Raw genomic sequence first — 144,179 nt, 5'->3', positions numbered from 1 at the left:
GATTGGTCGAGGCCCGGCGGCCTCGACCAATCAGAGATGTGGGATTTCCAGGACAGACAGACAGACAGACAGAAAGACAGACAGACAGACGGAAAAACCCTTAGACAATTATATATATAGATAGGAGCTTATGTGGGGCCCATCATACAGTATAGGAGCTAATGTGGGGCCCATTATACAGTATAGGAGCTAATGTGGGCCCATTTTACAGTATAGGAGCTAATGTGGGGCCCATTATACAGTATAGGAGCTAATGTGGGGCCATTATACAGTGTAGGGAGCTTATGTGGGGCCCATTATACAGTATAGGAGCTTATGTGGGGCCCATCATACAGTATAGGAGCTAATGTGAGGCCATTATACAGTATAGGAGCTAATGTGGGGCCCATCATACAGTATAGGAGCTAATGTGGGGCCTATTATACAGTATAGGAGCTAATGTGGGGCCCATTATACCGTATAGGAGCTAATGTGGGGCCCATCATACAGTATAGGAGCTAATGTGGGGCCTATTATACAGTATAGGAGCTAATGTGGGGCCCATTATACAGTATAGGAGCTAATGTGGGCCCATTATACAGTATAGGAGCTAATGTGAGGCCATTATACCGTATAGAAGCTAATGTGGGGCCTATTATACAGTATAGGAGCTAATGTGGGGCCTATTATACAGTATAGGAGCTAATGTGAGGCCATTATACCGTATAGGAGCTAATGTGGGGCCCATCATACAGTATAGGAGCTAATGTGGGGCCTATTATACAGTATAGGAGCTAATGTGGGGCCTATTATACAGTATAGGAGCTAATGTGGGGCCCATTATACAGTATAGGAGCTAATGTGGGCCCATCATACAGTATAGGAGCTAATGTGAGGCCATTATACCGTATAGGAGCTAATGTGGGGCCCATCATACAGTATAGGAGCTAATGTGGGGCCTATTATACAGTATAGGAGCTAATGTGGGGCCTATTATACAGTATAGGAGCTAATGTGGGGCCCATTATACAGTATAGGAGCTAATGTGGGCCCATTATACAGTATAGGAGCTAATGTGAGGCCCTTATACCGTATAGAAGCTAATGTGGGGCCTATTATACAGTATAAGAGCTAATGTGGGGCCTATTATACAGTATAGGAGCTAATGTGGGGCCATTATACAGTGTAGGGAGCTTATGTGGGGGCCCATTATACAGTATAGGAGCTTATGTGGGGCCCATCATACAGTATAGGAGCTAATGTGAGGCCATTATACCGTATAGAAGCTAATGTGGGGCCTATTATACAGTATAGGAGCTAATGTGGGGCCCATTATACAGTATAGGAGCTAATGTGGGGCCCATTATACAGTATAGGAGCTAATGTGGGGCCCATTATACAGTATAGGAGCTAATGTGGGGCCTATTATACAGTATAGGAGCTAATGTGGGGCCCATTATACAGTATAGGAGCTAATGTGGGGCCATTATACAGTGTAGGGAGCTTATGTGGGGCCCATTATACAGTGTAGGGAGCTTATGTGGGGCCCATTATACAGTATAGGAGCTTATGTGGGGCCCATCATACAGTATAGGAGCTAATGTGAGGCCATTATACCGTATAGAAGCTAATGTGGGGCCTATTATACAGTATAGGAGCTAATGTGGGGCCCATTATACCGTATAGGAGCTAATGTGGGGCCCATTATACAGTATAGGAGCTAATGTGGGGCCCATTATACAGTATAGGAGCTAATGTGGGGCCATTATACAGTGTAGGGAGCTTATGTGGGGCCCATTATACAGTATAGGAGCTTATGTGGGGCCCATCATACAGTATAGGAGCTAATGTGAGGCCATTATACCGTATAGAAGCTAATGTGGGGCCTATTATACAGTATAGGAGCTAATGTGGGGCCCATTATACCGTATAGGAGCTAATGTGGGCCCATTATACAGTATAGGAGCTAATGTGGACCCATTATACAGTATAGGAGCTAATGTGAGGCCATTATACAGTATAGGAGCTAATGTGGGGCCATTATACAGTGTAGGGAGCTTATGTGGGGCCCATTATGCAGTGTAGGGAGCTTATGTGGGGCCATTATACAGTGTAGGGAGCTTATGTGGGGCCCATTATACAGTATAGGAGCTTATGTGGGGCCCATCATACAGTATAGGAGCTAATGTGAGGCCATTATACCGTATAGAAGCTAATGTGGGGCCTATTATACAGTATAGGAGCTAATGTGGGGCCCATTATACAGTATAGGAGCTAATGTGGGGCCCATTATACAGTATAGGAGCTAATGTGGGGCCCATTATACAGTATAGGAGCTAATGTGGGGCCTATTATACAGTATAGGAGCTAATGTGGGGCCCATTATACAGTATAGGAGCTAATGTGGGGCCATTATACAGTGTAGGGAGCTTATGTGGGGCCCATTATACAGTGTAGGGAGCTTATGTGGGGCCCATTATACAGTATAGGAGCTAATGTGGGGCCCATTATACAGTATAGGAGCTAATGTGGGGCCATTATACAGTGTAGGGAGCTTATGTGGGGCCCATTATACAGTATAGGAGCTTATGTGGGGCCCATCATACAGTATAGGAGCTAATGTGAGGCCATTATACCGTATAGAAGCTAATGTGGGGCCTATTATACAGTATAGGAGCTAATGTGGGGCCCATTATACCGTATAGGAGCTAATGTGGGCCCATTATACAGTATAGGAGCTAATGTGGACCCATTATACAGTATAGGAGCTAATGTGAGGCCATTATACAGTATAGGAGCTAATGTGGGGCCATTATACAGTGTGGGGAGCTTATGTGGGGCCCATTATACAGTGTAGGGAGCTTATGTGGGGCCATTATACAGTGTAGGGAGCTTATGTGGGGCCCATTATACAGTATAGGAGCTTATGTGGGGCCCATCATACAGTATAGGAGCTAATGTGGGGCCTATTATACAGTATAGGAGCTAATGTGGGGCCCATTATACAGTATAGGAGCTAATGTGGGGCCATTATACAGTGTAGGGAGCTTATGTGGGGCCCATTATACAGTGTAGGGAGCTTATGTGGGGCCCATTATACAGTATAGGAGCTAATGTGGGGCCCATTATACAGTATAGGAGCTAATGTGGGGCCATTATACAGTGTAGGGAGCTTATGTGGGGCCCATTATACAGTATAGGAGCTTATGTGGGGCCCATCATACAGTATAGGAGCTAATGTGAGGCCATTATACCGTATAGAAGCTAATGTGGGGCCTATTATACAGTATAGGAGCTAATGTGGGGCCCATTATACCGTATAGGAGCTAATGTGGGCCCATTATACAGTATAGGAGCTAATGTGGACCCATTATACAGTATAGGAGCTAATGTGAGGCCATTATACAGTATAGGAGCTAATGTGGGGCCATTATACAGTGTAGGGAGCTTATGTGGGGCCCATTATACAGTGTAGGGAGCTTATGTGGGGCCATTATACAGTGTAGGGAGCTTATGTGGGGCCCATTATACAGTATAGGAGCTTATGTGGGGCCCATCATACAGTATAGGAGCTAATGTGAGGCCATTATACCGTATAGAAGCTAATGTGGGGCCTATTATACAGTATAGGAGCTAATGTGGGGCCCATTATACAGTATAGGAGCTAATGTGGGGCCCATTATACAGTATAGGAGCTAATGTGGGGCCCATTATACAGTATAGGAGCTAATGTGGGGCCTATTATACAGTATAGGAGCTAATGTGGGGCCCATTATACAGTATAGGAGCTAATGTGGGGCCATTATACAGTGTAGGGAGCTTATGTGGGGCCCATTATACAGTGTAGGGAGCTTATGTGGGGCCCATTATACAGTATAGGAGCTAATGTGGGGCCCATTATACAGTATAGGAGCTAATGTGGGGCCATTATACAGTGTAGGGAGCTTATGTGGGGCCCATTATACAGTATAGGAGCTTATGTGGGGCCCATCATACAGTATAGGAGCTAATGTGAGGCCATTATACCGTATAGAAGCTAATGTGGGGCCTATTATACAGTATAGGAGCTAATGTGGGGCCCATTATACCGTATAGGAGCTAATGTGGGCCCATTATACAGTATAGGAGCTAATGTGGACCCATTATACAGTATAGGAGCTAATGTGAGGCCATTATACAGTATAGGAGCTAATGTGGGGCCATTATACAGTGTAGGGAGCTTATGTGGGGCCCATTATACAGTGTAGGGAGCTTATGTGGGGCCATTATACAGTGTAGGGAGCTTATGTGGGGCCCATTATACAGTATAGGAGCTTATGTGGGGCCCATCATACAGTATAGGAGCTAATGTGAGGCCATTATACCGTATAGAAGCTAATGTGGGGCCTATTATACAGTATAGGAGCTAATGTGGGGCCCATTATACAGTATAGGAGCTAATGTGGGGCCCATTATACAGTATAGGAGCTAATGTGGGGCCCATTATACAGTATAGGAGCTAATGTGGGGCCTATTATACAGTATAGGAGCTAATGTGGGGCCCATTATACAGTATAGGAGCTAATGTGGGGCCATTATACAGTGTAGGGAGCTTATGTGGGGCCCATTATACAGTGTAGGGAGCTTATGTGGGGCCCATTATACAGTATAGGAGCTTATGTGGGGCCCATCATACAGTATAGGAGCTAATGTGAGGCCATTATACCGTATAGAAGCTAATGTGGGGCCTATTATACAGTATAGGAGCTAATGTGGGGCCCATTATACCGTATAGGAGCTAATGTGGGGCCCATTATACAGTATAGGAGCTAATGTGGGGCCCATTATACAGTATAGGAGCTAATGTGGGACCATTATACAGTGTAGGGAGCTTATGTGGGGCCCATTATACAGTATAGGAGCTTATGTGGGGCCCATCATACAGTATAGGAGCTAATGTGAGGCCATTATACCGTATAGAAGCTAATGTGGGGCCTATTATACAGTATAGGAGCTAATGTGGGGCCCATTATACCGTATAGGAGCTAATGTGGGGCCCATCATACAGTATAGGAGCTAATGTGGGGCCTATTATACAGTATAGGAGCTAATGTGGGGCCCATTATACAGTATAGGAGCTAATGTGGGCCCATTATACAGTATAGGAGCTAATAAGAGGCCATTATACAGTATAGGAGCTAACGTGGGCCATTATACAGTATAGGAGCTAATGTGGACCCATTATACAGTATAGAGGCTGATGTGGGCTCATTATACAGTATAGGAGCTAATTTGGTGCCCAATATACAATATAGGAGTCCAAAATTGAATACTTTGAGCTCATTGTGCATAATGGTTCTCACTGGGGTTCTGTTTGAATCCAGTTTTTCGGGGATACAATGTAAGCCCTATTAAAATGGGCTGAATTGTAGCTAGTATTTTATAAGGGGTGGCTGTCACTCATTTAGGGGCACAGCAGCCCTCACAGTTTAAGGAGCCATGAATGTGCTACTGCTATAGTGGACCTGTAGTTGGGATTATTGGGTGGGTACTGTGACTCACTGTACTGAGGCTGAGGGCATTGTGGCTGCCACTGGTTTGGGGTTTCTGTGGTTTCCATAATTGTGGGGCACTGTAGCTGTGATTATTATGTGGATAAGGTTGATGTCAGCGTCACCCTGATATCTCGAAGGAAACAGATACAAACATTGGTAATAACGCATTTCATATAGGCGTGAATGGTAAATTAATCATCTGCTCCCAGATCAAAGGTAATGAGTGGAGTTCCGACCATCTTTTCCCGTGACCCGGCTTCCTGCCACCGCTGTGAATCATTGTCTTATCAGTTAGTGCCAGTTAGCAATAACCCAATCACAAGACACACTGATAGCTGCCACTTCATAGTCAATCATTGACCGATCCATCTATTTCTGTAAGGATTAGTCCGGATGTGATGTTATCAAGGAGGGGAAAGTTCACAGAAAGAGTCATTCCAGCTTCTAACTTTTCAGCCTTTTGTTCTTGAAATTCTTACTTTTTAGCCTCATCAGCTGCAACTTGAAGACATTGTGGTAGAGAAGTCAAGATCAAGAGTTCATAATAGTTGTTTCCCCCAGAATGAAAAAGGGTATCCCCCATCTTGAGGGCATATCGGTAGGATGGGCCATCACTTTATGGCCAGATGGAGTCTGACCACTGGGACCACCATAGATCCTGAGTGTCAAGGGGCTGCCAGACTCATCTCTAAGCTGGCCATACACCTTAGACTTATGTCGGCTGAACCTGCCGATATCAATGAGTTTGGCTGATGGTCTTATGTGTATGATGGTTGGGAGTGAGGTCAATCTGATTTTGGACTGCCGATCACAATGTCTTCCCTGAGTTAGGCGGCCAACCGACGTATTAGTTGACAACTTTCTCATAGAGAACACGAGCGTTCGGCCATTATGAGCGCGCTTGCGTTTAGGAGAGTTGGCTGGTTGGCTGTCAGATGAATGATCGGTCTGCCAAAAGCCATCTAGTAGCCATCTAATGTGTATGGCCGGCTTTAGAGTGGTCACAAAGAGCATCTCGTTCTCTGGAGGACCCGGCATGTCCACACATTACTCAGCCAGCTCATTCTTATCTGAGGCTTTGTGTAATACTTTATTTCTCCTGTGGAGGTACCGCAGAGGAATCACTGATGGATAACCCAACAGATTACAATTGATTGCTGGGACTCCCAACACCAGGAAGAAAAGGAATAGAAGAAAAGCTCAAGCCCCAATATAACAAGAAAGTACCGATCACCTGAGGTATTCCGCCAGAGTGCATCAATGTGCACCATTTCCTCATCACCATTAATGGAGATGGTATCTGGTGACAAAGTGAAAATTCCAAGATCAAGAAAAAAAAATCAAAATAGAGATGACACATTCTTCCAGTATTTATAGGGGTTGTCTGCTCCTTTACTTTTACTTTACCAATGGTCTGATTGCACTCTAGAAATATTAGAAAGAACATACTCACCTACCCACCCGCCTCCACTCTTCCGTACCTTGGTTTTCTCTCCTGGTCTGCATGTGACTTCTGCGGCCAATTGCCCCAGATGTGACTTGTTGATTGACATAGATGGAGGACGATGAGAGGCAGAGGCGGCCATATGATTGGTGCAACCTGTGCAGCCGCAAAGGGGCCCAAGAGCTTAGGGGGCCACTTCCACCTTGAAAACATGGAATTGTGCACTTTGATAAGCTGTTGGACTGCAAAGGGCCCATATATTGTCCTTGCGCAGGGGTCTCTTCTGTCTGTGTCCGCCAGTGGATTTAGAGGTTAACCCTAACCCTAACCCACCTACATGAGATCGGAAGGCGGGCATTTGCTTTTTACTACTATTATTAGAGCACACTTGTGCCCTTGGTACAGTAAAAAAAGGGTGTGTGCCCCGTTAATTCACAGAGGATTGTATAGACTAAGAACAGCCAGGGATGTAATTACCAGGGGTTTAAAAGTAAAATAAATGACCCTGGATCCTGGTATCTGAGGAGGTCAAAAGATGTCTCTGCTTCATAAAATACCAGTCGAAAAAATGGCTCATGGCAGAAGGAGGCTTTGGTACAGATTTTATAATGGGATCAAGATATGGTTCTGGATACATTTGTAACAAACCCTCAGAGGTGAAAAGTATCAGGCTGTATAGGGGATCCCATTCTATGAAAACCTAAGTTGATCTAGTGGAAGCTGATGTTTTGTTATAATGTATCAGTGTAGGCTCCATGAGTGAAGCAGCTCAGATCTACCCCTACGCTCCACCGATAGTGATGCAATCTCTGAGCCCCCCAAAGAAAAAAGTGTAGCATTTGGAAACCCAAATATAAATCCTAAAGTTCGTTCTGGGAAACAATCAGAAAAATGTCTATAATTTTATAAGTCGTAGTCACTGAATAAACAGATACAGTACAGACCAAAAGTTTGGACACACCTTCTCATTTAAAGATTTTTCTGTATTTTCATGACTATGAAAATTGTACATTCACACTGAAGGCATCAAAACTATGAATTAACACGTGGAATTATATACTTAACAAAAAAGTGTGAAACAAATGAAATTATGTCTTACATTCTAGGTTCTTCAAAGTAGCCACCCTTTGCTTTGATGACTGCTTTGCACACTCTTGGCATTCTCTTGATGAGCTTCAAGAGGTAGTCACCGGGCATGGTCTTCCAACAATCTTGAAGGAGTTCCCAGAGATGCTTAGCACTTGTTGGCCCTTTTGCCTTCACTCTGCAGTCCAGCTCACCCCAAACCATCTCGATTGGGTTCAGGTCTGGTGACTGTGGAGGCCAGGTCATCTGGCGTAGCACCCCATCACTCTCCTTCTTGGTCAAATAGCCCTTACACAGTCTGGAGGTGTGTTTGGGGTCATTGTCCTGTTGAAAAATAAATGATGGTCCAACTAAACGCAAACCGGATGGAATAGCATGCCGCTGCAAGATACTGTGGTAGCCATGCTGGTTCAGTATGCCTTCAATTTTGAATAAATCCCCAACAGTGTCACGAGCAAAGCACCCCCACACCATCACACCTCCTCCTCCATGCTTCACGGTGGGAACCAGGCATGTAGAGTCCATCCGTTCACCTTTTCTGCGTCGCACAAAGACACGGTGGTTGTAACCAAAGATCTCAAATTTGGGCTCATCAGACCAAAGCACAGATTTCCACTAGTCTAATGTCCATTCCTTGTGTTCTTTAGCCCAAACAAGTCTCTTCTGCTTGTTGCCTATCCTTAGCAGTGGTTTCCTAGCAGCTATTTTACCATGAAGGCCTGCTTCACAAAGTCTCCTCTAACAGTTGTTGTAGATATGTGTCTGCTGCTAGAAATCTGTGTGGCATTGACCTGGTCTCTAATCTGAGCTGCTGTTAACCTGCGATTTCTGAGGATGGTGACTCGGATAAACTTATCCTCCGAAGCAGAAGTGTCTCTTGGTCTTCCTTTCCTGGGGCGGTCCTCATGTGAGCCAGTTTCTTTGCAGCGCTTGATGGTTTTTGCCACTGCACTTGGGGACACTTACAAAGTTTTCCCAATTTTTCAGACTGACTGACCTTCATTTCTTAAAGTAATGATGGCCACTCGATTTTCTTTACTTAGCTGCTTTTTTCTTGCCATAATACAAATTCTATCAGTCTATTCAGTAGGACTATCAGCTGTGTATCCACCAGACTTCTGCACAAGACAGCTGATGGTCCCAACCCCACTTATAAGGCAAGAAATCCCATTTATTAAACCTGACAGGGCACACCTGTGAAGTGAAAACCATTCCCGGTGTCTACCTCTTGAAGCTCATCAAGAGAATGCCAAGAGTGTGCAAAGCAGTCATCAAAGCAAAAGGTGGCTACTTTGAAGAACTTAGAGGTATAAGACATAATTTCAGTTGTTTCACACTTTTTTGTTAAGTATACAATTCCACATGTGTTATTTCATAGTTTTGATGCCTTCAGTGTGAATTTACAATTTTCATAGTCATGAAAATACAGAAAAATCTTTAAATAAGAAGATGTGTCCAAACATTTGGTCTGTACTGTATACTTAACAGAAAAGTGTGAAACAACTGAAATTATCTCTTATATTCTAGGTTCTTCAAAGTAGCCACCTTTTGTCTTGATTACTGCTTTGCACACTCTTTGCATTATCTTGATGAGCTTCAAGAAGAAGTCACCGGGAATGGTCTTCCAACAATCTTGAAGGAGTTCCCAGAGATGCCTACCACTTGTTGGCCCTTTTGCCTTCACTCTGCGGTCCAGCTCACCCCAAACCATCTCGATTGGGTTCAGGTCTGGTGACTGTGGAGGCCAGGTCATCTGGCGTAGCACCCCATCACTCTCCTTCTTGGTCAAATAGCCCTTACATAGCCTGGAGGTGTGTTTGGGGTCATTATCCTGTTGAAAAATAAATGATGGTCCAACTAAACGCAAACGGGATGGAATAGCATGCCACTGCAAGATGCTGTGGTAGCCATGCTGGTTCAGTATGCCTTCAATTTTGAATAAATCCCCAACAGTGTCACGAGCAAAGCACCCCCACACCATCACACCTCCTCCTCCATGCTTCACGGTGGGAACCAGGCATATAGAGTCCATCCGTTCACCTTTTCTGCGTCGCACAAAGACACGGTGGTTGGAACCAAAGATCTCAAATTTGGACTCATCAGACCAAAGCACAGATTTCCACTGGTCTAATGTCCATTCCTTGGGTTCTTTAGCCCAAACAAGTCTCTTCTGCTTGTTGCCTATCCTTAGCAGTGGTTTCTTAGCAGCTATTTTACCATGAAGGCCTGCTGCACAAAGTCTCCTCTTAACAGTTGTTGTAGAGATGTGTCTGCTGCTAGAACTCTGTGTGGCATTGACCTGGTCTCTAATCTGAGCTGCTGTTAACCTGCGATTTCTGAGGCTGGTGACTCGGATAAACTTATCCTCAGAAGCAGAGGTGACTCTTGGTCTTCCTTTCCTGAGGCGGTCCTCATGTGAGCCAGTTTCTTCGTAGCGCTTGATGGTTTTTGCAATTGCACTTGGGGACACTTTCAAAGTTTGCCCAATTTTTCAGACTGACTGACCTTCATTTCTTAAAGTAAAGATGGCCACTCGTTTTTCTTTACTTAGCTGCTTTTTTCTTGCCATAATACAAATTCTAACAGTCTATTCAGTAGGACTATCAGCTGTGTATCCACCAGACTTCTGCACAACACAACTGATGTTCCCAACACCATTTATAAGGCAAGAAATCCCACTTATTAAACCTGACAGGGCACACCTGTGAAGTGAAAACCATTCCCGGTGACTACCTCTTGAAGCTCATCAAGAGAATGCCAAGACTGTACAAAGAAGTCACCAAAGCAAACGGTGGCTACTTTGAAGAACCTAGAGGTATAAGACATAATTTCAGTTGTTTCACACTTTTTTGTTAAGTATATAATTCCACATGTGTTATTTCATAGTTTTGATGCCTTCAGTGTGAATTTACAAATTTCATAGTCATGAAAATACAGAAAAATCTTTAAATGAGAAGGTGTGTCCAAACGTTTGGTCTGTACTGTATGTACGGTAACCTTGTCTTACATACAGTGACCTATGAGCTATTCTATTCACTGGTGGCAAATAGAGATCTTACGACAGGCTTAAAAAAGACTTGAAAGATCGCCATGTTAATGGTTACCCACTTTACCCAGGAAAAAGGAAGCAAATAAATCAGCAATACTTGCTAATCCTGTCCTGGCATTCAGTTTGAAGTGATTTTATTGCTGCACATATGACAAGTAATAGTTTACTGTCATATCACATCACTGCACAAATATTTACTAACCTCATGGCTAAAATTATATAGTTTAACCTGCAGTCAAATCAGTAACTTTGTCTCAAAAAAATCCTATTCTATTATAATAACCTATGTAATCAAAGTGGTTATATTTTTCTACATAGGGAGCAGTATTATAGTAATTATATTCTTGTACATAGGAGCAGTATTATAGTAGTTATATTCTTGTACATAGGAGCAGTATTATAGTAGTTATATTCTTGTACATAGGAGCAGTATTCTTGTACATAGGAGCAGTATTATAGTAGTTATATTCTTGTACATAGGGGGCAGTATTATAGTAGTTATATTCTTGTATATAGGGGCAGTATTATAGTAGTTATATTCTTGTACATAGGGAGCAGTATTATAGCAGTTATATTCTTGTACATAGGAGCAGTATTATAGTAGTTATATTCTTGTACACAGGGGCAGTATTATAGTAGTTATGTTCTTGTACATAGGGGGCAGTAATATAGTAATTATATTCTTGTACATAGGGGGCAGTATTATAGTAGTTATATTCTCATACATAGGGGCAGTATTATAGTAGTTATATTCTTGTACATAGTGGCAGTATTATAGTAATTACATTCTGGTACATAGGGGCAGTATTATAGTAGTTATATTCTTGTACATAGGGGCAGTATTATAGTAGTTATATTCTTGTACATAGGAGCAGTATTATAGTAGTTATATTCTTGTACATAGGAGCAGTATTATAGTAGTTATATTCTTGTATATAGGAGCAGTATTATAGTAGTTATATTCTTGTACATTGGGGCAGTGATATAGTAGTTATGGTATGTTCTTGTGTACAGTGAGTAGTGTTGTAGTACTCGGTTTCTCATTGTTCGAAGCCTCAGCATACAGCTATAAGTTGTTTAGAATTCCCAAATAAAAATTGCATTTTCTCAACCACATAATTTTTTTAAATAGATGAAAACGATCCCTTTATAAGGAGAACACACAGACGACACCACTGCATACAAAGGTATAATGCACTCTTGCTTTCATCCTCTGGATCCTCTGGATGTAATGTCATCATTATGACAACCTGTCTCCTTTAAACTATCTCAGTCAGCCCAGGAATGGCGAGTTCTCTATCGGAAATATCACAGTCTTCGCACTTAAACACCTTCCTGTGTCGCTCACAACACCTACTTTAAATGCCACCATTCCTCCCAGATTATACAGAATAATATGTGATTACAAAGAAATGGATTTTGATACAAAATACCCCCAAAAAAATAATTAATTGCCCCACTGGACAAAGATATTAATATTTCTAACTAATTTACTTTTATGACACAGTTTTTGCGCTGGTGGAGATCATTACCAGGTTTTGGCCACATCACCCACTTGTCCATACCGATACCAAGATTTCGGTCACTGATGGCCGTAGCGGCCAGTTACATGTTCAGAGATGCCAATAATAAAGTAATTGAACCATGTGACTATGGCCTCCAATGATGGCGGCAACCATCACTTTAATATGGACAATATGTTACAAATGTGGCCGTTGATTGGTGTCAAATGATTACAGTATAGACGTATCATTGATATGAACGGCACATGGATGCTGTGGCCAATATTTGGTGCTGCGTCCCTGTGGCACTGATCACCGGTCATGGCATCGGCATGTCATTAATTTGTTAATTGATCGGCTGCTGGTGTCATTACGGGTAACGTGCCACTGATATGTGAGGGATTGGCTAGTGGACTTTCAAGGCACTGGACAACATGGAGCTCCAACGACAAAGGGAAAGCTCAAACATACTCGAAAATCAGTGGTGTGTAAAAGAAAAAGAAAAAGAAAAAAAAATCACTGTAAATATTAACTTTCCGTTGTCAAATTCTGGGAAATTGAAGTGGACTTTAACTTACTTAAATTGTAAACTGCTGAAATGTTTTTTTCCCCACAATAGTTTGCAATGTTTATTGAGAATTTCGGAATGTCTTTGCCAAACGTGAGACTTATTCTATCAGTTAACATTTTTATTGCAATAATATAATTTTTTATCTCTTCTCTTTAATTAAAAAACTAATTTTCAAATGTGCACAAAATGTCTTTTACATGTTTTTCCTGACGTGCCTACTTTGTCGTCCCATTAGTCCTTTTTACGGTAATTGTGCTACTGGTGTAATTTTTTTTTACATGTAAAGTAGTGGCGACTTTGCATCGAAAGCTGCCTTGAAGACTGCTCAGCTCACTTCCTTTAGAAACGTCAATTCTTTTAAAGCCTGAAGCAGTTGAATTAATTTAAAAAAATGGAACAACTTGCGCAGCAAGTTGTTTTGACATTGATGTGTATATGTTAATTTTTTTTACATTTTTGTATTGCTTTTTTGGGGTTGTTTCCAGGCAGAATCCACATGAAATAGAAGTAGTGTGAACCTACCCTAAGAGAGGAATCTCTTCTTTCTGAGCTACACCAAAGAGCCTGGAGCAAAGAGCAGCTACTAGGAAGGTTTTTCACCCTGGAGGACCAGACAGTCTGTCAATACTAATGTTAGCTGTGTAATACTTAATTTCTCCTGTGGTGGAGCTGTAGAAGAATTGAACACATATGATTGAATTCCCATGGATTAAAACTGATCACTGGGGTCTCAGGATCAAGATACTTTTGATCAGCTTATAATGTTAAAATTCTATGAAGCTTCTGACAGTCTTACAATTAAGCAGAACAATCACAAGATTTCCATTATTTCCACCAACATTGGGCTCTAGTTCAAATACCAGGTGATATTTTTTATGAAACCGAAATACAAAGAGAAGGGAATTTGTAAACCTTAATTTAGCTTTTGTAATTTTACCCTGATCTTATTTCCCATAATATATAAGATGCAGTTGTTTTCCCTGAAATTCGTGTTTGTACTGTGACAACATTTTATTACAGAGATCTTGACCCTTCATGGTTTTCATGGTTCTTTTCAAACTGAAAAAAATGTCCTTCTGTTTAACTTGTGGTTATATCTCTAGCCGCACCTTCCCCAGGGATCAGTAAAAGTCAGTCTCATGCCGGTCATTATCTGGCATATGTATTACTCATAATTATGATGCATGATAGCATTCTCTTTGTTAGCAGATGTTGCCCCAAACAACAACCAGTTGGTCTCTGGGACTATAATTCATTACATTTTTAAAGGTAAAGTGCAGGTTTTAGCTAGTTTTTTTAGAGTCTAGTTATTGGGGTACCATTGCTCTAAGATCCAAAATTGAGCTTTTGTCAGCAGGGAACCGCAATGGGCACGACTCTTGGTCCTAACTAAAAACATTTATTGTAACAATGCTTATTGAACAGAAAGTTATGATAAAATATTAGGACAATCTACAAGAAAAAAAACTCTAAAAATTCAGCCTGTTTAATTTTTGGAGTAATGGTTTAAATAGTATTTTTTGAGGCTGGTACAAGTGCAAAGCTAAATATTTAGATATATGAGTGCATACTCCATATATGTGGCAGTCTCTTTCTTTGCCCTTGTAAAAAGTCAGCCATAATGCCAAGTTAGGTTACCAGCCACAGTGCCTCCTCTTACCCCATAACACTACCATTTAGAAGTCCCTTTGACAGCGCCATTCACTGAGCCTACATTGGTCTGGTGGTGACTGTTCTCCTACTTCTGACATGAAAGTAGAGGGTTCAAGGTTGTAGTGACAGTAAAGGTACCTTCACACTGAGCGACTTTACAACGAGAACGACAGCGATCCGTGAAGTTGCAGCGTCCTGGATAGCGATCTCGTTGTGTTTGACACGCAGCAGCGATCTGGATCCCGCTGTGATATCGCTGGTCAGAGCTAGAAGTCCAGAACTTTATTTGGTCGTCAGATCGGTGTGTATCGTTGTGTTTGACAGCAAAAGCAACGATGCCTGCAATGTTTTACAATGGTAACCAGGGTAAATATCGGGTTACTAAGTGCAGGGCCGCGCTTAGTAACCCGATATTTACCCTGGTTACCATTGTGAAAGTTAAAAAAAAAACACTACATACTCACCTTCTGATGTCTGTCACGTCCCCCGGCGTCCACAGGGTTAAACTGCTTTCGGCAGGAGCGCTTGCTAAATGCACGCGCTGCTGCCGAGAGCTTCCCTGCACTGACTGTCAGTGCCGGCCGTAAAGCAGAGCACAGCGGTGACGTCACCGCTGTTACTGCCGGGTGCCGGCGCTGACACATTCAGTGCAGGAAGAGCTCTCGGCAGCAGCGCAGCATTACCAAGCGCTCCTGCCGAAAGCAGTTTAAGCCTGTGGACGCCAGGGGACGTGACAGACATCAGAATGTGAGTATGTACTGTTTTTTTTTTACTTTTACAATGGTAACCAGCGTAAATATCGGGTTACTAAGCGCGGCCCTGCGCTTAGTAACCCGATGTTTACCCTGGTTACCCGGGTGCTGCAGGGGGACTTCGGCATCGTTGAAGACAGTTTCAACGATACCGAAGTCGTTCCCCTGATCGTTGGTCGCTGGAGAGAGCTGTCTGTGTGACAGCTCCCCAGCGACCACACAACGACTTACCAACGATCACATCGCTGGTCGTGATCGTTGGTAAGTCGTTTAGTTTAACAGTACCTTTAGTGGACCGTGGATCAGTTCTAAACATTGATATGGTTTGTGGATGTATGGCCTGAAGTGGTGGGCACAGTCGACAGACCCCAGGACCCCTGTGCCAAAAAGAGTCGCTGTGTTAACCTTGCAATTCTGGTTAGGCTTTACTTATTTAGGATAATGAGCAGAGATTAATTTTAAGATCAAAAACAAAGGAAGGTCACGCTGCACATTTCTTCAAGACTCCTTATCATTATTATTTATATCATGCCAATATATTGTTGAGTACTGCATCCAAAAGTGCACATAGTTCAATGAACATATAAAAACATACAAAAGTGCCCTGACTTTTAAAAAAAAGGCATCTATAGGTGGAGTGTAAGGGTTAAATTATTGGGCGCTAAGAGCTTCAGTTAGAGAGCTCTAAAAACCAAGGATTTGTTCACACTGCGTTTTTTGCCAAGTCTTTTCCATGCATTTTTCAAGAGTAAAAAACACTGCTGTTTACAGTACCAGAAATGTGAATTAGATTTCTGGAACCTCGTACACACGCTGCTTATTTTTTCCTTGCAGATTTGAACCAGGAAAGAGTTTTTTGGGTTTTTTTTAAATTGTGCAGCATGTCATTACTTTTAGTGATTTTCCTCAATTCAAATGAATGGGAAAAAACGCAAATAAAAACGCACCAAAAACACAATTAAAACGAGACAAAGGCATCTTTTTCTGCACCAAAAACCAGAGTGGTAGCAGGAAAATTGAGGTGTATAATTTTTTTTTGGTCACATTTTTACTTGTGTTTTTTTAAGCATTTTTACGCAGCTGTAAAATACCATGTGTGAAGATACTCTAATGGTTCTTTGCTGCTTTACTTGTCCATGGGATGTGTCTCATGTTGCAGCTCTGCCCTGTTAATATGAATGGGGACGAGTTGCAATACCAGCAGCAACCTTTGGACAGGTGTGGCACTATTTTTGGACGAAAGCAGCCGTGTTATTTTTAATTTCCCGTCAATCTCTACAAATGCTCTGTGCTGCCGTTGGAATGGGGTTGTGGCTTTCCTTGTACTATTAAACTTTTATTTTGCGAACATTGATTTATTTCCATTTTGTACTCTCGCATTCAGCCCTGACTTTACTTGTCATCACCATATAAGTGGATAGGTCACTGCCCGCTCACAAGATCAACATACTCCACCACTGCTGCAATGATCATGTTATGCGGATCCTCAAAGTCTTCGGTCCGGATGAGAGGTTGTTATGCAGCACAGACAGATGACGTTAGTGCCGCAGGGAGATCCAGATGGAACAACGGAAGCTGCTGTGATAGAACGTCAACTCGAAAAGCAAACAGGAACCATGGGATCCAATGAAGCAGAGTGAAGTTTATGGCGACAGAGTTGTAATTCACAAATGAGCAAAGGAAACTCATCAATGAGGAGCTGTGCAGAGGTGAAGTAGCAGAGCCGGTCTGGTGATGCTGTAGAATTAACTCTGCATCGAAGGACAGGTGAAGAAAAGCTGAGTTGCACATCAATATAGCAGAATGACCCAACAAAATCTCTGAGGCAGCAGACCTGGGTTTGTCATAGTAAACTGCAAAGTTGACTCCATGATATAGCAGAAATGAGTTTGTCAAAGAGTCTAATGCAGACCTAGAAGAGCGCTATACCAACGTTGACTCTAAGAAGTATAGCTGAGTTACTCAGTGAAGTAGCAGAGCTGTGTTTGATTCAGAGTCCAAGGCAGAGCTAGCAAGTGGTGAAAAAAAGTTAACCCCTTGATGAGGCAGAGCTGGATTTGCCACAAAGTCAAAGTCAGAGATGATCAGCGGTGTAGCAGAGCTGGGTCTGTTAAACAGTCATGAGCCCCCACATATAAGATATCTGTTGGCCGATCGATCCTAAAAATAAACACACTAGGCCTGTGTGTTTCAAGCACTAATGCTCTTGATCATAAAATATGCACACTATTCCAATACATTTTGAGCATTAGGCAGTAGTCGTAACAATAACCACACCAGGCCTACACATTTCGAGCAATAAGGCTCTTAACTTTTATGATTAAACACACTATCCCTACCTCACATAGGCTACGTGTTTCGAGCACTAAGGGTCTTAATCATAAAAATGAACAAACTAGTCCAATGTGTTTCACATACCAATACTCTTTATTTTTATGATCAACACCCTAGTCCTACGCGTTTTAGGCACTAAGGCTCTTAACCCCTTCCCGACCTGTGACGCCACGTAGGCGTCATGAAAGTCGGTGCCAATCCGACCTGTGACGCCTATGTGGCGTCATGGAGGGATTGCGTCCCTGCAGATCAGGTGAAAGGGTTAACTCCAATTTCACCCGATCTGCAGGGACAGGGGGAGTGGTACTTTAGCCCGGGGGGGGGGGTGGCTTTGCCCCCACGTGGCTACGATCGCTCTGATGGGCTGTTGAAAGTGCAACAGCCAATCAGAGCAATTTGTAATATTTCACCTATGAAAAGTGGTGAAATATTACAATCCAGCCATGGCCGATGCTGCAATATCATCGGCCATGGCTGGAAAACCTAATCTGCCCCCCGCCACCGCCACCGATCTCCTCCCCTGTCCTCCTTTCTGTGGTCCGCTCCCCTCCGTCCTCCTGTCCGCTCCCTTGTCCTCCTGTCCGCTCCCCCATGCTCCAATCCCACCCCCCATGCTCCGATACCCCCCCTCTGCTCCGATCCCCCCCTCATACTTACCGATCCTCCCGGTGTCCGTCCGTCTGTTCTATGGGCGCCGCCATCTTCCAAAATGGCTGGCGCATGCGCAGTGCGCCCGCCGAATGTGCCGGCCGGCAGATTCGTTCCATGTACATTTTGATCACTGTGATAAAACCTATCACAGGGATTAAAATGAAAAAAATAGTAAATTAACCCCCCCTTTATCACCCCCATAGGTAGGGACAATAATAAAATAAAGAAAATATATTTACTTTTATTTTTCCACTAGGGTTAGGGTTAGAACTAGGGTTAGAACTAGGGTTAGGGCTAGGGTTAGGGTTAGGGCTAGGGTTAGGGTTAGGGTAAGGCTATGTGCACACGTATTCTGGTCCTCTGCGGATTTTTCTGCAGCGCAAAACCGCTGCAGATTTATTGCGGATTTACCACGGTTTTTCTGCGGATTTCACTGCGGTTTTACAACTGCGGATTTCTATAGGAGCAGCTGTAAAACCGCTGCAGAATCCGCAGAAAGAAGTGACATGCTGTGGAATGTAAACCGCTGCGTTTCCGCGCAGTTTTTTCCACAGCATGTGCACAGCGTTATTTGTTTCCCATAGGTTTACATTGAACTGTAAACTCATGGGAAACTGCTGCGGACCCACAGCTGCGGAAACCTGCGGATCCGCAGCGTTTTCCGCAGCGTGTGCACATACCCTTAGAATTAGGCTATGTGCACACGGTGCGGATTTGGCTGCGGATCCGCAGCGGATTGGCCGCTGTGGATTCGTAGCAGTTTTCCATCAGGTTTACAGTACCATGTAAACCTATGGAAAACCAAATCCACTGTGCCCATGGTGTGGAAAATACCGCGCGGAAACGCTGTGTTGTATTTTCCGCAACATGTCAATTCTTTGTGCGGATTCCGCATGTGAAATCCACACAAAAAACACTGGAAATCCGCTGTAAATCCGCAGGTAAAACGCAGTGCCTTTTCCCTGTGGATTTTTCAAAAATGGTGTGGAAAAATCTCACACGAATCCGCAACGTGGGCACATAGCTTTATGGTTAGGGTTGGAATTAGTTAGGGTTGGAATTTGGGCTAGGGTTGGAAATAAGGTTAAGATTAGGCTTGTGGTTAGGGTTTTGGTTAGGGTTAGGGGTGTGTTGGGGTTAAGGTTGTGGTTAGGGTTGGGTTAGGGTTAGGGTTGGGATTAGGGTTAGGGGTGTGTTAGGGTTAGGGTTGTGGTTAGGGGTGTGTTGGGGTTAGGGTTGTGATTAGGGTTATGGCTAGAGTTGGGTTAGGGTTAGGCACATCAGGGGTCTCCAAACGCAACATGGTGCCACCATTGATTCCAGCCAATCTTGCGTTCAAAAAGTCAAATGGTGCTCCCTTGCTTCCGAGCCCCGACGTGCACCCAAACAGTAATTTACCACCACATATGGGGTACCAGCATACTCAGGACAAACTGGGCAACAGCTATTGGGGTCCAATTTCTCCTCTTACCCTTGCAAAAATAAAAAATTGCTTGCTAAAGCATCATTTTTGAGGAGAGAAAAATGATTTTTTATTTTCACGGCTCTGCGTTGTAAACTTCTGTGAAGCACTTGGGGGTTCAAAATGCTCATCACATATCTAGATAATTTCCTTGGGGGTCTAGTTTCCAAAATTGGGTCACTTGTGGGGGGTTTCTACTGTGTAGGCACATCAGGGGCTCTGCAAATGCAATGTGACGCCCGCAGACCATTCCATCAAAGTCTGCATTTCAAAACGTAACTACTTCCCTTCCGAGCCACGACGTGTGCCCAAACAGTGGTTTACCCCCACATATGGTGTACCAGCATACTCAGGACAAAATGGGCAACAACTATTGGGGTCCAATTTCTCCTGTTACCCTTGCAAAAATAAAAAATTGCTTGCTAAAACATCATTTTTGAGGAAAGAAAAATGATTTTTTATTTTCACGGCTCTGCGCTGTAAACTTCTGTGAAGCGCTTGGGGGTTCAAAGTGCTCACCACATATCTAGATAAGTTCCTTGGGGGTCTAGTTTCCAAAATTGGGTCACTTGTGGGGGGTTTCTACTGTGTAGGCACATCAGGGGCTCTGCAAATGTAACATGATGCCCGCAGACCATTAGATCAATGTCTGCATTCCAAAATGTCACTACTTCCCTTCTGAGCCCCAACGTGTGCCCAAACGGTGGTCCCCCCCACATATGGGGTATCAGCGTACTCAGGACAAACTGGTCAACAACTTTTGGGGTCCAATTTCTCCTGTTACTCTTGTGAAAAAAAAAATTGCGGGCTAAAAAATAATTTTTGAGGAAAGAAAAATGATTTTTTATTTTCACGGCTCTGCGTTATAAACTTCTGTGAAGCACTTGGGGGTTTAAAGTGGTCACTGCACATCTAGATTAGTTCCACGGACGGTCTAGTTTCCAAAATGGGGTCACATGTGGGGGAGCTCCAATGTTTAGGTGCACAGGGGCTCTCCAAACACGACATGGTGTCCGCTATCGATTGGAGCTAATTTTTCATTGAAAAAGTCAAATGGCGCTCCTTCCCTTCCGAGCCCTGCCGTGTGCCCAAACAGTGGTTTACCCCCACATGTGAGGTATCAGTATACTCAGGAGAAATTGCCCAATAAATTTTAGGATCCATTTTATCCTGTTGCTCATGTGAAAATGAACAAATTGAGGCTAAAAGAATTTTTTTGTAAAAAAAAGTACTTTTTCATTTTTACGGATCAATTTGTGAAGCACCTGGGGGTTCAAAGTGCTCACTATGCATCTAGATAAGTTCCTTAGGGGGTCTAGTTTCCAAAATGCGGTCACATGTGGGGGAGCTCCAATGTTTAGGCACACAGGGGCTCTCCAAACGCGACATGGTGTCCGCTAAAGATTGGAACCAATTTTTCATTGAAAAAGTCAAATGGAGCTCCTTCCCTTCCGAACCCTGTCGTGCGCCCAAACAGTAGTTCCCCCCACATATGGGGTATCGGCGTATTTAGGACAAATTGTACAATAACTTTTGGGGTCCAGTTTCTCTTTTTACTCTTGGGAAAATAAAAAAATTGTTGCTAAAAGATAATTTTTGTGACTAAAAAGTTAAATGTTCATTTTTTCCTTCCATGTTGCTTCTGCTCTGTGAAGCACCTGAAGGGTTAATAAACTTCATGAATGTAGTTTTGAGCACCTTGAGGGGTGCAGTTTTTAGAATGGTGTCACTTTTGGATATTTTCAGCTATATAGAACCCTCAAATTGACTTCAAATGTGAGGTAGTCCCTAAAAAAAATGGTTTTGTAAATTTCGTTGCAAAAATGAGAAATTGCTGGTCAAATTTTAACCCGTATAACTTCCTAGCAAAAAAAAAAATGTAGTTACAAAATTGTGCTGATGTAAAGTAGACATGTGGGTAATGTTATTTATTAACTATTTTGTGTCACATAACTCTCTTATTTAACAGAATAAAAATTCAACCTTTGAAAATTGCGAAATTTTCTACCTTTTAGCCAAATTTCCATTTTTTTCACAAATAAACTCAAAAATTATCGACCTAAATTTACCACTAACGTGAAGCACAATATGTCACGAAAAAACAATCTCAGAACCGCTAGGATCCGTTAAAGCATTCCTGAGTTATTACCTCATAAAGGGACACTGGTCAGAATTGCAAAAAATGGCCAGGTCATTAAAGTCAAAATAGGCTGGGTCATGAAGGGGTTAATTATGAAAATATACCCACAAGGCCTACGATTAAGAGCTTTAGTGCTTGATACGTGTAGGCCTAGTGTGTTTATGATTAAGAACAGTAGTGCTCGAAACATGTAAGCCTTGTGTGCTTATATAATTAAGAGCCTTTAGAGCTTGAAACGCGTAGGCCTAATGTGCTTATTTTTATCATTGAAAGCCTTAGAGCTTGAAATGCGTAGGCCTAATGTGCTTATTTTTATCATTAAAAGCCTTAGAGCTTGAAATGTGTAGGCCTAATGTGTTTATTTTTATGATTAAGAGCCTTAGTGCTTGAAACGCATAGGCCTAATGTTTTTATATAATTAAGAGCCTTAGTGCTTGAAACGCGTAGGCCTAATGTGTTTATTGTTATGATTAAGAGCCATAGTGTTTGAAACGCGTAGGCTTAATGTGTTTATTTTTACAATTAAAGCCTTAGTGCCTGAAACGCGTAGGCCTAATGTGTTTATTTTTATAATTAAAAGACTAAGGGTACCGTCACACAGTGCAATTTTGATCGCTACGACGGTACGATTCGTGACGTTCTAGCGATATCGTTACGATATCGCAGTGTCTGACACGCAGCAGCGATCAGGGATCCTGCTGAGAATCGTACGTCGTAGCAGATCGTTTGGAACTTTCTTTCGTCGCTTGATCACCCGCTGACATCGCTGGATCGTTGTGTGTGACAGCGATCCAGCGATGCGTTCGCTGGTAACCAGGGTAAACATCGGGTAACTAAGCGCAGGGCCACGCTTAGTAACCCGATGTTTACCGTGGTTACCAGCGTAAAAGTAAAAAAAAAAAAAAACGTACATGCTCACCATCTGATGTCCGTCCGGTCCCTTGCCGTCCGCTTCCCGCTCTGACTGTCTGCCGGCCGGAAAGTGAGAGCAGATCACAGCGGTGACGTCACCGCTGCACTCTGCTCTCACTGTACGGCCGGATCTGTCAGAACAGGAAGCGGACGGCAAGGGACCGAACGGACATCAGATGGTGAGCATGTACGGTTTTTTTTTTTTTACTTTTACGCTGGTAACCACGGTAAACATCGGGTTACTAAGCGCGGCCCTGCGCTTAGTTACCCGATGTTTACCCTGGTTACCCGGGGACTTCGGCATCGCTCCAGCGCCGTGATTGCAACATGTGACCGCAGTCTACGACGCTGGAGCGATAATCATACGATCGCTGCGACGTCACGGATCGTGCCGTCGTAGCGATCAAAATTGCACTGTGTGACGGTACCCTTAGAGCTTGAAAAGCTTAGGCCTAATGTGTTTATTTTTATAATTAAAAGACTTAGAGCTTGAAACGCGTAGGCCTAATGTGTTTATTTTTATAATTAAAAGACTTAAGGTACCGTTACACTAAACGACTTACCAACGATCACGACCAGCCATACGACCTGGCCGTGATCGTTGGTAAGTCGTTGTGTGGTCACTGGGGAGCTGTCACACAGACAGCTCTCTCCAGCGACCAACGATCAGGGGAACGACTTTGGCATTGTTGAAACTGTCTTCAACGATGCCAAAGTCCCCCTGCAGCACCCGGGTAACCAGGGTAAACATCAGGTTACTAAGTGCAGGGCTGCGCTTAGTAACCCGATATTTACCCTGGTTACAATTGTAAAAGTTAAAAAAAAAACAGTACATACTCACATTCTGATGTCTGTCACGTCCCCCGGCGTCCACAGGGTTAAAACTGCTTTCGGCAGGAGCGCTGGTAATGGACGCGCTGCTGCCGAGAGCTTCCCTGCACTGAATGTGTCAGCGCCAGCCGTAAAGCAGAGCACAGCGGTGACGTCACCGCTGTGCTCTGCTTTACGGCCGGCGCTGACACAGTCAACCCTGTGGATGCCGGGGGACGTGACAGACATCAGAATGTGAGTATGTACTGTTTTTTTTTTTTTAACTTTTACAATGGTAACCAGGGTAAATATCGGGTTACTAAGCGCGGCCCTGCACTTAGTAACCCGATATTTACCCTGGTTACAAGTGAACACATCGCTGGATTGGCGTCACACACGCCGATCCAGCGATGACAGCGGGTGATCAGCGACCAAAAAATGGTCCTGATCATTCCCATCGACCAACGATCTCCCAGCAGGGGCCTGATCGTTGTTCGCTGTCACACATAACGAGATCGTTAGCGGGATCATTGCTACGTCACCAAAAGCGTGTGTCACTCAGCCTTTAGAGCTTGAAACGCGTAGGCCTAATGTGTTTATAGAATTAAGAGCCTTAGTGCTTGAAACGCGTAGGCCTAATTTCTTTATGTTTATGATTAATTGCTGAATGTCTTCCTGCCGTTTATTGGATTATGCTATCCTAATATCTATGGGCCACTTCAGAGGAGGAAGGCCATCCATGGTAGCGGCCAGCACTGGATCCAGGAGAGACATGTTCAATGTTGGTTTATTGGCTCAAGTAGAGCAATCGCCGTAACGCGAGAATGTGGTAAAATCAATTTATAGAAAATCATGAAGCAGAGAACAAAGCTCGGTGATTGCCGCTTATCTGTCAGCTCGGAACACTTTGTGATAAGCTGATACAGTTTTATTACTGGTGTACAGTCAATGCGCCATTTATGCCCCGGCCGGGAAATCATCAGTTCAGGATTTACGCTAAGTGTCTAAATTGCAAAGCAAATACTGGTCCATGAATGGAGGCCTGATAAGCGGCTCACACACCGGGACATTAGACAATTGAACATTTCTGTATAAACAACTTGAGGCAAGAATCTGGAGATAAGCGGAAATTTAATTTGATTTACACGGAGAAAATAATGTTATCTTAACCTTTCATGGAGTCTACCGTAGGGAACAATGTTTCCGCTCCAGATCATCCAATCTAATCTTCCGGTATGGTCGACCACGACTGCGGTACAGATTACATTCATCACCGTGTGTGCGCTTCATTCACATTGTTCATTTAAAGGTCAAACTATTTCTGTATTCGCTCCTTGTAATTGTCAAGATCTCTGCTTGCTGTGATTAGCAGGGGAGCCTCCGTCTAGGATATTTAAGACGTATCTGCAACATCTCGAAAACGTGGCCCCTTTGCGTGCCGCTAACCAGCATGGCTCCGTATGGTCATGGAATGCCGGGAAATATATATATATTTTTTTTTACAGAGACAGAACAACTTGCGTGGAGAATTTGAGTCATTAAGGTCTCTTCGGGAAAAAAACTAAACAAATGGAGAACTACCAGAGTATTGATAGCGCTTTACGTAATTCAACTGGAGATATTGTTTAAAATCCCCTAATTCCTATAAGAGGTATCATAAATTATGATATTAGTAACCAGCAAGCAAGTGGAGCAGATGTGTCAATTTCCAATTTTGGTATAAGAATCATGTTTGTGGATTCGTCTACCTTTGCTTTTAGAAAAAAAAAACAAAACAAAAAAAAAAACACCAACCGTTTTGTGTATACCGCTGCCCTGCAGATCTATGTGCCTCCATAGTTACAGGTCACAAACAAATCTAATCCTGCAGTCTTGTATCGCTCTATTCCATTTTCCTCTTTATTCTTTGTAGGCAGACAGCACTACAGGATCACACATGTCTGCCAAAAAAAATAGAAAAAGAACAATCTTACTTAATTTTTATTGTAAATACATTAAGACAGTAAATGTTTGCAAAGTTGGATTTATCCTTTAAGTCAGGATCACAAAGGTGATTTTTAAAGAGAAAATAGATCTGAAGTTTTTCATTTCTGCCCATATAAGATCTGAATCTAAGACAATTATACAGTAAATGACACAGAGATTCTTAAAGGGACCAATATTCCCTGCACCACTATATGGTTACTATATTATTTCTGCACTGTATCATACTACTATTCATGCACTATTTATGATAGTATGACCCCAACTATTTTGCCGTATTATTTATTCACTGTATGATTGTATTATTTATTCACTCTTTGGTAGTATTATTTATTATCTATATTGTAGTATTACTCTATGCCACTGTATGGTAGTATTATTTATTCACTCGATGGTAGTATTAGTTAGGAACTCTGTTATAGGATTATTTATGCAATGTATGATCGTGCTATCTAAACACTGTATTATAGTATTATTTCTGTACTCTGTCAGTCTAAGCTCTCTTTTGTAGTAATATTTAATCTCTGAACAGTAATATTATTTATAAACTGCATGCTAGTATTATTGATGTACTCTGTGATAGTATTATGTATGTAATGTATGGTAGTATTTTCTAAGCACTGCATGGTAATATTATTTTTGCACTCTATTATAGTATTATATAAGTACTATTTGGTAGTATTATTTTTGCACTCTATTATAGTATTATATAAGTACTATTTGGTAGTATTATTATTGCACTATTATAGTATTATATAAGTACTATTTGGTAGTATTATTTTTGCACTCTATTATAGTATTAGATAAGTACTAGTTTGTAGTATTATTTTTGCTCTGTATGGTAGTGTTATTTAGGCACTCTATGGTAGTAGTATTTATGTACTTCATGGTAGTATTATTTAGGCACTCTAAAATAGCATTATTTATACAAATAGTTGTAGTATTAACTAAGCACTGTATGATAGTATTATTTATCCACTTTATGATAGTATAATCTAAGCACACTTTGGTAGTATTATTTATGCTCTGTATGGTAGTATTATTTAGGCACTCTATTACATTATTTACGAAGTCTATGGTAGTATTATTAATGCACTGCATTGTAGTATTATTTAGGCACTTCATTATAGCATTATTTATGCAATGTATTGTAGTATTATGTAAGCCATGTATGGTAGTATTATTTCTGCATTATATTATATACCTAGATATCACTGAATGAAATATTTCAGTTGCAAATCTTTATTCATTACATAGTGGAATGTGTTGAGAACAATAAAACCTAAAAATGATCAATGTAAATCACAACTAATATCCCATGGAGGTCTGGAGTTGGAATGATGCTCAAAATCAAAGTGGAAAATCAAATTACAGGCTGATCCAACTTCAGTGGAAATGCCTCAAGACAAGGAAATGACGATCAGTATTGTGTGTGGCCTCCATGTGCCTGTATGACCTCCTTACAATGCTTAGGCATGCTCCTGATGAGGAGACGTATAGTCTCCTGAAGGATCTCCTCCCAGACCTGGACTAAAGCATCCGCCAACTCCTGGGCAGTCTGTGGTGCAACGTGACGTTGGTGGATGGAGCGAGACATGATGTCCCAGATGTGCTCAATTGGATTCAGGTCTGGGAACAGGTGGGCCAGTCCATAGCTTCAAAGCCTTCATCTTGCAGGAACTGCTGACACACTACAGCTACATGACATCTGGCATTGTCCTGCATTAGGAGGAACCCAGGGCCAACCACACCAACATATTGTCTCACAAGGGGTCTGAGGATCTCATCTCGGTACCTAATGGCAGTCAGGCTACCTCTGGCGAGCACATGGAGGGCTGTGCGGACCTCCAAAGAAATGCCACCTCACACCATTATTGACCCACTACGAAACCAGTCATTCTGAAGGATGTTGAGGCAGCAGATCGCTCTCCACGGTGTCTCCAGACTCTGTCACGTCTGTCACATGTGCTCAGTGTGAACCTGCTTTCATCTGTGAAGAGCACAGGTCACCAGTGGTGAATTTGCCAATCCTGGTGTTCTGTGGCAAATGCCAAGCATCCTGCATGGTGTTGGGCTGTGAGCACAACCCCCATCTGTGGACGTCGGGCACTCAGACCATCCTCATGGAGTCAGTTTCTAACCATTTGTGCAGACACATGCACATTTATGGCCTGCTGGAGGTCATTTTTCAGGGCTCTGGCAGTGCTCCTCCTGTTCCTCCTTGCACAAAGGCAGAGGTAGCGGTCCTGCGGCTGGGTTGTTGCCCTCCTACGGCCCCCTCCATGTCTCCTGGTGTACTTGCCTGTCTCCTGGTAGCGCCTCAAGCCTTTGGACACTACGCTAACACACAGCAAACCTTCTTGCCACAGCTCACATTGATGTGCCATCCTGGATGAGCTGCACTACCTGAGCCACTTGTGTGGGTTGTAGAGTCCGTCTCATGCTACCACAAGTGTGAAAGCACAACCAACATTCAAAAGTGACCAAAACATCAGCCAGAAAGCATTGGTACTGAAGCATTGGTACTGAGATGTGGTCTGTGGTCCCCACCTGCAGAACCACTCCTTTATTGAGTGTGTCTTGATAATTGCCAATAATTTCCATCTGTTGTCTATTCCATTTGCACAAGAGCATGTGAAATTGATTGTCAATCAGTGTGGCTTCCTAAGTGGACAGTTTTATTTCACAGAAGTTTGATTTACTTGGAGTTTGAGCAGTGTATTATTTCTGCACTCTGTTATAGTATTATTTATGCTCTGCGTGGTGCTATTATTTTTGCTTTGTATGGTAGCATTAATAGGCACTGTATGACAGTATTATTTTGGTACTCTCTGGTAGTATTACTTACCCACTTTATGATAGTATTATTTAAAGCAAACTTTTTTATTAAAGGCCGGACCTAAGGCCAAAATTTGGTTATCTGGAATTCATTGGGTCACATTATTTTTTTCTGTTAAATAAACTATTTTTTGTAACATATTTTTTGAGTGCCAAAGTTTACGTTTTATCTTAAAGCAAACCTGTCAGCACATTTTTTACATATGGCATTAGTGGTATGACTGTATAGGTGCATATGTAAAAATGTGCTAAAAGGTTCCCTTTAAGCATTCTGTGGTAGTAATATTTATGGACTGTATGGTTGTATTATTCATGCACTATATTGTGATTTTAGTTTCACACTATATGGTGGTATTTACATTTTGTGACTTAGCGCTGTACTATTAATGTGGCGGCTATATGGAAGTATTATTTGGCCCATGCATTGCACTGTGTTTACACAACATAATTGGCATTCATAATTCGCATTATATGGGTTGGTCACTTGTGCACTCTATGGCAGTACAGTATATGCTGAGGGCAGGAGAAGGTACAGTCGGACAAGGAACCATGCTATGTAAAGCCGATGCTGGATTATAGATTTATGGTAAAAGGATTGTACAAACACTAGGATTATGCCGCAATCATTATGTAATATTGTGGAATTTCAGCCCTGCAGTTCTGCCGCGGACTCTGATTACTGCAGCCATTTACAGTTTAATTAAAGCTGATTATACAGAACAACTCGAGTCGTTAACCTCTTTCTTCTTTTTTAATGACATGATTAAAGGAGGGAGGATCCTCTGGATATCCACCCTTTATCCTTGTGTGGGAAAGGCTAGGAGCCCGAGCTCTGGGGACGACTTTACAGGTTAAGGCCGCTCCTGGGAATTTGTCACATAAAACAAATGACATTTCAGAAATTTTCCCAGGAGAATATTTATGGCCGATATATATATGCTAAACAAATGGTTTTAATTATTATCTATGGACTATGGACTCCAATATGCAAAATGCCATTAGGAAGAATATGAGAAGTGAAGTCTCATCACGTTTCCGAATGACAAGTAGTACACGCAACCCAAAATTAATACAGACCCCCATAAAGTAAGAATGGCCAGAAATAAAGAATCTAGGCCAGACCTCAAAATAAAAACAGACCCCCTGAACAAATACAGACTCCAAAACATGCCAGGTACTAAAACGGACACCAGACTGAACCCCAAAATAAAAATAGACCCCTGAGTCTCCTAAAAAAAAATTACCCCTTAACCCAAGACAATTGCCAAATCAGACGCTATAAAGGAATACAGCCCCCAAGTCAGTCCCCCAAACCAATCTACACCTCAATCATCTAAACAAATACTAACCCTAGACCGAATCATCTAAATAAATAGATACTCCTGACCCCCTAAATACAGACGGACATTGAATTTCCTAAATATAGGTCAATCCCCAAAAATAAATACTAAATTGAGACCCCCTAAACTGATACAGATTCCAGACCCCAAAATAAAACAAAATAAAAAATCAGGTACACTAAACAAATGCAGATCACGGACTAGACCCCCTAAACAATACATACCCCAAACCACCTCCTTAAACTAATACACCCCAGACCAGCCCCACCTAAACAAATTCAGATTACGCGGACGATCCCTTAGACAAATACCCTAAGAGCAAAGACCCCCAAACTCCTAAATACAGACCAAACCCATAAAATTAATTCAGATCCCAGACCGGACTTTGCAGATTTTCAGAATAAAAGAGACACAGGATAAACCTAGGGTGGGGTATACAGGTCCTTCTCAAAAAATTAGCATATAGTGTTAAATTTCATTATTTACCATAATGTAATGATTACAATTAAACTTTCATATATTATAGATTCATTATCCACCAACTGAAATTTGTCAGGTCTTTTATTGTTTTAATACTGATGATTTTGGCATACAACTCCTGATAACCCAAAAAACCTGTCTCAATAAATTAGCATATCAAGAAAAGGTTCTCTAAACGACCTATTACCCTAATCTTCTGAATCAACTAATTAACTCTAAACACATGCAAAAGATACCTGAGGCTTTTAAAAACTCCCTGCCTGGTTCATTACTCAAAACCCCCATCATGGGTAAGACTAGCGACCTGACAGATGTCAAGAAGGCCATCATTGACACCCTCAAGCAAGAGGGTAAGACCCAGAAAGAAATTTCTCAACAAATAGGCTGTTCCCAGAGTGCTGTATCAAGGCACCTCAATGGTAAGTCTGTTGGAAGGAAACAATGTGGCAGAAAACGCTGTACAACGAGAAGAGGTGACCGGACCCTGAGGAAGATTGTGGAGAAGGACCGATTCCAGACCTTGGGGAACCTGAGGAAGCAGTGGACTGAGTCTGGTGTGGAAACATCCAGAGCCACCGTGCACAGGCGTGTGCAGGAAATGGGCTACAGGTGCCGCATTCCCCAGGTAAAGCCACTTTTGAACCATAAACAGCGGCAGAAGCGCCTGACCTGGGCTACAGAGAAGCAGCACTGGACTGTTGCTAAGTGGTCCCAAGTACTTTTTTCTGATGAAAGCAAATTTTGCATGTCATTCGGAAATCAAGGTGCCAGAGTCTGGAGGAAGACTGGGGAGAAGGAAATGCCAAACAGCCTGAAGTCCAGTGTCAAGTACCCACAGTCAGTGATGGTGTGGGGTGCCATGTCAGCTGCTGGTGTTGGTCCACTGTGTTTCATCAAGGGCAGGGTCAATGCAGCTAGCTATCAGGAGATTTTGGAGCACTTCATGCTTCCATCGGCTGAAATGCTTTATGGAGATGAAGATTTCATTTTTCAGCACGACCTGGCACCTGCTCACAGTGCCAAAACCACTGGTAAATGGTTTACTGACCATGGTATTACTGTGCTCAATTGGCCTGCCAACTCTCCTGACCTGAACCCCATAGAGAATCTGTGGGATATTGTGAAGAGAAAGTTGAGAGACGCAAGACCCAACACTCTGGATGAGCTTAAGGCCGCTATTGAAGCATCCTGGGCCTCCATAACATCTCAGCAGTGTCACAGGCTGATTGCCTCCATGCCACGCCGCATTGAAGCAGTCATTTCTGCCAAAGGATTCCCGACCAAGTATTGAGTGCATAACTGAACATTATTATTTGATGGTTTTTTTGTTTGGTATTAAAAAACACTTTTATTTGATTGGACGGGTGAAATATGCTAATTTATTGAGACAGGTTTTTTGGGTTATCAGGAGTTGTATGCCAAAATCATCAGTATTAAAACAATAAAAGACCTGACAAATTTCAGTTGGTGGATAATGAATCTATAACATATGAAAGTTTAATTGTAATCATTACATTATGGTAAATAATGAAATTTAACACTATATGCTAATTTTTTGAGAAGGACCTGTATTTGTGCAGGAGACATGCAGAAGTGGATTTCAGAAGTCGGACCCCCTCCCCCTCTAGATCATGTTTTGGCATAAGATTTTCCATATTACAAAATATTAATATCCCTTTAAATATTGGATCACATTCAGGACACTTCTATGTTGTAGATGCAACATTGCTCCTGTTCCTCATCAGTTCCCAGCTCTGAACCATTCCTATAGCTTTGTTCATCCTGAACCTCCTGGTTCATGAATATTTTAATAACTACATGTAAAGGACAAGGGACACGGAGGAGCAATGTGTCTATGTCCCATTCACTGCACCTTGGATCACTGTAATGGCTGCCATTGGTGCATGCCATGTAGGATCTACTGTAGTACTTGTAGTACTTTCCTGATGCTATGTTTCCATGGATGGTCCTTATCCATTGCAGCTTTCTTTCAGTCTTCCAGCTTTATGGATGTGATAACCGTCCCCGGCCAGATGCGCACGTCATTCATGCACAGAGATCTGATAGAGGCAGTGACTCATCTGTATAATGGCCTCCAGATAAGGACAACCATAGACCTTGACCGAACAAAGATAATGGAGGACAATGCACTTCGAAACCATAATTTACGAGGGAGTGGACAGGTAACATGATGTCCACGATGGAAGGCTCAGAGCCAATGTCATGTCTCCATCTGTGTCGGGAACAGTTTGGGTCAGAAGGACATGGGTGCTCAGGTGAGAACCCACCACCTGTTTGGTGTTTGCAACCACTGTAGGTCCTCACCCATACCATGCACTAGACAGGTTCACTGCCGCTCCCCTAACAAGCACCACAATACATGTCATCCAGCTGGCTAAAAGAAGTCTCCATCTTTCTGCTTCTACCAACAAAGACTCAAAAACTGCATCCTGATGAACATTATGGTTTCTGGAACTTGGTGAAGGACCCTCAAGCAATGTCTAAGTATCAACCACAGCCATTATGTGTGAGAATGAACCTTATTTACCCATAAACCCCTTCTAATACTTCCCTTTTTATATGGTCGTCCATTCATGGGTCTGGTCTTCTTCTTAGCACCAGTCTTATGGCCGCCCACAGGTTTGTACGCTCCAAGTAGACATTACTCACATCTTCCAACCCGATCTAAATCCAAGAAGAAAACAACAAGGTTGGAAAGTAACATGTCAGGAATTTTAGACTGAAGATGGAATTCTTCTTTAGGTCTGGGCTCCAGATGTTATAATCAAGGACTTATTTACCATAGAGGCAAACCTTTGCCAACTGAGGCTTGCGGGGAAAAAAACAGGAAGACCTCATTTACTTTTGGAGAAGTGGGCATAGAAACCTTCTGGAAATGATTGCTTCCTAAAGTATTTTTTTTTGTGCACAACATGGAGATATTCCATAATTAAATGGAGCCCCGATATTTAACTGCATATTTAGGGGGCTTGAAAGGGGAGTAAGGGAGGTGTGGAGGACATGTGGTCCAGCACAGAGGGGACAAGGCTGGGAAAGGTCTCCAGAAAAGTTTGCACCAGGTGGACAAACTGTGCAGATGCCATGGAGCTCCAAGATAAAGATGGTCTGGAACATTTTGAAGTCATCACTAATGGGTGGTGGGATGGAGACTCCATGGGTTGTCATTCTACTCGGCCCTTGTGCTCAAGAAGTGTCCAGAGACCCCTCTGCTACAAAAAGCCAAAATGTTTGGCTTCATAAGCCTTAGTTTGTGTGTCTTTGATGTGGTTGTCTTTTTTTTAACCATCCAGGGGGGTCACCATAGATGGAAAGGGCACATACCTCTAAGTGTGGGGGCACCATAGATGAAGAGGGCACATATCCACCACTTGATGTGGGGACACAATAGATGGAGAGGGCACATGTCCCCTTGAAGTGAAGGCACCAAATATGGAGAGGGAACATGCTCCCTTGTTGTGAAGGCACCATAGATGGAGAGGGCACATACCCCCTTGGTGTGTGGGTTCCAAAGATGGAGAGGGCACATAACCCTTTGGTGTAGGGGCACCATAGATGGAGAAGGTACATACTCCCTTGGTGTGGTGGCACCATAAATGGAGAGGGCACATACCCCCTTGGTGTGGGGCACCTTAGATGGAGAGGGCACATAACTCCTTGACGTGGGGGCACCATAGATGGAGAGGGCACTTAACCCTTTGGTGTGGGGGCACCATAGATGGAGAAGGTACATACTCCCTTGGTGTAGTGGCACCATAGATGGAGAGGGCAAATACCTCATTGGTGTGGGGCACCATAGATGGATAGGGCACATAACCCCTTGATGTGGGGGCACCACAGATGGAGAGGGCACATAACCCCTTGGTGTGGGGGCACAATAGATGGAGAGGGTTCATACCCCCTTGGTGTGGGGGCACCACAGATGGAGAGGGCACATAACCCCTTGGTGTGGGGGCACCATATATGGAGAGGGCACATACCCCCTTGGTGTGGGGCACCATTGATGGAGAGGGCACATAACTCCTTGACGTGGGGGCACCATAGATGGAGAGGGCACATAACTCCTTGACGTGGGGGCACCATAGATGGAGAGGGCACTTAACCCTTTGGTGTGGGGGCACCATAGATGGAGAAGGTACATACTCCCTTGGTGTGGTGGCACCATAGATGGAGAGGGCAAATACCTCATTGGTGTGGGGCACCATAGATGGAGAGGGCACATAACCCCTTGATGTGGGGGCACCACAGATGGAGAGGGCACATAACCCCTTGGTGTGGGGGCACAATAGATGGAGAGGGTTCATACCCCCTTGGTGTGGGGGCACCACAGATGGAGAGGGCACATAACCCCTTGGTGTGGGGGCACCATATATGGAGAGGGCACATACCCCCTTGGTGTGGGGCACCATTGATGGAGAGGGCACATAACCCCTTGGTGTGGGGCACCATAGATGGAGAAGGTACATAGTCCCTTTGTGTGGGGGCACCATAGATGGAGAGGGCACATACCACCTTGGTGTTTGGATATCATAGATGAAGAGGGCACATAACCCCTTGGTGTGGGGGCACCATACATAGAGAGGGCACTTAACCGCTTGGTGTTTGGGTACTATAGATGGAGAGGGCACATACCCCTTTGGTGTTTGGGTACTATAGATGGAGAGGGCACATACCCGATTGATGTGGCAGGGCCATACATGGAGCTTCTGCCTACATACACCCTCCATCTATGTAACTTTTCTGCCCATTCCCAGCTTCTTCCGCTATTACGATCTCTCAGAAAGGGAATTAAAGGGTGTGTGGGAACAATTGGCCCTGAGTCAATAATTTTTTCTGTAAACGCCCAGAATATTGAGAATGAGCTCTCCTGGGCGTCCTTGCAGCTTCGCCAGATATCACATTTCATCTCGGAGCGAGTGAGGCGTAGGAGGAACATTTATTTACAGAAGAGAAGGCAAATTCCAGCATTGAGACATGTCCTTACATGTGCACAGCCCCGTGTCCCCTATAGAATCGGCGTCACAAGCCCCCATTGTTTAGCTCTGAGGACGAGTTTATAAGAAATTGACGAAACACCATAGACATGACATCGGAAGTGTGACACCAGCCGCGGTCATTGCGCGCACATTAATGGATTGTATGTAAACACCAAAGAGCTGTGCGGAGTATTTCTCCTAAACGTGGGCCCCATGTTTATAGTGTATTTATGGGATCCTCATCAGGACGGCCACACTTACTGTAAGCTCGCATACTATTCACTGCCACGTAACCGCCAGAAGTGGCCAACACAAGGCGAAACGTCACGTCAAGAATTCTCCAGTAAATATAAACTTCATCCTCAGAGTTTATGGGGCTTCTGGATGTCATAGATGGGGGTCCCTTACCCAAATCCTCCCTCTACACCCTAATATGCACACTGTCTGCATGAAGGGGAAGCCATGCTTCCATAGTGGCCCCTTATTCTGCCCAATTTTTGTCCACCAGGCCGCCCTGTGACCATTCTGGACATATCAGCCTCTGATCACTCATTCCTTCATCTCTTCTGTTTCGGATACAGACAGAATAAGTGATCTGTTGTATCCAATATCAGAGGGTCCCCATTGATTATTATGGGGTCTGTCTGGCTTTTTAGGGAATTTAGATTGTGAACCCCATTGGGGACAGCGATCATGTATGCAAACTTTAAAGCGCTATGGAATATGTTAGAGCTATATAAAAATTAAGATTATTATTATTATTATTTTTCTAGATCTGACATTGTGCATGCATGACTTTTTTTTCCCATGCTAAAAACCGGACCCCATAATAATCAATGGGGGTCCCTGTGCTTCTGTTCGCATCGGATTACTTATTCTGTCTGTTGCTGAAACCTACTGTCCGCACGGAACCTGACTTATCAATCGGCTTCAGAGAAAAGGGTCCCTCGCCCCAATCTATCCTGATAATAAGCATTCAAATCCCCCAAAAGTGGTCTAAGCCCCCCGCAGTATTAATCCTAATTGTCATTCAGGGCTCTCGGAAAGCTGGCTGACAACAGCTACAATAGGGGTGACATTGTATCACTTTGTGGAGGTCACGGCATGAAATGTCAGGGACTTATCAGCAATGTATCACAATCTTTTGTATCCACCTCAGTCTGGTTTAGTTCTGCTTGTGTTGGGAGGTGCTACAAGGAGTGTCCTGAGAACAATGGGAGGCGCGTGGGAAACTTCAGTGTCAGTAACGGCTATAGGTGCATGTCACCCAAAAACAAGGCACGCACCGCCGAGCTTCAGAATTCTCTCCAAGCACCAAAAAGTCTATACTGTGACAACTACAGAACCATCATACATGTCTGCACAGAGATTGTGTACCCCTTTAAAGGGGTTTCCTCATGAAATAGCGCCACTTTAGTCTGCAGGTTGTAGGTGGTATTGCAGCTGAGCGCTAAATCGTTGCATACCAGTCACAACCCAAGGCACTATTAATGGGTTGTATAGTGCCATCCCGGTCCATGAGTTCTATCTGGGACTGGGTTAATGGGGCTGAGCTGCAATACCATGCACAACCTGAGGACATGGGTGGCGCCGGTGATAGACCTCGTCATAGGTTAGAGATTCATGGCAACTTTTTCTCACTCCAAAGTCATGGCTAAATTGCACAGTAATGGAGGATGGAGTGGGGTCCCAGGATTATATCAAGAAGCTTCTGTCCCGGACCCCAATTCAAATCCCATTTATAATTGCAGAGTGGCCATTGGGTCTTGTGTCAGCGGTGTACAGGCCATTAGTGCAGAGGGTGACGTGGACGCGCACATGTAACCAAGACTGTGGTGGAGGGGAGACACAAAGCCTCAGGCCCCTCTGATGTTATCAGCCCAGAAGATGAAAGGACACAACCTGCACTCAGTAGATCACTGGTGCCGACAATGGGAAATGGTAGGAAATTACTAACGGCCGGTACAGTAACTCTAGGTGATGTGACAGGTCCGCCACCCGCAGAGAAAGAAACAAGACGCAGAGTAGGTTCTGCAGCCAACCCAACCGCAAATGTGGAACCACAGCGAGGGACCACTGTAAACCTCTTAAGAGTAGATATGTGGCTTCATCAGGGGTAATTGTAAATGGTGGCAAATTGGGCAATTTCCAGTGCTCCCATTTCCTAGAGGGGCCAAAGATATTGGAGAATAGTGCAAAAACTGCAAAAACCGCATTCTGCTAGTTCCAATAACGTCATGCGGACACAGTATGGCAGCATTATGTGGCTATTGTTGCATTGTGTAGATATTGCATAATTTGGCACCTTATGGCGGTATTAATGGATGACACTTTCAAGCCAAAAAAAAGATTCAATGTGTTGCTGGAATTCCCCTTTAAGCATCTGCAGATATCAATCCATCATCTCTGCAACTTAACAAAACAGGGAAAACCTGCTCAGACTGAAAAAACGGCATTATCCCAGCAGGGGGTCAAGAAATGACATACTGCCATAGCGAGGACGCGTGTATCCGCCTAAGGCCTGAAGAACCATAAGCCAGCGCATGCAAAAATGCACAGAACGTTGTATCTACTGCAGAGCGCTTGTAGAACCACAAGTATCAGCCTGCTTTGCAAAATTAAGGCCTCCACGTCTCCGGGACGCCAGATCCATTAAAACCCCTGTATCCATTATAGTTACACCCCTGCTGCCAATGGTGCCACCAAAAAGCTACTGTGCCTTGGATATGGGTCAAGGTCGAGAACACCGATTCTGTTAACAATGTAGCATACAAGGCAGCCTATGACCAGATGGGCCCTTCTGGCATTTGCCAGAATTGCCAAATGGCCAGTCCGGCCCTGGTCAAAGAAGTGAACTGAATCTTTACCCCCTGCAAATATTGTGTTGCCATCTATTGAGCACTACAAGTCTCAGCATGCCTTGCTGATCCTGCTCTTATAGGACAAAAGCGTCTTCTGTCTCTTTAGCCATGACTGGAGGATCAGACTATGCAGGGTTTATTTGTACACCAAAACCTTGGGAGATACATCGTTCTGCATGGGAACCGTATACACAAAATGCCATCAGATTTTGCAATGAAGACTATTTGTAAAAATGTTGTTTTGTTTTTATTTTTAATACATTGGATCAACAGAATAAAGTTGCAGCAAAAGTGCCATTCCATTTCAGACAAAAATAAGCGATGGCGATTTATTTGGTAGAAATAGTTTGGACGTTGGATCGGTGGTTATGTGCGCAGCCATGTGATAGGAGCTGCAGTTATGAATGAAGCCAGGGTTAGCAGCGGTGGGTGTGCCAGTGGCTCGAGTTCAGTCCCAGACACTTGAGCAGACCAGTGACTAAGCTCTGGGCGGAACTGCATTCCAAAGCCCGTCACTGGGAAGGATGGGAGGGAGTGGTGAGCAGTGACATAAATTCTTACATAGCTCACTAGTCTTCTCATTCACAGTCCCAGCCACAGCCAAAGGCACAACCTCGAGATCCTGAGCCTAGGACTATCTCCAGTGGCCAAAAAGACCACTTTGGCCAACGTCAAGTTGAACCCAGTAGGACTTCTGCCCACATTGTCTTCCACTAGCCTTCCTACCCACCAAAGAATGAAAATGCAGGTCAACCCAGAGGTGATCATGGAAGGAGAACTGGAAAAAAGAAGCGACAATCTCCTACAGTTCTGGAGAAAGAAGCAATGTGTCTTGACCAAAGATAGCCTCAACATATTTGCTGATGGCCAGAAGAAGACCAAGTGCAAAGAACTCAAGTTCCAGTCCATCAAGAAGTTGGATTGTGTTGAACGGACAGGAAAATACATCTACTTCACCATTGTCACCACCGACAATAAGGAGATCGATTTCCGTTGCCCGGAGGAAAGCTGTTGGAACGCGGCTATCACCATGGCTTTGATTGACTTCCAGAACAAGAAGGCCATCCAACATTTTAGGTCTCGCCAGAACAGCGAGAGAAGGGTGGCCCCGTGTGTGTGATCCAGAGACTGGATTCATGCAACAGAACCCCACCTTACAGGTGAGAACAGAAACTTGATAAGATCTTAGTCAAGAGAAGGCGGCCCAACATGCCGGCACTTGTCCTTTCACAAAAATGCCACACGCATGGGCTTTCCGGCTACCAGCTGGCATTGAGACGCAAACAGTTTGGTGCTTATATATCCAATTATTTATGGATTTTTTAAATAATTTGGTGAATCTTTTTGTAAACCTGCCAGCACGGAAGATGTCCACGTCTTTCCAAAATGGCTAAATAGTATCTTAGTTACAAGATAAATATAAAAATGTGATTAATTAAAAATTGAAAAATGCTAAATAACTATAGATTGAAATCGTATATATTGTGGCGGGGAACATTTTATAAAACGAATAGTAAATCTTCGACCTAAGAACATACATTCATAACGTGGGGCAATTCTTAAGAACGAGGTCGGTGAAATATGAGGAGTAACAGGAAGGAGCTCCGGCTGCTGCCATGTGGCTGCGACAGGAAGCGACTCTTGTAGACCTTTGTAACATTTATATTTTTTGCCATGATCTATACCACTTTGGGTGTTTTTTTATTTTTAAGTGTTTTTTTTTTTTTTTTAAATATTATAGAATATATACAAATGTGATTTTTTTTTAATTATTTTAAGTTTATTTTTTTATTTCAAATTCAGGTTCTAAGCATGGCAAATGATTATTTCTATATTTAAATAATATTTAGTCTCCAAATTCTCATTTCCGAAAGTTACAATGGCTTTAATAAAATCCCCAAAAATCCAACGCCTTTCTCATTTTCTATTAAAATATATTTTAAAACTGATGATCCAAAATTTTCTTATTACTCATTAACCAGTGATGCGCCCAAAATTAACATGAAATAATAAAAAAAAATAATGGCAGCATTTTGAGTTCTTATATTTCGGACCTCTAGATAACGATTTTATAATATTCTCCTGTTTATAATTTTATTATAATAATAATAATAATAGCGATTTTATAATATTCTCCTATTTACAATCACCAATTAAAGGGACAAACCGTAGCTATGCTGTGTAATGATAGGAGCGATCTGTATGTAGGTGTAAACCAGTATATGTCCTGTCTATATGGGATTGCACTAGTAGGACCCCCATAAGAATTATATTAATTTTTTTTTCCCCTGGGATTGCACTAGTAGGACCCCCATAAGAATTATATTAATTTTTTTTTCCCCTTTTGTTCCTTGCAGCGCCCATGAATTATGGACCAAATAAGAAAGCAGAGGCTAAAGCGCCGACTCTGAAGACAAGGAAGTCACTTCCTTTGCAAGGACAAAGCAAGTTAAACAAGATTTGTTTGAGCATTGATCGTTGGAGCCTAACCCGAGGAGCTGACGATTGAGCAACCATGATGATGATGATGGAAGATCATTAGTGTTATTTATTTATCCATGGGAAAAGCCTCATGTAATGTCAAACCGGGCTGAGACGGATAATTTATTTGATATTCTCATCTTGTATATGTATCTATTTATTTCCGCAGCTTTCCTTCTTAATATAAATATATATATATATTGTTTCATTTCAAGGAATGAATGGAATTTGAGATGTTAACTTATTATATTAAAAAAAAAAGAATGTTTTTGTACTTAATGAGTTTGTTTAATATTTTACATTAAAAAGAGAATGGGTTCGATAACAAGAATAAAACGTACCCCTTATTATGGGCTGGGTATGGAACTACAACTCCCAGCTTACAGCTGTAGTTCCATTGGAGAGGCACAGGTTAGAGTCCACTATGTTTGGAACATGGGATTAGAAAAATATGTGCCCCCCATAACCACTACTTTATGTCACAAACCTCCAGATACTTTTCTCTCCATAGATGTGACTAAGACCTTATAACGCTCCAGTGCTATTATAACATGACGACTTTCCTGTATCCGCCCAAAGTTTGACCTTTTGATTTTTTTTTTTCTCTCTTTGAAGTAGAATTTCCTCCTGAACTTTGAGCCAGAATTAATTATCTGTACAAGGTTCCTTTTGAGATTTCGACCATCTCATCCCCTGCCAATTATAGTTATACAGAGCAGGGGGGCCAATGGGCCCTATCAGGAAAACATATGGTTAATCCCATATATATCCTGCTCCTAAGGGTTAAAACTAAATGGGTGGTCCAGGTTTAGAAAATCCCAAAATAAGCACCACCCTGACCTTCAGGTTATGTCTTATATTGAAGTTAATAGAGCAGAGCTGCAATACCGCACACAACCTTCGGGCAGGGGTGGCGCTGTTTCTGAAAGAAGGAAGCTATGTTTTTCGAACATATTTTTTTAGGACAAAGTTGTTATGCCCAGTGTATGTGGGGGTAATTATTATATTGGTGGAGCTGAGATAGCGAGCAGTGATGGGGATCATGCTTGTACGTGAGGAGGAGGAGCGACGTGACGTCACCGTGCAAAGTTCATCAAGAAGGGAAATTCCTTGATTGCATTCCACAAAGGCCCGAGGCGATAACGAATCACTTAATCATGCGCCATAAAATAGACGGCAAACATTATATTATACCGCTGTCATAAATCCATATATTTCTGCATTTAAAGTGGAACACACACAGGTGCTGCGCCTCCCAATGTCACCTGCTTAAAGGTCCCCTGATAGGTTGATCACAGGTCGCTCTAATACTGGAGCCCCAAGTGATCAGCTGTAACCTGCAACTATACCTGCTCAAATTTCCTGCAGCACTCCCGCAGGAGAAAAAAGGTATTACATAGTCCTCACTGAATTTCCATGTACTGATTTACTGGGTGCTCTTTGTAGAAACTTTCCATGGGGAGGGTCTTAAAAGAGAGACCCCCATCTAGTAACCCAGATTCTCCCCTAAGAGTATTGAATATAAGCCACCTTCTGAAAGACATGCTGGCACTTGTAGTTCTACAAAAGCTATGTTTCTCCCTTTTTGCCTTACATATCCAGTGCAGATGGAGCAGAATACGGCCGATCATCAGTAAACAACCGGCCGATGTAACCTATGACTGGTGTAATCACAAACCGATCAAGATGCTGCGTCACGCACTGCAATAAGCTCTGCTTCATCTGCGGCCTCACAGATCCGTGTGCAATATGACGAGGAAACAGAATAAAACCCTAGATAATTATCTGTAATACTTCAGTAACGTCTTAGAAAGTAATTACATGAATATAAGTCTTATGTAATCAGTGATTTCCAAGCAGCCATGGTCGTGGCCTAATGTCAGTGTATATTCACACTCCAAACAGGGCACTTATTACATTGTTCATCCTGGGCCTCCTGTTTCACGATGAGAATCCCATCATAAAAAAAAAATAAAAATGCCACATAAGGGAGAGAGCTGACCATGCAAGACAGGGAAATTACATGCAGTATGTGCACGCATTTATTTCAAGAACTGGTGCAGTCTCTTAAAGGGAATGTCGACTTTTTTTACTAAGACTTTGTTATGAAGTCTAATATTTTGCTCCGATTATTTCTCAATCCATATTTACAGCGATTGACGTCCTATTTTTGGAATATAAAGAAGAAGGATTTAAAATATAGGATAATATCACCTTAAGCGTCTATTGCATAAGTCAATATTAGAGCTGTAAGCAGCTCCCCCTAGTGGTGGCTCCAGGCGGGCTGAATTCTATCAAGTGTCTCTGTTTTTATGCAGAGGTTTAGGGGCTCTGTAATAAAAATGGAGGTTAAAATGGTATAAAAAAATATAGTAGGAAATTCATTTGCACAAGTTTTTTCGAATATTTGACATTGAGCAGCTCATGGAAATCGCTGATCACTGAGGATCCTATTGCGAAAGTGTAAAAGCTGTTTTTTTCCAGCAGCACCCCTACAGGATAAATGATGCATTACAAGTGCTGACAGCCAGGGTAACTAAATGAAGGTTCCTCTCTTTTAGTGCATTTGTTTTTTTCAATACTACAAGTGATTATCTATAACAGAGGACTTCTATATTATACTACGTGGGGGGGGGGGGATTAAATTTGCTTTCTTCTTACATGAATGTGCACCCCACCCTGTACACGGACAGGACAGCCCATACAGGGATCAGGGAGTTACGGGTTGTAGTTTCGGTGATTCACTTGTATTACATTGGTAACAAGTTCCATAAATCGAGCTCTCAGCCCTTTATGCAGCGTTTACAGCAGATGCGCGTACGGTTTTATGGAGGATGAGCAACGGCAGAATTTGCAAACAATAAAACCTGTACCACCTTGTAAATATTCTTCACTCTGCAGAAAGTTGTCAGATATAGGTGAAAGTCTCTTCATTTTTCTCCAAGGTATAAAAATCCCGGACCTCCATGCAAAATCGGTAAAAAATAGCCCCAACTAGCAGGTGCAAGTGTTGGTACTGGCGTCTTCAGTTGTTCCACTGTACCCCCTAGTGCGATGTCCCTATGTAATAGTTCTATTGTGTCCATAATAAAACTAGGGACTTGTTCACATTTTTTATGTTTTTTTATTTTTGTTCATTTTAACATTACAGCATTTTACAGTAACAGCAAAATTCATGAGATTTCTAACATCTGTCATTTTTTTCACGATTTTTGACATAAAAAAACAAAAAGACTTGCAGTGTATCAATTCTTTCAACACTTTCACTACAGTTTTTCCACATTGTGTTAAGAGCAAAAAACACGCACAAAAACACAATATAAAAAAAGCACCAAAAATGCATAAAAAAATTTGAGCAAACCCTAAGGGTATGTGCACACGTTGGAAAAGAGGTGCAGAATTTTCTGCACAAAATCCGCATCTCCCGGCAGAATCCGCAGCCGCGGATTTTATGCGGTTTTTATGCAGAATTGATGCGGATTTTGTGCGGATTTTGCCACTGCAGATTTTTAACGCTGCAGATCGCCACAAAAGAAGTGACATGCACTTCTTTGAAATCCGCAGCAATTCCGCACAGATTTTTCCGCACAGCTTTTTTTTTTTCCCATTGCTTAACATTGTACTGTACATCACAGTGCGGATCTGCAGCGTTTCTGCACGAAAAATCCGCTGCGGATGCGCATCGTGTGAACATAGCCTATGGGTACCTGAATACCTAGCGGTCTGTGTCACATGGCCAAGAAAAAAAAAACATGCAGAAACTGCTGTAGTTTTGTGCTTCACCATTGTAAGCCGCCCTGGTAATAATTGCAAAACTGTCCCCATTCAATAAACTTTTAGGGCCAACTCCAAAGGAAGTCAGTAAATGATTGGTGTAAGCTGTAAAATAAAGTTCTTCCACTTTCCAATATAGTTTGCGCACGCTCCATTTCGATCTCTGCTTGCTGTCACTGAATGCGGAGGGACTTGTTTCTATCCAGATTCCTAAAACCTGCACAAACCTGATACAATTGTAACAGTTGTGAGAAGTATCAAGCTGAGACAATCCGATGTCGCAAATCTCAATCTTCCCACAATCCACAGACACTTTCTGTTATGTAAATATTTATTATTTACACATAAACACAGAAATATAAAATATTACATCTAACGATTCTAACAATTGCATAAAAACGACCCCGATGGGCACTAACCGACTTGGTCACAGGTAAAGTTTAAATAAAGAGGTAGATAATTGCCCCCTTGCTGACTGTTTCCAATAGGGTCTTCTTCTGCTGGGAGCTGAGATTTTATAGGAACGTGTGTGCCGTAGCTTATGAGACTACTAACCTGTGGATGTCAGAGCATGTTGGGAGTTGTAGTTCTCCTAAAACTGGATAGTTACAGGGTCTTACCCTGATTTGTTTAGTTAGATGCAATAGGCTCATGAAGTATTCTGGATTTTCCGAAAAAAATTAGGTTAATACCCTTTTTCACATCTGGGGGCTTCAAAGAATTTTCCTTCTAAAACTGTCTAGATTTGCAAAAATAAAATAAAAAAACGTGTCTGCTTGCGCTACTTGTCCTTCCCTACATTTCTCCTTGGTTGACCATTTACAAGGTACATTAATAAACACAGACTAATAATAATGTTGAAAAGGCCAAAGGAGGGCACCCCATAGTGTTTATACAGATATCCCCCGATGGTGGGTCCTATGGTCCGTATGAGGGGCTGGATAGAGGCGCAGATCCCCAGCATCGCTCCTGCAACAAGAGAAAAGATATCGTCAGCGTGTTGTATCACCACCGCTATCAGAATGAACACCAGACCCATAGAAGTCACCCAGCAGGTGAAGAGAAAAAAAGAAAGATAACAGCGGGAGACGAGTGTGCTGACCCTGTGGGGAAAGTGACCTGTCCACTTACAGTCATGGGAACAATGAAATACACCTTCTATGGTTTTATGTATCAGGACGTGATAAAAACCATTTGGCCCCCCCAGCAGCACAGAGTATTTTAAAAGAGGATTATCCATCTCTATAGCAGGAGCAGGAGACCAATGACTATCTCACATGTACAGACACCGTTAAGGATAAGAGTGTCATGGCAGGAGGATGGGGAAGGAGATAAGGTGGAAGGACCAGAGTGGTCCGGCAGGACAGAGTATTTCAGCAGAGGAGTGTCTTGAGACAGGGCAGTGATATGACGTGAGGAGGAGAATAGAGAGGTTTTCTGAACTTATCTATATATATAATTGTCTAAAGGGGTACTTCCGTCTGTTTGCCTGTAACTTTCGTAACGGAAATCCCGGGTCGCTGATTGGTCATGGATATTGGGGCGGGAGTTAAACACCGTTTCACTTTTTACTGTTGATGCTGCCTATGCAGCATGAATAGTAAAAACATATAATGTTAATAATAATAATAATAAAAAACCATTATATTCTCACCTTCTGGCGTCCGCGGCACCCTTCTCCCGCTCCTCGCGATGCTCCGGTCCCAATAATGCATTGCGGCAAGGACTCGAGATCACGTAGCGGTCTTGCGAGATGATGACGTAGCGGTCTCGCGAGACCGGTACATCATCACAGGTTACTGCCGAAAGGCATTACTGGGAACGGAGTGTCGCGAGGAGCATCGCTAAAGGCCTGGGCTGGATCCGGGGGCCGCCGGAAGGCGAGTATATAACTATTTTTTAATTTAATTGCTTTTTGTAACAGGAATATGGTGCCCACATTGCTATATACTACGTGGGCTGTTATATACTACGTGGGCTGTGTTATATACTGCGTGGGCTATGTTATATACTGCGTGGGCTGTACTATATACTACGTGGCTGTGCAATATACTACATGCCTGTGTTATATACTGCGTGGGCTGTGTTATAAACTACGCGGCTGTGCAATATACTACGTGGGCTGTGTTATATACTGCGTGGGCTGTGTTATATACTGCATGGGCTGTGTTATATACTACGTGGCCTGTTATATACTGCGTCGGCTGTGCTATATACTACGTGGCTGTGCAATATACTACGTGGGCTGTGTTATATACTACATGGCCTGTGTTATATACTGCATGGGCTGTGCTATATACTACGTGGGCTGTGTTATATACTGCGTGGCTGTGCAATATACTATGTGGGCTGTGTTATATACTGTGTGGGCTGTGTTATATACTGCGTGGGCTGTGTTATATACTACGTGGCCTGTGTTATATACTACGTGGCCTGTGTTATATACCACGTGGCTGTGCAATATACTACGAGGGCTGTGTTATATACTGCGTGGCCTTTGCTATATACTACCTGGGCTGTGTTATATACTGCGTGACTGTGCAATATACTACGTGGGCTGTGTTATATGCTACGTGGGCTGTGTTATATACTACGTGGCCTGTGTTATATACTGCGTGGGCTGTGTTATATACTGCGTGGGCTGTGTTATATACTGCGTGGCCTGTGTTATATACTACGTCACTGTGCTATATACTACATGGCCTGTGTTATATACTACGTGGCTGTGCAATATACTACGTGGGCTGTGTTATATACTACGTGGCCTGTGTTATATGCTATGTGGGCTGTGTTATATACTATGTGGGCTGTGTTATACACTGCGTGGGCAGTGTTATATACTGCATGGGCTGTGTTATATACTACGTGGGCTGTGCTATATACTACGTGAGCGGTGCTATATACTACATACATGTTCTAGAATATGCGTTGGAATCGGGCCACCATCTAGTCCATATGATAAACTTATAAAAATGTCCATTGTCATCTAACTTATTTGTATATTGTGCTGCTCTCACTAATTAAAGTGGTGGGGGAAATAAAAAATAAAATAAAAAGTGATTTAAAAAAAAAAAATAAATATTCAAATCTGAAATGTTCTATATTGTGGAAGGAATAAAGGCGGATTTTTTAAATCTATTATAAACTGTAAGTCTCCATAAATCTCATTCCAGGTGCCGCGGCTTAGTCTCTGCTTCTTATATTCTGGGCATGGGAAGGTTTGGAATGTAAAACTCCTACAAAAAAAGTAATAGAAAACCTGAACATAAAAGGCGAAGAATGTGCAGATTCACATCGGACACCCGAGACCCCTGTAATGAGATCTCCCATAGAAAAGAGGTATGTAGCCTGGAAAGATCCGGGTCTGTTCAGGCCTTATTCAGACCCGCAACTCAGAAGAACTGTTCCATCCGGAATAAGGAGAGTTAAACATTACGGCTTTCTAGATAAAGAGTTCAGTATCAAAAGTTCACATTCATTGTCAGTAAGCAGAGATACTGAGAAGTCTGGGCAATGTTGCCAAACGTTTCATTATGTAACAATTAAGTCTTTGTTTACAAAATAAAATATTTATTGTCAGAGATACATGTGAAATAATGTGGCAGGGCGATGAAGATGAATATGGGGTGTCAGGCTGATAGTCGCAAAGTGGGGTGGATAATGTCCCAAGCTGCACAGAGTATTTCAGGAAATGAGTGATGAGCAGTGAGTGGCACCAGCACAAGCAATGTTGACGCCATCCCCAGTCCTGAGTGGTATCGTGGCCTATCCCCAGTACATACCAGTTTCTGATGGAGGCACGGCTTTCGTTAAGATACTGTCGGTGATGACTCCGGAGACGCACAGACTGAAAACCATCGGGAGGGCGATGATGCAGAAATGGAAGACATTACTCATTACTGTCTAATGGAGAAAAGACAGAAAGTTGCGTCACATGAAGCCAAATGACTGCGCCTGAATTGAGAAAGTTTTATGTAACTTCTTTCTTCACATCACATCGTAGTGGCACTGATTGTAATAGCAGCGTCTGGAGGGAACATTTAAAGGGAAATTGTCAGCAGGATGTCACCCCCCAAACTATCTACAGTACAGACCAAAAGTTTGGACACACCTTCTCATTTAAAGATTTTTCTGTATTTTCATGACTATGAAAATTGTACATTCACACTGAAGGCATCAAAACTATGAATTAACACATGTGGAATTATATACTTAACAAAAATGTGTGAAACAACTGAAATTGTCTTATATTCTAGGTTCTTCAAAGTAGCCACCTTTTGCTTTGATGACTGCTTTGCACACTCTTGGCATTCTCTTGATGAGCTTCAAGAGGTAGTCACCGGGAATGGTCTTCCAACAATCCTGAAGGACTTCCTAGAGATGCTTAGCACTTGTTGGCCCTTTTGCCTTCACTCTGCGGTCCAGCTCACCCCAAACCATCTCGATTGGGTTCAGGTCTGGTGACTGTAGAGGCCAGGTCATCTGGCATAGCACCCCATCACTCTCCTTCTTGGTCAAATAGCCCTTACACAGCCTGGAGGTGTGTTTGGGGTCATTGTCCTGTGGAAAAATAAATGACGGTCCAACTAAACGCAAACCGGATGGAATAGCATGCCGCTGCAAGATGCTGTGGTAGCGATGCTGGTTCAGTATGCCTTCAGTTTTAAATAAATCCCCAACATTGTCACCAGCAAAGCACCCCCACACCATCACACCTCCTCCTCCATGCTTCACGGTGGGAACCAGGCATGTAGAGTCCATCCGTTCACCTTTTCTGCGTCGCACGAAGACACGGTGGTTGGAACCAAAGATCTCAAACTTGGACTCATCAGATCAAAGCACAGATTTCCACTGGTCTAATGTCCATTCCTTGTGTTCTTTAGCCCAAACAAGTCTCTTCTGCTTGTTGCCTGTCCTTAGCAGTGGTTTCCTAGCAGCTATTTTACCATGAAGGCCTGCTGCACAAAGTCTCCTCTTAACAGTTGTTGTAGAGATGTGTCTGCTGCTAGAACTCTGTGTGACATTTACATGGTCTCTAATCTGAGCTGCTGGTAACCTGCAATTTCTGAGGCTGGTGACTCGGAGAAACCTATCCTCAGAAGCAGAGGTGACTCTTGGTCTTCCTTTCCTGGGGCGGTCCTCATGTGAGCCAGTTTCTTTGCAGCACTTGATGGTTTTTGCAATTGCACTTGGGGACACTTTCAAAGTTTGCCCAATTTTTCGGACTGACTGACCTTCATTTCTTAAAGTAATGATGGCCACTCGTTTTTCTTTACTTAGCTGCTTTTTTCTTGCCATAATACAAATTCTAACAGTCTATTCAGTAGGACTATCAGCTGTGTATCCACCAGACTTCTGCACAACACAACTGATGGTCCCAACACCATTTATAAGGCAAGAAATCCCACTTATTAAACCTGACAGGGCACACCTGTGAAGTGAAAATCATTTCCGGTGACTACCTCTTGAAGCTCATCAAGAGAATGCCAAGAGTGTGCAAAGCAGTCATCAAAGCAAAAGGTGGCTACTTTGAAGAACCTAGAATATAAGACATAATTTCAGTTGTTTCACACTTTTTTGTTAAAGGGAACCTGTCACCCCCCCAGGCGTTTGAAACTAAAAGAGCCACCTTGTGCAGCAGTAATGCTGCATTCTGACAAGGTGGCTCTTTTAGTTATTGGTGCTGTAACTGCAGAAATAATCAGTTTTGTAAATTGTCAGAAAATACCTTTCTTCAGTCCTGGAGGCAGGCCTTTCCCCCCCTGCTCCAGACGCCACACAGCCGTCACTCATGTCTTCTTGGCGCCGGGCGCCGCCTCCTCCTCACCGCTGTTTTGAAATCAGCTGGCGCCTGCGCTCTTTTCTCCTCCCTGGTGCAGGCGCAGTGAGCGCTGCCCGTCCTCTGTCCTCATATGCAGTCCAGCTGACTGCGCCTGTGCGGCCGCCCTGCCTGTGATTCCCAGCCCCGCAGTGTCCTATGATTTATTCACATTGCGGGGCTGGGAATCACAGGCAGGGCGGCCGCACAGGCGCAGTCAGCTAGACTGCATATGAGGACAGAGGACGGGCAGCGCTCACTACACCTGCCCAACGCAGGGGATAAGAGCGCAGGCGCCGGCTATTTTCAAAACAGCGATGAGGAGGGGAACAGCAGGGGGGAGGGGGGGAAACGCCTGCCTCCAGGACTGAAGAAAGGTATTTTCTGACAAATTACAAAACGGATTATTTCTGCAGTTACAGCACCAATAACTAAAAGAGACACCTTGTCAGAATGCAGCATTACTGCTGCACAAGGTGGCTCTTTTAGTTTAAAATGCCTGGGGGGGTGACAGGTTCCCTTTAAGTAGATAATTCCACATGTGTTAATTCATAGTTTTGATGCCTTCAGTGTGAATGTACAATTTTCATAGTCATGAAAATACAGAAAAATCTTAAATGAGAAGGTGTGTCCAAACTTTTGGTCTGTACTGTATATGGGCATGTAGCTCTTTCAAAGACAAATCCGGCAATATCTGTACATGGCTGGTCTGTACCTCCATTACTGAGAAATCAGGGATTGAATGAATATGCAAATGAGGGTGCAGAGCTATGGTAGATCTGAAGCCTGTGCCACTCCAGCTCTATTTCCTGCCTAGCTCTGCCGCCTCAAGCTTCACTGACAGCTCCTTTTCCTGTAGTCCCACAACATGGAGGCTGTCAATCACTCAGGAAGAGGGGGGTATAGAGCTGGAGAGAGAGAGAGTGACAGAAAGCAGTTATTAGGGCAGGTTGGCTCTGCTATAGAGGCACTACACTGTGTTCCAAATTATTATGCAAATAATATTTCCTCATATTTTCTCTAAATTACTTTTCTGAATTGCAGTCATTGTTATTTTCCAGTCATCTACTATTCTAGTATAATTGCAATGTTTTGGAACAAAATGCCTATGAAAACAGTATCTTTTAAAAAAAAAATAAACACTCAAAATGCATGTTCCAAATTATTCTGCACAGCAGAGTTTTCAACCTCTTTTTTTTAATTTTGAACAAAAAAATGGTCAATTGTGAAGTTAGAAGCATTATCAGCTTATTACAAAATGAAATCAAACCGTTTTAAAGTGAAAACTTTATTCCAGGTGATGTTACATTTGCACATAGGACCCCTTGTTCGAAAGAAGCTTCTGAACTCTCTCGTCCATTGAATTTGTCAGTTTTTGGATGGTTTCTGCTTCAATTGTTTTGCATGTGGACAGAATCCCCTCCCAGAGCTGTTGCTTAGATGTGAACTGCCTCCCGCCATCATAGACACTCCTTTTGATGATGCTCCAGAGGTTCTCAATGGGGTTGAGGTCAGGGGAAGATGGTGGCCACACCATAAGTTTGTCCTCTTTTATGCCCATAGCAGCCAGAGATGCAGATGTGTTTTTTGCAGCATGAGACGGTGCATTATCATGCATGAAAATGATCTTGCTGTGGAAAGCACGGTTCTTCCTCTTGAACCATGGCAGGAAGTGTTGTTTTAGAAACTCCACATAGATTATGGAGTTCATCTTAGTGCAGCGCCCCAGAGTCCTGGTCGTTGCAGTAGCATGGTTCAGCCACTAAGGGGGGCCATGCTGCGTTCGATGGCACGGAAGGAGTTCTCTGAGCAGGTATCACAGTCACCAATACATTTCACAGCTGGGCCTCCGGGGGGAGCTAAGGGTGCTATTCATTAGGCCACTCCCCACCATAGTGGGTAAACTGGGGGTCAGGCAGGAAGTTAGAGAGAACGCTGACGGGATTGAACGGAGCAACACCTGGTGGCAGAGGGTGTTGTGAAGGGAGAGACTGTAGGGTCTCTGCCAGGGGTGGGATCCTGGCAGAGGCCTGGCATGGAAAGAACGTAAAGGGACCGTGCCTGCTCAGCATAGCGGCGGTGCCCAAGGAAGGACTAAGAAGCGAGATAGATTGTGCTGAGTGAGAAACGAAATCAAGCGAAAGGAGATACCAGTGAGGGTTGTGCTGAAAGAGGCAGCACCTTACTGAGGCGCACTACCGGTGGCCGGAACGCCGAGGAGGTAAAGAGTTTCAAGCCATACCTCAGACCTACGGCAGGGCAGTTAGCTTGAGGCGGACTGTCTCACGCATCACCCAGGAAGGCAAAGGGGGGTACCAACAGGAGAGGGGCGCAGATAGAGTCCCGGAAGATCTCCGAGCCTCCCCGTCATACGGGTGCGTTCCTACCATAGTATCTGGAGGGACGAGGAAGATCATTGCGAATTAAGTTGTTGTGAGGGAACACGAGAAACAGACACAACAGTTGTGGGGTACTTTCCGTAAGCACAGCAGGGAAGGACTGCAACACATAGCGCTAGAAGGAAGGCACCGATTTCCACCTGCAAGGAGAGCTCTGGAAGTGCCATTGGACCGGCCGGACTTGGGCAGCCTGGTGAGCCGTATTCCGGACTGAGGACCCAGAGAGCTTCAGTAAAGAGGTAAAGAGACTGCAACCTGGTGTCCTCGTTATTTACCGCGACCTGCACCCCACAACTGCACCGCTACAACATCACTTATTGCACCGGACGTCCCCCACTGACAGACAGGGCCACGGACCGGGTCTAGCCACCGTGACAACCCCAGGACTGAGACCTAGAGGCCCGGCTCCGGGTACCCCTCGGCCCTGCGGCAGGTGTGGGGGCGCTCCAACTTGGCGTCACGAACAGGATCTACTTAAGCCTGAAGAATCAGGTCATGTGTGCCTTGGAACTGTGATTTACTGTACTTTATTGCAAAGACTGTGGATTGTCACTTGCCGCCAAAAGTTCGCGCCAAAACCGCCGCCATTACAGCGCTAAGGAGAGCGCAGGAGAAGAAGAAGGGCGTGGAAGTGGGCGTGAACAAGCTGAAGAGCGCGAAAGACAATGGCCGCCCAGTCTAAATATCTCGGCCCCTTGAGGACGTGTCCGTCAGCAGCCGAGATCCGCCTCCTGATCCTCAATGGTGGGCAGAGACAGAGAAAACGAAACCGCCCACGAAGGAGAGAGCGGGAAAAGGACCAGGAAGAAGAATTCAGCGACATGGAGGACGCCATGGCCAGCCGCCCGGAGCCGGAGCGTGGGGTCGGAGCCGAGGACTCCCCCAGCTACCCGGAGAGGCACCGCAGCCAGACCTCCACAGTTGACGCTGACCTCCTGCAGACCGGAGCGGACGGGCTGATCCATCAACCCCGGCGGATGCAGCTGAGCACTGAGGCCGGGTGGAAGAAGACCATCATCGGGAGCCTCGCCAGACGTCTGTCGGCAGCCTCGTCTGGTCCGGAGCAAGAAGGAAGTTCCAGCGCTCCGAAGCCAGAAAGCAAGGCCCTGCCGGAAAGTGAGGTACTGCAAGCAGAGATGACAGCGTCGCAGCACAAGGCCCTGCAACCAGCGCTACAGGCCGCAGTGGAGACGGAGCAGACCGGCACCGGAGGGACCGCATCTGAAGCAGGTATGAAGGACGACCCTGCCCTGACGACCGACACCACTCCAGCGACTGCTAGTGCCACAGCTGCTGACTCCGTTCCAGTGACTGATCTTGCAGCAGCCGCTACCTCTGCTGCAGCAAATGCTCCTACTCAAGCTGCGCAGACCTCCATCGCTGCGCATGATTTAACTGTACATGAGAGACGGATTAACGGCGTGTGTCCAGCACTAGGTGCAACCCTGGACTTCACCCTTCCCGGGCCAAGAGGGGTTAAATGCCAGGTGCAGCCCTGGAAGCCGTTCAACTAAGCCTCGGAAACCTGAACTGTAAATAGTTAACTGTTTATTTCCTTGTTATTTTGCTGCTAAAACCCGTCCTGGGTTAACTCTTAAAGGGATCCCTTTGTTTACCCGGGATCCCTATTGCTTTTTATTTTTGCTTTCACTTTCGTTTTTGCTTTTTGTTCCACAATGTTATAAGAACTGCCGTAATCATGAACAGTGCATGATACAAACTTCCTGTATATAGTTTGCACCTTCTTAAAGGTGCTCCCTACTGGTTTTAGCCAAAGACACTTTGCGAAGATATTTGCCCTATTTGTTTGAGCCAAGGACACTTTGCGAAGATACCTTTCCTACCGGTTCTAGTTAAAGACACTTTGCGAAGATACCATGCCGGAACCTTTGCATGGGCCGGTAGGCTGAGGAGACGAGCTACCTTAGAAAGACTTGGTCTCCTCTTAAAGGGGATGTGAGAAACTGAACTTGAGAGAGATACTGTTGCAGAACAGTAATGCCATAATGATGCCTTGAAAAGAAATGTAACTGTTTTACATGCTAAGTTATATGTGTTGAATTTGTTAAAATGTGAAATTTGAATAATGTTTTGAAGACAGGAAAGATGCAGAGAGCCCGTAGGGGTAGAAGTAGAGGTCTGCACAGTTGAAAGTAAGAGAAGTAATAATGAGGGTGAGGATAGAAGGTAAACCCTGCGTCCCCATTGAAAAGTTACTTTGTTACTAAGGACAGAGAGTGAACCCGTAGGGGTTAGAGAGTGAGTCCTTAAAGGGGCCGAGTAGAGCTGGCTCAGAGTTCTTCAACCGAAAGGAATGTTATGTCTATACTGTGTATAGTAGCGAAAGGCAGTAGGCCCTGGCTGAACAGGGCGGTCCTGTAGAAGAAAGGAGAGGCAGTAGGCCTGGTGCCGTAGGGACAGGCGGTCCTGCAGGTTCACAAGAAGGAGAATGTAAAGTTGAAATGCCTTATAATGTGATTATAGGAAGGCCTTTGATAGACTAAGAGTGTGAGTTTCTTAAAGGCAATGTTTAGTTATTGTTCCAAAAATTGCATTAAGTAGAATACCCGGTTGGGTAACAGAAGTTATTTATGCTCTGTAATTTATAATGTTGATTATGTTTGTAACGTTAAAAGTGTCCTCACCTCCCATAAAGGGAAGCCTACTTAAGTATACTTACTGTTAATTGCACTCAACAAAATTGTATGTCTTTTTGCTAACCTGTATTGTTGTTTTTCTTCCCAGTCCCGGAGTACTGTGTTTAACCAGGGGGGAGTGCAGCGCCCCAGAGTCCTGGTCGTTGCAGTAGCATGGTTCAGCCACTAAGGGGGGCCATGCTGCGTTCGATGGCACGGAAGGAGTTCTCTGAGCAGGTATCACAGTCACCAATACATTTCACAGCTGGGCCTCCGGGGGGAGCTAAGGGTGCTATTCATTAGGCCACTCCCCACCATAGTGGGTAAACTGGGGGTCAGGCAGGAAGTTAGAGAGAACGCTGACGGGATTGAACGGAGCAACACCTGGTGGCAGAGGGTGTTGTGAAGGGAGAGACTGTAGGGTCTCTGCCAGGGGTGGGATCCTGGCAGAGGCCTGGCATGGAAAGAACGTAAAGGGACCGTGCCTGCTCAGCATAGCGGCGGTGCCCAAGGAAGGACTAAGAAGCGAGATAGATTGTGCTGAGTGAGAAACGAAATCAAGCGAAAGGAGATACCAGTGAGGGTTGTGCTGAAAGAGGCAGCACCTTACTGAGGCGCACTACCGGTGGCCGGAACGCCGAGGAGGTAAAGAGTTTCAAGCCATACCTCAGACCTACGGCAGGGCAGTTAGCTTGAGGCGGACTGTCTCACGCATCACCCAGGAAGGCAAAGGGGGGTACCAACAGGAGAGGGGCGCAGATAGAGTCCCGGAAGATCTCCGAGCCTCCCCGTCATACGGGTGCGTTCCTACCATAGTATCTGGAGGGACGAGGAAGATCATTGCGAATTAAGTTGTTGTGAGGGAACACGAGAAACAGACACAACAGTTGTGGGGTACTTTCCGTAAGCACAGCAGGGAAGGACTGCAACACATAGCGCTAGAAGGAAGGCACCGATTTCCACCTGCAAGGAGAGCTCTGGAAGTGCCATTGGACCGGCCGGACTTGCGCAGCCTGGTGAGCCGTATTCCGGACTGAGGACCCAGAGAGCTTCAGTAAAGAGGTAAAGAGACTGCAACCTGGTGTCCTCGTTATTTACCGCGACCTGCACCCCACAACTGCACCGCTACAACATCACTTATTGCACCGGACGTCCCCCACTGACAGACAGGGCCACGGACCGGGTCTAGCCACCGTGACAACCCCAGGACTGAGACCTAGAGGCCCGGCTCCGGGTACCCCTCGGCCCTGCGGCAGGTGTGGGGGCGCTCCAACTACCCCTTCAGGGATCATAAAGGGGCCGACAATCTCTCTCCCCATGATTCCAGCCCAAAACATTACTCCACCTCCTTGTTGGCGCCTTAGCCGTGTTTTCATGGGGTGTCCATCAACCAGCCATCCTCCACTCCATCCATCTGGACCATCGAGCGTTGCACGGCACTCATCGGTGAACAAAACAGTTTGGAAGTCAGTCTTCATGTATCGTTTGGCCCACTGGAGCCGCTTCTGCTTGTGTGCAGTGGATAGAGGTGGTCGACAGGATGGCTTACGCACAGCTGCAAACCTCTGAAGGACCCTGCATCTTGTTGTTCTGGGGACGTTGGAGGCACCAGCAGCTTCAAAAACTCGTCTGCTGCTATGACAAGGCATTTTTGCAGCTGCTCTTTTAACCTTACACAATTGCCTGTTGGAAAGAGTCCTCAATTTTTCCTTATCAGCACGCACACGTGTGTGCTGGGATCAGCTACATACTTCTTGATTGTGTGTTGATCACGATGAAGTGTCTTGGCAATGTTGATTGTAGTCATGCCTTGACCTAAATACTCCACAATTTGTTGCTTCTCAGCAGCCGACACATCCTTTTTCTTTCCCATTTTGGCAAAAAATGTAGGCTGCTTAATAATGTGGAACAGCCTTCTTAAGTAGTCTTGCCTTTATTTGGACACACCTGCCAAACTAATGTGCACAGGTATCTGCAATTGCTTTCAGTGATATAAAGAGCCCTGACACACATCACCATCAATGAGCTTAAATGACAAACAAAAAAATTCTAAACCTTATCACTCCTAAACTCTTTGTGCATAATAATTTGGAACACAGTGTATATCTGGGGCAGTTATTAGGGCAGGTTGGCTCTGCTATAGAGGCACTATATCTGGGGCAGTTATTAGGGCAGGTTGGCTCTGCTATAGAGGCACTATATCTGGGGCAGTTATTAGGGCAGGTTGGCTCTGCTATAGAGGCTCTATATCTGGGGCAGTTATTAGGGCAGGTTGGCTCTGCTATAGAGGCACTATATCTGGGGCAGTTATTAGGGCAGGTTGGCTCTGCTATAGAGGTATTTTATCTGGGGCAGTTATTAGGGCAGGTTGGCTCTGCTATAGAGGCACTATATCTGGGGCAGTTATTAGGGCAGGTTGGCTCTGCTATAGAGGCACTATATCTGGGGCAGTTATTAGGGCAGGTTGGCTCTGCTATAGAGGCACTATATCTGGGGCAGTTATTAGGGCAGGTTGGCTCTGCTATAGAGGCACTATATCTGGGGCAGTTATTAGGGCAGGTTGGCTCTGCTATAGAGGTATTTTATCTGGGGCAGTTATTGGGGCAGGTTGGCTCTGCTATAGAGGCACTACATCTGGGGCAGTTATTAGGGCAGGTTGGCTCTGCTATAGAGGCACTATATCTGGGGCAGTTATTAGGGCAGGTTGGCTCTGCTATAGAGGCACTATATCTGGGGCAGTTATTAGGGCAGGTTGGCTCTGCTATAGAGGCACTATATCTGGGGCAGTTATTAGGGCAGGTTGGCTCTGCTATAGAGGCACTATATCTGGGGCAGTTATTAGGGCAGGTTGGCTCTGCTATAGAGGCACTATATCTGGGGCAGTTATTAGGGCAGGTTGGCTCTGCTATAGAGGCACTATATCTGGGGCAGTTATTAGGGCAGGTTGGCTCTGCTATAGAGGCACTATATCTGGGGCAGTTATTAGGGCAGGTTGGCTCTGCTATAGAGGCACTATATCTGGGGCAGTTATTAGGGCAGGTTGGCTCTGCTATAGAGGCACTATATCTGGGGCAGTTATTAGGGCAGGTTGGCTCTGCTATAGAGGCACTATATCTGGGGCAGTTATTAGGGCAGGTTGGCTCTGCTATAGAGGCTCTATATCTGGGGCAGTTATTAGGGCAGGTTGGCTCTGCTATAGAGGCACTATATCTGGGGCAGTTATTAGGGCAGGTTGGCTCTGCTATAGAGGCACTATATCTGGGGCAGTTATTAGGGCAGGTTGGCTCTGCTATAGAGGCACTATATCTGGGGCAGTTATTAGGGCAGGTTGGCTCTGCTATAGAGGTATTTTATCTGGGGCAGTTATTGGGGCAGGTTGGCTCTGCTATAGAGGCACTACATCTGGGGCAGTTATTAGGGCAGGTTGGCTCTGCTATAGAGGTATTTTATCTGGGGCAGTTATTAGGGCAGGTTGGCTCTGCTATAGAGGCACTATATCTGGGGCAGTTATTAGGGCAGGTTGGCTCTGCTATAGAGGCACTATATCTGGGGCAGTTATTAGGGCAGGTTGGCTCTGCTATAGAGGCACTATATCTGGGGCAGTTATTAGGGCAGGTTGGCTCTGCTATAGAGGCACTATATCTGGGGCAGTTATTAGGGCAGGTTGGCTCTGCTATAGAGGCACTATATCTGGGGCAGTTATTAGGGCAGGTTGGCTCTGCTATAGAGGCACTATATCTGGGGCAGTTATTAGGGCAGGTTGGCTCTGCTATAGAGGCACTATATCTGGGGCAGTTATTAGGGCAGGTTGGCTCTGCTATAGAGGTATTTTATCTGGGGCAGTTATTGGGGCAGGTTGGCTCTGCTATAGAGGCACTACATCTGGGGCAGTTATTAGGGCAGGTTGGCTCAGCCATAGAGGCACTACATCTGGGGCAGTTATTAGGGCAGGTTGGCTCTGCTATAGAGGTATTTTATCTGGGGCAGTTATTAGGGCAGGTTGGCTCTGCTATAGAGGCACTATATCTGGGGCAGTTATTAGGGCAGGTTGGCTCTGCTATAGAGGCTCTATATCTGGGGCAGTTATTAGGGCAGGTTGGCTCTGCTATAGAGGCACTATATCTGGGGCAGTTATTAGGGCAGGTTGGCTCTGCTATAGAGGCACTATATCTGGGGCAGTTATTAGGGCAGGTTGGCTCTGCTATAGAGGTATTTTATCTGGGGCAGTTATTAGGGCAGGTTGGCTCTGCTATAGAGGCACTATATCTGGGGCAGTTATTAGGGCAGGTTGGCTCTGCTATAGAGGCAGTATATCTGGGGCAGTTATTAGGGCAGGTTGGCTCTGCTATAGAGGAGCTATATCTGGGGCAGTTATTAGGGCAGGTTGGCTCTGCTATAGAGGCACTATATCTGGGGCAGTTATTAGGGCAGGTTGGCACTGCTATAGAGGCACTATATCTGGGGCAGTTATTAGGGCAGGTTGGCTCTGCTATAGAGGCACTATATCTGGGGCAGTTATTAGGGCAGGTTGGCTCTGCTATAGAGGCAATATCTGGGGCAGTTATTAGGGCAGGTTGGCTCTGCTATAGAGGCACTATATCTGGGGAAGTTATTAGGGCAGGTTGGCTCTGCTATAGAGGTATTTTATCTGGGGCAGTTATTAGGGCAGGTTGGCTCTGCTATAGAGGCACTACATCTGGGGCAGTTATTAGGGCAGGTTGGCTCTGCTATAGAGGTATTTTATCTGGGGCAGTTATTAGGGCAGGTTGGCTCTGCTATAGAGGCACTATATCTGGGGCAGTTATTAGGGCAGGTTGGCTCTGCTATAGAGGCACTATATCTGGGGCAGTTATTAGGGCAGGTTGGCTCTGCTATAGAGGCACTATATCTGGGGCAGTTATTAGGGCAGGTTGGCTCTGCTATAGAGGCTCTATATCTGGGGCAGTTATTAGGGCAGGTTGGCTCTGCTATAGAGGCACTATATCTGGGGCAGTTATTAGGGCAGGTTGGCTCTGCTATAGAGGCACTATATCTGGGGCAGTTATTAGGGCAGGTTGGCTCTGCTATAGAGGTATTTTATCTGGGGCAGTTATTAGGGCAGGTTGGCTCTGCTATAGAGGCACTATATCTGGGGCAGTTATTAGGGCAGGTTGGCTCTGCTATAGAGGCACTATATCTGGGGCAGTTATTAGGGCAGGTTGGCTCTGCTATAGAGGCAATATCTGGGGCAGTTATTAGGGCAGGTTGGCTCTGCTATAGAGGCACTATATCTGGGGCAGTTATTAGGGCAGGTTGGCTCTGCTATAGAGGTATTTTATCTGGGGCAGTTATTAGGGCAGGTTGGCTCTGCTATAGAGGCAGTATATCTGGGGCAGTTATTAGGGCAGGTTGGCTCTGCTATAGAGGCACTACATCTGGGGCAGTTATTAGGGCAGGTTGGCTCGGCTATAGAGGCACTATATCTGGGGCAGTTATTAGGGCAGGTTGGCTCTGCTATAGAGGCACTATATCTGGGGCATTTATTAAGGCAGGTTGGCTCTGCTATAGAGGCAGTATATCTGGGGCATTTATTAAGGCAGGTTGGCTCTGCTATAGAGGTATTTTATCTGGGGCAGTTATTAGGGCAGGTTGGCTCTGCTATAGAGGTATTTTCTCTGGGGCAGTTATTAGGGCAGGTTGGCTCTGCTATAGAGGCACTATATCTGGGGCATTTATTAGGGCAGGTTGGCACTGCTATAGAGGCACTATATCTGGGGCAGTTATTAGGGCAGGTTGGCTCTGCTATAGAGGCACTATATTTGGGGCAGTTATTAGGGCAGGTTGGCTCTGCTATAGAGGCACTATATCTGGGGCATTTATTAGGGCAGGTTGGCACTGCTATAGAGGCACTATATCTGGGGCAGTTATTAGGGCAGGTTGGCTCTGCTATAGAGGCACTATATCTGGGGCAGTTATTAGGGCAGGTTGGCTCTGCTATAGAGGCACTATATCTGGGGCAGTTATTAGGGCAGGTTGGCTCTGCTATAGAGGCACTATATCTGGGGCAGTTATTAGGGCAGGTTGGCTCTGCTATAGAGGTATTTTATCTGGGGCAGTTATTGGGGCAGGTTGGCTCTGCTATAGAGGCACTACATCTGGGGCAGTTATTAGGGCAGGTTGGCTCGGCTATAGAGGCACTACATCTGGGGCAGTTATTAGGGCAGGTTGGCTCTGCTATAGAGGCACTACATCTGGGGCAGTTATTAGGGCAGGTTGGCTCGGCTATAGAGGCACTATATCTGGGGCAGTTATTAGGGCAGGTTGGGTCTGCTATAGAGGCACTACATCTGGGGCAGTTATTAGGGCAGGTTGGCTCTGCTATAGAGGCACTATATCTGGGGCAGTTATTAGGGCAGGTTGGCTCTGCTATAGAGGTATTTTATCTGGGGCAGTTATTAGAGCAGGTTGGCTTTGCTATAGAGGCACTATATCTGGGGCAGTTATTAGGGCAGGTTGGCTCTGCTATAGAGGCACTATATCTGGGGCATTTATTAAGGCAGGTTGCCTCTGCTATAGAGGCAGTATATCTGGGGCAGTTATTAGGGCAGGTTGGCTCTGCTATAGAGGCACTATATCTGGGGCAGTTATTAGGGCAGGTTGGCTCTGCTATAGAGGCACTATATCTGGGGCATTTATTAAGGCAGGTTGCCTCTGCTATAGAGGCAGTATATCTGGGGCAGTTATTAGGGCAGGTTGGCTCTGCTATAGAGGCACTATATCTGGGGCATTTATTAGGGCAGGTTGGCTCTGCTATAGAGGCAGTATATCTGGGGCAGTTATTAGGGCAGGTTGGCTCTGCTATAGAGGCACTATATCTGGGGCATTTATTAGGGCAGGTTGGCTCTGCTATAGAGTCACTATATCTGGGGCAGTTATTAGGGCAGGTTGGCTCTGCTATAGAGGCACTATATCTGGGGCAGTTATTAGGGCAGGTTGGCTCTGCTATAGAGGCACTATATCTGGGGCATTTATTAGGGCAGGTTGGCTCTGCTATAGAGCCACTATATCTGGGGCAGTTATTAGGGCAGGTTGGCTCTGCTATAGAGGCACTATATCTGGGGCAGTTATTAGGGCAGGTTGGCTCTGCTATAGAGGCACTATATCTGGGGCAGTTATTAGGGCAGGTTGGCTCTGCTATAGAGTCACTATATCTGGGGCAGTTATTAGGGCAGGTTGGCTCTGCTATAGAGGCACTATATCTGGGGCAGTTATTAGGGCAGGTTGGCTCTGCTATAGAGGTATTACATCTGGGGCAGTTATTAGGACAGGTTGGCTCTGCTATAGAGGTATTATATCTGGGGCAGTTATTAGGACAGGTTGGCTCTGCTATAGAGGAGCTATATCTGGGGCAGTTATTAGGGCAGGTTGGCTCTGCTATAGAGTCACTATATCTGGGGCAGTTATTAGGGCAGGTTGGCTCTGCTATAGAGTCACTATATCTGGGGCAGTTATTAGGGCAGGTTGGCTCTGCTATAGAGGTATTTTATCTGGGGCAGTTATTAGGGCAGGTTGGCTCTGCTATAGAGGCACTACATCTGGGGCAGTTATTAGGGCAGGTTGGCTCTGCTATAGAGTCACTATATCTGGGGCAGTTATTAGGGCAGGTTGGCTCTGCTATAGAGGAGCTATATCTGGGGCAGTTATTAGGGCAGGTTGGCTCTGCTACAGAGGAGCTATATCTGGGGCAGTTATTAGGGCAGGTTGGCTCTGCTATAGAGGCAGTATATCTGGGGCAGTTATTAGGGAAGGTTGGCTTTGCCATAGAGGAGCTATATCTGGGGCAGTTATTAGGGCAGGTTGGCTCTGCTATAGAGGAGCTATATCTGGGGCAGTTATTAGGGCAGGTTGGCACTGCTATAGAGGCACTATATCTGGGGCAGTTATTAGGGCAGGTTGGCTCTGCTATAGAGGAGCTATATCTGGAGCAGTTATTAGGGCAGGTTGGCTCTGCTATAGAGTCACTATATCTGGGGCAGTTATTAGGGCAGGTTGGCTCTGCTATAGAGGAGCTATATCTGGGGCAGTTATTATGGAAGGTTGGCTCTGCCATAGAGGAGCTATATCTGGGGCAGTTATTAGGGCAGGTTGGCACTGCTATAGAGGCACTATATCTGGGGCAGTTATTAGGGCAGGTTGGCACTGCTATAGAGGCACTATATCTGGGGCACTTATTAGGGCAGGTTGGCTCTGCTATAGAGGCACTATATCTGGGGCAGTTATTAGGGCAGGTTGGCTCTGCTATAGAGGCACTATATCTGGGGCAGTTATTAGGGCAGGTTGGCTCTGCTATAGAGGCACTATATCTGGGGCAGTTATTAGGGCAGGTTGGCTCTGCTATAGAGGTAGTATATCTGGGGCAGTTATTAGGGCAGGTTGGCTCTGCTATAGAGGCACTACAGGTCCTTCTCAAAAAATTAGCATATAGTGTTAAATTTCATTATTTACCATAATGTAATGATTACAATTAAACTTTCATATATTATAGATTCATTATCCACCAACTGAAATTTGTCAGGTCTTTTATTGTTTTAATACTGATGATTTTGGCCTACAACTCCTGATAACCCAAAAAACCTGTCTCAATAAATTAGCATATCAAGAAAAGGTTCTCTAAACGACCTATTACCCTAATCTTCTGAATCAACTAATTAACTCTAAACACATGCAAAAGATACCTGAGGCTTTTAAAAACTCCCTGCCTGGTTCATTACTCAAAACCCCCATCATGGGTAAGACTAGCGACCTGACAGATGTCAAGAAGGCCATCATTGACACCCTCAAGCAAGAGGGTAAGACCCAGAAAGAAATTTCTCAACAAATAGGCTGTTCCCAGAGTGCTGTATCAAGGCACCTCAATGGTAAGTCTGTTGGAAGGAAACAATGTGGCAGAAAACGCTGTACAACGAGAAGAGGTGACAGGACCCTGAGGAAGATTGTGGAGAAGGACCGATTCCAGACCTTGGGGAACCTGAGGAAGCAGTGGACTGAGTCTGGTGTGGAAACATCCAGAGCCACCGTGCACAGGCGTGTGCAGGAAATGGGCTACAGGTGCCGCATTCCCCAGGTAAAGCCACTTTTGAACCATAAACAGCGGCAGAAGCGCCTGACCTGGGCTACAGAGAAGCAGCACTGGACTGTTGCTAAGTGGTCCCAAGTACTTTTTTCTGATGAAAGCAAATTTTGCATGTCATTCGGAAATCAAGGTGCCAGAGTCTGGAGGAAGACTGGGGAGAAGGAAATGCCAAACAGCCTGAAGTCCAGTGTCAAGTACCCACAGTCAGTGATGGTGTGGGGTGCCATGTCAGCTGCTGGTGTTGGTCCACTGTGTTTCATCAAGGGCAGGGTCAATGCAGCTAGCTATCAGGAGATTTTGGAGCACTTCATGCTTCCATCGGCTGAAATGCTTTATGGAGATGAAGATTTCATTTTTCAGCACGACCTGGCACCTGCTCACAGTGCCAAAACCACTGGTAAATGGTTTACTGACCATGGTATTACTGTGCTCAATTGGCCTGCCAACTCTCCTGACCTGAACCCCATAGAGAATCTGTGGGATATTGTGAAGAGAAAGTTGAGAGACGCAAGACCCAACACTCTGGATGAGCTTAAGGCCGCTATTGAAGCATCCTGGGCCTCCATAACATCTCAGCAGTGTCACAGGCTGATTGCCTCCATGCCACGCCGCATTGAAGCATTCATTTCTGCCAAAGGATTCCCGACCAAGTATTGAGTGCATAACTGAACATTATTATTTGATTTTTTTTGTTTGTTATTAAAAAACACTTTTATTTGATTGGACGGGTGAAATATGCTAATTTATTGAGACAGGTTTTTTGGGTTATCAGGAGTTGTATGCCAAAATCATCAGTATTAAAACAATAAAAGACCTGACAAATTTCAGTTGGTGGATAATGAATCTATAATATATGAAAGTTTAATTGTAATCATTACATTATGGTAAATAATGAAATTTAACACTATATGCTAATTTTTTGAGAAGGACCTGTATATCTGGGGCACTTATTAGGGCAGGTTGGCTCTATTTTAATGTTATGTTGGCACTCTCTCTAGTGTTATTATGGGGGACGGTGAAAAGTTTTGTGACAGGGGCACTTGGACTTGGTTGTTTTCTTGGCAGTATATCGGACACTATTATATTGTCCCCTGGAAGGAGTTGTTATGGGGCATTATTAAGTATATACCGTAGGTAGAAATGCTATGGGGGGCGCTGTTGCTGCCATTGATGTGAAATGATGCAAATTAGTAAGTTTTCCTATTAATGCTGAACTAACGTTCCCATTTTTGCTGATTTAATGGCTTCTGACCGGCTAATGTGGGGCAAGATTTGACGAGACCGATAATATAAATAGTATATAATAAAGCGAAATAAATAAACTTTTCTTTTGCTATTTTTTGTTTTGTAATGCTTCATTAGTCCGGACTTGTTGAGTCTAATTTTGAAGAAAATGGTTTCCTAGACATTCCAGGAGAATAACGAGTGGGCGCATTGCTGATGGGGCTGTGCCGTGTACACAGACATAGGAGGACACGGATAAAACACAACACTTACTGATACAAAGCAGGAGACAATATGCCATAAAGACCTTATGTATTCAGCCGCCGGCACAAGAGACAGATCTGTTTGGTCCTGCATCTTGTTATTACAGTGCAGGTATTCGGGCCCCGCACGGCGCGGCCGTCATAAAGGATGTTATTTCTAGGACTCTTTTCATAAGTGGCAGCGAAGAGCGAGATTCTTGTATTTGTTAAATTGTTATTGTGGTATAATTAGTAACGTTTAGAGGAAGTGCAAATAAACAAGACAGAAGAACATACCAGGGGGGAAACGAAAGGGGCTTTCAGATATCAAAAAAGGAGTCTCCATTACTGGGTTTCTCCATCAGTATGGACAACATGTCACCAGTATGACCAGTGATATGGCCAAAGGCTATAGTCACCTTTCGTTTCACCCTACTATCAACATTGAGGAGCAGAAGAAGAAAGTCTCTCCTGTGACGTGTGAACTGTAATGGTGACACTAGATCTGGAGCTACTATGGGGGCACTGGTGAGAACTCGTCTAAAGGGTACCTGGATATTATAAAGAACACCTGGATAAAAGGGTCATGACGACATTATACCTGGCGCTACTATGGGGGCACTGGTGAGAACTCGTCTAAAGGGTACCTGGATATTATAAAGAACACCTGGATAGAACGGCATGACGACATTATACCTGGCGCTACTATGGGGGCACTGGTTAGATCTCTTCTAAAGGGTACCTGGATATTATAAAGAACACCTGGATAGAACGGTCATGACGACATTATACCTGGCGCTACTATGGGGGCACTGGTGAGAACTCTTCTAAAGGGTACCTGGATATTATAAAGAACACCTGGATAGAACAGTCATGATGACATTATACCTGGAGCCATTACGGGGGGCACTGTGACTTCCTCTTTTATAAAGGGCACTTGGATAAAATGGTCATGATTACATTATACTTGGCGCTACTATGGGGGCACTGTAAGTGACTCATTTAGAACTGCTACAGTGCCACTATATCTGGAGCTAATATGGCGGCATCATGGCTGATTCTTTTGTGACGGCCACCTGGAGAGAACTGGGGACACAATATCTGGAGTGTTTATGGCAGTAACAGAACCAGTCCTGGTTCCACCATAAGGCTGCCGTCACACTAGCAGGATTTGGTCAGTATTTTACATCAGTATTTGTAAGCCAAAACCAGGAGTGGGTGATAAATGCAGAACTGGTGCATGTGTTTCTATTATACTTTTCCTCTAATTGTTCCACTCCTGGTTTTGGCTTACAAATACTGATGGAAAATCCTGACCAAATACTGCTAGTGTGAGGCAGCCTAACAGTGTTAGTTTCAGTGAAATTTTAGTTACCTCCTCTCCAGGTAAAAATGAGTCAGGTATAGTGACCCCATAATAGTTACAAATGTAATGTCACCATAACAGTTCTCTCCGGATGTCCCCATAATAGTCAGCCACAGACACCCGTAATATGGCCGTTCTATCAATGTGCCCTTATAGCACCGAAATGGAACTGTAATGGCGACAATGCATTTGTTGCTATTATGGGGGCACAGTGGTTGACTTTTTTTTATAGCCCACCTGGATGGAATTTTAATGATGCACTTATATCTGATACTATTATTCTGGAGCTCTAGATGCCACTGTTTTCTGGGCAACTGTATGTAACTGCTAGGGGGGCACTGTGTCTACTATTGTTATGGGGGCACTGTGTCTACTATTGTTATGGGGCACTGTGTCTACTATTGTTATGGGGCACTGTGTCTACTATTGTTATGGGGCACTGTCTCTACTATTGTGATGGGGCACTGTGTCTACTATTGTTATGGGGCACTGTGTCTACTATTGTTATGGGGCACTGTGTCTACTATTTTTATGGGGCACTGTGTCTACTATTGTGATGGGGCACTGTGTCTATTATTGTTATGGGGCACTGTGTCTATTATTGTTATGGGGCACTGTGTCTACTATTGTTATGGGGGCACTGTGTCTACTATAGTTATGGGGGCACTGTGTCTATTATTGTTATGGGGCACTGTGTCTACTATTGTTATGGGGGCACTGTGTCTACTATTGTTATGGGGCACTGTGTCTACTATTGTTATTATTGTTATGGGGCACTGTGTCTACTATTGTTATAGGTGCACTATGTCTACTAATCTTATGGGGGCACTGTGTCTACTATTGTTATGGGGGCACTGTGTCTATTATTGTTATGGGGGCACTGTTTCTACTATTGTTATGGGGGCACTGTGTCTACTATTTTTATGGGGGCACTGTGTCTAATATTGTTATGGGGCACTGTGTCTACTATTGTTATGGGGGCACTGTGTCTACTATTGTTATGGGGGCACTGTGTCTATTATTGTTATGGGGCACTGTGTCTACTATTGTTATGGGGGCACTGTGTCTACCATTGTTATGGGGCACTGTGTCTACTATTGTTATGGGGCACTGTGTCTATTATTGTTATAGGTGCACTGTGTCTACTATTCTTATGGGGGCACTGTGTCTACTATTGTTATGGGGCACTGTGTCTATTATTGTTATGGGGCACTGTGTCTACTATTGCTATGGGGGCACTGTGTCTACTATTGCTATGGGGGCACTGTGTCTATTATTGTTATAGGTGCACTGTGTCTACTATTCTTATGGGGGCACTGTGTCTACTATTGTTATGGGGCACTGTGTCTATTATTGTTATGGGGCACTGTGTCTATTATTGTTATGGGTCACTGTGTCTAATATTGCTATGGGGGCACTGTGTCTACTATTGTTATGGGGCACTGTGTCTACTATTGTTATGGGTCACTGTGTCTAATATTGCTATGGGGGCACTGTGTCTACTATTGTTATGGGGCACTGTGTCTACTATTCTTATGGGGGCACTGTGTCTACTATTCTTATGGGGGCACTGTGTCTACTATTGTTATGGGGCACTGTGTCTACTATTGTTATGGGGGCACTGTGTCTACTATTGTTATGGGGCACTGTGTCTACTATTGTTATGGGGGCACTGTGTCTACTATTGTTATGGGGCACTGTGTCTACTATTGTTATGGGGGCACTGTGTCTACTATTGTTATGGGGCACTGTGTCTATTATTGTTATAGGTGCACTGTGTCTACTATTCCTATGGGGGCACTGTGTCTACTATTGTTATGGGGCACTGTGTCTATTATTGTTATGGAGCACTGTGTCTACTATTGCTATGGGGGCACTGTGTCTACTATTGTTATGGGGCACTGTGTCTACTATTGTTATGGGGGCACTGTGTCTATTATTGTTATGGGGGCACTGTTTCTACTATTGTTATGGGGCACTGTGTCTGCTATTGTTATGGGGGCACTGTGTCTGCTATTGCTATGGGGGCACTGTCTACTATTGTTATGGGGGCACTGTGTCTACTATTTTTATGGGGGCACTGTGTCTACTATTGTTATGGGGGCACTGTGTCTACTATTGTTATGGGGGCACTGTGTCTATTATTGTTATGGGGCACTGTGTCTACTATTGTTATGGGGGCACTGTGTCTACCATTGTTATGGGGCACTGTGTCTACTATTGTTATGGGGCACTGTGTCTATTATTGTTATAGGTGCACTGTGTCTACTATTCTTATGGGGGCACTGTGTCTACTATTGTTATGGGGCACTGTGTCTATTATTGTTATGGGGCACTGTGTCTACTATTGCTATGGGGGCACTGTGTCTACTATTGTTATGGGGCACTGTGTCTATTATTGTTATAGGTGCACTGTGTCTACTATTCTTATGGGGGCACTGTGTCTACTATTGTTATGGGGCACTGTGTCTATTATTGTTATGGGGCACTGTGTCTATTATTGTTATGGGTCACTGTGTCTAATATTGCTATGGGGGCACTGTGTCTACTATTGTTATGGGGCACTGTGTCTACTATTGTTATGGGTCACTGTGTCTAATATTGCTATGGGGGCACTGTGTCTACTATTGTTATGGGGCACTGTGTCTACTATTGTTATGGGGCACTGTGTCTACTATTGTTATGGGGGCACTGTGTCTACTATTGTTATGGGGCACTGTGTCTACTATTGTTATGGGGGCACTGTGTCTACTATTGTTATGGGGCACTGTGTCTACTATTGTTATGGGGGCACTGTGTCTACTATTGTTATGGGGCACTGTGTCTATTATTGTTATAGGTGCACTGTGTCTACTATTCCTATGGGGGCACTGTGTCTACTATTGTTATGGGGCACTGTGTCTATTATTGTTATGGGGCACTGTGTCTACTATTGCTATGGGGGCACTGTGTCTACTATTGTTATGGGGCACTGTGTCTATTATTGTTATAGGTGCACTGTGTCTACTATTCTTATGGGGGCACTGTGTCTACTATTGTTATGGGGCACTGTGTCTATTATTGTTATGGGTCACTGTGTCTAATATTGCTATGGGGGCACTGTGTCTACTATTGTTATGGGGCACTGTGTCTACTATTGTTATGGGGCACTGTGTCTATTATTGTTATGGGTCACTGTGTCTAATATTGCTATGGGGGCACTGTGTCTACTATTGTTATGGGGCACTGTGTCTATTATTGTTATGGGTCACTGTGTCTAATATTGCTATGGGGGCACTGTGTCTACTATTGTTATGGGGCACTGTGTCTACTCTTGTTATGGGGGCACTGTGTCTACTATTGTTATGGGGCACTGTGTCTACTATTATTATGGGGGCACTGTGTCTAATATTGTTATGGGGCACTGTGTCTACTATTGTTATGGGGGCACTGTGTCTATTATTGTTATGGGGGCACTGTGTCTACTATTGTTATGGGGCACTGTGTCTACTATTATTATGGGGGCACTGTGTCTAATATTGTTATGGGGCACTGTGTCTACTATTGTTATGGGGGCACTGTGTCTATTATTGTTATGGGGGCACTGTGTCTACTATTGTTATGGGGCACTGTGTCTACTATTATTATGGGGGCACTGTGTCTAATATTGTTATGGGGCACTGTGTCTACTATTGTTATGGGGGCACTGTGTCTATTATTGTTATGGGGGCACTGTGTCTAATATTGTTATGGGGCACTGTGTCTACTATTGTTATGGGGGCACTGTGTCTATTATTGTTATGGGGGCACTGTGTCTACTATTGTTATGGGGCACTGTGTCTACTATTATTATGGGGGCACTGTGTCTAATATTGTTATGGGGCACTGTGTCTACTATTGTTATGGGGGCACTGTGTCTATTATTGTTATGAGGCACTGTGGTTAACTCTCAGAGGCAACTGGATAGAAAATTCCCACTTGATGGTTATTTCTAAGTCCTCTTCCCAGTGGTCAGGATTAGATCTACCTGCCAGGTGGCCCCTGATGTCACCCAGCTTTCCAAAAGACCTGAATGGCAAATCTGCTGGCTACATAGGTTTTTAACAAAAATTGATCAATTCTTACCTGGCCCAGTCCAACGACCATAGAAACCACTATACTTAACAGAAGCATAGTGTCATCCGAGAAGCGGCTGGTCAGGCGCCCAACCATGAGTCCCTGGACAACCTTGAAAATGGAAAGGAACGAAAAGAGACAAAGTAGAATTAAAAATAGGAAGAATAAAAATAGTAAGTAACTAAATATCATCCAAGAAACTAAATAAATAATACAATTTATAATATTTAGAAACCTGTAAAATGGTGAGCAGACACAATGACAAAGTAATAAACATATGTAAAAAGAAGAAAGAACAGTCACCAAATTCTATCCGGAGGTATACAGTATATAAAATGTATATAGAATTCCAATATTTATACAGAAGTCAATACTGTATACAATGGAGGATACTGGGGTAATTAGCTTTGAACCAATATCATCTCTGACCTTCTACTATAACCCATCAAGATAGCTATCCAGACTGGCTCATTTCATCGCCCAACATATTAGATGTCATTTTAGTGTCTTTTTGGATTTTTGGAGTTAATTGTGACTTTATAAAACTTTCCTCATTCTTTCACATACAAAAGGATAAGTAGCAGTAATTATAAAGCTGAGGATTTACTACTAGATGGGAGCGTAAGTCGATCTCATCTCTCTCCTCTACCAAGAAAATCAGGTCACACAATAGCTCCTCCATCATTACAGCAGACGCAATCCTAAAGATCAAGTTCCGAATATGAAATGTTAACCTTTTCTAAGAGTCTTCAATGTAAAAGCGTGAGAAAAAAAAGGGAAACAATGAGCGGCCGGGGAACCCCACCTCAGTGACAAGTCACAGCACATAAAACTTGCACTATGTGCAGGAGACAGCCGACACGCCGAGGAAACAAGACCTGTGCAATGCCACCCATAGCAGAGGACAATAGGCCACTCCTGTCACACAAAAGTCTGTAGGAAAGCCTGCGGCTGTAGAAATGCAAGGTGGTAACATAAGAGCACGCAACACAGGACAGCATTCCAGTCCAGATTTCTCCGGTCAAAAATACCATGTCCTGATCATCAGTGAGGCTGAAATAGTCCTGAGAGCTCAGATTCTCATTAGCAAGCAAGACGCATCGTCCCTTTATAAGATGCAGTATTATAGGAGTTATATTCTTGTACATAGGAGCAGTATTATAGGAGTTATATTCTTGTACATAGGAGCAGTATTATAGTAATTATATTCTTGTACATAGGAGCAGTATTATAGTAGTTATATTCTTGTATATAGGGGGCAGTATTATAGTAGTTATATTCTTGTATATAGGAGCAGTATTATAGTAGTTATATTCTTGTATATAGGGGCAGTATTATAGTAGTTATATTCTTGTACATAGGTGGCAGTATTATAGTAGTTATATTCTTGTACATAGGGGCAGTATTATAGTAGTTATATTCTTGTACATAGGGGGCAGTATTATAGTAGTTATATTCTTGTACATGGGAGCAGTATTATAGTAGTTATATCCTTGTACATAGGGCAGTATTATAGGAGTTATATTCTTGTACATAGGGGCAGTATTATAGTAGTTATATTCTTGTACATAGGGAGTAGTATTATAGGAGTTATATTCTTGTACATAGGGGCAGTATTATAGTAGTTATATTCTTGTACATAGGAGCAGTATTATAGTAGTTATATTCTTGTACATAGGAGCAGTATTATAGTAGTTATATTCTTATACATAGGAGCAGTATTATAGTAGTTATATTCTTGTACATAGGAGCAGTATTATAGTAGTTATATTCTTATACATAGGAGCAGTATTATAGTAGTTATATTCTTGTACATAGGAGCAGTATTATAATAGTTATATTCTTGTACATAGGAGCAGTATTATAGTAGTTATATTCTTGTACATAGGAGCAGTATTATAGTAGTTATATTCTTGTACATAGGAGCAGTATTATAGTAGTTATATTCTTATACATAGGAGAAGTAGTATAGTAGTTATATTCTTGTACATAGGGGGCAGATTATAGTAGTTATATTCTTGTACACAGGGGCAGTATTATAGTAGTTATATTCTTGTACATGGGGGCAGTATTATAGTAGCTATATTCTTGTACATAGGGGCAGTATTATAGTAGTTATATTCTTGTACATAGGGGGCAGTATTATAGTAGTTATATTCTTGTACATAGGTGGCAGTATTATAGTAGCTATATTCTTGTACATAGGGGCAGTATTATAGTAGTTATATTCTTGTACATAGGGGGCAGGGCAGTATTATAGTAGTTATATTCTTGTACATAGGGCAGTATTATAGGAGTTATATTCTTGTACATAGGGGCAGTATTATAGGAGTTATACTCTTGTACATAGGGGCAGTATTATAGTAGTTATATTCTTGTACATAGAGGCAGTATTATAGTAGTTATATTCTTGTACATAGGGAGTAGTATTATAGTAGTTATATTCTTGTACATAGGGGCAGTATTATAGTAGTCATATTCTTGTACATAGGGAGTAGTATTATGGTAGTTATATTCTTGTACATAGGGGCAGTATTATAGTAGTTATATTCTTGTACATAGGGAGTGGTATTATAGTAGTTATATTCTTGTACATAGGGGCAGTATTATAGTAGTTATATTATTGTACATATGGGCAGTATTATAGTAGTTATATTCTTGTACATAGAGGCAGTATTATAGTAGTTATATTCTTGTACATATGGGCAGTATTATAGTAGTCATATTCTTGTACATAGGGAGTAGTATTATGGTAGGTATATTCTTGTACATAGGGGCAGTATTATAGTAGTTATATTCTTGTACATAGAAGCAGTATTATAGAAGTTATATTCTTGTACATAGGAGCAGTATTATAGTAGTTATATTCTTATACATAGGAGCAGTATTATAGTAGTTATATTCTTGTACATAGGAGCAGTATTATAGTAGTTATATTCTTATACATATGAGCAGTATTATAGTAGTTATATTCTTGTACATATGGGCAGTATTATAGTAGTCATATTCTTGTACATAGGGAGTAGCATTATGGTAGTTATATTCTTGTACATAGGGGCAGTATTATAGTAGTTATATTCTTGTACATAGGAGCAGTATTATAGTAGTTATATTCTTGTACATAGGAGCAGTATTATAGTAGTTATATTCTTATACATAGGAGCAGTATTATAGTAGTTATATTCTTGTACATAGGAGCAGTATTATAGTAATTATATTCTTGTACATAGGAGCAGTATTATAGTAGTTATATTCTTGTACATAGGGGGCAGTATTATAGTAGTTATATTCTTGTACATAGGGGGCAGTATTATAGTAGTTATATTCTTGTACATAGGAGGCAGTATTATAGTAGCTATATTCTTGTACATAGGGGCAGTATTATAGTAGTTATATTCTTGTACATAGGGGGCAGGGCAGTATTATAGTAGTTATATTCTTGTACATGGGAGCAGTATTATAGTAGTTATATCCTTGTACATAGGGCAGTATTATAGGAGTTATATTCTTGTACATAGGGGCAGTATTATAGTAGTTATATTCTTGTACATAGGAGCAGTATTATAGTAGTTATATTCTTGTACATAGGAGCAGTATTATAGTAGTTATATTCTTATACATAGGAGCAGTATTATAGTAGTTATATTCTTGTACATAGAAGCAGTATTATAGTAGTTATATTCTTATACATAGGATCAGTATTATAGTAGTTATATTCTTGTACATAGGAGCAGTATTATAATAGTTATATTCTTGTACATAGGAGCAGTATTATAGTAGTTATATTCTTGTACATAGGAGCAGTATTATAGTAGTTATATTCTTGTACATAGGAGCAGTATTATAGTAGTTATATTCATATACATAGGAGAAGTATTATAGTAGTTATATTCTTGTACATAGGGGGCAGATTATAGTAGTTATATTCTTGTACACAGGGGCAGTATTATAGTAGTCATATTCTTGTACATAGGGAGTAGTATTATGGTAGTTATATTCTTGTACATAGGGGCAGTATTATAGTAGTTATATTCTTGTACATAGGGAGTGGTATTATAGTAGTTATATTCTTGTACATAGGGGCAGTATTATAGTAGTTATATTATTGTACATATGGGCAGTATTATAGTAGTTATACTCTTGTACATAGAGGCAGTATTATAGTAGTTATATTCTTGTACATAGGGAGTAGTATTATAGTAGTTATATTCTTGTACATAGGGGCAGTATTATAGTAGTCATATTCTTGTACATAGGGAGTAGTATTATGGTAGTTATATTCTTGTACATAGGGGCAGTATTATAGTAGTTATATTCTTGTACATAGGAGCAGTATTATAGTAGTTATATTCTTGTACATAGGAGCAGTATTATAGTAGTTATATTCTTATACATAGGAGCAGTATTATAGTAGTTATATTCTTGTACATAGGAGCAGTATTATAGTAGTTATATTCTTATACATATGAGCAGTATTATAGTAGTTATATTCTTATACATAGGAGCAGTATTATAGTAGTTATATTCTTGTACATAGGAGCAGTATTATAGTAGTTATATTCTTATACATAGGAGAAGTATTATAGTAGTTATATTCTTGTACATAGGGGGCAGTATTATAGTAGTTATATTCTTGTACACAGGGGCAGTATTATAGTAGTTATATTCTTATACATAGGAGCACTATTATAGTAGTTATATTCTTGTACATAGGGGCCAGTATTATAGTAGTTATATTCTTGTACATAGGGGCAGTATTATAGTAGTTATATTCTTGTACATAGGGGCAGTATTATAGTAGTTATATTCTTGTACATAGAGGCAGTATTATAGTAGTTATATTCTTGTACATAGGGAGTAGTATTATAGTAGTTATATTCTTCTACATAGGGGCAGTATTATAGTAGTCATATTCTTGTACATAGGGAGTAGTATTATGGTAGTTATATTCTTCTACATAGGGGCAGTATTATAGTAGTTATATTCTTGTACATAGGAGCAGTATTATACTAGTTATATTCTTGTACATAGGGAGTAGTATTATAGTAGTTATATTCTTGTACATGGGGGCAGTATTATAGTAGTTATATTATTGTACATATGGGCAGTATAGTAGTTATATTCTTGTACATAGAGGCAGTATTATAGTAGTTATATTCTTGTACATAAGAGCAGTATTATAGTAGTTATATTCTTGTACATAGGAGCAGTATAATAGTAGTTATATTCTTGTACATAGGGGCAGTATTATAGCAGTGATATTCTTGTACATACGGGGCAGAATTATAGTAGTTATATTCTTGTACATAGGAGCAGTATTATAGTATTTATATTCTTATACATAGGAGAAGTATTATAGTAGTTATATTCTTGTACATAGGGGCAGTATTATAGTAGTTATATTCTTGTACACAGAGGCAGTATTATAGTAGTTATATTCTTATACATAGGAGCACTATTATAGTAGTTATATTCTTGTACATAGGGCGCAGTATTATATTAGTTATATTCTTGTACATAGGGGCAGTTGTCATGATTCTCAATGGCGAGAGAACCTAGCCCAGCATATATGAGAACTAGCTCTTGGAAGATGGAAACTATACTGACCATGAACTAAACCTGCCGCACAACTAGAAGTGGCCGGGTAGCATGCCTACGTTTTTTAACCCTAGATGCCCAGCGCCAGCCGGAGAACTACCTAATCCTAGCAGAGGAAAAGACAGTCCTGGCTCACCTCTAGAGAAATTTTCCCAAAAGGCAGACAGAGGCCCCCACATATATTGGCGGTGATTTTAGACGAAATGACAAACGTAGCATGAAAATAGGTTTAGCAAAATCGAGGTCCGCTTTCTAGATAGCAGGAAGACAGAAAGGACACTTTCATGGTCAGCAGAAAACCCTATCAAAACACCATCCAGAAATTCCTTTAAGACTCTAGCATTAACTCATAACACCAGAGTGGCAATTTCCGATCACAAGAGCTTTCCAGACACAGTAACGAAACAGCAGCTGTGAACAGGAACAAAATGCAAAAACACACAAGGACAAAAGTCCAACTTAGCTGGGAGTTGACTAGTAGCAGGAACAAGCACAGAAGGCTTCTGATTACATTGTTGACCGGCAAGAAACTGACAGAGGAGCAAGGTTATATAGCGACTCCCACATCCTGATAGGAGCAGGTGAACAGAGGGGATGATGAACACAAGTTCAATTCCACAAGTGGCCACCGGGGGAGCCCAGAATCCAATTTCACAACAGTACCCCCCCCTCAAGGAGGGGGCACCGAACCCTCACCAGAACCACCAGGGCGATCAGGATGAGCCCTATGAAAGGCACGGACAAGATCGGAGGCATGAACATCAGAGGCAGTGACCCAAGAATTATCCTCCTGACCGTATCCCTTCCATTTGACCAGATACTGGAGTCTCCGTCTGGAAACACGAGAGTCTAAGATCTTTTCCACAACGTACTCCAACTCACCCTCAACCAACACCGGAGCAGGAGGCTCAACGGAAGGCACAACCGGTACCTCATACCTGCGCAACAATGACCGATGAAAAACATTATGAATCGAAAAGGATGCAGGGAGGTCCAAACGGAAGGACACAGGGTTAAGAATCTCCAATATCTTGTACGGGCCGATGAACCGAGGCTTAAACTTAGGAGAAGAAACCCTCATAGGGACAAAACGAGAAGACAACCACACCAAGTCCCCAACACAAAGCCGAGGACCAACACGACGACGGCGGTTGGCAAAAAGCTGAGTCTTCTCCTGGGACAACTTCAAATTGTCCACCACCTGCCCCCAAATCTGATGCAACCTCTCCACCACAGCATCCACTCCAGGACAATCCGAAGATTCCACTTGACCGGAGGAAAATCGAGGATGAAACCCCAAATTACAGAAAAACGGGGACACCAAGGTAGCAGAGCTGGCCCGATTATTGAGGGCGAACTCCGCCAAAGGCAAAAAAGCAACCCAATCATCCTGATCCGCAGACACAAAACACCTCAAATATGTCTCCAAGGTCTGATTAGTCCGCTCGGTCTGGCCATTAGTCTGAGGATGGAAAGCAGACGAAAAAGACAAATCTATGCCCATCCTAGCACAGAATGCCCGCCAAAATCTAGACACGAATTGGGTCCCTCTGTCAGAAACGATATTCTCAGGAATACCATGCAAACGAACAACATTTTGAAAAAACAGAGGAACCAACTCGGAAGAAGAAGGCAACTTAGGCAAGGGAACCAGATGGACCATCTTAGAGAAACGGTCACACACCACCCAGATGACAGACATCTTCTGAGAAACAGGCAGATCCGAAATAAAATCCATCGAGATGTGCGTCCAAGGCCTCTTCGGGATAGGCAAGGGCAACAACAATCCACTAGCCCGAGAACAACAAGGCTTGGCCCGAGCACAAACGTCACAAGACTGCACAAAGCCTCGCACATCTCGTGACAGGGAAGGCCACCAGAAGGACCTTGCCACCAAATCCCTGGTACCAAAGATTCCAGGATGACCTGCCAACGCAGAAGAATGAACCTCAGATATGACTCTACTGGTCCAATCATCAGGAACAAACAGTCTACCAGGTGGGCAACGATCAGGTCTATCCGCCTGAAACTCCTGCAAGGCCCGCCGCAGGTCTGGAGAAACGGCAGACAATATCACTCCATCTTTAAGGATACCTGTGGGCTCAGAATTACCAGGGGAGTCAGGCTCAAAACTCCTAGAAAGGGCATCCGCCTTAACATTCTTAGAACCCGGTAGGTACGACACCACAAAATTAAACCGAGAGAAAAACAACGACCAGCGCGCCTGTCTAGGATTCAGGCGCCTGGCAGACTCAAGGTAAATTAAATTTTTGTGGTCAGTCAATACCACCACCTGATGTCTGGCCCCCTCAAGCCAGTGACGCCACTCCTCAAAAGCCCACTTCATGGCCAAAAGCTCCCGATTCCCAATATCATAATTCCGCTCGGCGGGCGAAAATTTACGGGAAAAAAAAGCACAAGGTCTCATCACGGAGCAGTCGGAACTTCTCTGCGACAACACCGCCCCAGCTCCGATTTCAGAAGCGTCGACCTCAACCTGAAAAGGAAGAGCAACATCAGGCTGACGCAACACTGGGGCGGAAGAAAAGCGGCGCTTGAGCTCCCGAAAGGCCTCCACAGCATCAGGGGACCAATCAGCAACATCAGCACCCTTCTTAGTCAAATCAGTCAATGGTTTTACAACATCAGAAAAACCAGCAATAAATCGACGATAAAAGTTAGCAAAGCCCAAAAATTTCTGAAGACTCTTAAGAGAAGAGGGTTGCGTCCAATCACCAATAGCCTGAACCTTGACAGGATCCATCTCGATGGAAGAGGGGGAAAAAATGTATCCCAAGAAAGAAATCTTTTGAACCCCAAAAACACACTTAGAACCCTTCACACACAAGGAATTAGACCGCAAAACCTGAAAAACCCTCCTGACCTGCTGGACATGAGAGTCCCAGTCATCCGAAAAAATCAGAATATCATCCAGATACACAATCATAAATTTATCCAAATAATCGCGGAAAATGTCATGCATAAAGGACTGGAAGACTGAAGGGGCATTTGAAAGACCAAAAGGCATCACCAAATACTCAAAATGGCCCTCGGGCGTATTAAATGCGGTTTTCCACTCATCCCCCTGCTTGATTCGCACCAAATTATACGCCCCACGGAGATCAATCTTAGAGAACCACTTGGCCCCCTTTATACGAGCAAACAAATCAGTAAGCAGTGGTAACGGATATTGATATTTAACCGTGATTTTGAATAAAATCGATAATCAATACACGGCCTCAAAGAGCCGTCTTTCTTAGACACAAAGAAAAAACCGGCTCCTAAGGGAGATGACGAAGGACGAATATGTCCCTTTTCCAAGGACTCCTTTATATATTCTCGCATAGCAGCGTGTTCAGGCACAGACAGATTAAATAAACGACCCTTAGGGTATTTACTACCCGGAATCAAGTCTATGGCACAATTGCACTCCCGGTGCGGAGGTAGTGAACCAACCTTGGGTTCTTCAAAAACGTCACGAAAGTCAGACAAGAATTCAGGAATCTCAGAGGGAATAGATGATGAAATGGAAACCAAAGGTACGTCCCCATGAGTTCCTTTACATCCCCAGCTTAACACAGACATAGCTCTCCAGTCAAGGACTGGGTTATGAGATTGCAGCCATGGCAATCCCAGCACCAAAACATCATGTAGATTATACAGCACCAGAAAGCGAATAACCTCCTGGTGATCCGGATTAACACGCATAGTCACTTGTGTCCAGTATTGTGGTTTATTACTAGCCAATGGGGTGGAGTCAATCCCTTTCAGAGGTATAGGAGCCTCCAGTGGCTCCAAATCATACCCACAGCGTTTGGCAAAGGACCAATCCATAAGACTCAAAGCAGCGCCAGAGTCGACATAGGCGTCCGCGGTAATAGATGACAAAGAACAAATCAGGGTCACAGATAGAATAAACTTAGACTGTAAAGTGCTAATTGAAACAGACTTGTCAGGCTTCTTAGTACGCTTAAAGCATGCTGATATAACATGAGTTGAATCACCACAATAGAAGCACAACCCATTTTTTCGTCTAAAATTCTGCCGCTCGCTTCTGGACAGAATTCTATCACATTGCATATTTTCTGGCGTTTTCTCAGTAGACACCGCCAAATGGTGCACAGGTTTGCGCTCCCGCAGACGCCTATCGATCTGAATAGCCATCGTCATGGACTCATTCAGACTCGCAGGCACAGGGAACCCCACCATAACATCCTTAATGGCATCAGAGAGACCTTCTCTGAAAATCGCCGCCAGGGCGCACTCATTCCACTGAGTAAGCACAGACCATTTGCGGAATTTTTGGCAGTATATTTCAGCTTCATCTTGCCCCTGAGACAAGGACATCAAGGCCTTTTCCGCCTGAAGCTCTAAATGAGGTTCCTCATAAAGCAACCCCAAGGCCAGAAAAAACGCATCCACATTGAGCAACGCAGGATCCCCTGGTGCCAATGCAAAAGCCCAGTCTTGAGGGTCGCCCCGGAGCAAGGAAATTACAATCCTGACCTGCTGTGCAGGGTCTCCGGCAGAGCGAGACTTCAGGGACAAAAACAATTTGCAATTATTTTTAAAATTTTGAAAGTGAGATCTATTCCCCGAGAAGAATTCAGGCAAAGGAATTCTAGGCTCAGACATAGGTGCATGAACAACAAAATCTTGCAAATTTTGTACCTTTGTGGCGAGATTATTCAACCTGTAGCTACACTCTGAAGATCCATTTGAAACAGGTGAACACAGAGCCATTCAAGGATTAGAAGGAGAGAAAGAGAGGAAGGCTGCAGTATAGGCAGACTAGCAAGTGATTCAATTAAGAGCACACTCAGAACTAGAGGAAAAAAAAATAAAAATTGTAGCATACTTCTTTTTTCTCTCCTTTCTCAGCCAGTAATTTAACCCTTTTTTGGGCCGGTCAAACTGTCATGATTCTCAATGGCGAGAGAACCTAGCCCAGCATATATGAGAACTAGCTCTTGGAAGATGGAAACTATACTGACCATGAACTAAACCTGCCGCACAACTAGAAGTGGCCGGGTAGCATGCCTACGTTTTTTAACCCTAGATGCCCAGCGCCAGCCGGAGAACTACCTAATCCTAGCAGAGGAAAAGACAGTCCTGGCTCACCTCTAGAGAAATTTTCCCAAAAGGCAGACAGAGGCCCCCACATATATTGGCGGTGATTTTAGACGAAATGACAAACGTAGCATGAAAATAGGTTTAGCAAAATCGAGGTCCGCTTTCTAGATAGCAGGAAGACAGAAAGGACACTTTCATGGTCAGCAGAAAACCCTATCAAAACACCATCCAGAAATTCCTTTAAGACTCTAGCATTAACTCATAACACCAGAGTGGCAATTTCCGATCACAAGAGCTTTCCAGACACAGTAACGAAACAGCAGCTGTGAACAGGAACAAAATGCAAAAACACACAAGGACAAAAGTCCAACTTAGCTGGGAGTTGACTAGTAGCAGGAACAAGCACAGAAGGCTTCTGATTACATTGTTGACCGGCAAGAAACTGACAGAGGAGCAAGGTTATATAGCGACTCCCACATCCTGATAGGAGCAGGTGAACAGAGGGGATGATGAACACAAGTTCAATTCCACAAGTGGCCACCGGGGGAGCCCAGAATCCAATTTCACAACAGTACCCCCCCCTCAAGGAGGGGGCACCGAACCCTCACCAGAACCACCAGGGCGATCAGGATGAGCCCTATGAAAGGCACGGACAAGATCGGAGGCATGAACATCAGAGGCAGTGACCCAAGAATTATCCTCCTGACCGTATCCCTTCCATTTGACCAGATACTGGAGTCTCCGTCTGGAAACACGAGAGTCTAAGATCTTTTCCACAACGTACTCCAACTCACCCTCAACCAACACCGGAGCAGGAGGCTCAACGGAAGGCACAACCGGTACCTCATACCTGCGCAACAATGACCGATGAAAAACATTATGAATCGAAAAGGATGCAGGGAGGTCCAAACGGAAGGACACAGGGTTAAGAATCTCCAATATCTTGTACGGGCCGATGAACCGAGGCTTAAACTTAGGAGAAGAAACCCTCATAGGGACAAAACGAGAAGACAACCACACCAAGTCCCCAACACAAAGCCGAGGACCAACACGACGACGGCGGTTGGCAAAAAGCTGAGTCTTCTCCTGGGACAACTTCAAATTGTCCACCACCTGCCCCCAAATCTGATGCAACCTCTCCACCACAGCATCCACTCCAGGACAATCCGAAGATTCCACTTGACCGGAGGAAAATCGAGGATGAAACCCCAAATTACAGAAAAACGGGGACACCAAGGTAGCAGAGCTGGCCCGATTATTGAGGGCGAACTCCGCCAAAGGCAAAAAAGCAACCCAATCATCCTGATCCGCAGACACAAAACACCTCAAATATGTCTCCAAGGTCTGATTAGTCCGCTCGGTCTGGCCATTAGTCTGAGGATGGAAAGCAGACGAAAAAGACAAATCTATGCCCATCCTAGCACAGAATGCCCGCCAAAATCTAGACACGAATTGGGTCCCTCTGTCAGAAACGATATTCTCAGGAATACCATGCAAACGAACAACATTTTGAAAAAACAGAGGAACCAACTCGGAAGAAGAAGGCAACTTAGGCAAGGGAACCAGATGGACCATCTTAGAGAAACGGTCACACACCACCCAGATGACAGACATCTTCTGAGAAACAGGCAGATCCGAAATAAAATCCATCGAGATGTGCGTCCAAGGCCTCTTCGGGATAGGCAAGGGCAACAACAATCCACTAGCCCGAGAACAACAAGGCTTGGCCCGAGCACAAACGTCACAAGACTGCACAAAGCCTCGCACATCTCGTGACAGGGAAGGCCACCAGAAGGACCTTGCCACCAAATCCCTGGTACCAAAGATTCCAGGATGACCTGCCAACGCAGAAGAATGAACCTCAGATATGACTCTACTGGTCCAATCATCAGGAACAAACAGTCTACCAGGTGGGCAACGATCAGGTCTATCCGCCTGAAACTCCTGCAAGGCCCGCCGCAGGTCTGGAGAAACGGCAGACAATATCACTCCATCTTTAAGGATACCTGTGGGCTCAGAATTACCAGGGGAGTCAGGCTCAAAACTCCTAGAAAGGGCATCCGCCTTAACATTCTTAGAACCCGGTAGGTACGACACCACAAAATTAAACCGAGAGAAAAACAACGACCAGCGCGCCTGTCTAGGATTCAGGCGCCTGGCAGACTCAAGGTAAATTAAATTTTTGTGGTCAGTCAATACCACCACCTGATGTCTGGCCCCCTCAAGCCAGTGACGCCACTCCTCAAAAGCCCACTTCATGGCCAAAAGCTCCCGATTCCCAATATCATAATTCCGCTCGGCGGGCGAAAATTTACGGGAAAAAAAAGCACAAGGTCTCATCACGGAGCAGTCGGAACTTCTCTGCGACAACACCGCCCCAGCTCCGATTTCAGAAGCGTCGACCTCAACCTGAAAAGGAAGAGCAACATCAGGCTGACGCAACACTGGGGCGGAAGAAAAGCGGCGCTTGAGCTCCCGAAAGGCCTCCACAGCATCAGGGGACCAATCAGCAACATCAGCACCCTTCTTAGTCAAATCAGTCAATGGTTTTACAACATCAGAAAAACCAGCAATAAATCGACGATAAAAGTTAGCAAAGCCCAAAAATTTCTGAAGACTCTTAAGAGAAGAGGGTTGCGTCCAATCACCAATAGCCTGAACCTTGACAGGATCCATCTCGATGGAAGAGGGGGAAAAAATGTATCCCAAGAAAGAAATCTTTTGAACCCCAAAAACACACTTAGAACCCTTCACACACAAGGAATTAGACCGCAAAACCTGAAAAACCCTCCTGACCTGCTGGACATGAGAGTCCCAGTCATCCGAAAAAATCAGAATATCATCCAGATACACAATCATAAATTTATCCAAATAATCGCGGAAAATGTCATGCATAAAGGACTGGAAGACTGAAGGGGCATTTGAAAGACCAAAAGGCATCACCAAATACTCAAAATGGCCCTCGGGCGTATTAAATGCGGTTTTCCACTCATCCCCCTGCTTGATTCGCACCAAATTATACGCCCCACGGAGATCAATCTTAGAGAACCACTTGGCCCCCTTTATACGAGCAAACAAATCAGTAAGCAGTGGTAACGGATATTGATATTTAACCGTGATTTTATTCAAAAGTCGATAATCAATACACGGCCTCAAAGAGCCGTCTTTCTTAGACACAAAGAAAAAACCGGCTCCTAAGGGAGATGACGAAGGACGAATATGTCCCTTTTCCAAGGACTCCTTTATATATTCTCGCATAGCAGCGTGTTCAGGCACAGACAGATTAAATAAACGACCCTTAGGGTATTTACTACCCGGAATCAAGTCTATGGCACAATTGCACTCCCGGTGCGGAGGTAGTGAACCAACCTTGGGTTCTTCAAAAACGTCACGAAAGTCAGACAAGAATTCAGGAATCTCAGAGGGAATAGATGATGAAATGGAAACCAAAGGTACGTCCCCATGAGTTCCTTTACATCCCCAGCTTAACACAGACATAGCTCTCCAGTCAAGGACTGGGTTATGAGATTGCAGCCATGGCAATCCCAGCACCAAAACGTCATGTAGATTATACAGCACCAGAAAGCGAATAACCTCCTGGTGATCCGGATTAACACGCATAGTCACTTGTGTCCAGTATTGTGGTTTATTACTAGCCAATGGGGTGGAGTCAATCCCTTTCAGAGGTATAGGAGCCTCCAGTGGCTCCAAATCATACCCACAGCGTTTGGCAAAGGACCAATCCATAAGACTCAAAGCAGCGCCAGAGTCGACATAGGCGTCCGCGGTAATAGATGACAAAGAACAAATCAGGGTCACAGATAGAATAAACTTAGACTGTAAAGTGCTAATTGAAACAGACTTGTCAGGCTTCTTAGTACGCTTAAAGCATGCTGATATAACATGAGTTGAATCACCACAATAGAAGCACAACCCATTTTTTCGTCTAAAATTCTGCCGCTCGCTTCTGGACAGAATTCTATCACATTGCATATTTTCTGGCGTTTTCTCAGTAGACACCGCCAAATGGTGCACAGGTTTGCGCTCCCGCAGACGCCTATCGATCTGAATAGCCATCGTCATGGACTCATTCAGACTCGCAGGCACAGGGAACCCCACCATAACATCCTTAATGGCATCAGAGAGACCTTCTCTGAAAATCGCCGCCAGGGCGCACTCATTCCACTGAGTAAGCACAGACCATTTGCGGAATTTTTGGCAGTATATTTCAGCTTCATCTTGCCCCTGAGACAAGGACATCAAGGCCTTTTCCGCCTGAAGCTCTAAATGAGGTTCCTCATAAAGCAACCCCAAGGCCAGAAAAAACGCATCCACATTGAGCAACGCAGGATCCCCTGGTGCCAATGCAAAAGCCCAGTCTTGAGGGTCGCCCCGGAGCAAGGAAATTACAATCCTGACCTGCTGTGCAGGGTCTCCGGCAGAGCGAGACTTCAGGGACAAAAACAATTTGCAATTATTTTTAAAATTTTGAAAGTGAGATCTATTCCCCGAGAAGAATTCAGGCAAAGGAATTCTAGGCTCAGACATAGGTGCATGAACAACAAAATCTTGCAAATTTTGTACCTTTGTGGCGAGATTATTCAACCTGTAGCTACACTCTGAAGATCCATTTGAAACAGGTGAACACAGAGCCATTCAAGGATTAGAAGGAGAGAAAGAGAGGAAGGCTGCAGTATAGGCAGACTAGCAAGTGATTCAATTAAGAGCACACTCAGAACTAGAGGAAAAAAAAATAAAAATTGTAGCAGACTTCTTTTTTCTCTCCTTTCTCAGCCAGTAATTTAACCCTTTTTTGGGCCGGTCAAACTGTCATGATTCTCAATGGCGAGAGAACCTAGCCCAGCATATATGAGAACTAGCTCTTGGAAGATGGAAACTATACTGACCATGAACTAAACCTGCCGCACAACTAGAAGTGGCCGGGTAGCATGCCTACGTTTTTTAACCCTAGATGCCCAGCGCCAGCCGGAGAACTACCTAATCCTAGCAGAGGAAAAGACAGTCCTGGCTCACCTCTAGAGAAATTTTCCCAAAAGGCAGACAGAGGCCCCCACATATATTGGCGGTGATTTTAGACGAAATGACAAACGTAGCATGAAAATAGGTTTAGCAAAATCGAGGTCCGCTTTCTAGATAGCAGGAAGACAGAAAGGACACTTTCATGGTCAGCAGAAAACCCTATCAAAACACCATCCAGAAATTCCTTTAAGACTCTAGCATTAACTCATAACACCAGAGTGGCAATTTCCGATCACAAGAGCTTTCCAGACACAGTAACGAAACAGCAGCTGTGAACAGGAACAAAATGCAAAAACACACAAGGACAAAAGTCCAACTTAGCTGGGAGTTGACTAGTAGCAGGAACAAGCACAGAAGGCTTCTGATTACATTGTTGACCGGCAAGAAACTGACAGAGGAGCAAGGTTATATAGCGACTCCCACATCCTGATAGGAGCAGGTGAACAGAGGGGATGATGAACACAAGTTCAATTCCACAAGTGGCCACCGGGGGAGCCCAGAATCCAATTTCACAACAGTACCCCCCCCTCAAGGAGGGGGCACCGAACCCTCACCAGAACCACCAGGGCGATCAGGATGAGCCCTATGAAAGGCACGGACAAGATCGGAGGCATGAACATCAGAGGCAGTGACCCAAGAATTATCCTCCTGACCGTATCCCTTCCATTTGACCAGATACTGGAGTCTCCGTCTGGAAACACGAGAGTCTAAGATCTTTTCCACAACGTACTCCAACTCACCCTCAACCAACACCGGAGCAGGAGGCTCAACGGAAGGCACAACCGGTACCTCATACCTGCGCAACAATGACCGATGAAAAACATTATGAATCGAAAAGGATGCAGGGAGGTCCAAACGGAAGGACACAGGGTTAAGAATCTCCAATATCTTGTACGGGCCGATGAACCGAGGCTTAAACTTAGGAGAAGAAACCCTCATAGGGACAAAACGAGAAGACAACCACACCAAGTCCCCAACACAAAGCCGAGGACCAACACGACGACGGCGGTTGGCAAAAAGCTGAGTCTTCTCCTGGGACAACTTCAAATTGTCCACCACCTGCCCCCAAATCTGATGCAACCTCTCCACCACAGCATCCACTCCAGGACAATCCGAAGATTCCACTTGACCGGAGGAAAATCGAGGATGAAACCCCAAATTACAGAAAAACGGGGACACCAAGGTAGCAGAGCTGGCCCGATTATTGAGGGCGAACTCCGCCAAAGGCAAAAAAGCAACCCAATCATCCTGATCCGCAGACACAAAACACCTCAAATATGTCTCCAAGGTCTGATTAGTCCGCTCGGTCTGGCCATTAGTCTGAGGATGGAAAGCAGACGAAAAAGACAAATCTATGCCCATCCTAGCACAGAATGCCCGCCAAAATCTAGACACGAATTGGGTCCCTCTGTCAGAAACGATATTCTCAGGAATACCATGCAAACGAACAACATTTTGAAAAAACAGAGGAACCAACTCGGAAGAAGAAGGCAACTTAGGCAAGGGAACCAGATGGACCATCTTAGAGAAACGGTCACACACCACCCAGATGACAGACATCTTCTGAGAAACAGGCAGATCCGAAATAAAATCCATCGAGATGTGCGTCCAAGGCCTCTTCGGGATAGGCAAGGGCAACAACAATCCACTAGCCCGAGAACAACAAGGCTTGGCCCGAGCACAAACGTCACAAGACTGCACAAAGCCTCGCACATCTCGTGACAGGGAAGGCCACCAGAAGGACCTTGCCACCAAATCCCTGGTACCAAAGATTCCAGGATGACCTGCCAACGCAGAAGAATGAACCTCAGATATGACTCTACTGGTCCAATCATCAGGAACAAACAGTCTACCAGGTGGGCAACGATCAGGTCTATCCGCCTGAAACTCCTGCAAGGCCCGCCGCAGGTCTGGAGAAACGGCAGACAATATCACTCCATCTTTAAGGATACCTGTGGGCTCAGAATTACCAGGGGAGTCAGGCTCAAAACTCCTAGAAAGGGCATCCGCCTTAACATTCTTAGAACCCGGTAGGTACGACACCACAAAATTAAACCGAGAGAAAAACAACGACCAGCGCGCCTGTCTAGGATTCAGGCGCCTGGCAGACTCAAGGTAAATTAAATTTTTGTGGTCAGTCAATACCACCACCTGATGTCTGGCCCCCTCAAGCCAGTGACGCCACTCCTCAAAAGCCCACTTCATGGCCAAAAGCTCCCGATTCCCAATATCATAATTCCGCTCGGCGGGCGAAAATTTACGGGAAAAAAAAGCACAAGGTCTCATCACGGAGCAGTCGGAACTTCTCTGCGACAACACCGCCCCAGCTCCGATTTCAGAAGCGTCGACCTCAACCTGAAAAGGAAGAGCAACATCAGGCTGACGCAACACTGGGGCGGAAGAAAAGCGGCGCTTGAGCTCCCGAAAGGCCTCCACAGCATCAGGGGACCAATCAGCAACATCAGCACCCTTCTTAGTCAAATCAGTCAATGGTTTTACAACATCAGAAAAACCAGCAATAAATCGACGATAAAAGTTAGCAAAGCCCAAAAATTTCTGAAGACTCTTAAGAGAAGAGGGTTGCGTCCAATCACCAATAGCCTGAACCTTGACAGGATCCATCTCGATGGAAGAGGGGGAAAAAATGTATCCCAAGAAAGAAATCTTTTGAACCCCAAAAACACACTTAGAACCCTTCACACACAAGGAATTAGACCGCAAAACCTGAAAAACCCTCCTGACCTGCTGGACATGAGAGTCCCAGTCATCCGAAAAAATCAGAATATCATCCAGATACACAATCATAAATTTATCCAAATAATCGCGGAAAATGTCATGCATAAAGGACTGGAAGACTGAAGGGGCATTTGAAAGACCAAAAGGCATCACCAAATACTCAAAATGGCCCTCGGGCGTATTAAATGCGGTTTTCCACTCATCCCCCTGCTTGATTCGCACCAAATTATACGCCCCACGGAGATCAATCTTAGAGAACCACTTGGCCCCCTTTATACGAGCAAACAAATCAGTAAGCAGTGGTAACGGATATTGATATTTAACCGTGATTTTATTCAAAAGTCGATAATCAATACACGGCCTCAAAGAGCCGTCTTTCTTAGACACAAAGAAAAAACCGGCTCCTAAGGGAGATGACGAAGGACGAATATGTCCCTTTTCCAAGGACTCCTTTATATATTCTCGCATAGCAGCGTGTTCAGGCACAGACAGATTAAATAAACGACCCTTAGGGTATTTACTACCCGGAATCAAGTCTATGGCACAATTGCACTCCCGGTGCGGAGGTAGTGAACCAACCTTGGGTTCTTCAAAAACGTCACGAAAGTCAGACAAGAATTCAGGAATCTCAGAGGGAATAGATGATGAAATGGAAACCAAAGGTACGTCCCCATGAGTTCCTTTACATCCCCAGCTTAACACAGACATAGCTCTCCAGTCAAGGACTGGGTTATGAGATTGCAGCCATGGCAATCCCAGCACCAAAACATCATGTAGATTATACAGCACCAGAAAGCGAATAACCTCCTGGTGATCCGGATTAACACGCATAGTCACTTGTGTCCAGTATTGTGGTTTATTACTAGCCAATGGGGTGGAGTCAATCCCTTTCAGAGGTATAGGAGCCTCCAGTGGCTCCAAATCATACCCACAGCGTTTGGCAAAGGACCAATCCATAAGACTCAAAGCAGCGCCAGAGTCGACATAGGCGTCCGCGGTAATAGATGACAAAGAACAAATCAGGGTCACAGATAGAATAAACTTAGACTGTAAAGTGCTAATTGAAACAGACTTGTCAGGCTTCTTAGTACGCTTAAAGCATGCTGATATAACATGAGTTGAATCACCACAATAGAAGCACAACCCATTTTTTCGTCTAAAATTCTGCCGCTCGCTTCTGGACAGAATTCTATCACATTGCATATTTTCTGGCGTTTTCTCAGTAGACACCGCCAAATGGTGCACAGGTTTGCGCTCCCGCAGACGCCTATCGATCTGAATAGCCATCGTCATGGACTCATTCAGACTCGCAGGCACAGGGAACCCCACCATAACATCCTTAATGGCATCAGAGAGACCTTCTCTGAAAATCGCCGCCAGGGCGCACTCATTCCACTGAGTAAGCACAGACCATTTGCGGAATTTTTGGCAGTATATTTCAGCTTCATCTTGCCCCTGAGACAAGGACATCAAGGCCTTTTCCGCCTGAAGCTCTAAATGAGGTTCCTCATAAAGCAACCCCAAGGCCAGAAAAAACGCATCCACATTGAGCAACGCAGGATCCCCTGGTGCCAATGCAAAAGCCCAGTCTTGAGGGTCGCCCCGGAGCAAGGAAATTACAATCCTGACCTGCTGTGCAGGGTCTCCGGCAGAGCGAGACTTCAGGGACAAAAACAATTTGCAATTATTTTTAAAATTTTGAAAGTGAGATCTATTCCCCGAGAAGAATTCAGGCAAAGGAATTCTAGGCTCAGACATAGGTGCATGAACAACAAAATCTTGCAAATTTTGTACCTTTGTGGCGAGATTATTCAACCTGTAGCTACACTCTGAAGATCCATTTGAAACAGGTGAACACAGAGCCATTCAAGGATTAGAAGGAGAGAAAGAGAGGAAGGCTGCAGTATAGGCAGACTAGCAAGTGATTCAATTAAGAGCACACTCAGAACTAGAGGAAAAAAAAATAAAAATTGTAGCAGACTTCTTTTTTCTCTCCTTTCTCAGCCAGTAATTTAACCCTTTTTTGGGCCGGTCAAACTGTCATGATTCTCAATGGCGAGAGAACCTAGCCCAGCATATATGAGAACTAGCTCTTGGAAGATGGAAACTATACTGACCATGAACTAAACCTGCCGCACAACTAGAAGTGGCCGGGTAGCATGCCTACGTTTTTTAACCCTAGATGCCCAGCGCCAGCCGGAGAACTACCTAATCCTAGCAGAGGAAAAGACAGTCCTGGCTCACCTCTAGAGAAATTTTCCCAAAAGGCAGACAGAGGCCCCCACATATATTGGCGGTGATTTTAGACGAAATGACAAACGTAGCATGAAAATAGGTTTAGCAAAATCGAGGTCCGCTTTCTAGATAGCAGGAAGACAGAAAGGACACTTTCATGGTCAGCAGAAAACCCTATCAAAACACCATCCAGAAATTCCTTTAAGACTCTAGCATTAACTCATAACACCAGAGTGGCAATTTCCGATCACAAGAGCTTTCCAGACACAGTAACGAAACAGCAGCTGTGAACAGGAACAAAATGCAAAAACACACAAGGACAAAAGTCCAACTTAGCTGGGAGTTGACTAGTAGCAGGAACAAGCACAGAAGGCTTCTGATTACATTGTTGACCGGCAAGAAACTGACAGAGGAGCAAGGTTATATAGCGACTCCCACATCCTGATAGGAGCAGGTGAACAGAGGGGATGATGAACACAAGTTCAATTCCACAAGTGGCCACCGGGGGAGCCCAGAATCCAATTTCACAACAGGCAGTATTATAGGAGTTATACTCTTGTACATAGGGGCAGTATTATAGTACTTATATTCTTGCACATAGAGGCAGTATTATAGTAGTTATATTCTTGTACATAGGGAGTAGTATTATAGTAGTTATATTCTTGTACATAGGGGCAGTATTATAGTAGTCATATTCTTGTACATAGGGAGTAGTATTATGGTAGTTATATTCTTGTACATAGGGGCAGTATTATAGTAGTTATATTCTTGTACATAGGAGCAGTATTATACTAGTTATATTCTTGTACATAGGGAGTGGTATTATAGTAGTTATATTCTTGTACATAGGGGCAGTATTATAGTAGTTATATTATTGTACATATGGGCAGTATTATAGTAGTTATATTCTTGTACATAGAGGCAGTATTATAGTAGTTATATTCTTGTACATAGGGAGTAGTATTATAGTAGTTATATTCTTGTACATAGGGGCAGTATTATAGTAGTCATATTCTTGTACATAGGGAGTAGTATTATGGTAGTTATATTCTTGTACATACGGGGCAGTATTATAATAGTTATATTCTTGTACATAGGAGCAGTATTATACTAGTTATATTCTTGTACAGAGGGGCAGTATTATAGTAGTTATATTCTTGTACATAGGGAGTAGTATTATAGTAGTTATATTCTTGTACATAGGGGCAGTATTATAGTAGTCATATTCTTGTACATAGGGAGTAGTATTATGGTAGTTATATTCTTGTACATAGGGGCAGTATTATAGTAGTTATATTCTTGTACATAGGGAGTGGTATTATAGTAGTTATATTCTTGTACATAGGGGCAGTATTATAGTAGTTATATTATTGTACATATGGGCAGTATTATAGTAGTTATATTCTTGTACATAGAGGCAGTATTATAGTAGTTATATTCTTGTACATATGGGCAGTATTATAGTAGTCATATTCTTGTACATAGGGAGTAGTATTATGGTAGTTATATTCTTGTACATAGGGGCAGTATTATAGTAGTTATATTCTTGTACATAGGAGCAGTATTATAGTAGTTATATTCTTGTACATAGGAGCAGTATTATAGTAGTTATATTCTTATACATAGGAGCAGTATTATAGTAGTTATATTCTTGTACATATGAGCAGTATTATAGTAGTTATATTCTTATACATATGAGCAGTATTATAGTAGTTATATTCTTGTACATATGGGCAGTATTATAGTAGTCATATTCTTGTACATAGGGAGTAGTATTATGGTAGTTATATTCTTGTACATAGGGGCAGTATTATAGTAGTTATATTCTTGTACATAGGAGCAGTATTATAGTAGTTATATTCTTGTACATAGGAGCAGTATTATAGTAGTTATATTCTTGTACATAGGAGCAGTATTATAGTAGTTATATTCTTGTACATAGGAGCAGTATTATAGTAATTATATTCTTGTACATAGGAGCATTATTATAGTAGTTATATTCTTGTACATAGGGGGCAGTATTATAGTAGTTATATTCTTGTACATAGGGGGCACTATTATAGTAGTTATATTCTTGTACATAGGTGGCAGTATTATAGTAGCTATATTCTTGTACATAGGGGCAGTATTATAGTAGTTATATTCTTGTACATAGGGGGCAGGGCAGTATTATAGTAGTTATATTCTTGTACATGGAAGCAGTATTATAGTAGTTATATCCTTGTACATAGGGGCAGTATTATAGTAGTTATATTCTTGTACATAGGAGCAGTATTATAGTAGTTATATTCTTGTACATAGGAGCAGTATTATAGTAGTTATATTCTTATACATAGGAGCAGTATTATAGTAGTTATATTCTTATACATAGGAGCAGTATTATAGTAGTTATATTCTTGTACATATGAGCAGTATTATAGTAGTTATATTCTTATACATATGAGCAGTATTATAGTAGTTATATTCTTGTACATATGGGCAGTATTATAGTAGTCATATTCTTGTACATAGGGAGTAGTATTATGGTAGTTATATTCTTGTACATAGGAGCAGTATTATAGTAGTTATATTCTTGTACATAGGAGCAGTATTATAGTAGTTATATTCTTATACATAGGAGCAGTATTATAGTAGTTATATTCTTGTACATAGGAGCAGTATTATAGTAATTATATTCTTGTACATAGGAGCAGTATTATAGTAGTTATATTCTTGTACATAGGGGGCAGTATTATAGTAGTTATATTCTTGTACATAGGGGGCAGTATTATAGTAGTTATATTCTTGTACATAGGTGGCAGTATTATAGTAGCTATATTCTTGTACATAGGGGCAGTATTATAGTAGTTATATTCTTGTACATAGGGGGCAGGGCAGTATTATAGTAGTTATATTCTTGTACATGGAAGCAGTATTATAGTAGTTATATCCTTGTACATAGGGGCAGTATTATAGTAGTTATATTCTTGTACATAGGAGCAGTATTATAGTAGTTATATTCTTGTACATAGGAGCAGTATTATAGTAGTTATATTCTTATACATAGGAGCAGTATTATAGTAGTTATATTCTTGTACATAGGAGCAGTATTATAGTAGTTATATTCTTATACATAGGAGCAGTATTATAGTAGTTATATTCTTGTACATAGGAGCAGTATTATAATAGTTATATTCTTGTACATAGGAGCAGTATTATAGTAGTTATATTCTTGTACATAGGAGCAGTATTATAGTAGTTATATTCTTGTACATAGGAGCAGTATTATAGTAGTTATATTCTTATACATAGGAGAAGTATTATAGTAGTTATATTCTTGTACATAGGGGGCAGATTATAGTAGTTATATTCTTGTACACAGGGGCAGTATTACAGTAGTTATATTCTTATACATAGGAGCACTATTATAGTAGTTATATTCTTGTACATAGGGGCAGTATTATAGGAGTTATACTCTTGTACATAGGGGCAGTATTATAGTAGTTATATTCTTGTACATAGGAGCAGTATTATAGTAGTTATATTCTTGTACATAGGGAGTAATATTATAGTAGTTATATTCTTGTACATAGGGGCAGTATTATAGTAGTTATATTCTTGTACATAGAGGCAGTATTATAGTAGTTATATTCTTGTACATAGGGAGTAGTATTATAGTAGTTATATTCTTGTACATATGGGCAGTATTATAGTAGCCATATTCTTGTACATAGGGAGTAGTATTATGGTAGTTATATTCTTGTACATAGGGGCAGTATTATAGTAGTTATATTCTTGTACATAGGAGCAGTATTATAGTAGTTATATTCTTGTACATAGGAGCAGTATTATAGTAGTTATATTCTTATACATAGGAGCAGTATTATAGTAGTTATATTCTTGTACATAGGAGCAGTATTATAGTAGTTATATTCTTATACATATGAGCAGTATTATAGTAGTTATATTCTTGTACATAGGGGGCAGTATTATAGTAGTTATATTCTTGTACACAGGGGCAGTATTATAGTAGTTATATTCTTATACATAGGAGCACTATTATAGTAGTTATATTCTTGTACATAGGGGGCAGTATTATAGTAGTTATATTCTTGTACATAGGGGCAGTATTATAGTAGTTATATTCTTGTACATAGGGGCAGTATTATAGTAGTTATATTCTTGTACATAGAGGCAGTATTATAGTAGTTATATTCTTATACATATGAGCAGTATTATAGTAGTTATATTCTTGTACATAGGGGGCAGTATTATAGTAGTTATATTCTTGTACACAGGGGCAGTATTATAGTAGTTATATTCTTCTACATAGGGGCAGTATTATAGTAGTCATATTCTTGTACATAGGGAGTAGTATTATGGTAGTTATATTCTTGTACATAGGGGCAGTATTATAGTAGTTATATTCTTGTACATAGGAGCAGTATTATACTAGTTATATTCTTGTACATAGGGGCAGTATTATAGTAGTTATATTCTTGTACATAGGAGCAGTATTATACTAGTTATATTCTTGTACATAGGGAGTAGTATTATAGTAGTTATATTCTTGTACATGGGGGCAGTATTATAGTAGTTATATTATTGTACATATGGGCAGTATAGTAGTTATATTCTTGTACATAGAGGCAGTATTATAGTAGTTATATTCTTGTACATAAGAGCAGTATTATAGTAGTTATATTCTTGTACATAAGGGCAGTATTATAGTAGTTATATTCTTGTACATATGAGCAGTATTATAGTAGTTATATTCTTGTACATAGGGGCAGTATTATAGTAGTGATATTCTTGTACATACGGGGCAGTATTATAGTAGTTATATTCTTGTACATAGGAGCAGTATTATAGTATTTATATTCTTATACATAGGAGAAGTATTATAGTAGTTATATTCTTGTACATAGGGGCAGTATTATAGTAGTTATATTCTTGTACACAGAGGCAGTATTACAGTAGTTATATTCTTATACATAGGAGCACTATTATAGTAGTTATATTCTTGTACATAGGGCGCAGTATTATAGTAGTTATATTCTTGTACATACGGGGCAGTATTATAGTAGTTATATTCTTGTACATAGGAGCAGTATTATACTAGTTATATTATTGTACATATGGGCAGTATTATAGTAGTTATATTCTTGTACATAGGGAGTAGTATTATAGTAGTTATATTCTTGTACATATGGGCAGTATTATAGTAGTCATATTCTTGTACATAGGGAGTAGTATTATGGTAGTTATATTCTTGTACATACGGGGCAGTATTATAATAGTTATATTCTTGTACATAGGAGCAGTATTATACTAGTTATATTCTTGTACAGAGGGGCAGTATTATAGTAGTTATATTATTGTACATATGGGCAGTATAGTAGTTATATTCTTGTACATAGAGGTAGTATTATAGTAGTTATATTCTTGTGCATAAGAGCAGTATTATAGTAGTTATATTCTTGTACATAGGGGCAGTATTATAGTAGTTATATTCTTGTACATAGGAGCAGTATTATAGTAGTTATATTCTTGTACATAGGGGCAGTATTATAGTAGTTATATTCTTGTACATACGGGGCAGTATTATAGTAGTTATATTCTTGTACATAGGGGGCAGTATTATAGCAGTTTTATTCTTGTACATAGAGGCAGTATTATAGTAGTTATATTCTTGTACATAGGGGCAGTATTATAGTAGTTATAATCTTGTACATATGAGCAGTATTATAGCAGCTATATTCTTGTACATAGGGGCAGTATTATAGTAGCTATATTCTTGTACATATGGACAGTATTATAGTAGTTATATTCATGTACATAGGGGCAGTATTATAGTAGTTATATTCTTGTACATATGGGCAGTATTATAGTAGTTATATTCTTGTACATAGGAGCAGTATTATAGTAGTTATATTTCAAAAATTAAATAGCAACATTTTTAGGATTTATTTGAGGTGGAGTTGTTTTATGCTAAATGATGTGTTTCATGAGAAAACAATATATACTTCTATGATATTTAACTTGCTGTTTATGATTGACAACTCTATTATTACAATATTTATATTATAGGCAAGTTGGGGAAGAGCAATGACATCTTGTGTAGGAGGAGGAACGTGCTGGCCCTGTCCCTGGCCTACACAACTGCATGTAGGGCCGGTGCCGATAATATCTGTAAAGTGCTTTGTAATTAATGGTGCTATATAAGTTATTAAAATAAATACAGTGCCTTGCGAAAGTATTCGGCTCCCTGGAACTTTTCAACCTTTTCCCACATATCATGCTTCAAACATAAAGATACCCAATGTAAATTTTTGGTGAAGAATCAACAACAAGTGGAACACAATTGTGAAGTTGAATGAAATTTATTGGTTATTTTAAATTTTTGTGGAAATTCAAAAACTGAAATGTGGGGAGTGCAATATTATTCGGCCCCTTTAACTTAATACTTTGTTGCGTCACCTTTTGCTGCGATTACAAGTCTCTTGGGGTATGTCTCTATCAGTTTTGTACATCGAGAGACTGAAATTCTTGCCCATTCTTCCTTGGCAAACAGCTTGAGCTCCGTGAGGTTTGATGGAGATCGTTTGTGAACAGCAGTTTTCAGCTCTTTCCACAGATTATCGATTGGATTGAGGTCTGGACATTGACTTGGCCATTCTAACACCTGGATACGTTTATTTGTGAACTATTCCATTGTAGATTTTGCTTTATGTTTGGGATCATTGTCTTGTTGGAAGACAAATCTCCGCCCCAGTCTCAGGTCTTTTGCAGACTAAAACAGGTTTTCTTCAAGAATGGTCCTGTATTTGGCTCCATCCATCTTCCCATCAATTTTAACCATCTTCCATGTCCCTGCTGAAGAAAAGCAGGCCCAAACCATGATGCTGCCACCACCATGTTTGACAGTGGGGATGGTGTGTTCAGGGTGATGAGCTGTGTTGCCTTTACGCCAAAAATATCGTTTGGCATTGTTGCCAAAAAGTTTGATTTTGGTTTCATCTGACCAGAGCACCTTCTTCCACATGTTTGGTGTGTCCCAGGTGGCTTGTTGCAATCTTTAAACAACACTTTTTATGGATTTCTTTGAAAAATGGCTTTCTTCTTGCCACTCTTCCATAAAGGCCCGATTTGTGCAGTGTACGACTGATTACTTCTCCTTCTTTGAGATGAAAGTTTAGAGGGACGGCCGGGTCTTGGTAGATTTGCAGTGGTATGATACTCCTTCCATTTCAATATGATCACTTGCACAGTGCTCCTTGGGATGTTTAAAGTTTTGGAAATCATTTTGTATCCAAATCCGGCTTTAAACTTCTCCACAACAGTATCACGGACCTGCCTGTTGTGTTCCTTGGTCTTCATGATGCTCTCTGTGCTTCAAACAGAACCCTGAGACTATCACAGAGCAGGTGCATTTATACGGAGACTTAATTACACACAGCTGGATTATATGTATCATCATTAGGCATTTAGGACAACATTGAATCATTCAGAGATCCACAATGAACTTCTGGAGTGAGTTTGCTGCACTGAAAGTAAAGGGGCCGAATAATATTGCACGCCCCACTTTTCAGTTTTGAATTTCTACAAAAATGTAAAATAACCAATAAATTTCGTTCAACTTCACAATTGTGTTCCACTTGTTGTTGATTCTTCACCAAAAATTTACATTTGGTATCTTTATGTTTGAAGCATGATATGTGGGAAAAGGTTGAAAAGTTATATATATATATATATATATATATATATATATATATATATATATATATATATATATATATATACACATATATAGTCAATGTACACTTCATAGCTTCAGAACAATCAGCTACACACAACACAATGGTAAATTGAGCTCATCTTGGAGTTTATCAAGATTGTTAATATTCCATAGAACACAGGCAACAAAACGCTCTCTCCAGAGCTGATGGTTTGTAACAAGGGATCAGTTCAGATGAGATGTATCCCATCTGTTCAAATCTCTAGGTTGGATACAACTGTAACAAATGGTTCATCATTAGGATTGTAAATAAAAATGTTCCATTTCTTGACAGCAAGAAAAGATCTTGAAAAATATAAGGAACTGACCCAAGAAAGTTTATTACCTAGTCTATGCCGTTAGCTATATTAGTTCAGTCCCGCATCCATTTATTTTCTCCCACCCCAATCCCATATACACAGATACATTAGTGAGAGGTTTCTCGTCACGGTATAATGAGGTCACACAGCTTCCATCAGTGAGGTCTTTATGTGTTGGGTCTAAACTTTGTAGTCTCATCGTCTTTGAAGATCAATACAAAGAAAACAGCAGCTTGAAGGAATCCGTCCCGTCATTCATACACAAGAGAGGAAGGAAATGGTTGTCAGGTGAAATAACAGCCACCCACATGTGTGTTTATATGCCGGGGGCACCATGGATCCACTCATAAATGATCTATTCAGACGTAGAAAGGACACCCACAATACATGAACAGCTCCTGGTGGCCCATCTACAGAGCCCACCATCCAAGACACATGGTGCAACAGAAGAACTGGATGAACTTGCGGAAAATTAAAAAGGAATTTTCCCGCTTTACTAAAAAATTATATGTTGTAGAATAAAAAATTATACAATTTTCCGATATACATTCCGTTTTAATTTTTTTTATTTTTTTATATTTTTAACCTTTTTTATTTTTTTTGTAATCTCAACATATTCCTCATATCCTAAGGATAGGCTATTGGTTTATACTCCTGACAAAATAAAGCCCCCATCAATTTTTCAGTCCACCACAAGGATAGGCCATCAATGTATATTCCAGGCAGATTGAAGCCCCCTATAAATTAAAACAAAACCCAAATTTATCCGCAGATGAATAATGTTTTTCCAGAAGAGCATTGCGCCCTCGGCCACTTCCGCTCTTCACAGACTTCAGTGTTTTATGTCCAAACACGGGCGAGTTTAAGGTAAACACAGATTATTTTTCTTCCATTTCCTACTCATTATTTTTAAAGGTAATAACATAAACAAAGAAGGGGAAGATCAAAAGTCCAAATATAGTGCAGTCTGCTTTGGGGAAAAAAAGTTCAAAGCAAATAGTAGATGTCACAAAGCAACAAACCCCAAAACTTTCCACAAGGCAAAAGCTCAAGGACCCGACATAAAAGAAGCTTGTGTTTGCATAGAGCGGCAAGCAGAGCTGCAGTGTAAAGCATGGAAGAGCACAGCAAAACTTTCATTTAACAATCTAGGTTTATAGACTGGTATTACTATTCTAGTTTAGATTGCAGGACTTTTCATCAGGGGGACTTACCAACTGGAGAATCCCAAAATACGACATTAAATATCCAGCCGTAGCCGCATTAAGGCCAAAAAAGTCGACAGAAACGATGGGAAACATGAGCATGAAAACACCTGAAGAGACACAAATGTGCATTGAAGAGAGTTATTTATCCTGAATGGAAGTTTCAAATACATTATTTATTAAATAGTGTAGAAATAAATAAGATTAATTTCATATCATAAATAAATATAAAAATTCCAGGGAAGTAGTAGGTCCCCCTGAGGAAGCAACTGTGCGAAACGCGCGTTAGGGCACGGATATTCGATGATTGTTTTGAGTAACTATTGGCTACAATAATAAAACTATTTAACTAATTTGAGAAAACTCCGTATTGAATATATTCCTTATTACATCCTAACACTTGCTATGTCATATTACTTCGGCAAGAAGAGAAAATTGGTATAAATTATTAATTTTTCTTATCTGTTTAAAAATGATATTTATTATCTTATTATGTTCAGGGTATACCGGATGGTAATTGTTAGGATTATCACCCTACATATCCCTTTTCCTTCCCCCTATACCCATTTATTGTGCTCACTACCGGCACAGTAAATATTATGTAGTGCACGATATATCCGGGGTTTATTTTCAGCAGGAGCAATATCTGATGCCTTCGGATACCGATTCCCCTTATATCACACTTTGATAGTAAATCAATAAAATTGCATTATGGTTCTAAAGAAAAAAAAAAAATTCTGACTACCACAATGCCCCATCAGACAATGCAGCGGAGCCAGAGCCATTGGATATAGCAGAGCCAAAGGGAACATCATGATCTAGTTTTTCATCTCTTCTTATATTTTGGATGAATGATGGACACATATGGGATCGCTGCCCCTTATCTGACACTTCCCGCATAAAACAAGAGGACTATTACCTATTGGAAACCCGGAGAGCACTTTAATAATAAAAATAGCCATGACGCCTGGGAACTGCAAGAGTCGGACTAATTCTCCAAAGTTGAAGACGCTGGGTTTACCTGGAAGATAATGGGAGTCAAGTTGAGACAATGATACATTGAAGCCTGCGGCAATTACCGGGATCCGCTCTTACTTTGTTCATGGGCTCGGCCTTCTTGCTTTGCTTTGGTTTGTGCTGGGATGTAGATCATAACGATGACAGAGCTAACGAGGCTGGCGGCCAACGCCATGAAGGTGGGGGTGTAGAGTCTGCCAACACAAGAAGCCGGCATGAGCGCCAAGGCGAAATATTATTAGTAATAATATGAATATGACCTAAACAGAACTCATTCTAAAGAACGTAGACAATGCTGACACGCAGAACTGAATGTGAGCAAGCAGAGCGGCAGTGTAAAGCATGGGGGAGAGAACAATGACTCTAAATAACTGATTCCTGCACAGCGGCAGTGTAAAGCATGGGGGAGAGAACAATGACTCTAAATAACTGATTCCTGCACAGCGGCAGTGTAAAGCATGGGGGAGAGAACAATGACTCTAAATAACTGATTCCTGCACAGCGGCAGTGTAAAGCATGGGGGAGAGAACAATGACTCTAAATAACTGATTCCTGCACAGCTGCAGTGTAAAGCATGGGGGAGAGAACAATGACTCTAAATAACTGATTCCTGCACAGCTGCAGTGTAAAGCATGGGGGAGAGAACAATGACTCTAAATAACTGATTCCTGCACAGCTGCAGTGTAAAGCATGGGGGAGAGAACAATGACTCTAAATAACTGATTCCTGCACAGCTGCAGTGTAAAGCATGGGGGAGAGAACAATGACTCTAAATAACTGATTCCTGCACAGCTGCAGTGTAAAGCATGGGGGAGAGAACAATGACTCTAAATAACTGATTCCTGCACAGCGGCAGTGTAAAGCATGGGGGAGAGAACAATGACTCTAAATAACTGATTCCTGCACAGCTGCAGTGTAAAGCATGGGGGAGAGAGAACAATGACTCTAAATAACTGATTCCTGCACAGCTGCAGTGTAAAGCATGGGGGAGAGAACAATGAGGCCGGCGTCACACTGGCGTATTGCATCCGATGCGAGATCATCGGATGCGATATGCTAATGACACTCCTGCGAGCAGGAGCCGAGTGTCATGCGTCTGTGCTCAGATTCTCTCGCACAGGGAGGGTCGGAGCACAGCTGCGGAGGAGGCGGAGAAATTAATTTCTCCATCTCCTCCATTGCTGGGGTCCGCTTATAATGCACATTACTCGGATGATATCCATGTGATGTGCGCTGTCTCACTCGCACCCATAGGCTTATATGGGTGCGAATGAGCCGAGAGTTTTCCTCGGTCCGAGACAATCGCAGCATGCTGCGATTGTCTCGGACCGAGGAAAACGGCCGACAAAAAGTCGGCTGCTGGGAGCTGCCCCATAGCTGAACATTGGTCCGAGTGCAATGCGAATTTTTATCGCATTGCACTCGGCCGTTTAAAACGCCAGTGTGACGCCGGCCTTACTCTAAATAACTGATTCCTGCACAGCTGCAGTGTAAAGCATGGGGGAGAGAACAATGACTCTAAATAACTGATTCCTGCACAGCGGCAGTGTAAAGCATGGGGGAGAGAACAATGACTCTAAATAACTGATTCCTGCACAGCGGCAGTGTAAAGCATGGGGGAGAGAACAATGACTCTAAATAACTGATTCCTGCACAGCGGCAGTGTAAAGCATGGGGGAGAGAACAATGACTCTAAATAACTGATTCCTGCATAACTGCAGTGTAAAGCATGGGGGAGAGAACAAAGACTCTAAATAACTGATTCCTGCATAACTGCAGTGTAAAGCATGGGGGAGAGAACAATGACTCTAAATAACTGATTCCTGCATAACTGCAGTGTAAAGCATGGGGGAGAGAGAACAGGAAACCGAAGGTCTGATAGGACAGTCAGGAAGTAGTTTTCAGACTGTTTAGGACTCCAATGCAATGCATTGTCCAATAAACAATGTCCAATAGACAATAGTTCAATGTCCAATAGACAATGCAGCTAAGCTGGAGTCAGGAAGTAGGGATCATGGACAGAGTAATAAGGATCTGCAAACTGTGATGGCGAGATAACCGGGTATGAAAATCTTCAATACTGCAGGTCTTGTGGGGTCTGCCCAGTACACACAATACCACCCTACCTAATAAACAGACCCCCATTCATGCCAGCGAGACCCCCCTTATGACACAGCCCTCTCTCTGCAGGATAACAGTTCTTCAGGAATGGTTCGAGGGACATGTCAAAGAATTCAGGTAACGACTAGTCTCCAAAATCACCAGATCTCAATCTGTCCATGGGGGCCGCAATTCACAACAACAAGAAGGGGTTGTTTGTTTTTTTTGTTGTTTTTTTACTTAAATGCATGCTATTGGTGCTAAAAATCATATTTGCAATTGGGTTTCATTACAAATGTTGTACTGTTTGCCTTCTATAGTCCCTGTGTTGTCTATTGGTGGCTGCAGAATGAGTTAACTGAGAATCCAGCAGTGAGCTCAGAATGACTTCTGCTTGGAGTTTATAACTTTTCTGTCTTTTTCTGATCTCCTCTCAGCTGATTTATGACCACATCAAAGCTGAATATGCAGAAAAATCCTGTGAAAGCCAAATGGGGCATCATTTTTAATGTAACCAAAATACAAAAAATTGTTATTTACCCCCCAAAAATAAAAAATGTCCACCAAATGGTGGATTAATGGATCTGCTAGTAATACCACAGGACGACTTCAGAGGATGCATGGAGTCCATTACTCTTAGGACCTGTTCTGCCGGAGAAAGGGGGAGATCTTAAGGACAATTTTATTTTGGAGACATGTTCGGACTTCACTGGACTGGGCAAGGTTCATACAGATGAAAACCAAGGGGTCACCGGAATACAAGAGGTCTAACTCGACGTTGCCGGCCTCCTGCAGGGCTCATAACCAAGACCCCATTATGTGGTGGCCAGAACCTCGGCGCTCTCAGCCCTGAGGCCAAACCGGCTGCTGGGACGGAAGTTATCAATTCCAGTTCTGCAATTATTGCCGCTCCCTGAAGAGCATTAATCCCATAGAGGGTTCCCCCGCTGAGCGCTACTGATATCTTGGCATAGAACGTAGGTTTACCCCACAAACCATTCCCCCGGGGACAAAGGAAGGATTGTGGACGATATTTGTGACGGACAAGAAGAAGCTTTGATTCTCCGAGACAGAAAGAGAACTTTGTGTCTCCTCCTGAACGATAATAAGACACTTACTGTAAAGGAAAGAAAAGGCCAAGTTATAACTGCGGGGTCTGCAAAATCTCAGAGACTGACAAGACATTGCCGAAATATTTATACTGAATGTCACATAAAAAAGGGGAATAGCATGAATGTCCGTCTACCTGGGGGCAGTATTATAGTAGTTATATTCTTGTACATAGGAGCAGTATTATAGTAGTTATATTCCTGTACATAGGAGCAGTATTATAGTAGTTATATTCCTGTACATAGGAGCAGTATTATAGCAGTTATATTCTTGTACATAGGAGCAGTATTATAGTAGTTATATTCTTGTACATAGGGGGCAGTATTATAGTAGTTATATTCCTGTACATAGGAGCAGTATTATAGTAGTTATATTCCTGTACATAGGAGCAGTATTATAGTAGTTATATTCTTGTACATAGGGGCAGTATTATAGTAGTTATATTCCTGTACATAGGAGCAGTATTATAGCAGTTATATTCTTGTACATAGGGGCAGTATTATAGTAGTTATATTCTTGTACATAGGAGCAGTATTATAGTAGTTATATTCTTGTACATAGGAGCAGTATTATAGTAGTTATATTCCTGTACATAGGAGCAGTATTATAGTAGTTATATTCTTGTACATAGGAGCAGTATTATAGTAGTTATATCCTTGTACATAGGGAGCAGTATTATAGTAGTTATATTCCTGTACATAGGAGCAGTATTATAGTAGTTATATTCTTGTACATAGGAGCAGTATTATAGTAGTGATATTCTTGTACATAGGAGCAGTATTATAGTAGTTATATCCTTGTACATAGGGAGCAGTATTATAGTAGTTATATTCTTGTACATAGAGGGCAGTATTATAGTAGTTATATTCTTGTACACAGGAGCAGTATTATAGTAGTTATATCCTTGTACATAGGGAGCAGTATTATAGTAGTTATATTCTTGTACATAGAGGGCAGTATTATAGTAGTTATATTCTTGTATATAGGGGGCAGTATTATAGTAGTTATATTCTTGTACATAGGGGCAGTATTATAGTAGTTATATTCTTGTATATAGGGACAGTACTATAGTAGTTATATTCCTGTACATAGGAGCAGTATTATAGTAGTTATATTCTTGTACATAGGAGCAGTATTATAGTAGTTATATTCCTGTACATAGGAGCAGTATTATAGTAGTTATATTCTTGTACATAGGAGCAGTATTATAGTAGTTATATTCTTGTACATAGGGGCAGTATTATAGTAGTTATATTCTTGTACATAGGGAGCAGTATTATAGTAGTTATATTCCTGTACATAGGAGCAGTATTATAGTAGTTATATTCTTGTACATAGGAGCAGTATTATAGTAGTTATATTCTTGTACATAGGAGCAGTATTATAGTAGTTATATTCCTGTACATAGGAGCAGTATTATAGTAGTTATATTCTTGTACATAGGAGCAGTATTATAGTAGTTATATCCTTGTACATAGGGAGCAGTATTATAGTAGTTATATTCCTGTACATAGGAGCAGTATTATAGTAGTTATATTCTTGTACATAGGAGCAGTATTATAGTAGTGATATTCTTGTACATAGGAGCAGTATTATAGTAGTTATATCCTTGTACATAGGGAGCAGTATTATAGTAGTTATATTCTTGTACATAGAGGGCAGTATTATAGTAGTTATATTCTTGTACACAGGAGCAGTATTATAGTAGTTATATCCTTGTACATAGGGAGCAGTATTATAGTAGTTATATTCTTGTACATAGAGGGCAGTATTATAGTAGTTATATTCTTGTATATAGGGGGCAGTATTATAGTAGTTATATTCTTGTACATAGGGGCAGTATTATAGTAGTTATATTCTTGTATATAGGGACAGTACTATAGTAGTTATATTCCTGTACATAGGAGCAGTATTATAGTAGTTATATTCTTGTATATAGGGGCAGTATTATAGTAGTTATATTCTTGTACATAGGAGGCAGTATTATAGTAGTTATATCCTTGTACATAGGGGCAGTATTATAGTAGTTATATTCTTGTACATAGGGGGCAGTATTATAGTAGTTATATTCTTGTATATAGGGACAGTACTATAGTAGTTATATTCCTGTACATAGGAGCAGTATTATAGTAGTTATATTCTTGTATATAGGGGCAGTATTATAGTAGTTATATTCTTGTACATAGGGGCAGTATTATAGTAGTTATATTCTTGTACATAGGATCAGTATTATAGTAGTTATATTCTTGTACATAGGAGCAGTATTATAGCAGTTATATTCTTGTACATATGAACAGTATTATAGTAGTTATATTCTTGTACACAGGAGCTGTATTATAGTAGTTATATTCCTGTGCATAGGAGCAGTATTATAGTAGTTATATTCTTGTATATAGGGGCAGTATTATAGTAGTTATATTCTTGTACATAGGAGGCAGTATTATAGTAGTTATATCCTTGTACATAGGGGCAGTATTATAGTAGTTATATTCTTGTACATAGGGGGCAGTATTATAGTAGTTATATTCTTGTATATAGGGACAGTACTATAGTAGTTATATTCCTGTACATAGGAGCAGTATTATAGTAGTTATATTCTTGTATATAGGGGCAGTATTATAGTAGTTATATTCTTGTACATAGGGGCAGTATTATAGTAGTTATATTCTTGTACATAGGATCAGTATTATAGTAGTTATATTCTTGTACATAGGAGCAGTATTATAGTAGTTATATTCTTGTATAGGGGCAGTATTATAGTAGTTATATTCTTGTACATAGGGGGCAGTATTATAGTAGTTATATTCTTTTGTACATAGGAGCAGTATTATAGTAGTTATATTCTTGTACATAGGGGCAGTATTATAGTAGTTATATTCTTGTACATAGGAGCAGTATTATAGTAGTTATATTCTTGTACATAGGGGGCAGTATTATAGTAGTTATATTCTTGTATATAGAGGCAGTATTATAGTAGTTATATTCTTGTACACAGGAGCAGTATTATAGTAGTTATATTCTTGTACATAGGAGCAGTAATATAGTAGTTACGTGTATATTCTTGTATATAGGAGCAGTATTATAGTAGTTATATTCTTGTATATAGGGGCAGTATTATAGTAGTTATATTCTTGTACATAGGGGCAGTATTATAGTAGTTATATTCTTGTACATAGGATCAGTATTATAGTAGTTATATTCTTGTACATAGGAGCAGTATTATAGTAGTTATATTCTTGTATAGGGGCAGTATTATAGTAGTTATATTCTTGTACATAGGGGGCAGTATTATAGTAGTTATATTCTTTTGTACATAGGAGCAGTATTATAGTAGTTATATTCTTGTACATAGGGGCAGTATTATAGTAGTTATATTCTTGTACATAGGAGCAGTATTATAGTAGTTATATTCTTGTACATAGGGGGCAGTATTATAGTAGTTATATTCTTGTATATAGAGGCAGTATTATAGTAGTTATATTCTTGTACACAGGAGCAGTATTATAGTAGTTATATTCTTGTACATAGGAGCAGTAATATAGTAGTTACGTGTATATTCTTGTACATTGGAGTAGTATTATAGTAGTTATATTCTTGTACATAGGGGTCAGTATTATAGTAGTTATATTCTTGTACATAGGAGCAGTATTATAGTAGTTATATTCTTGTACATAGGGGGCAGTATTATAGTAGTTATATTCTTGTACATAGGAGCAGTATTATGGTAGTTATATTCTTGTACATAGGGGCAGTATTATAGTAGTTATATTCTTGTACATAGGGGCAGTATTATAGTAGTTATATTCTTGTACATAGGAGCAGTATTATAGTAGTTATATTCTTGTACATAGGAGCAGTAGTATAGTAGGATATTTTTTGTCTATTCTATGAAATGTCTATGATGTAATCTTCTCTACTGCATTAATAATTGTAAAAAATGCAGATATCCCAGGCCCCTAATTGTAGTCAGCATAGGTCGGGGTTGGTTCATGAACCCGAGGTCTCGCCTTGTCCAATCACACAGTTACATTTATCAGTAAAGTCTGTTGCAGGGTAAAACTCTCCTAACTGTTACGTAGATCAAAACAGACGATTTGTGGAAGTGGGAACAATATGAGCCTCATGAATTAGTTATAGGGTCAGATTAGCACTGACGGGGGCGTCAGAGGTCTCTTCCTTTCAAGGATTCTCCCCCTGATCATTTTCAGGAAGTATTTCTTAATAATTTGGCAGATGTTGTCGCTGATTGTCTCCTCTCCTGATTATCCGGCATATGGTCGACAGCAGCCTCATAAGCTCATGTTATTGTGGTTAATTGTGGTAATTATTTTGTAGGGTGGTGTCGTAAAGAGGTGACCCCCACCGATCTCCTAAACAAGGGGACTCTCATCAAACAATGGATCCACTTGCATACAAGAATATTGGGGCCTTCTGCACCTTTGGGTCTACTGGACCTCTCACTCCTTGGAGGGTACAGCTCGTAGTCCCGCTATACAACTGCCATGAGATTCCGGCTATCACGGTAACGGCGAACCTCTGGCTACCAGTATTATCAGCTTCTGGGCCAACTATGGGAGAAGATTGCAATTCTAGTTCCTTTAGCTGCTGTCACCCAACTTTCCCAAGAGCCTGAATGTCAAAGGGAGTTATGTTCTTCTGCAAGAAGACATAAGTGACTCTCAGGAGCTTGGAAAGCTGAGTGACAAGTCTCCTAGGATCTGACATTACTTAGAAATAAGATGTCTTAATCTATAGATGATGAGTAAACACGATGTCCCCGCAGTTTTATCAGTCCACAACCCAGTTACAATAATGCGGCGTGGGTCGACCAGTGGAGTTACATTTTTCATGCATGACATCAGGAAATAAGCTCCTTATTCTTTGTGGAAATGGGAAGAAAATGCGATCGTGTTGGCCGCAGAATAATACGCCCTCTCATGTGCACGGGGGTACAAGACGCCGTTAACAATAGTGGACTGTACTGCTAAAAAAAGCTTCAGAAAAGCCGGGACCAGCGGCCAATAGCGCTCATCAGGACAGAGAGGGCGCGCGCGACAGGCGGACAGGGAGCGTGACAGACAGACAGGGAGCGCAACAGACGGACAGGGAGCGCGACAGACGGACAGGGAGCGCGACAGACGGACAGGGAGCACGCGACAGACAGACAGGGAGCGTGACAGACAGGGAGAACGACAGACAGGGCATGTGACAGACGGACAGGGAGCACGACAGACGGACAGGGAGCGCGACAGACGGACAGGGAGAGCAACAGACGGACAGGGAGCGCGACAGACGGACAGGGAGCGCGACATACGGACAAGGAGCGCGGCAGAAAGACAGGGAGCACGAAAGACAGACAGGGAGCACGACAGACGGACAGGGAGCGCAACATACGGACAGGGAGCGCGACAGACAGGGAGCGCGACAGACGGACAGGGAGCGCGACAGACAGGGAGCGCGACAGACGGACAGGGAGCGCAAAAGACAGACAGGGAGCGCAAAAGACAGACAGGGAGCGCAAAAGACAGACAGGGAGCGCGACAGACGGACAGGGAGCGCAACATACGGACAGGGAGCGCGACAGACAGGGAGCGCGACAGACGGACAGGGAGCGCAAAAGACAGACAGGGAGCGCAAAAGACAGACAGGGAGCGCGACAGACGGACAGGGAGCGCGACAGACAGGCAGGGCATGTGACAGACGGACAGGGAGCGCGGCAGACAGACAGGGAGCGCGACAGACGGACAGGGAGCGCGACAGACGGACAGGGAGCGCGACAGACAGACAGGCAGCGCGACAGATGGACAGGGAGCGCGACAGACAGGCAGGGCATGTGACAGACGGACAGGTAGCATGTCAGACGGACAGGGAGTGCAAAAGACGGACAGGGAGCGCAAAAGACGGACAGGGAGCGCAAAAGACAGACAGGGAGCGCGACAGATGGACAGGGAGCGCGACAGACGGACAGGGAGCGCGACAGACGGACAGACAGCGTGACAGACGGACAGAGAGCGCGACAGACAGACAGGGAGCGCGACAGACGGACAGGGAGAGCAACAGACGGACAGGGAGCGCGACAGACAGACAGGGAGCGCGACATACGGACAGGGAGCACGACAGACAGACAGGGAGCACGACAGACGGACAGGGAGCGCAACATACGGACAGGGAGCGCGACAGACAGGGAGCACGACAGACGGACAGGGAGCACGACAGACAGGGAGCGCGACATACGGACAGGGAGCGCGACAGACAGACAGGGAGCACGACAGACAGACAGGGAGCACGACAGACAGACAGGGAGCACGACAGACAGACAGGCAGCGCGACAGACAGGGAGCACGACAGACGGACAGGGAGCACGACAGATGGACAGGGAGTGAGACACAGACAGGGAGCGCGACAGACGGACAGGGAGTGAGACAGACAGACAAGGAGCGTGACAGACAGACAAGGAACGCAACAGACAGGGCACGTGACAGATGGACAGGGGGCACGACAGACAGACAGGGAGCACGACAGACGGACAGTAAGTGCAACAGACAGGGAGCGTGACAGACAGACAGGGAGCACGACAGACAGACAGGGAGCACGACAGACAGACAGGGAGCGCGGCAGACAGACAGGGAGCGCGACAGACTGACAGGGAGCGCGGCAGACGGACAGGGAGCGCGACAGACTGACAAGGAGCGCGACAGACAGGGAGCGCGACATACAGACAGGGAGCGCCACAGACAGGGAGCGCGACAGACAGACAGGGAGCATGACAGACAGACAGGGAGAGTGACAGACGTACAGGCAGCGCAACAGACGGACAAGGAGCGCGACAGACAGGGAGCGTGACAGACGGACAGGGAGCGCACGACTGACACATAAAATCATTGCTGTCAGTAGCTCACCGCTCTGTGTAATGTGCTGCTGATAAAACTCTGCTTATTAGCATTTGTTCTGTGCACACAGAATTCCTGTTTTTCAAGTAGAAGCCACTTCAGGAGATTCTGGCATTTTCTTGGCTTTTTTTTGGTCCCAAACCATTTTATTTGTTAGTGCAGCGCCCCAGAGTCCTGGTCGTTGCAGTACTGTCGCTCCGCCACTAAGGGGAGTGATGGTACATCTGATGGCACTTAAGGAGTTCACCTGACCAGGTATCACAGTCACACACTACACTTCACACTCCGGCCACCAGGGGGAGCAAAAGGTTCTATGTATTAGGCCACTCCTCACACTCTGGTAAAACTGGGGGTTGGATAGGAAGTTAGGGAGAAGCTGACTGGGTTTTGCACAGGTAACATCTAATGAGAGGAGAGCGTTACTTGGGAAGATCCAGGGGGGTCCCTGTCAGGGGTGGGATCCTGACAGAGGCCTAGCACAGGACAGATCGTTACGGAGCCGCGCCTGCACTTCATTGCGGCGGCCTCTTAAGAAAGGACACGAAGCGAAGTATATTGTGGAGAAGTGAGAAATGAGATCACAGCACAAAGGCGATAGAACCAGTAGGAGTCTTTCCCCCGAGATCGGCAACATCCTACTGAGGCGCGTAGCCAGTGGCCGGAACGCCGAGGAAGTATTGGGCTCTACGCATTACTTCAAATCAACGGCAGGGCAGTTAATTATAGGTTGGCTGTCTCACCTAAAACACCTAATGAAGATAACGGAGGCAATTGTGGGAGAGGGGCGTCTCTAGGGTCCCTATAAAATGGATGTGCCTTCGGACCGGCCGGTCTCAGCCAGCCCTGTTAGCAGTGCTCTGGATTGCGGATGCCGAAGCCTTCAGTAAAGAGGTAAAGAGACTGCAACCCTGTGTCCTCGTTATTTACTGCGACCTACACCACCACCTACATCTTTTATTGGGCGCCCCTTAGCAGGACCGCGTACCGGGTCGGGCCACCATGACATCCTCAGAACCGAGAGACCCGGATCCGAGTACCCCACTGTCCTGCGTCTGGGGGCCGCTCCATTAACATTTTTTTTTCCATAAACATTCTTCCATTTTTACATTTTTAAGTGTCATGTTAGTTTTTTTGAGGAGGTTTTTTCTGTGTTTTTTTTATCCATTAAGCAATTAATAAAATGCCTAAAAAATACAAAAAAACCCCAACACCTGGGCCTCTTTGTGGCATTTTTCTATCCTTTCCATTGACTCCTACTGTAATGTCTGAAGCGGCTTCACAGCGATACACCGTACACACCTGAGGCATCGACAGGTCACTTCTGGCATTTCACAAAACCTGAAGCTAAAAGCCTGACCGTGTGAACAGCAGGTATTTTTTTCAATAGAAATTAATGAGATGAGTATTTCAGGCATTTTTTGAACAATTTTTCAGGGTTTTTTTTTTTTTTTTGGAGAGAACATGACCCAAAAATGGCTAAAAAAAACATGCTCTGTGTGAACATACCCGTAGGTCGCACATATTAGGGTTAGTGATAGTGAGGGGTCCGGTGGAGGCCCGCTGATGGGGTCACTACGTGGTGGTCCTGGGAGCTTGTCAGGATGGGTCTCGGCGCAGGGGAGCAGCCTTTAGTGCCAAGCCCTGATGCATGATCTGTACCACGTCTCATACTGTCCTCCTATGAGGAAGAGACGTTTTGGGGTACCAGTGCAAACCCTGCACCCCTATAGTAACCCCAATGACTGTCTATATCCAGGATGGTGAAATGCGAATTTTAGGTACATAAAGATTAGTCAATATTTATAAAAGTTCTACAACTTTCTACTATATTTTCAATTTTAATGACTCATTTTAAGATCTCTGTAAACAATCTAATACTAAGTACTTATCTGATACTTCTCAGAGCTGAGGATTTGTTACAGTTGCATCCAGTCTAAACAAGCAGAACTTCAGATGAATACATTGTACCTGCACTGATACACTGTAGACACTAGCAAGAAGTGTCTTACTACAGGAGCAGCCAAAAAAATGTACTTTTTTTTTTTATAAAACGATCTTTGGTTTCCATGTGTTATGTCAACAGATGACAAATATTGTGAAATCGAAATGTGGAGATTTTTCAGATATAGAAGAAAAACGATCCGGATGTTATAAGAATGTGAGAAATGTTTGCAATGTGAGGACAATAAACAGACCCTGATGTGTCCCCAGGAGGAAGCGACAAGGGGAAGGTGAGGAGGCAGCGGCAGGTAAGGCTACGTTCACATTTGCGTTGTGCGCCGCAGTGTCGGCGACGCAACGCACAACGCAAACAAAAATGCAACAAAACGCACGCTAAAATGCTGCATTTTGCGATGCATGCGTCCTTTTTTGCCGAAAGTTGGACGCAAAAAAAATGCAACTTGCTGCGTTCTCTGCACCCAACGCTTGCGGCCATAAAAACGCATGCGTCGCAAAACGCAGCACAACGCATGTCCATGTGCCCCCATGTTAAATATAGGGGCGCATGACGCATGCGGCACCGCTGCGGCGCCGAACGCTAATGTGAACGTAGACTAAGGCTGGTTTCACACTTGCGTTTTTATCTGCATGCGTTTTAAAAAAAACGCATGTGTGAAAAAACGCATGTAAACGCGGTAAAACGCATGCGTTTTTTAGACGCATGCGTTTTTATAGAAAAACACAAGAAAACAAGAAAAAAACAAAAAACCCTAACCCTAACCTGAAATGCGTGGCACTGAAATACGTTTATATACGTATATACGTATATACGTGCCACGATATTTCAGTGGCCACGTATTTAAGTGCCACGTATTTAAGTGCCACGTATTTAAGTGCCACGTATTTCACGTAAATGCCACGATATTTCAGTGCCAGGTATTTCAGTGCCACGCATTTAAGTGCCACATATTTACGAGCCACGATATTTCAGTGCCACGTATAACCACGTAGTTATAGTATTTACAGTACGTGGCACTTAAATACGTGGCACTGAAATATCGTGGCACTGAAATACGTGGCACTGAGACGTGGCACTGAAATATCGTGGCAGTGAAATACGTGGCACTGAAATACATGGCACTTAAATATGTGGCACTGAAATACGTGGCACTGAAATACGTGATACGTGGCACTGAAATATGTGATACGTGGCACTGAAATACGTGGCACTTAAATACGTGGCACTGAAATACGTGATACGTGGCACTTAAATACGTGGCACTATGACTGTCAGAAAATGTTCATTAGGCCGGTTTCACACGTCAGTGGCTCCGGTACGTGAGGTGACAGTTTCCTCCCGTACCGGAGACACTGACACACGTAGACCCATAAAAATCAATGCATCTGTTCAGATGTCATTGATTTTTTGCGGACCGTGTCTCCGTGTGCCAAACACGGAGACATGTCAGTGTTCGTGGGAGCGCACGTTTTACACGGACCCAATAGAGTCAATGGGTCCGCGTAAAACACGGACCTCACACGGACATTCTCCGTCTGGGGTCCGTGTGCGTGCAGGAGACAGCGCTACAGTAAGCGCTGTCCCCCCCACATGGTGCTGAAGCCGGTATTCATATCTTCCCTGTAGCAGCGTTTGCTGTAGAGTAAATATGAAGAATAGTGTTAAAAATAAAGATCTATGTGTCCGCCGCCCCCCCACCCCCTGTGCGCCCCCCCGCTGGTCAGAAAATACTCACCCGCTCCCTCGCTCCTTCCTGGTCTGGCCGCGCCTCCTACTGTATGCGGTCACGTGGGGCCGATCATTTACAATCATGAATAGTCGGCTCCGCCCCTATGGGAGGTGGAGCCACATATTCATGACTGTAAATGATCGGGCCCACGTGACCGCATGCAGGAGAAGCCGCGGCCAGACCAGGAAGGAGCGACAGCCGACGGGGGACCCGGGTAAGTATTTTCTGACCAGCGGGGGGGCGCACAGGGGGTGGGGGGGCGGCGGACACATAGATCTTTATTTTAAACACTATTCTTCATATTTTCTCTACAGCAAACGTTGCTGCAGGGATGATATGAATCGCAGCTTCAGCACCATGCAGAGTGGGTACCACACGCTCCGTGTGGTACCCACTCGCCATACGGGCGGCACACGTGTGCCGCACGTATGGCCTCCGTGAGTTCCCAGGCACACGGACACGGATAACTCCGGTACCGATTTATTCCGGTACCGGAATTATCTGGACGTGTGGGACAGCCCTCAAACGGTTAGGGGTGAGGTTAGGGGTAGAGTTAGGGTTAGGGTTTGGATCCCTTTATCACCTTGATGGTGGTGGGTGGCTTTTCAGTGTGTTTTTTTTTTTTCTTTAAAAACGCATGCGTTTTTAACGCAAACAAACGCATGTGCTTAAAAACGCAAGCGTTTACATAGACAGCAATGCATTTTTTTGCCGCGAAAAAACGCATGCGTTTTTTCGCGGCAAAAAAACCGCGCAAGAAAATGCTACAGGTTGCATTTTTGAAAATTAACGCATGCAGAAAATAACGCATGCGTTTACAAACGCGACCAAACGCGTACAAAAAAACGCATGCGTTTCCAATGTTAAATATAGGGGGAAAAACGCATGCGTTTTTTGTGCAAAAAACGCTGCAGACAAAAACGCAAGTGTGAAACCAGCGTAAGATACAAAATGGCGTGATGGCCCTTTAAGAGAAGCACTAGAGCTGAAGTGGTCGTGACAGTGTGCAAGACACAAAAGGCAGCAGCGCAGGGATCTGTTATATATGAGGCACACATCCACAAATATATGTAGAGGCTGTAAAAGTTCTCTAAGATTTGTGAGTGTTTATGCTATTTATGGCAGTCTGTATTCCGTCTATAAAGTAACAGGTCATAAAACCTGTATTGTATGGAACCCTCTCCGGAAATAGAAAGCCTTGGCCTCGCACAGCTGAGGGATTGTCACAATTGCATCCAATATTAGACAGACACACACCAATAGCACAAACTTCTCCACTTTACACGTGCAGTGATACAATGTATTCTGCCTGGAGTCTCTATGGCTCAGAGTTCTGAAGATTGGCCAGGCTGGATACAATTGTAACAAAGTCACAGCTGTAAGTAGTACAGGGTCCGCACAAGATTTTTCACACCCTAAATGTAATAAAGGTTTCGCCGACAGCAAGCAGAGATCTTGAAAACTGGGAATAACTTTACTGTACAAAGATCATGGAACCAGAATATTATTTGAAACCAGAATGAAAAGTCTGAAAAGTTTATGGAGTGACTGGAGGATGAAGAATCTCGGAAAGTTGGGCGACAACTCCGTCTCCCTCTTTCTATAATAAATATGTGTGTTCCAGATTAATCTCCCAAAACAATAACAATCATACAAAATAAATTAACCCATTCCTGTAGCCACCACTAGAGGGAGCCCCCTGCATACAGATTCTTACATCTCCCATTGAATCCTATACTGGCGGTTTACATCCATATACTCCTTTAAATTATATATAAGTTAACAATATGAACTATTGGGAGCGGGGAGGTAGCATGCTGCCTCAGTGTAACTGGGAGTTTTTATAAACGCCTCCATGCTTCCTGCAAGAATCTGTGACGCTGGTGTCTGTGTCATCTTTATAGACAATTAAGAGTTAATGCTTCGATCCATCTCTTTAAAAACATCCTGTCACCAGATTTTTAGTGAGTAAAACTGTAAAAAAAAAATCTGACAGGTTCTCTTTCACAAAGTCCAGGTGTAGATGAGAAGGGCGACAGCACCTCTAGTGGTCACATCAGTAACTGTCTCAGTGCAGTAATTGATGTGACCACTGGAGGTCAGTATGGGATAGCGTACTCAGGAATGTACAGGTCCTTCTCAAAAAATTAGCATATAGTGTTAAATTTCATTATTTACCATAATGTAATGATTACAATTAAACTTTCATATATTATAGATTCATTATCCACCAACTGAAATTTGTCAGGTCTTTTATTGTTTTAATACTGATGATTTTGGCCTACAACTCCTGATAACCCAAAAAACCTGTCTCAATAAATTAGCATATTTCACCCGTCCAATCAAATAAAAGTGTTTTTTAATAACAAACAAAAAAACCATCAAATAATAATATTCAGTTATGCACTCAATACTTGGTCGGGAATCCTTTGGCAGAAATGACTGCTTCAATGCGGCGTGGCATGGAGGCAATCAGCCTGTGACACTGCTGAGATGTTATGGAGGCCCAGGATGCTTCAATAGCGGCCTTAAGCTCATCCAGAGTGTTGGGTCTTGCGTCTCTCAACTTTCTCTTCACAATATCCCACAGATTCTCTATGGGGTTCAGGTCAGGAGAGTTGGCAGGCCAATTGAGCACAGTAATACCATGGTCAGTAAACCATTTACCAGTGGTTTTGGCACTGTGAGCAGGTGCCAGGTCGTGCTGAAAAATGAAATCTTCATCTCCATAAAGCATTTCAGCCGATGGAAGCATGAAGTGCTCCAAAATCTCCTGATAGCTAGCTGCATTGACCCTGCCCTTGATGAAACACAGTGGACCAACACCAGCAGCTGACATGGCACCCCACACCATCACTGACTGTGGGTACTTGACACTGGACTTCAGGCATTTTGGCATTTCCTTCTCCCCAGTCTTCCTCCAGACTCTGGCACCTTGATTTCCGAATGACATGCAAAATTTGCTTTCATCAGAAAAAAGTACTTGGGACCACTTAGCAACAGTCCAGTGCTGCTTCTCTGTAGCCCAGGTCAGGCGCTTCGGCACCTGTAGCCCATTTCCTGCACACGCCTGTGCACGGTGGCTCTGGATGTTTCCACACCAGACTCAGTCCACTGCTTCCTCAGGTTCCCCAAGGTCTGGAATTGGTCCTTCTCCACAATCTTCCTCAGGGTCCGGTCACCTCTTCTCGTTGTACAGCGTTTTCTGCCACATTGTTTCCTTCCAACAGACTTACCATTGAGGTGCCTTGATACAGCACTCTGGGAACAGCCTATTTGTTGAGAAATTTCTTTCTGGGTCTTACCCTCTTGCTTGAGGGTGTCAATGATGGCCTTCTTGACATCTGTCAGGTCGCTAGTCTTACCCATGATGGGGGTTTTGAGTAATGAACCAGGCAGGGAGTTTTTAAAAGCCTCAGGTATCTTTTGCATGTGTTTAGAGTTAATTAGTTGATTCAGAAGATTAGGGTAATAGGTCGTTTAGAGCAGAGGTCCCCAACCTTTTTTGCACCAGGGACCGGCTTTAAGCAAGACCAGTTTTCCATGGCCCGGTGGGGGTGGGGCAGGGGCGGGGCTTTGGTCATATGGGGGTGGGGTTATGGAGGGATGGAGCTTAGTGCATACTTATCATATAATTATGACATTTATAATGAGAATGTGATTCAACTTACCATAGGTTCAGAATGAGTGGGAGCACCATGCTTGTTTCCCTGGTGCTTTGCACCATTATTGCCCCATAGCTGTGCCATATAGTGCTCTGCACCATTATTGCCCCATAGCTGTGCCATACAGTGCTCTGCACCGTTTATTATTGCCCCATAGCTGTGCCATACAGTGCTCTGCACCGTTCATAATTGCCCCATAGCTGTGCCATATAGTGCTCTGCACCGTTCATAATTGCCCCATAGCTGTGCCATATAGTGCTCTGCACCGTTCATAATTGCCCCATAGCTGTGCCATACAGTGCTCTGCACCATTATTGCCCCATAGCTGTGCCATATAGTGCTCTGCACCATTATTGCCCCATAGCTGTGCCATATAGTGCTCTGCACCATTGCCCCATAGCTGTGCCATACAGTGCTCTGCACCATTATTGCCCCATAGCTGTGCCATATAGTGCTCTGCACCATTATTGCCCCATAGCTGTGCCATATAGTGCTCTGCACCATTGCCCCATAGCTGTGCCATATAGTGCTCTGCACCATTATTGCCCCATAGCTGTGCCATATAGTGCTCTGCACCGTCCATTATTGCCCCATAGCTGTGCTGCTGCTGCTGCAATAAAAATAATAAAACACATACTCACCTGTCTTGCAGCTCCTCGGCGCCATCTTCCCGGCGTCTCCCTGCACTGACTGATCAGGCAGAGGGCGGCGCGCACACTATATGCGTCATCGCGCCCTCTGCCTGCAGTCAGTGCGGAGAGACGCCGGGAAGATGGAGACAGCGCCCGGCGTGTGGAACGAGGACACGTAAATATGCGATACTTACCTGCTCCCGGCGTCCCGCTCCTTCCCCCGGACAGCTGGTCTTCGGTGCCGCAGCCTCTTCCTCTGTCAGCGGTCACCGGCACCGCTGATTAGAGAAATGAATTATGCGGCTCCGCCCCTATGGGAGGTGGAGCCGCCTATTCATTTCTCTAATGAGCGGTCCCACGTGACCGCTGAACAGGGGCGCCGCGGACCGGCTGAAAAGCCCCAACGGCCCGGTCCTGGTCCGCGGACCGGCGGTTGGGGACCTCTGGTTTAGAGAACCTTTTCTTGATATGCTAATTTATTGAGACAGGTTTTTTGGGTTATCAGGAGTTGTAGGCCAAAATCATCAGTATTAAAACAATAAAAGACCTGACAAATTTCAGTTGGTGGATAATGAATCTATAATATATAAAAGTTTAATTGTAATCATTACATTATGGTAAATAATGAAATTTAACACTATATGCTAATTTTTTGAGAAGGACCTGTATAATGCTTGGATTTATTGTAATTGGGGCCATTTTTGTTGCCTCCGAAAGTATCAGTGACATTAAAGGGAAACTATACTTCCAAGCAGGGCCGGATTGGCAATTCTGGAAAATGCCAGAAGGGCCTGTCTGGTCATGAGCTGCCTTGTCTGCTACATTGTTAACAGAATCGGTGGTCTCAAGATACCCATACTGTCAAGAGTTGTGACGGAGTACAAAGTCGCTCACTCCGTCACTTACCCCAGCAGGCAACTGGTATCATAGAAATATTGGTGTTATAGAAAATGGGGAAGAGGAGGTGAATTGTTTATTATTATTTTACCTTTGTGGGAGAAGAGCCACAAAACAGGGACATTATTACTGGAAGGGGCCTAAAATGGAGAACAATATACGAGGATGAGAGACAAACATTACTGCAAGGGGCCCATGATGGGGGACATTATACCAAGAAGGGGCCCATGATGGAAGACATTTAACCAGGGGAAAGGGAAACATTATACCAGGAAGCGGCCAATGATGGACACATTATACTGGGAAAGGGGCCTAGATGGAGGACATTATATCTGGAAGAGATCCTCAATAGGGAAACACTATACCAAGAAAGGACCGAGAATGGGGACATTATACCAGGAAAAGGATCAGGATGGAGGACATTATACCAGGAATGGGTCCAGGATGGGGGACATTATTACAGGAAGGAATAAGGCAGCACACTGTAGCGCCAAAACCTGCAAACATGAAACATGAAAATTGAATTGCATTACTGCACTAGAAATATAAAAAATTGAGAAAGTTAGGGCATAAATTGGCCAATGTATGGGTACCTTGTAGCCACGGTAAGGCGTTTCTCGTATACAAGGACCTAACAATGCCTTTCCTCTCTGAGAATAAAGTCTTCATCTGAATGGGAACCTAATGTGAGTCCTCTAAGTCCTAGTATTTGGACCTTCATGAGAAGGTGATCGGTTCTGATGACGGTCCTAATACTAGGACCAAAACGTTAAATAATCGAATTGCTATTAAAAAAGTTGTTTAATTCACTGCAATTTGAGCGCTGAGTTCCTTACTGGCTTGTAGACGGAGGACATTGTTACATGAGAAGACAAAGTCTTTACAGGATCTGGAACGCTACAAGGGCCCATACATCTGATGAACATACAGGTGGGGGCCCAGGTCTAAATTTCTAGTGATGCCATTGCATATCATTGGGTCAGCCGCACAGTGGCCCAGTAGGTAAGGGGCTCCACACTCAGCACCAAAGTCCCTTCTCTTATAGACAGGATTATTTGTCTGCCTGTCTCTGTCTGTGTCCGCCGCCGTATTAGAGAGTTCTCACCCAAATCTTGTAGCCAGGTAGCCTCCCAGTGAGGATCCAACGATGATCCCTAATCCGAAGCAGAGGCCGAGCTTCCCCAGAGCGCCGGCGCGTTCCTGGGCCGTGGTCAGGTCGGTTACAATCATCTGAGCTCCTATCAAACATGAAAGAATCATTTTTACTGAGAGGTGAGCAGCGGCCATTAGAACCCCATCTAGATCAGTACGGAAAAGAAAATTCCACTCGGCCTTTTAGAGTTTTCTTTCTTAAAGGGATATTCAAACTTTGAGCAAATAAAACTTTGCATTTTTACTGTAAATCTTAAAATTGTCCAAGATAATTTATTTCTCAATGTTTCTCAGAGTTTTCAAGATCCCTGCTTTCTGTTCAATAGAAACTTTCAATATTTACTCTTGTGTGATACAATCTCTCCTCGGTCATTCAAGCGCAGGCAAAATGCACTGCAATTAGCTGTATGTCCATCACATGAACCTCCTCCAGGCTCCTGAATAAAGGCAAGCAGAGATCTTGAAAACTGATTGATACAGAAGTTGGGGATTCCTGCTCTTCAACAGGATGAACATAGGAGAAAGGAAAATTATGGTACAATGTCTCCATCTAGTGGATAAAAAATATTATTGCGCATACACCTCTGGGAGCATTTTTTTTTTTTTACTTAATGCACATATTTGGGAGTAAAACTAATTTTTGCAACATGGATGTAGTGGGACCAGCTCTTAATGAAATGGCTTCAAAATGCATTCCCCTCCCCCATATAATTTATTACGAGACTGTAGTCACTTATCCTGGTTGCATCGTGATTTTGGTGCCCCTGAGATGCAGATTGGGGCCATTTCACCTGCAAAATAACGGAGCCATTATGATTTCAGAGTTCCAGTGTTTACCTGCAAGATTAAGCAATTGTGCAAGCAAACAGTGGACAGATCTCAACGGCGCAGAACCGTTGCATGTGAACGCAGCTCTACACTGGACAATTATTAGGAATGTTCGTGGCAATCATCGGCTAGTGTTAAAGCTTCTTTATGTAGGTGCAGTGTACACTCTCCAGACATGGGCACATACTGCACACAAATACATGCTGCACACTTATATACACGCCTGCATACACTTCACGGCATGTTTAGGTAGCACACATAACCTGATATGCAGCCAGAAAATACTATGTGATGCGTGAAAAAGCTCATCTGAGCATGGGAGTCACATCAGCTCCCTAACAATGGCTTTTACAAGATATTAAAAAGTCCTCTTACCCATTGGTATAATGCCTATACGTTACACCAAGGCCCCGACGCGCATTTCTCATTTGCTTCCTCGGACCGTGTAAAAATTTACGCTAATATGTCTGGTTTGTGTGACTATAAATTAAGGATTTTTGTACCTTTCTATAAATGTATGGGTAAAGGATTTATTTAAAACAATATCCACAATTTTTCCTACTTTAAGCTCCCAAATGTTCTTTATTGCTATCTATGTTGTATGGAGAGTTTGTGTAATCAAGGAATGTGTTTTTTTTATTAATCCACAATTCTAGCTTTATTAATCCACAATTCTAGACATTTGTAGCATTCTGCATAGAGCACTTGCCTATATGCTCCATGTTCAGTGCACTCGGTATTCTGGTTTGCAAGATGGGGCTAGAAAATGTGGAAGAACGGTCACCAGCTATAGTGGAAAGGTGAGGTTTTTTTGGGTGGGAGAGGTTATATAGCATCACACTACTGTAGTGCAGCTCAGTGTGGACACTTACTCCTCACCCGTCGCTGCACCTTCACCTGCACTAATGGATAGCATCTATTTGGCTGAAGGAGACGTCTGTCCAAGTGAAAAGAAAAGTTTTGCCACCTTGTTTGCCAATTCAAATTAGATTGAATACACTCAATAAGGCCAAGTTCACACGAGCATACAAGGAAATCATCCAAGTTTCTTTCAGAAAACTCATCTGTTTTTATACATAAGCAGTTACTAAATATTTACAAGACTAAATGCAGTTTACTATAATATAATGTATCTGTAAAAATGAGATGCCGTACGGTGGCTCAATATTTATTTCAATTTTTTACTTACACCCATAGACTTAAAGGGGCGGTCAGAAACACAAACTAATTTTCATCCTGAACCCCTATCTATGTAGTGCCATAATCTAATCTATTTTCTAATAAACTTGCATTAAAAATTCCTTAATGCTATCTAACATATATATATATATATATATATATATATATATATATATATATATATATATACGCTGCTCAAAAAAATGAGGGGAACAAATAAACAAGAGAATCTAACTCCAAGTAAATCAAACTTCTGTGAAATCAAACTTAGGAAGCACCACTGATTCACAATCAATTTCACATGCTGTTGTGCAAATGGAATAGACAACAGATGGAAATTATTGGCAATTATCAAGACACCCTCAATAAAGGAGTGGTTCTGCAGGTGGGGGCCACAGACCACATCTCAGTACCAATGCTTTCTGGCTGATGTTTTGGTCACTTTTGAATGTTGGTCACTTTTGAATGTTGGTTGTGCTTTCACATTCGTGGTAGCATGAGACAGACTCTACAACCCACACAAGTGGCTCAGGTAGTGCAGCTCATCCAGGATGGCACATCAATGCGAGCTGTGGCAAGAAGGTTTGCTGTGTTTGTCAGCGTAGTGTCCAGAGGCTGGAGACGCTACCAGGAGACAGGCCAGTACACCAGGAGACGTTGAGGGGGCCGTAGGAGGGCAGCAACCCAGCAGCAGGACCGCTACCTCAGCCCATGTGCAAGGAGGAACAGGAGGAGCACTGCCAGAGCCCTGCAAAATGACCTCCAGCAGGCCACAAATGTGCATGTGTCTGCACAAACAGTTAGAAACCGACTCCATGAGGATGTCTGAGTGCCCAACGTCCACAGATGGGGGTTGTGCTCACAGCCCAACACTGTGCAGGACGCTTGGCATTTGCCACAGAACACCAGGATTGGCAAATTCACCACTGGCGCCCTGTGCTCTTCACAGATGAAAGCAGGTTCACACTGAGCAGGTGACAGAGTCTCAAGATGCCGTGGATAGCGATCTGCTGCCTGCAACATCCTTCAGCATGACCGGTTTGGCAGTGGGTCTGTAATGGTGTGGGGTGGCATTTCTTTGGAGGGCTGCACAGCCCTCCATGTGCTCGCCAGAGGTAGCCTGACTGCCATTAGGTACCGAGATGAGATCCTCAGACCCCTTGTGAGACCATATGCTGGTGCGGTTGGCCCTGGGTTCCTCCTAATGCAGGACAATGCCAGACCTCATGTGGCTGGAGTGTGTCAGCAGTTCCTGCAAGATGAAGGCATTGAAGCTATGGACTGGCCCGCCCGTTCCCCAGACCTGAATCCGATTGAGCACATCTGGGACATCATGTCTCGCACCATCCACCAATGTCACGTTGCACCACAGACTGTCCAGGAGTCGGCTTTATTCCAGGTCTCCGAGGAGATCCCTCAGGAGACCATCTGCTGCCTCATCAGGAGCATGCCCAGGCATTGTAGGGAGCTCATACAGGCACATGGAGGCCACACACACTACTGAGCATCAATTCCTTGTCTTGAGGCATTTCTACTGAAGTTGGATCAGCCTGTAATTTGATTTTCCACTTTGATTTTGAGCATCATTCCAACTCCAGACCTTCGTAGAATATTAGTTGTGATTTATATTGATAATTTTTAGGTTTTACTGTTCTCAACACAGTCCATTATGTAATGAATAAAGATTCACAGCTGGAATATTTAATTCAGCGATATCTAGGATGTGGGATTTTAGTGTTCGCTTTATTTTTTTTTATAATTTTTACTACTTTCTTTCTGATGATGCTTCGTTTGAGAATCCCAGAGCATTATCAGGAGGGTAGACATTGTAGTCTCTTGCCCCTCCCTGAAAAGAAGTATCATCAGTGACCTTCTTTTCAGGGGTTGGGCTAGTCCCTACTCTACTGAGCATGCATCGGTTGTCAATTTTGATGACATATGCTCAGTAGATTCTTGTCACTTCCTCTCTCTCCCCGGCTCTGATCAGAAGTAACAAGGTGGCAGAAAGCGCACTGTCAATACGCATTGTAAGATGAATACCTGGCATGCAGACACCAGTGCTGCCCCTGCAAGTGACGTCACTTGGGGAGGAGCGGCCACTGGTCTTTGCACGCTTGGTATTCTTCTTACAATGCATACTGACAGTGCACTCTCCTGCTGATTCGTTACTTCTGATGAGAGCCGGAGCGAGAGCGCACTGTCACTGTGCTCTGATAAGAACAGTGCACAGTGACAAGGATCTACTGAAAACCCACACATGCTCAGTACAGCAGGGAATAGCCCAGCCTCTGAAATTGAGGTCACTGATGAACTTCATTGCAGGGAAGGGGCAGACATTGTGGCACTGATCTCAGCCTTTTCTCCCTGATGACGCTTCATTTGAGTCTCCTACCATCTCCTATCAGTCCTGAAAAATGGACAGCACACAGATGGCATCCGAGTGCAGTCCTGCCTTTTCATAAATACGTAGATTTGCATTTTCGGGTTTGATCCGACATTCAGATCAATATTGGACATATCTTTTGCGCTGAACAATCATGGACATGTGACTGATCCCATTCACTATTATAGGTACGAGTGCGTGAAAAACACTCGAATGCAAAACACAGCTGTGTGAATGAGGACAACCTTGTTAGACGGTGTGATAGGCGCTGCCATTTAGCCAGTGAGAAGTTAAAGCGCTCACCACACCCTCAGCATGTTTTTTAAGAATCTTTTTTTTTGTAAACCGTAATGAAAAATCTCTTCCAAAAATGTTTTACTCTCACTGGAAGGGGGATGGGGTGGAATCTCCCCTTTTCTTATTTACATTATGACATCATTTTTTTTCCCCATTTTACTCTTCGAGATTGTATCGGAATCTCCCCAAATCTTCCACCAGCAGATCATTTCCCATAAACGCTTCCAGCAGTCGCCACTAGAGGGGGAAGTGCTGTACATGCACCTTGTCCCCCAAATTAGAGACATAGATAGCGCGCCACCTAGTGGCTGCTGCAGGTAGCTAGTTTTATGGTTTCATTCTGTGACCACATGAAGGAGAAGAACTATCTCATCCCACGCAAGTTCAGTACCTGGAAGACCATGCATGAAAACCGACGGGAGCCGGGACAGGAACAGGAAGGGGATGTTGGTGGTAAATGCAAGGATCAAGTAATAGATGGACGCAGACAGGAAGGAAAGTGTGAGTGCCGCGCGAGGCCCATACTGATCCGAAAACCTGGAAGAAAGTAGCATACAGTAAATATTTGACTGTTAGCAAAGAACATTAATTTTATGGAACGTGCACTCACCCAAATCCGGACTGGCTGCTACATAGGGTGTATACAGCAGGGTATATACTCCTTGATATCAGGTATACATTAACAGTATAGTCATACAATTTACAACAAAGTGACTAATTGGTATCAGAAGAAGCATACAGTTGACTATTGGGCCGGAGAGTCTTTTTTTAAATTTGCATAAGACTCCTCCCCTGAAGAAGCTGGGCGAAACATGAGCATGGGCGATGAAGGCAGGAGCTCCCTACACTCTTTTCGTGCAGCGGTTCACCAAATAGGTATACTAAAAATCATTTATCTCTTCATTTTTTTGAGCTAGCATTCGCAAGTGACTTATCCCTTATAGGTAGTCAGCTAACGACATCTAGCTCAAAAAAATGAAGTGATAAATGATTTTTTAGTACACCTATTTGGTAAACCGCTGCACAAAAAGAGTGTAGGGAGCTCCTACCTTCTTCCTGATGCTCACGTTTCGGCCAGCTTCTTCAGGGGGAGTCTTATGCAAATAAAAAAGACCTCAGATCCAACCGTCAACTCTATGCTTCTTCTGATATCAATTAGTCACTTTGTTGTGAATTGTATGACTATACTGTTATCTTATACCTGCGCTGCTCCCAACATATAGGAGCTTTAGGCTTCCATTATTTCCTCTACCTCTTCCTGAATTTCATATTTTAAAAACAAATATTTAAAATTGATTTTTCTAAATAAAAATTATGTTTTTATAATTAATTATTTGTCACTTCTATTTTTGCGCCGGGTGTAAATACTAGATATCTGGTGTAAGTTTTTTTATGTGAAATTTCCTAATAAGAAGTGCAGCCCAGGAATTAAGGGCAATGTTGATAAAGTGGATAACTAGTGTTGTAAATCATGCGGTTGCAGAATGCAGCATAAGTTTGGCATTTTCTTGCTGAATTTCTCTCAGGGACCCAACAGTAAGAAGCTGATGTAACGCTATAAGCTGAGAAGAAGATCGGGAGACCATACGAGGTGTCAAGTATCATAAACCCTTTGCTATACATGTACAGTATATATCTACATCACAATCTTTGGCTTCCCTTACAGTCCTGCTCACTATTATTGGCACCCTTCATTTTTCATAGTCTGTACAATATCTTCAGAAATACATGTTTTTAATTAGTGGTCCAAAGAAATACAACAATAAACCATTGTTTCTCAACATCCATGTTGCAATTTCAAAGAAGAAACAGAATAAACAACAGCTAACAGCCTCCAAACGTTTCTTGTAGCCATCTATAAGCTTCTTGCACTTCTCCGCTGGTATTTTCTCCCACTCTTCCTTTGCAGTTTGTTCAGGCTCTTGAATATTTGCAGGTTCCCAATGGCAGATTTCAGCTCAAAGATTGAGGTCAGGACTCATTGCTGGCTATTTCTGTGTACTCCACCATGCTTAACTGTTGGTAGGGTGTTCTTATCCTTATAAGCTTCATTGCCCCGTCTGTAAACAAACTGTTGCTTTGCATTGCCAAAAAGCTCTATTTTTGTCTCATCTATCTACAGAACATTTTCTCAGAAGGATTGTGGTTTGACAACATACTCTTTGGCAAAGATCAGTCGTTCCTATGTCTTTTCTTCAGCAATGGTTTCTTCCTTGGCTTTTGCCCATAAAGCTCTGCTTGGTTTAGTGTGTGACGTATGGTACTTGAGGAAACCATGACTCCAGACTGTTTCAGGTTGGCCTTCAGGTCTTTTGGATGTTTGACGTGATGTTTTTTCCACTATTCGCACCAACCTTTGAAGATATCTCTTGTCAGTTTTCCTCTTTCCCCCATGTACAAGGAGTTTCTTGACTTTACATATAAAGACAGTTTCACATGACATTATGAATGATTTACGTGTGTCACAGGATTAGAAGAGGTCACTGACACTTTACCTTTAAGACTCTAGGACAGAAGTGACTGACCTCATTACGGCTCCTCAATCAGAGCAAAGATCTACAAACTGTTAACGATTTATGGAAGGTTATTGCATCCTCATGAACAGAGATAAGGCCGGTGACATGGGGCTGAATATTACTAGGGAAAACCCCTTTAAATTCTCCTTTATTGTAATTTAGTACCCCTAAAGTCTAGAGTGGGGTGCTAATGAGCTGATCAGTCACACTGTACCTATACCAAAAGCTGACACTGACAGCTGCCTCCTACAAGAAGAGAGCACTCATCTCCTGAAAGACGGTGAACTGAAATACTCAGTGCTGCAAGTTGGCGGTTGCACGACTGGGGGCTTAAAATGAGCTTTTTTTTTAGCTGAATAATTCTGCTTCACCCCAAATATAAAAAAAAGAAAAAATAGTATTACAAAGCTTGTACCTGCCAAAAACAGGGCCTCCTACAAGCTGAAGGATCCCAAAGACGGTCTGAAGGTATCCAAATCCGACTGTATCCAAGCCGAGACTCCGAGCGAGATACTGCGGGAATAAGAGAACGGATGTATCATATGAAGAAAGCAAAAAGAATATTTAGATGGCGGCAAATAGTAGAAACGTTTGGGGCGTCATCTTCAGAAGGAGAAAGGGGGATCTACAAGGAGATCCAGGAGACCCCTGTGGGGTAAGGACGGAGTTCTCCTATCTTTCTCCAAAAGATCATTACCCTGCGGAGGAGCGATCATAACCTTACATGAAGGCCAGAAGGCTGGGGCTACACCGCGACTTGGTCACATCTTCGTACGCTACAATGTAGCAAAATACAAATTAATGAGGTCTAATTGCAACTCTGAAAAGAAAGTCACAAAAGTCGGCTGCGATACCATCGAGGTTACACTGCGACACATTCACTTGTATTCTGCTGTGACTTAGTAAACTCTCGCTACATGATTTATGCAGTGACAGAAGTCGCCATGTAGTCGCTGCCTTACGTCGGCTGCAGATGAGCACATGAAAAATCGTCCAAGCTTCAGACAGAAAACCCAGTCAATAAAGACATCCGAGAGCCTGGGAACAGCGCAAACTGTACCGCGTCTTCCCAGGCGCCGGTACGTGTCACACGGACACACGGATGTTACATCCATACATAAAGATGGCACACAGACACGGACCACGGATCTCACCAGTACTGGCGGATTTGACACATGGACAACACACAGATGGCACATGGACACGGACCACGGATCTCACCACTACTGGCGGATATGACACATGGACAATACACACATGGCACACAGACACAGAACATGGATCTCACCAGTACTGGTGGATGTGACACACAGACAACACATGGATGGCACACGGTCGCGGACCATGGATTTCACCAGTACTGGCGGATATGACACATGGACAACACACAGATGGCACATGGACATGGACCACGGATCTCACCAGTACTGGCGGATATGACACATGGACATCACACAGATGGCACACGGACATGGAACACGGATCTCACCAGTACTGGCGGATATGACACACGGACAACACACAGATTGCACACGGACCACGGATCTCACCAGTACTGGCGGATATGACACATGGACATCACACAGATGGCACACGGACATGGAACACGGATCTCACCAGTACTGGCGGATATGACACATGGACATCACACAGATGGCAAACGGACATGGAACACGGATCTCACCAGTACTGGCGGATATGACACATGGACATCACACAGATGGCACACGGACATGGAACACGGATCTCACCAGTACTGGCGGATATGACACATGGACATCACACAGATGGCACACGGACATGGAACACGGATCTCACCAGTACTGGCGGATATGACACATGGACATCACACAGATGGCAAACGGACATGGAACACGGATCTCACCAGTACTGGTGGATATGACACACGGACAACACACAGATTGCACACGGACCATGGATCTCATCAGTACTGGCGGATATGACACACGGACAATGCACACATGGCACACAAACACAGAACACAGATCTCACCAGTACAGGCGGATGTGACACACGGACAACACACGGATGGCACACGGACACAGACCACAGATCTCACCAGTTAGATTTAGCTGTTATTAGAACATTAGAGACTTTAGTGAGGGCAGTTTCAGTAGAGTGTAAAGGCCCCGTCACACACAGCGACGCTGCAGCGATACAGACAACGATGCCGATCGCTGCAGCGTCGCTGTTTTGTCGCTGTGTGGTCGCTGAGGAGCTGTCACACAGACCGCTCTCCAGCGACCAACGATGCCGAGGTCCCCGGGTAACCAGGGTAAACATCGGGTTGCTAAGCGCAGGGCCGCGCTTAGTAACCCGATGTTTACCCTGGTTACCAGTGTAAAATGTAAAATAACAAACAGTACATACTCACCTTCGCGTCCCCCAGCGTCCGCTTCCTGCACTGACTGAGCGCCGGCCCTAACAGCAGAGCGGTGACGTTACCGCTGTGATCTGCTTTCACTTTAGGGCCGGCAGTCAGTCAGTGCAGGAAGCGGACGGCAAGGGACCTGACGGACACCGGAATGTGAGTATGTAGTGTTTTTTTTTTTTTTACATTTACGATGGTAACCAGGGTAAACATCGGGTTACTAAGCGCGGCCCTGCGCTTAGTAACCCGATGTTTACCCTGGTTACCAGTGAAGACATCGCTGAATCCGTGTCACACACACCGATTCAGCGATGTCAGCAGGACCTCAACGACCAAAAAAAGGTCTAGGCCATTCCAACACGACCAGCGATCTCACAGCAGGGGCCTGGTCGCTGGTACGTGTCAAACATAGCGAGATCGCTACTGAGGTCGCTGTTGCGTCACAAAACTTGTGACTCAGCAGCGATCTCGCTAGCGATCTCGCTATGTGAGATGGGGCCTTAAGGAGCAGAAGCCAGATTGTAGAGGGTCAAACAGAGAGTGATCTGAAAGATAGCAGATAAGACGGGAGTGGACCAGGCCTTCCAGGAGTTTAGAGATGAAGGGAAGATTAGAGAATGGTCTATAGTTATCTATAGTTAGCAGCAGAGTTCTGGTCAAGGAGTAAAGGAGTTATGATGGCGTTTTTAAATGTAGGGAGGAAGATACCGGAGACCAGAGGATAGAGAGAGGTTAAATATTTTAGATAGGTGGGTAGTGACAGCCAGGGAGAGGGACTGAAGGAGATGTGAGGGAATAGGGTCACTGGTGCAGGTTAAGGGGTTGAACTGCTAGCTAGATTTGATGCTGACTGTTGCAGAGGGAGCTGGACTGTGTATTACAACCCCTCCTGTTGTTGATCTCAGAGGTCCACGGACAACACCTGGATAAAAATGTACATCATACTGCAGAAGCTGACACCCCACCCCAGAAAGGGGTTAAGGCTGGAGTGGAGCAAAGCGATTCATAAGACTCAGTTCCAGTAGCCACTGTCACGACACAGCTGTCGGGTGACCTAGGACTAGGGGCTCCTACCCTGACCCTACCACTAGGGGCCGCCCTAGCTTGCCCTATTCCCCGGGGTACTTCTGAAGGTTAAGATGCCGTGGGCTCCATCCTTGCCTAATCTCCTGAGATAACCGTTCGTTTGTTCTCTTTCCCCACCCAAGGAAGAGGGGCGCTACTGTGCACTGTAGTACACCAACCCGACAAACAAGGCAACACAAACAAGGGTTAACAGAAAACTCCAGGGATACAAAATATTCACTCAGATATTCACTCACATGTAACAGAGAAATGCAGCGGGGAGTGGAGGTAGGGGAATAAACTAAAGTAGAGAAAGATAGGGAATTTCCACACTTACAAACCAAGCAACAGTCACAGATATCTCCTCCAGCACTCCTCATATGAACACCTCTCCCTCTGAAAGCCATGTAGCATATGCTAGCTCTGACAAGGATTTGCATCAGAGCCCAGATTATAAAGGGAAAGGGAGTGGCTAACTGAGCTAAGCTGCCAACTCAGAGTTTTCCAGCATGGCTGAATAACCCCGTGTTCTGCCAAAAGGAATAAACACCATTAAAATGTAAGAGAAGTGCTTCTTCTCAGCGCTAGAGTACTGCGGTCTTCTGGCACCACACTGTCACAGTAACCTATGACAGCCACATTGGTAATCCACGGCCACTGGACCTCAAACCTGTGAACCTGCTACTACTTTCTGGCATCTCTTCTGGTTCATAGGCCCAGCGAAGTGTCATGATTGCAGCGTGATGCAGGTATTACTGTAGGAGGGTGGTGCTGTTATGGACAGTAAGGAACATGCTCTTACTTTAAGGGACCGCACCCCCTTGTCTGGCAGGATGGAATGTTCTGCTTCTCCCCTGCAATGGACTGTGTGAATGAACTGGACTGCAGGTCTGGGCTAATGTTATAAATCTTCAGGGTGCTTTGCAGCCGGGACACCCAGTCGGAAAGTGGCATATTATTGCCGTCAAACTTTGGTAACACACTAAATATGGTGCCCATAGGGAGTGTCCTTGCAAGGGTTCCACCAATGCCCACAGCATCTCCATTAACATTAGCATTCCCGCCGTTGCGGTCTGCTGCCTCCATCTTGGTGACAGTACCCTGCTCGCAGTACCACTTGAAGCGATGGCCGGGGGACCACCACGGTGCAGGAAGACTACCGTACACAAGATGAGGTGCAAACAATAAAGGGTAGATTTATTAGAAACAGGGGTATGCAAGTGTAATAGAGTGCAGGGTTGAGTATGTCACCACGGAACAGACAGACCAACTGCTGAGGGGAATTTTTAACAGGAGTAATATTCTCCTCTCAGGGAGTAAACAGGGGGTTAATAGAGGTAAATCAAACAGTAAACAGTTAAGCGAAAACAAAAGGGTTAACAAGTGTTCTTGTAACTTATCAGTCCAGAGAGGTCCTGACTGGAGGGTCCTAATTCCAGCGTGGGTACAGTCACCAGCAGAGTCCGCTTTCATGTACTCACAAGATGAAGTCTTTAGCTTTTACAGCACAGCCAGGAATCAGGGGCTCCGCACTGTTAAGTCTCTCACCAAGAATCACAGTCTCTGTACTGATACTGCGGGGACCAGGGGATAGAAGTCTCTTCTCTGTTTCCCGGGAACTGGAAACTCCGGGGTTAAGACTTTTCTCCCAGTGAAGCTGCAAGCAGGAAGTCACACAGCCACTTTGCTGCCAGTCTCTGTACACCAGGCTGACAGTATCTCTCTCTGCAGCAAGAATACACACACACTGAGCAGTTTCCTTAGTCACACTCAGGGGTCCTGGCTTGTCAGTGCGGTCACCGGGGCTGCGCGCTCAGGTCACTGCAAGGGGATACGTCGTCTCTGATTATGGAGCCTTCCAAGTCCCCACTCTCACTCCAGCCTTAGTGCCCTCACGGGGAGCACTCTATCATGGGGAGCGTGGCGCTGCAGCCTGCTTTCTCCCTGGCACGCTGTCCGCTCTCCTGGTGCGCTCTGCTCTCCTGCACTTTTCTCACCACGCCCCCCCCCTCTTTCTCTATCCCCCTGCAGTCACATGGTCCCTTCTGTCCAGGGCAGAAGGTCTTCCCCCGACAACCCAGCTGTCTGACTAAGTGGTTCCAGGTAAGGAGCAGGGAAAGCAACCTCCTTACATTATGGCAAAAGATAATTTACAAGAGTTATATTCTTTAGCTCGTCCGTAAACTAGCACGGTGCTCCTACTGTTACAGACTCAAAATATGTCACACAAGTAAATGCAAACCATAAGCAAAGAATGATGCTACTTTACGTAAAACCTCCCTGGCCTTTACTAAGTAGGCCTCACGGCTGCCGTGTTCTGACTATTGAAGCCTACACTAGGCCCTGACATGCGCACAAAACAGGAACAAACTCACGGTGATGTTGGGGACTCAGATCCAGTCCCAGGGGGGGCCCAACAGTCTAGTACGGTGGTGCGCACGGCTTTCTGCCAGCTCCATGAAACATGGTCTTCTCCTTGCTTCTGGGTCCTGGAGGTGCTCCTGGAAACTGTAACTCCCTTTCTCGGTATCTTTGTGGCTCCTCGAACTAATACAGGACAGCCACACTCGCTGCACCCGGAAAAGTCTGTCAAATCTCACAAGTCCACTCCGTTACAGGCTGGGGGTCCTCTCTTGCAGCTATATCAGGACACAGTTCTCCTCTCTTGCAGCATACAGCACAAAGTTCTCTCTGCAGCAGCCTCAGCTCATACACGCTGTTCAGGCTCCACCCCTGCCATCTGCACAGTCCAGCTCATTCACACAGTCTATTGCAGGGGAGAAGCAGAACATTCAATCCTGCCAGACAAGGGGGTGCAGTCTCTTAAAGTAACAGCGTGTTCCTTACTGTCCATAACAGCACCACCCTCCTAAATTACATCACGTAAGTGCCAGTGATGCCATAAAATAGGAGGTTCACAGGGTTCTTATCAGGTAGCTATGGACTACTGACTTAACTGCAGAATCATGGTCTTGCAAACCTTTTGCTCAATTTTAGCATTTTTGATGGGCTGACTGTTCCAAATGTTTCTTCTCTGATCCCATTCATGATTATGTTGTAACATATTCTACAGTATGATCACATCTGTCATCTCAGCTCCCCAAAAGATGACATTAAAGTTTCTCTCTCTCACTATGCTAATTATGCAAATTGCCTCTTCAGAGAGGAAGAGAGCTAGAACTCTAGTGCCACCTATTGGAAGGTAGCAATCCTACAAGTCAATGTTGACCCTTTAACGAGCCTTGTCACATGACTTAGGATAATAGCCAAACCAGAATCTCAATTTGCAGACACTGTGTTTCGGGGTACTGCCGGTCTGACGCCGCTCACACAGCCAAACCAGATCTCCACTTTGCACTGACGAGGGGCAGTACCCTGAAACACAGTGTCTGCTATTAGGCTATTATCCTAAGTCATGTGACAAGACTCGTTAAAGTGTCAACATTGACTTTTAGGATTGCTACTTCCAATAGGTGACACTAGCATTCTAGCTCTCTTCCTCTCTGAAGAGACAATTTGCATAATTAGCATATTTCCCAGAGAAGCATTGTGGCTTTAAGTCTCCTCATCTCGGCATACTTAGTAGGTCGATCTCCGAAAGGAGAAACGATACTTCTTGGATAGTAAATCTTTCTCACTACGAAATTGTAGTTATACCTGCCTGCTGCCACCACTAGAGGGAGCTCTCTGCACTCAAATGTATACTTACTGTATAGTGAGTGCCCCCTGGTGGTGACTTTAGGCAGAAATATAAATTACTAAACATTAGTGTTGAGCATTCCGATACCGCAAGTATCGGGTATCGGCCGATACTTGAGGTATCGGAATTCCGATACCGAGTTCCGATATTTTTGTGATATCGGAAATCAGAATCGGAAGTTCCCAGTGTATGGTTCCCAGGGTCTGGAGGAGAGGAGACTCTCCTTCAGGCCCTGGGATCCATATTCATGTAAAAAATAAAGAATTAAAATAAAAAATATGGATATACTCACCCCTCCGGCGGCCCCTGGACCTTACCGATGTAACCGGGAGCCTCCGTTCCTAAGAATGAGGAGTTTAGGACCTGCGATGACGTCGCGTCTTGTGATTGGTCGCGTGAGCGGTCACATGAGCGGTCACGCGACCAATCACAAGCCGCGACGTCATCGCAGGTCTTTCACTCGCTCATTCTTAGGAACGGAGGCTGCCGGTTACAGCGGTTACTACCAGGGCGCGTCAGAGGGTGAGTATATCCCTATTTTTTATTTTTATTCTTTATTTTACACATTAATATGGATCCCAGGGCCTGAAGGAGAGTTTCCTCTCCTTCAGACCCTGGGAACCATCCAGGATACCTTCCGATACTTGTGTCCCATTGACTTGTATTGGTATCGGGTATCGGTATCGGCGATATCCGATATTTTTCGGATATCGGCCGATACCATCCAATACCGATACTTTCAAATATCGGAAGGTATCGCTCAACACTACTAAACATATATAACTATAGTACTACATCTATGTGCTTTAAATGTTGGACCTAAAATCAGAATTCTGGTCATTAATTTATTAACCGTGGAACACTTTTGCCAGATATCTCAGACGGGGTTGGAGCTCATTTTGAGTTTTCGTTTTGGGCCTTTTTGTACAGTCCTATACAGGGAACTTGGAAATGGTGAGAAACTGAAATAGAAAGTATATTATACAGTCTGCAATGATTATATGTAGACTTACCGGTGTCACCGCAAACTGCATGAACAGACAGGAGACATCGAGGGCAGTCAGTAGGTAGGTGACCCTGATGACCTGGTCCCGTAGCCTGGAGGTCCCTGGATCAGCCGCCATTGCCCGTGTTACAGTGCAGCTTGTGTGCTCGGCACTGACTATGGGGAAAATGTCAGATTCTCACAGTTTCTTCCTTCTCTATATTATGTACAGAGTTCATGGCTGACTCCTCCTTCCCTGCATGGATTACAGAGTGCAGCGATTTAACTCTTCCTTCCTGCTGTAACTATTTCACTGCATACCGTAAAAGCTTGTCACTATGGAACTACAAATGTAAAAGGCGTGCATACTTTTCCAATCTTAATTCTGTTTCATTGGAAAAAAAAAGTCAACCCTGCTAACAGTCTTGTTCCAAAACTTCTTCCCGTTTTGTGTATACAGCTCCTATGCAGACTTTTGATCGGACCTCACAGGGTTGGTCTGTACCGTTATGGAGGACACCCTACATCCAAGATGCGGATTTATTAGCCACCAAGCTATTTAATCCAATCCTGAGATAACAAATACATATCAGTCCTTTGAGGAGTGTGGGTGTATGGTGGGGGCTCAGGAGCTGAGCTTCATACATGGCAGGTGCCGGCTGTGTTATACAGCCGGCTCCTGCCTCTAAAGCTGCGATTGGAGCTGTTTATCTCTGACAGCGGCATTTATGTCGCTGCCATCTTTGTGCCACCATGAAGCCCAGCCTGAGATTTCCTAGGATATCCTGATTTTAACATGTACACAGGAGTTTTTACTATAAACCAGCCCCATCAGTGACCTCCCCATTAAAGGGGTGGTCTCAGGATGAATTTTCAGGAGCACAGCGCTCCCCAGCCCCTGGCTTCCTGCTTTGCTGGAGGGGGGTGCACTCCTGATGATTGACAGTTCTGGTGGTGGCAGCTCTGGTTGGAACTCTCGACTGAGAACAGATATAAGTACATTGCAAACTTGCTTGTTTTTATAAGTAATTTGCAATTTGATCCATTTATGAACTTGAGACGATCCATTTACAATTTTTCTTTCCCACCATAAAGATTGAGAGAGTTGCAATATGATGTGAGCACAAACCTCCGACAACCTAGAATCACTGAGAATAAGAATAGCAGGCGCCATATACTGAAATGCAAAAAAGAGTGTGTATTTACACATGGGCAACAATGTGACGCATATTATATCGCTCATTATCGACGTGACCGACGACGAGTGATCTACAAAGTATACAATCACGTCTGTTTGCGCAGAACATACAGCATTGTGCCTCATGGGTAAGTGCACAGGACATGTGATACGCGGAGGACTGAGCTTTCTTGTCATAATCACAATTTTGTTTAAATAGAATGAATAATATATTAGGAACATGAAAGTCATAGAGAATATGTAAATGTTTGTCGGGGTTTCCTCCCAGACTCCAAAGACCTACTGATAGGGAATGTAGATTGTGAACCCCAATAGGGACCGTGTTGATGATGTCTGTACAGTAAAAAAAAAAACAGTCAGCTATTCAACACCCATGGTGCAGCTTCCAGGCACTGCTTTACTGCTGACTGATACCTGCATCTACCACTAGGGGGAGTTGCTGCTCTGAGATTTTTCTACTGCTCCTGAGCTCCCCCTAGTGGTGGTTGCAGGCAGTCAATGTTTTATTATTTATGGCAGTGTCTGGCAGTGCCCAAGAAAACTACCATAATTGTTCTGTTCTGGAAAGGCTCGTTCACATCTGAGACGCACAGTATATGGCTCAATAGTTTTATGCCAAAGGGTAATTATGATTGTGGACATTGCAGTTTTTGTATTCAAGACATCTCAATATAGATTATATGTTGGTGGTGAATAAAAAGAGTAGCTAGAAGCTCAGCTAGTGGGGGGCATGGAAGCCCATCCAGTGCCTCAGATTCCCTCCACTTTCATTTGTATCAGCTTCCACAGGTAGCATTGAGGCAGTATGTAGTGTCTAGCGACATGTCCTACTCAGCTGTGCTACCAGGTGCCTGATTGTCTACTCAGCTCTGCTGTTTCTGAGCGCTATCCACAATTCCAATTCTGCTACTACAAGGTGCCTTACTGCCTTGTCCAACCCGACTACTTGTGTGCCATCCGCACGTCCAGCTCTGCTACAACCATGTGCCTGATGGCCTATTAAGTTTTGCTTTTCCTGTGAGCTATTAACATTAACATTAACCTAGCTCTGTTTCAGCAATGTATCTGATTGTCTACTCATCTCTGTTTTTCCAAAGTGTTATCTGCACACCCAGATCTGCTACAACAAGGTGCCTCATTGAGTACTCCGCTCTGATCTCCAGACAAATCTCTGGCTATCATGGCGTCCAAAACTAAAGCGGACTCACCCCCGAAGAGGATGGACCTCCATTACAGCCTCACGTCTCCTCTGCAATTGCAGTTTAGAGGCCGACCCTGTATTTCATCTTTCCCCCATACTAAACCCCGGGCTACATTTCTCAGTACAATAATCCAGTAGACCCATCAGAAAAGCGACGCACTATCATTATTGAACTTTTTTTATGCATATGGACCTATCAGGATAAATGGTAAGGCTTCATACTAATTCCTAAAAAACACACCAGCTGCATTCATGTGTCCAATAGTTATTTCCTCTTTCTGATACATTTTGGGATCATAATTAAAGGAATAAAACTTTCCAGTAAAGGACCCATTCATTTGATATTTTTCAGAACGAATGGCAACTTGATCCGTATTTTTTTTTTTTAACATTGATGTCTTTGCCTGACATTGCCATCTCTGTGTGCGGTTCCACCATTACTCCCAAGCAACATGCCCGCTGCCTTGGGGTCATACTTGATTCCGAGCTTTCATTCACCCCCCACATCCGATCACTGGCTCGCTCTTCTTATCTGCATCTCAAAAACATTTATAGAATTCGCCCTTTTCTTACTTTCGACTCTGCAAAAACTCTTACTGTTTCACTTATTCATTCTCGTCTGGACTATTGTAACTCTACTAATCGGCCTCCCTCTTACCTAACTCTCCCCACTCCAATCTGTCCTGAGTGCTGCTGCCAGGATCATATTCCTCACCAACCGTTACACCCATGCCTCTACCTTGTGCCAGTCATTACACTGGTTACCCCTCCACTCCAGAATCCAGTACAAACTTATTACCCTTATCCACCAAGTGCTCCATGGCTCAGCACCACCCTATATCTCCTCTCTGGTCTCAGCCTACCACCCTACCCGTGCTCTCCGTTCTGCTAATGACCTGAGGTTAGCATCCTCAATAATCAGAACCTCCCACTCCCGTCTCCAAGACTTTTCATGTGCTGCGCCAATTCTTTGGAATGCACTACTCAGGTTAATACGATTAATTCCCAATCCCCACAGTTTTAAGCGTGCCCTAAAAGCTCATTTGTTCAGATTGGCCTACCGTCTCAACGCATTAACCTAACTATCCCTGTGTGGCCCATTCATATAAAATATATTAAACCATAATCAGGCTCCTCACATCATGTTCTCATATATTTTATACAGTTAATAGCCATCTGTGTCTGTACTGTTACATATTTAGGCAGTTAACTGGTTCATGCAGCTTTACGTGAAAACTCGATCCTTACACTATGGCTGTGTAATAATTATAGGGGATAATTCAGGAGACTCTTTGCGTGGAACAAGACAACTACAGGACACAGTTTTATAAGTGGTAAAGTTTATATTATTACACGGTGATTCAAACAGGTGCAGAGAGAAACTCAAGTCCACAACACTTGGTGCAAATAATAAACGCAGCTTAGCAATCAATAGGAAACTTCAGAGGTAGATGCAAACAAACAGAAAGTCTACGAAGCACAGTTATTCTTGAGGAAACTTGACACGAATAGATCCTTGATTTAGTCCAGACACAGATAGATATGCTATAAGGCAGTTCAAATCATATCTTAGCTCAACCAGGGAGGCCTGGTTAATAGTCTCAGGATTTGCAGAGCAGCACAGCTTACATGTCCAGGAAATGCAGATGGAAGTAACACGAGCAGCAGATGAAGGAGGATTACTGAACACTGGTGTATGCAGCCGGAACTCAGAGCAGAGTGGCAGGATCTCCAACACAGGTTCACAGGAGCAGGAGCAGGTGCAAGGCCAGGGAGTAATCAGGAGCTGGATGCAAGGCAGAATACTCTAGCACAGACTGAAGGCTGGGGTGGAGTTTTATAGCAGGAAGACAAGTGCACATGAGACCAAAGACGCCATGTTGGAAAAGGGCAGCAATGCAAAAAAGGTAAAAAATGTTCAGAGTCCTGACAGGCTGGTCCGAACAACGAAATCAATTGTCACCATCCACCTCTCGTGTCTCCCCTTTTTCCTCATAGTCTGTAAGCTTGCGAGCAGGGCCCTCACTCCTCTTGGTATCTGTGCTGATCTGTGATTATTGTTATGCTGTAATGTCTATTGTCTGTACAAATCCCCTCTATAATTGTAAAGCGCTGCGGAATATGTTGGCACTATATAAATAAAATTATTATTATTATTATTATGGAAAAAGCATGGTCATCCATTCATTTTTTAGCGCTGTACATGTTTTACAAAGCGGAAACTAAAGTATCAATTTGCAAAGTGTAAACTTTGGTTTTGATTTATTTCTGTTCCATTTGCTTGTTAAATACTGGATCTGTTACAGAAGGATGACAACTAGACATGTGAACAGAGCCTTAGAAAATAGCAGATTACCTTCTCAGCTTATCAGAAAAGAAGAGAAGCAGAGTGTCAATCTCACCTTCTTTGAAAGGTGGAGAAGAAGCTACAGATGACTAGTCGTCAGCAGCAGAGAAGCCTCCATCACTGCAAGAAGCGCAATCATCTTAGCAGCACGTGCAAGAGTCAATGAAAGGACATGAGCAGCCACACTAGGGGGTGCTATAAGAACATTGTAAAATGCAGAGCCTGGCACTTTATTTACAGAGTAATGCGGGTTAATCCCTTTAAGAGTTTTCAAAATCATCTTTTTTTTACAACTTCTAGGCACCGCAATGGGCTCAAATGTGGTGCCAACATCCCTCAACATTTGGTTGCACATTCTCCATCATGTATTTCTTTGCTGAAAACATTTAGACCTATTTTAACATTTGGTTGAGGTCAAAGCAGAATTGTTTAATTTTCAGCAATATTTCAGTGACATTGATGTTGACCTGGTGCTTGGAGATTATTGATGTGCAGTTGATATGTGGGAGATTTTCTAACTGAGTCTTGAAAGCAGTTACCCCACAAACTGAACTTAAACCAAAAATCATGAAATGTTGTTAATAGGGGTTTCAAAGACATCTACAGTATTTCTGACAAAAAATAATATATACCTTTCTAACAGCGTGTGACTAGATACCATGGGGGCCAATAGCAAAAGTCTTAACTGGCCCCTTCCCCACCCCTGAAAATATATACAGTATATGGCACATAGACACAGTCACAACAGGGTGTAACTCTTGGCATTTCAAGACATGGATAGGGATATGTATTGCCGAACAAATACAGTAATTGTGCCATTACTAAAGCCTTATAGTGTTCCCTCTTGCTTCAATATGCCTCCATAGTGTATGATGTTACCCAAAAATGACCCCACACACTATAATCACTTAATTGTGACTTTCACACAAATTGTCCCAAAGTATCCCCCTACATACATTATTACGACCCAACAGTGCCCCCACATACATTATGATGCTACCACAGTGACCCAACACTGCATGATGCCCCTACAGTGACCCTCAACACAGTATTATTACCGCCCCAGTATCAAGGCCGCCACAGCACCCCACAAAGTACCATGTCCCCCACGGTCCCGTAAACAAAGTGTCCTGGTCTCCTCAGCTTCCCACACAGTATTATGTCCCCCATAGCCCCACACAGTTTCATGTCTCCCATAGTCTCCTACACGCGGTATCATGGCACCCAAGATCACCCTCAAACAGTATGATGCCCCCCACAGTTTCTCACACACAGTGTAATGTCCCCTGACAGTCACCCACATTTCCCCACACACAGTGTCATGGCCCCAAAGTCATTCCCACACATAAATAATGCCCTCATAGTCCCCCACACTCAGAATCATTGCCCCCATAGTCCCCCACACATAATATCATGGCCCTGTGAAGAGCGGAACAAAAATGGTTACCTCA

General features: G+C 43.5%; 2 protein-coding genes across 2 annotated transcripts; one reads left to right on the top strand and one right to left on the bottom strand.

Moving 5' to 3' along the window:
- Window positions 1-38,950: 38,950 nt before the first annotated feature.
- PHLDA2 (pleckstrin homology like domain family A member 2) lies at window positions 38,951-41,120 on the top strand. Its single transcript, XM_077287102.1, has 2 exons — window positions 38,951-39,535; window positions 40,733-41,120. The coding sequence occupies exon 1, from the start codon at window positions 39,112-39,114 to the stop codon at window positions 39,493-39,495; it is 384 nt and encodes a 127-aa protein (XP_077143217.1). The 5' UTR covers window positions 38,951-39,111; the 3' UTR covers window positions 39,496-39,535; window positions 40,733-41,120.
- Window positions 41,121-43,957: 2,837 nt separating this feature from the next.
- SLC67A1 (solute carrier family 67 member 1) lies at window positions 43,958-138,189 on the bottom strand. The gene is made up of 10 exons (XM_077287110.1): window positions 138,011-138,189; window positions 130,256-130,353; window positions 127,716-127,861; window positions 122,591-122,723; window positions 102,581-102,696; window positions 102,405-102,506; window positions 101,495-101,595; window positions 71,532-71,633; window positions 48,413-48,533; window positions 43,958-45,599 (listed from the first exon to the last, which is right to left on the bottom strand). The coding sequence occupies exons 1-10, from the start codon at window positions 138,119-138,121 to the stop codon at window positions 45,412-45,414; spliced, it is 1,218 nt and encodes a 405-aa protein (XP_077143225.1). The 5' UTR covers window positions 138,122-138,189; the 3' UTR covers window positions 43,958-45,411.
- Between the last annotated feature and the right edge of the window lie 5,990 nt (window positions 138,190-144,179).

Source organism: Ranitomeya variabilis, chromosome 2 (assembly GCF_051348905.1).
Source record: "Ranitomeya variabilis isolate aRanVar5 chromosome 2, aRanVar5.hap1, whole genome shotgun sequence".
NCBI lineage: Eukaryota > Metazoa > Chordata > Amphibia > Anura > Dendrobatidae > Ranitomeya > Ranitomeya variabilis.
Note: the sequence above shows the minus strand (reverse complement) of the source record. Positions and strands in the feature narration are given on the sequence as shown.

Bases quoted from the DNA above. Each gene is read 5' to 3' on its own strand.
- PHLDA2 (XM_077287102.1), top strand. From the start codon at position 39,112: ATGAAAATGCAGGTCAACCCAGAGGTGATCATGGAAGGAGAACTGGAA.
- SLC67A1 (XM_077287110.1), bottom strand. From the start codon at position 138,121: ATGGCGGCTGATCCAGGGACCTCCAGGCTACGGGACCAGGTCATCAGG. The intron at 127,862-130,255 runs GTACAAGCTTTG...ACTTTCTTCCAG, and splicing joins GGAGGCCCTGTTTTTGGCAG to GTTTTCGGATCAGTATGGGC. The intron at 102,507-102,580 runs GTAAGAGCGGAT...ATTATCTTCCAG, and splicing joins AGGCCGAGCCCATGAACAAA to GTAAACCCAGCGTCTTCAAC.